Here is a 144179-nt window from a genome sequence, read left to right as displayed (position 1 = left end):
GACAGGGAGTGTAGAAACAAGGAGGTCGTCATAATGATATGGTTGGTTTTTTTGTGCATTTCTATAGATAAATGTATGCCTACAGCTCTGTATCAAATCAGAGACTGCATTAAAATGCAAGAACAGTACACTTGCAATATGTAGGAACAATCTGGTCTCCTTGGGCAAGCCATTCATAAAGCAAGGTGCTGTCTAAGAGTGTAGCTTTGTTTATACCACCATTTCGCTGCAATCTCCCTTCTAGTTACACCTCGGACATTATGACATGGCTCTGTTTGAAGTTAGATTATTCATTATGCAGATTATGCAGGAGGCATAATGCATGCAAGTCATCTTTGCTGCTAGTTGTTCTTTCATTTTGATCTGAGCTCTGTTTTGAAGATTTCAACTGTCTTAGGTTGTTGACTCCAGAAAGAATCATTTAGGAATCCATAATCATCAAAACAACAACAACACTGTAATGATATAATGTTAAATATATATAGAGATGAATACATATAAACCTAGTAGCGATGGACAGTATCCACATTTTTCATACCGTCTCGGTATATATCTCGGTATACACCAATTACCGTGGGGAAGGGGTGCTCTATCAGGCTGCGCTGAGCCTTATATCTGTGAGCAAAAAGTCGAGTGATTTTAGCTAAACACAGCCCGATAGTGCACGCCGACACATGCTGACGATAAAAATCTGTTTCTGAGAGAGCAAATTTCAGCAACTGCTGCTGAAGAAACAGCGAATTAAGAATAAGTATTACTGTTTAGAAGCACAGCTGGCACTAACAGGCACTTGTGGTTTAGCACATCACAGCAGATTTTTCAGCAAACTGAGGCTCAAAACCCACATATTTAGAGGGTAAAGTCATATACCTGTGAGCACAAAGTTGAGAAGGATTTTCTGAGTATTTTGTCTGTTTACTTTTTTTTTTTTTTTTTGCAGCACACTGTGTGGCACTAAATTCATTATTCAATTCCACACCTCATAACAGCATCATTCACAATGCCTCTTTAAAAACAGGTTCATTAACAGATCACAGGTTCAACTTGCCACTTTAAGGCTGTTGTTAGTAAAAAATTCACATTTAATTACTGGGTACTCCAGCTCCATAGAGAAATTGTGTTTAAGGATTCATGTGCTAGCAGCTAAACAATTTAAAAGGGCAACATCTACCCACAGCTTCTTCTTCTCTGAGAGCTACACATCCCCAAACTAATGTGCAGCTGAACTTTCTGCTCTCTGCAGAGAAGTGGGATCAGCACAACCTGAGCCAGCCATCTGGACCTTTGGACACAGTTCATACTCGAGCTGAAAAACTCTCGCTACAGCTGCAGCTGAATAACGGAGTGCATTATAATTTAACACATCGCCCGCGACTTGGACAAAGAAAGGGAGCCCATTTGCATTTGCGTCAGTCTCATACCTCCCATATTTTTATACCCATGTTTTTTTTTTGTTGTTGTAGTTTTTTATCTTCCTTATTGCCTTCCATGAGAAAGTCTCAATTCGAAAAATGGAGTGGAATCTAGGAGCAGGTCTCAAAGACATCAATCTCCAATACAGAGTTAGATTACAAGGGTTCCAGTGCCATCTGTAACCCACCCACCCACATTCAGCTATGGGGGTGTAGGTTAATTAATGAAAATCTTGCATGTAGAATAATAAGCACACACATTAATCATCTCATCTATATTTAATAGGTCCTCTCTGCTCGCCCAAATGCCTTGCATGAGACACGACTGAATAGCACTAAGCTATGTTCACTGCAAGAGAAGTAAACATGGGCATCAACTGACTGGAAGACTTTAGATTCAAATCAAAAAGCAAATAAAGATAAACACAAACACAAAGTGGGTCTGAGGTGCACATGTAAGACTCCCCTGGGATAAAATGTCTAGCCAAGATATCAAGGCAATCTGATTCCTTTCAGGGAAGTCATCAGCCAAGTGAGGAAACCAATTCTTGCCATGTCAAAGAGGAATATCTTGTTTTACTATTTTTCGTACTTTCTATTTCTCACAGAAGTATGTCAAAACTTCGTCTTAGTGTGTTAGTAATGAGGCACTTTTTTGACGTCAAAACAAATAATTTACTCAAAATTGTAAATAATATTTTGAAATACTAATGTTTTAAATTTCAAATTATATGTCAAGCTCTTCTGCTACCTGCTTCAGACCAGCTGCCCATGCTCTAGCTACTTATATATCTCAATACGGAAACAATATCATCTCAAAAACGTAAAACATTAGGAAAAGTAATGTACGTTCTATAAAATCTGAGGGCAGTCGGCAAATTCGCTGTTACCTGCTTGTTAAGTGTGATGCCACACGTGTTGTTTAACCATTTCTGTTTCCAATCGCGCTTTCGGCCCCATGTCATACATTCATAAGACTTGTTTACTGTTTAATTAATGCTGAATGTCTCCATCAATTGTGGGATCTCAGTACAGGAGCTCAAAAAAATGAATACATTTAACATAAAAGTTTGGCAGCAGTACAGTGTTGTAACGAGTTGTGCTGCCGGCGATTCTCATCTATAAAAAGTAGCTAAAGTTTGTACAGAATGTTGCTGGTGCTAGTCAGGTTTTTTGTTTTTTAAATAACTTGCTAGAAGGTCTGAAAAGTCACTAAAACTAGCGGCAAAATCATTAATGGAGGGAGAGGAGGCCAAGCGCTGGAAGCGCACACTCCTTCCTACCTCCTTCTTAAGGTACATGTACTCATTATATGTGGTATTGTACTGTTTTTAATGACAAAGTATTGAGATACTTTTCTAGTATTGGTATACCATGCAACACTAATACACACACATATCTAAAAATTTGTTAATTTTTATTATAATAATAAAACTGTCAAATATTTTTTTCCATTAGTGGTAAAATTAAAAAATAGTGTTACAGAAATTATGACTTTGGTGTAAAAAAATTATGAGCATAATTATGCTCACTGTGGGCGGCATGGTGGCGCAGCCACGCAGCTCCAGGGACCTGGAGGTTGTGGGTTCGATTCCCGCTCTGGGTGACTGGAGTTTGGTGTGTTCTCGTGGGTTTCCTCTGGGTGCTCTGGTTTCCTCCCACAGTCCAAAAACATATGTTGGTAGGTGGATTGGTGACTCAAAAGTGTCAGTAGGTGTGAAAGTCTGAATGTGTGTATTGCCCTGTGATGGACTGGTGCCCCCTCCAGGGGGTATTCCCGCCTTGCACCCAATGATTCCAGGTAGGCTTTGGACCCACAGCGACCCTGGACTGGATAAGCACTTACAGATAATGAATGAATGAATCAATCAATCAATGCTCACTGTTTAGCAGCCTTTTGACTTTTGCTCTGAGAAGCTGAAAATACAACAGGTTTTTGATGGGGGAGTATTTGTTTGGATCCAAGATGCTGGTGTTCTAATGCAGCTTCTGGTGGCAAAATGTCAACAAAATTTGGACTGACTGATTCAGACCAGTGGTTCTCAAACTGTGGTACGCGAAGCAGCAAGAGGTGGTACGACAGATGGCCTTAACATGTGTGTGTTAAAAATTATAACATGGGCACATATAAAACGTAGTTCATTACGTCTGTAAGGCAAGGTGGCGAGGGCGGCAGGACAGGTGTTCCCCCTGTGGTTTTCCACGAGGGAAGGAACACAATCCCAATCTATTTTGCGTAATCCATGAAAAGAAAGCCTAGTCACAGCTCCTTATTGGCTGTAAACAATGGCTAGAGACAGACGTGAGCAATTTGGACTTTATTACAAAAAGGGTAAAGTGGATATGAGAACCACAAACTGAGACCAGCCCCAAGAAATATTCTGGTGCTCAGAAGGACAAAATCGAGAAGCAAAAAGAGAGAAACAAAATGAGAATTATGCACATATGAACACAAGATAGAAGAAAACGCTCAGCTGAAGGAAAACAACATGGCCGATCCTCACATTATCAGAGTCCTAAAAGACTGTTTAACACTGAGCTTCCTTGACCTCCTGATACAAGCGTAAGCACCTGCTCTGGAGGCCACGCCTTTTTTCACCTATAGCCTTTTTAAGCACATATTTGATATTGAATTAATGCAGATTTTCACTTTATTTCTATTAAAATGCTTAATACCATTTAACAAAAAATATTTTTTTCATACATGTATTTTCTCTATATTTTATTAATTACATTGAATTTATTTTGTATAAAGTATGCAGATTTAAAAAAAAAAAAAAAAAGGCAACAAAATCATGCAATCTTAAACCAAGACTTTGTCTTATGCCCTCCCACCTTACCCCTGGACATTCAAAGGAGATTCAAAGGTGGTAATTGGAGGTTTTAGTTTGATAACGGGTGGTACTTGATCTAAAGTGTTTGAGATTTAGACAAAAAATACTTTTTTGGATATTATTATATCAGTCTTTTGTCTTAGCGCTTCAAAATACTGACTTTATCTTTAGATTCGGAATTTAGGTACTAAGTCAAATTTTCAAGAAAATAAGTAAATGTCCTGAAATACCAAGCCACAATTTAAAGACCTTGACTTGTTTTAACACCAAGTTTTTATTTAAAGATATTAAGTAATTATTTTGATACAGCTAGATGTTTTTGCCTTATTTGACATTGCCTTATTTCCTCCTCTACCTGATAAGGCTGGGATTCTGTTCTCTCTCTCTCTCTCTCTCTCTCTCTCTCTCTCTCTCTCTCTCTCTCTCTGAAAAATACAACAGATGGAGCAGAAATGAGGGTTCACGCCTTCTCTAATTAGCAGAGGTATTCATCTATACATGGCGGTAAAGAATCAGTTTGGTCTTATGCTGCAGTCACTTTACTGCTTATAACAGAGCAGAAAGCAGAGTTTAGACCATCTGGAAAGGATGGGCTTCAGTAACTTTGATGAAGACTAATGAAGTCAGAATCTCAGCAGGGTTTATAGATGAACAGTAATCACTCATCTTTAATTCTGCAGGTCTTTGAGAAGAACCATCTTTACCGATACCTTAGACACATTCACAACCCTTTTTACAAGAACTGGAATCGAAAAGCGCATGCAACACACCCACAGGTTTGAAACCTGCTGCACTTCTGACCCCGTGTAAACTTTCCTTGCCAGACTCTTGCTGTCGGGTGACATTTTCCTCAATTCTTCTGTTGTGAAGCAATGACAGCACCTCATTAAAATCATCTGTGGTGCATTGTATGGAAGCAAGGCTCACCTCCACCAAACATCTACTGTGCTATTTTAGGAGCACCCTCCGCACTTCACATATAATTACCCATGTACCAAACACACCTTTCATACTTGCGGTTCCAGGTGATAATGATCATTCAGGGAAAAACAAGCTGCACAGCTGTAATTATTACCTCTAATATTGAAATGTTACAAGGGGCTGCAATTAAGAAAGAACACTCCATAGACCTGGGCTGCTGCAATAACTTGTGGGAGAAAAATGTCTAGCGCTGAGCAAAGAACTGACGCAGTAGCAATTTAACTTATTAGACTGAAGGGCTCATTTGTATATTCAGTGTAAAATGAAGCAAGGTGCTGAATATACATAAAATGGCCAGGCCCTCTTTTGATGACCTAGCTACACTGCACTGCAGAAAATGTGATTTATTTCAGAAATTTTAGCAAGTTGAAGGGGGTTCTGGTGGGTTTCTCCCTTTAAAATCTCTCTCTATTTCTACAATGGCCAGGTTCTTTTTCATACTCCTGCTGTAATAAAAAGTTTGCATTTCTGAAACCCATGGTTTTTTTTAAATAGTATGCCAGATATTGAGATATCTGAGGTACACATATTGAGGTATGCAAAAAGGCAAGCAAAACCACAACAAGTTAAACCCTAAACTCACAAACATTCTAAACAACAGTTTATGGCCTTGACAGGTGAAAAGATTCCCACTCCAGGTGACTGTCTGTGAGGAGTTGGTGTGTTCTCCCTGTGTCTGCATGGGTTTCCTCCGGGTGCTCCGGTTTCCTCCCACAGTCCAAAGGTGGATTGGTGACTCAAAAGTATCCGTAGGTGTGAGTGAATGTGTGTGTCTGTGTTGCCCTGTGAAGGACTGGTGCCCCCTCCAGGGTGTATTCCCGCCTTGCACCCAATGATTCCAGGTAGGCTCTGGACCACACATTTCTTGTCAGAATGTAACATTTATTTATCGATAGTTTTTTTAATAAATCAAAAGACTCCTGTTTTACTTAGTCAATGTTAAATATTTCTAAATGCAACTCTCCCACAGTGTCTGAACTGACTTGGCTCACTAAACCAAGCACCAACCCGTTTTTCATAATAATAGTCCATGATGACGTTGTTTATTCTGCCGTTGAAGATATTTTTAGAAATGTTACTCTATTATGAATGCCTTCGTGAACTTTCATCTCATATTCACTCATAAAAATAAAATAAAAAAAGGGGAAAAAATGTGATCTAGCCAGCATGAGATGACTAACGAAAATATTTGTATTTTGATAGTTAAAGAAATTGCTATAGCAATTTGACTAAAAGAAATATATAAATAACTTGGAGGACGTAATTTTCTTTGAGGAGATAAGCAGTGGTTTTCTTTTCAGCATAAAACGTATGACCTTGAGACAAACAGTTTCAATCAGAAAGAAACACCTCCATAATCAGCCTTCTTTGTCCCTGCTTCTCCCAACTCACAGAGGAAAAAAGACACCTCCTTCTCATAAGCTATTTGATAGCTGTAATATCTTCAAAAAATGCCTTTGAGTTCAGCAGCAAAGTCTAGACCTCCCCAAAGCTCTTCACTACAACGACAGTTAAAGAGCTTAGTTTACCTAGCTAGTTTGGTCAGTGTGTTGGGAAAGACAAAGACAGGTAAGCCAGAATCATTCTGAAGGCGTACCCAGAGATGCCTGCAATGGACTCAATTCACAATGATGTTTTACAATAAAAAAAAAAAAAATAAAAAAATAAAAATAACAGAACACAGAATAACAGTAACAATAGAGCCTTATACTAAGAAAAAAAAGAGGGACAAACTACCATATATAATACTCTTGTTATGAGTAGAAATGCTTGACAACATGCATTAGATTATTGGATGTGCTGGAGCAGAGGCCAAAAAACCTGCAAGATTTATGTCCAACAAGCTTTAAACCCTTTTTAAGATCAAAAATTATATTATTCTCCTGTTTTAAAAGTTCTATTTATACACATGAAACTGAAGCTTCTTCTTCATATTAGTCCTTAAGCTAAATCAATGATTTAATCTCCATTATTGGTAGATGTACGGGAAGCCACAGAACTTGTTTTTGAATCTGGCAATGCTCAGTAAATAAAATTGGCTTTGATCAGGGGGCATTAGTATTCTTGTGGTTTCCTTTTTTACTATAATGAATGAACATCATTTTTTGCTTGCCACAGGAGCCAGCCCTCTCTGTTCTCCATTTGTTGTAAACCACATATCTTATTAAGAAAAGCAAACTCAGAGGATGAAAGGTCATAAATCCAGTGGGAATTTGGGCAGAGTGTATATGTGTGTGTGTGTGTGTGTATGAATGGCTTTTCTACAGGGCCAGCAAGTATCCCTTTTACCTCTCACTCAGACGCCAGTAGCCCGCTAAGCTGCGAGCCCACTCTGTGGGGAGAGCTGCTGGCTTTGCCTTAATTAGGCAGTGCAAGTGTTAGTCTGCCTCTGGTGAAGTGCCAGTATAGAGACCCTGCAATATGCGGTGTTGTATGGCTTTCACACTTTGTTTCTGGCCAGATGAATGAAAGAGACCTGCATCAAGGTGATTAAGAGCAAGTCTTTTTCATTAGAGTCACACAGAAGAATCACTAATGCTCAAGCAAATGTTAAACATGTTAAATCTACTCTTTCAGAGTGCAGTGTACTGGAGTTTAATTCTGTTGGATTTCATCAAACTCTTTTTTAACACTTTGTGCCTATGAATATGCTGTTGGCAAAGGGGGTTGATACTACAGCATACAAAAATAAGGCAAGGGAATCTCTAGGCATCTCATGATTTGATTCAGTTTCAGAGCAGTTTGCCAAGATGAGATTAGAAAACAGTTCTGTGTATATTCATTTTTTATTTCTATAACCTGCATTATGATTTTTCCCATATCTATCAATCTACACAAGCAGTAAAAGCTCAGCTGAATCTGAATGTATTGCAACATTTGTTGTTCTCTATCATATAAAAAAGGCTAATCTGCTCATAGCAATATCTGAACCATTTTTAAAGTCTCTATTTAGAAAACTCCAGCACTCATGAGCCCAAGCTGAGTAAGGGCTGCAACAACACATACATAAAAAAGAGCCTGTTTCAATCATTTCATTTCCCTAGCACTGCTGTGTTTAGTTTTGTTTATATAGTAGAACACCAATCAAGTGAGCCCATTATATTTTAAGGTCCACACCCAGGCAATTCTCAGATAAGTTTGTTTTTTAATCTTAGTTTTATCAAAGTTTTTAAACATTGCTAGGGGCCTTGGTTCAAGTCGGGCCATTAGTCATTGCCTGTATTTTTTTGTGCATTCTCCCTTCATCCATTATCCAGAAACTAGTGATGCACTTTGCCAATCCTGGTGCCAAACACAGGTGAAATGGGACGGTTGTGTCAGGAAAGGTATTCAGCATTAAACCAAGTCTACTATGTAGACCATCTGCTTTATCAACCCCTCGTGGGAGAAGCTGAAAATGAAACAGTGACAATTGTGTTGGATATCTAATATGGCACTTGCATTTATTATCAGACGAACATGATATATTTGTATATACACTGCTTTCCCTGAGGCCTTAGGGAAAAGAAGACCTTTCTGTACACTCAGGAACAGCAATTAGTCATCGATATATTTGGAAAAAGCTATAATCCCTCCAAGGATTAAAGTCATAAAGTTCTCAAGGAAGTCAAGCATTCGTTGTGGTATTTTGCTAAAAAAAAAAAAACCTAATTTGATTGTGTGAAAAAGAGAGGTTAAAATGTCACTTTGCCAAAATACAGCAAAAGACAAGAGTTAGCACTTTAATTAAAGCTGTTGCTCTAGGCACAAAGTACGGAGAGTATTAAAGGAAGATGACTTCTCTTCACCTGAATGCTGTAATGAATTACTGAGAAACATGTCAAGAGTTAATGGCCCTGTGTACATGACTTGTATCGGGATGGATTACTATATACAATACACCTTTATAATGCATGATACACTACAGAGATTTAGCCCTGTTTTATAATGAGAACAGTGCTTCCCAGTCATACACAGAGTTAGTCTTTTTAAGCACAGGGCTAGGTATTCATTGGCAGGGAGATGGGGCCCATGTGTCCTGTTGGCCCCTGCTGTTTTTAATGAGGAAGACTGAAAAGTGGATTTCATCTGCATGTATGTTCCTCAGCCTTCTGCAGATGCTGTAAAATCCAGGACATAATTAACGACAGCTGAAATTGCTCCAGCAGGAGGCAGCTGCTGCACTGCTGAGCTGAACCTTTATGTGATATTTTCCCATTTCAGTTTCCAATAGACAACAATCGCTTTAAAGCCTCAGCTTTTATTAATTTGGCAAGCTAATCAATTGACAACCTCTCAAATCACATTGTTCGTATTTCTCAATCTCATAATAGCCCACTTTAAATAGAAAATGAAATGGACGGTTCTTTAATGTAGTCAAACACCACATATACAGTCAACCCTTGACTTTCGCGAGCTCTCTTTTGCAGGAACTATCAACACCCAGCCGGCCCTGAAATGAATCAGCAGTGAGTGACCTAATTATCTGAGGACAGTAGGGAGTATTGATTTAATTTTACGGTTCTGCAACACCAGTATGGTTCACCCAAATACAGATATATTCACACAAAGAAAAGTTCCCTTAACTTAACCTCATAATTATAGCTTCATTTTAAATCCAGCATACTGTAAGAAACTGTCTGATTATACAGACTACTCTGTAAAATGTGACATTTTCATCACATCCACAAATCAGCAGGGACATTTCTTTAAATGGTTTAAAATGTAATGGCAGTTAAATATTTCCTATGATTTATTTGAAGTGTAACAGCATTTAATTCATAACTTTTATTGTATTTTGGGGAAAGCAGGCAAATGGAGGTGTGTAGCTGATGGAGAAATTCAGGGTTAATGGTGGAAGTTCATGGAAATAAACCAGAATAATGTGGAGGTTATAACCTGTGCCACTCCTGTACAAAACACAACAACCCTGTAGTTCAGACTGCAGATCAATTCTGAACTTCCTTTTGTTGCACGTCACTGTTGGAAATAAGTTCATGCTTTATTCTTCTTACAAATAAGCATATCAATACATTATATATATAATATATATTTATATATATATATATATATATATATATATATATATATATATATATATATATATATATATATATATATATACCATATTTACATTCTTCATTCTGGAATAGAGAGAAACACTTTAAAGCTGTTAAAATTGCTTTCATTTTTTTACTATATATTCAGAGTTTGCTTCTGTTACAGGACATACAGTATAAATGTAAATAACCTGTCATGGTTAGTGGAAATATTAAATGAAGATCATGGGATAACAGACCTGCTCTATAGCTTTAGTTACTGATGTAACCAAACTTCTGGGTGGAGAAATACCTATTCCTAATAGGGGAGAGGAGAAATGTACCATCTGAATCAGCATTAAAATGTCTAAACATAATTTACCATACACCCATAATGCACAAATCAGTGGGGTGCTTTTGCTTCAGTTTCCTGCAGCCACAGGGGTCAGGGGTTGCATGGCAGGCCTCATTAGCCTAAGCAAGCTCCAGTAATAATGGTCATACATGTTTAGCAGAGCATAGCTAAGCAGGCCCTCATTTCACCTTCATGTTTATTGTGCTATCAACCAGGGTCTAACCTACCCCTTGGCCCATTCACCCTGAAGGTTAATTCTGTGCATGACTGAAAGCCTCATGGCCCTTAAACTCCTTCTCACACTGATACATGTAATCCCACCTCTATGGGATTAATTAGTGGTTGGCATGGCGATGACATGACGTGCTACACTGACCTGCAGCATCTTTATTGATTGTGTTGGGGGAGCGAGGGCTTCAGCTGATCATTAGCCAAAATCATACATCATCATGAGTGAGGCGAAGACATCCACTCTGTCATGTGAGCTAGCCCTTGAGGAACTGAGAGCTTTTGCTCTGAAATCTCAGCCACAACATCATTCATTTGTTTATGATTTATTTACTCAGTTTAAGGACTCTGGTATAGATGTTATTAGAATTTCTGAATAGTCCTTATAATGCTAATACACTGACCAATCACTGGATTACGAAAACCTTCCTTGTCCGTTTTATCAGCTAAACTGCCTATACAAGAGCACTTGGTAGATCTACATATACAGGTAGTAGTAAACCTGTTTCTCTGCATACCTTCTTGTCCCCATTTCACCCTGCTCTTCAATGGTCAGGAAACTCACAAGACCACCACAGAGAAGGTATGATTTGGGTGGTAGGTCATTCTCAGCGCTACAGCGACACCGACATGGCGGTGTGTAATATGTATTGTGCTGTATGAATGGATCAGACACAGCAGGAGACAACGAGTGTAGATACAAGGTAGGTTTTCCTAATCCAGTGATTGGTCAGTATAATTATTCAGCTTGTTTAATGTCCTCATACTCACTGCATCCAAAAGCAACAGTTTGCTAGTTTCTATTTGTTCTCTATAAGGAGGGAATGTCAGGTAATGTTACATCAGACAGAATGTTTCTTGAAAAGGAAGATGAATATATTTTTGGGCAAACAACAACTAAGCAGTTTCCAGTAAGTTTTAGTAAACACTGTTTGATTTTCTTTACAACTCTTCTGAAACTGAACACATGTAAATGTTTTCTATGTGAATTTATCATGATATAAGTCTAGGTAAAGAGTTCTATGGCACTATACAATTAAAAAGGTAATTCCAATAAATAACATTATTCAGAATAGTCTGATGTTATGTGCCTTGACACAGAAAAACCTACTCAAAATCAGTGGTGGTGATTAAAACCAGACATCCAGAAAATTGTATTACTCTCAAAGCTGCCAGGTAGTTATTATATTAAGTGGGTATGAACACACTGCCTGATGAGAGATTTTTTTTTTAAATGAAACTTCTGAGGCTTTTCATAGTAGTTTTTGAGATCTTTTTTTTTTTGTTAACTTTGTAATTTGTTAATTTATTCATTGAGCAGTACATGCAAGGTGAAGTAAGGTTAAATACACTGCACATCATGAAGAGGAAAATCAAAATACAATGACCACAGACTGTTGAGCAGCTGAAGTTTTGTATCAGGCAAAAATGATCACTCGGTTCCTGAATGATTAAAAAGTGTGATTAAAGAGAGGTGATGAAACACATTGGAATATATACCGCAGTGTGTCTCAAGGTGCTTCTTGAGTGTGTTACAGGCAACAAATTCTAAATGTGTTTATATCTACAAAATACAAAATCATGTTGGTCAGTGAAAACATTGTGTGTGCTTTAGTCAGTTAAATTAATTGTGAAGAGAATCAGACTTTACTATTCCAGAACCTTTTTAGGTTTATGTTTTCCTTCAGAACAACTTTGCCCACTGAAATACTGTATTAAATATGAACGCTGTTGATGAATGTCAGTTTTTTTAGATCTTTTAGTGAACTGCTGCTTTTTTCCAGATCACTGTATAAAGCCATGAATGAATCTTCAGTTTAAAAGATACTGATTTGCATTGCCATAAATTGCACATGGCCTTTCCTTCTTTGGTAGTTTTCTATTTGCAGTTTTGTTAGTCTTGTTGACACTGAAGTTAAAAGCTCTGTGGTTTCACTGGTAATTTGAAAGCTCTCATACTGTGGCATTTATTTCTGAACAAAGTTTACAGGGAAGAATGCCAGTCAGGTCGATGACAATTAAAATAACATGATTTATTACTGATGTACTGTGGACAGACTTACGAAGTGGAACAAGAGAACACAGAGTAAGTCATTTGCAGCATGCGTAACCTTCAGAGAAATCCTCAGATTTATCAACAGTGGTGGTTCTCGCCTTATCTACTTTTATGAAGGATTCTGCTTTGACAGCATCCGCTACAGTGCAGTAGAAAGGCTCGATGCATGGTTCAGTCTTCTCTGAGAGAATTAACGATGATGCATTCACACATTAAACAATTTTAAAAATGAATTTCCGCAGAGATTCTTAAAACAGATCATCAGCTTTTATTTTGCATGATGCTCATAGGTACTGGTTGGGTTTTATGGATGTTTTTTTTGGTCTGTGAAGTTTCCGGAGTGTTTTGTTGATTGCTTGGGGCACAGTGTACTTTCTGCAGGTGTGAATTCAGCTTGCATATCTTTGCATATATTTAGCTGTGAATATTCAAATGTGACATATCTCCTAATGGCTCTGAGGATTGATGCAGATTGAGGTGCGAAAGAAACATGCTAACACGTACCTGGAGGATTTTTAAATATGTATTTATTCCAGAAATCTCTATTATAAATCTTAGTGTAGGCAGAAAATATGCATTCTAAGGGTCAGCCCACAAGAGCCAGACACATGCTGCAGGATTAGAGAACTTTATACTTCACCTTTAACCTTCTTTTCTTTTTTCTCATTATGTCCTGTCCACAAGCATTTTCATAATCAGGGTGTTTCAATATTGTTGGCTGTCCCATGATTCACTGCAGCACAGAAAGCATGCTCCGTGACTGGTGAACAACAAAGTGTCCTTGAATCCTGGAAAACGTTAGCAAACAAATGCTATGGCTTAGCTTTGCTGCACAGTGGCTCCTGTCGTTTTGGTCAGGGTTCAGTTCAGCTCCCCAGGGGACTGACAGCAAGGAGAAAATCTATGTCACCACAAATGAGCTTTATTTCCTTGTCATAACATGTTTTGCTCATTAGTTGCATTCATTGAATGCATCTTCAAGTGAATAGTGTTCCTTAACAGATCATTACCGTAGCTCCAGAGCTAGCAGCCTCCAGCAAACAACAACTGCATGGACACATTTGTGGGTTTTGCCTGGATACACAGTGTGTGGATCCATTTGCAAGGTCTTCATAGATGATAACAGTAATTGAAGTTCCTCCACAACGACGCTCCACACAAGAATTTTCATTTTTATTTTCATAGCAGTAGTAACCAGGTTGTGTACATGTATCTTTGGCAAGAATCAAATTCATCCTAATGAGAAAAAAATGGGAGCCATGATATATTCTTGAGTTTCCCTTTGAAAATGCTAAGCTATCAAGCTGTGTTTGTTGTAGCTAATCAAAGCTATTTGTTCAACAAGGACAAATTGGCCTCAATGCTAAACGACAACAACACATGATCTAAGTGGATCCCTAATTGTGACTTAAAGCACAATTATGTAAACTGAACCTTTTTTTCCTTAGTGTTAAAGGAAATTCCAGAGTGCTTGTGGATTCTGAATCTCTTGCCAAACAATGTAAACAACATTGGCTCTGTAGATTTAAAAACAAAGACCATTATGCATTATCTGCCTACTGTTGACAATATAGTGAAAACACTAAGTGGTAACTGCATGTATAAGTGTAACCCAGTTAAGAGCAGATAATTTGCTGTGCTTCTTTTTAAATATATGTTTTGTGATGTCTATGACAACGAATAAGGAGCCCACTTACAGAGGTGGAAAATTCTGGTCCAGAAAGTAATCCTTCCCAGAATTTAGTTTCAAATGCCCTGAAACCTCTGAGGCTGGTTTACAGAATCCAGTGAGTTGAAATGAAATCAAGGAGAGATTTTTTTTTACTTTTAATTTTGTCACCTCTGGCATTTTCATTGTGTTACAGTTTTTCTCAGTCGCTTTGGAGCATTTCTCAAATCATCATTTATATTTGCTCAACATCATGTGCATTTCTCAAAACATTTCGCACAAACTGTACCACAGGGTGGATTACTGGCAAATGCCTGTTACTTGCTCAAAATCCTTAGTTCATATCCCAGAATGAAGTCTCTATGTCAATGAACATGTCTGTGTCATTGATTATGAACAAGACAGTCAAAATGTTTGGCCACATTGTCAGTACATCAGTACCTCTGTAAGTGTTTTCTGAACGTTTTGATGACTGTGAAATTGCACTTGTACTGTGAGGTGCATGTAAACAGTACAAAGTTATACTTTACTGTATGTGGGATTGACTGAAAGAGACAAGATTCATATTTATGCTGGTTACTGTTTGTACTGTGGGCGGAACGGTGGCGCAGCAGGTAGTGTTGCAGTCACACAGCTCCAGGGACCTGCTCCAGGGACCACTCCAGGTGACTGTCTGTGAGAAGTTTGGTGTGTTCTCCCTGTATCAGCATGTGTTTCCTCTAGGTGCTCCGGTTTCCTCCCACAGTCCAAAAACACATATTTGTAGGTGGATGGGTGACTCAAAAAGTGTCCATAGGTGTAAGTGAGTGTTGAATGAATGTGTAAGTGTATGTCACCCTGTGAAGGACTGGTGACCCCTTCAGGGTGTGTTCCTGCCTTGCGCCCAGTGATTCCAGGTGGGATCCGAACCCACCGCGACCCTGAACTGGATAAGTGGTTAAAGACGATGAATGAATGAATGAATGTTTGTACTGTAGGTCAATGACAGACCGTGTCGTTATGATATAGAAAAGAAAGACAGGACTGTTTAGCACAAAGGCATAAATAAAAAAAATAAACATGGGAAACCCCCTTAGGCAGAGATATATAGGACTGCATGGTTGTGGAATTGCACTGGAGTCTTTCTAGACCTCCTCATTCTCCTATATATCAGGCCACAGATCAACATAACACCGGACCTTTTCCCTTGCAATACAGCATGGAAAGAATCTTTTTATCCAGCCTCCACAGCTCCAGAGACATCTGCTATGATGTTCTCACATGCTGCATCCACAGCAGCCAGCAGGGACATCTGAGTATGTGGCTGGCTCCTTACTTATTTCAGGTTGTTGACCCTGATTATTTCCTTGTTCTTCCATTGTCAGTAATTGTAACACTACACACTGTCTATATATGTTTGGCAGCTGAAGATTCATGAGGTGCACCTCTGAACTATTTTAGAGAACTGGTTGATAATTGTTTGGTCTAAAGCTTCAAACACTTCCCTTTATCAGTGAAAGTCATGATTCGCCTGAGAGCTACTCATCAGTTCACTAGACATCCACCAAAAATGTCCAACAGAAATGTACAAAATATACCTCACAGCTCATGACAACTGGATCAACATTTCTGACCGTAGTGACATAGGCAATGGACTAGTGCCTGGATGTTTTGGGTTGGGGTTGAACTGTTCAACAGAGAACTAGTCTAATAAATTCTGATCAACAAGATTCAAGCAAATGATTTTATAAAAAAAAAGAGCAGACAGCTGTACAAAATCATCTGCATGATTAAACCAAAGCATGTGCTGTTTGTCCAAAATGAATCAGAAAAGGCTTTTATGAGGTGCACAAGTAACTGTAGATGATGTGGAGTTTGAACAATTAATTTTGAGAAACTCAGTCCTCATCTGAGAAATGATCCAAAACGACTGAGAAAATCTGTAAATTGATATGGTATTTTTGCTCCAGGGCTCGCCCTAGAGTTGCAGAATGTAGAAAGTTACATAGTGCAGACTGTAGGGCTGAGCCCAAAGTTGTAATGACAGAAGCTCTGTTCTCCTATTACAGGGAAAGTCAGGGAAATGTCTCAATGATTTTTAAGCTGTGATTTTAAGGTAAATATACTACCCAGTGTTCCTTTAAACAACCTAACCATACTTCAGCTGGATAATGATCAGGATATATTCATTTCACAAAAAAGTATACCCCACTCCAGTACACCACAATATACAGCCCAGATATATTGGTCTCACAGAAACAACATACATTACTTTTGAAATGAGTAATGCTATAGTTTCTAATTAGACTCAACTGGATTTCAGCCATCATTCTGTAAAGCTTCTCCAACTTGGCAATAGTTGCTATGAAATCAGGCAATTGTGGGCGGGAGTGTGAATAGGTCAGTTATTCAGAAAGGAGGAAGGTGAACTACATTGTGTTGCCATTGGTTTCATCCTTTGCCAGTTCCCCTTTATTGTAATCAGGCCTATCACAATTGGGCTGTTTCTCTGTTTGATGGGGAGAGAGGAGGAGAAGGCCTAAGGTAAAGCTGGCGCCTTCTGAAGCCTGCCTCCCAGCACTGGCCATTGACATCCACTTCTGTACATCAGCATGCATATATTCCTTTTGATCCAGCTGCCGCCAACTGATGGAAACCCAAGGAGGTATTAGGGGCGACAAAGGAAATTGAATGGAGACAAGCACATTAATATTTAGCTGAGAAGAAAGCACAGATGACTGAACCATCTGGCCCTGTGAGTGGCTGAGGGGTCTCCAGAGAGCAAGGAAGAGAGAGAGAGAGAGAGAGAGAGAGAGAGAGAGAGAGAGAGAGAGAGAGAGAATGAGAGAGAGCGAATGAGAGAGAGAATGTGAATGTGAATGTTAGGTCCATATGTGCAGTGCAGATGCTACTCGCCTCTGCAGTTTGACATGCATACAGGTAAACATGCACATTTCTATGTTTGTTTCTATGTTTTTTTTATTTGTCATTAGTGCCGTATGTCAAGATGCTAATGCTGCCTTTATTTTACAAAATTAAATAAAGTATAGACATCTTTAACTTATTCCAGTCTTTGATATCTTAACATATGTTTGATACCAAGACTGGTACAAAACTGTGGTAAAACATCTGGAAACACAGCAAAGTGATAAATACTTTCCATTTCCAAAGCAGCTCCTTTAACAAGATCACATTGCCTTCACAGTTTCAGTCAGAAATTTGAAGCACATTTAGTGAAGAAGTGCCTTATATTGTTACAGTACACGTATTATTCAGTTATGTGTCATGTAAGGAACATCTGCTCTAAATATCTCAGGCATAGATTGCATTTAAATGGCCAAAGTGTATGGACAACTACTCATTCAACGTCTTATGAAATCAAGGATATCAGTAGGTACCTCGTTCTTCCTATGCTGCAGCAACAGAGTCTGCTCTTCTGAGATGGCACTTCACAAATAGATGATGAAACATTATTGTGAGGATTTTAGGGTTCACTGTGTTATTTTATGCTTTTCTTTGAAGATGAACGTCAACTGAACCTCTGTATCCCCAAGATGTTCAACTGAATTCATTGATAATAAAGCTGGAGATGTCTGGAGGTTTAAACAAAATATTTATTTAATCTAAGGATCCAAATATGTTCTTGGCATTTAGGAATGAGTAGAAGTTCCCCACACTCACACGTCACATTGATAAAGATGGCTCTTCTGGCTCTCTGCTGGCATCACTCCAAAGAGCAGTTCTGGCAGCTTTATTATTATTTTTCATTGTCCTCGCGCAATTGAACATTGGCTTTGTTTTTGTTTGTTGTAGGGCCCTTCAGGTGCAGTCTGTGACAAGTGCAATATGAATAAATTATGGCATCATTATTAAATACGTGCCTGAGAGTAACTCGTGGTGGTCCTCCTGCTTTAAAAGGTCCCCTGAGAACAACGTCAACAAAATGTTCAACAGCAGTGAAACAACCTGTTCTAACAAACACTTACACTCTCCAGAAAACTGCTGTGCAAATTTATCACAATTACAAGAAACGACACTTTAGGAGTCCCTGTCTGTCTGTACCAGCGAGGAGGGAGAAAGGGAGGGGGGTCGGGGGCGAGAGCACACAACAGAAGGAAGTCTGATGGTTCTGTAAGAAGAAAGAAAGAAAAAGACATACAGAAGCAGACAGAGGATCACAGACAGAGAGACAGAAAGACAGACATATAGAAATATACAGACTGAGAGACAGAAACAGCGACTGAGAGAAAGACAGACAGAGATGTAGAAACAGAGACAGACAGAGGAGTAGTCAGAGAAGGAGAGAGAAATATACAGACAGAGGATCAGCCAGACAGAGAAGCAGAAAGACAGGAAAACAGACAGAGAGACAGACAGCGTGAGGGGGAGTGTGGGTGGTGCTGGAAGTGAACTAATCCCGAGCCTCATTATAAAGACTCATTCCAGATCAATTGGATGCTGCTGCCAATAATTGGGGGCTGTGTTTTTCTATTCTGAGAGAGGAGCCGTGTGTGGGTGAGGGAGAAAGAACCTGCACCAGAGCAGAGGACACAGGTGTTAACCCAAAGATGGGCTCCACTACCCATCTCCACTCACCCAATATTAACCTGCTAGTGCCAAGGAGGCGAAACTGACCAGCTGTCAGGCAGAGGCTTCATACTGGAAGCAATGAAAAGGAAAGAGAATGAGCTCTTCGATAGAGAAAAAATTTGCATATAAAGTGTGAGCAGTCACAGTCAAAACAAAAGCCTCCATTAGTTTCACTTTTAGACATGATTTGGAAATACCAGTTGCCCTTTACACTGTATAAAACGTTCTGTTTAATGGACAGATATACAGGCGCATCTCAATAAATTACAATATCATCAAAATGTTAATTCATTTCAGCAATTTAATTCTGTGAGCCATAATCATCAACATTAAAAGAAATAAACGCTTGAAACAGATCACTCTGTTTGTAGTGAATCTATATAATGACTTTCACCTTTTGAACTGTAGCTTCAAACTGATACCTTTCAGGAGATTTTATTGTCAATTAAAGGTGACATTCAAGATTTTAATTTAAAAAAAAAAATAAGAAGATATTTCCTCACAATTTACTAGCTCTCCAGTCTGTTTGCGTAATCCACACAAGTCTAAATTTTTTACGAAGCCCAGGTGTCAGTAAATGGCTATAAAAACTAAGTGTCTCTCTCTGGTATGCTAGGCTTAAAAGGCATCTGGAGTTTTTTAGATAATGGAGAGAACTTTAAAAGTTGAAAAGCACCAACCTAGTAGAGGATATTTCTCTATTCCTGCTCCATAGGTGGGTAATATTGATTTAATTTTACTGTTTTAGATGTCGCCAAACTAGGAGATGGCTAACTGCATGAATGAAAACACAGATTGAAAGTGCTACAAAACTAAATAAGTTGAGTTATAAACAATTTTCTGTGGTATCTCAAACAGTAATTAAAAATTACAGACAAGTTCAACTTCAGCCATGTACAAACAACAGATGTTTTTTCCCTCTATCTTACTGTTCCACCAAGACACAGAGCTTTTGGACCTAAACAAACAAGAGGAAACAGAATTTCCCTACAACAGTAGAGTCATGAATTGCTGTCATTGTATCCTTTGCTTGTCATGTGCGTAGAAGCACATGGCTCTTTGTTTTGTTTTTGTTCCTGTCTCCCTCGTCTCTGCCTTAGCTCCACCCTCATGGTGCCTCCTTTGTAGCCCTGCCCCCTTGTTATGTGTCACAGGTGTTCCCTAGTTAGTAATATGTATTTAAGTTCCTTTGTGTCAGCCTTATACAGTGAATATCCATGTCCTGGACAGCCAGGTGAATGGCTGGTGATTTCTCTGCACAAACATCCTGAGTCAACACTTCAATCAGTGCTGGACACTGGTTCTGTAGGAACTGAAACCTCTGCTGTAAGAAAACTATAGGTTGGTAGTAGGTTTTTCTCTGTATCTGCTCTTTAATGATTTAACGCATACACCAGAAGCTGGGTGAAAAAAAGGGGAAAGGAAAATCGGTGTATACATTGCATAAAAATGGAAACCAGCACAAACAATAAAATGTTAACAGTGCATAATGGATGTCTAGACATTGCCTGCTCTCTCTCTCTTTTCTCTCTGAGGTACTGTAACTTCAGTTAGACAGCTAACCAAATTCTGTCCCCACATGACACTTGAGGCAGGATAGTGTTCGAGCTCCTTCGTGCCCCAATTAAATGTCATTGTGCTCCATTAAATCACAGTGGTAAAAAGTCAATTTTATTCTGGATCACTAAACAGAGCTGCACTAAACAGAGCTACACTACACATCACACAAATGCCACACCGCATTAACAGACTAGGTAAGGATACTTTTTGGTTATAGCAACCTGTAACTGTATAACATACCAAAAATAAATATTCCACCACCTAAATCACTCTGACATTACCTGCAGAGACTTAAAGGGTACTGTTTCTGTTTTTTAATTTGTGCACATAAAGAAAATGAATGGAATGAATAAATGTCTTTTCTACAAAGTAGAAATGCCCCTGATATAGATATCCCCTAGAAGGCAGAATACTCTCTCACACCTCTCAGTGTCTCCGAGGTCACTTAGGTCCAGACCTCAGTAAATTATTTTATCCCTTAAACTAGAGTATTAAGCAAAATAAAACCAATTTATAAAAATTAAATGTTGACAACTTCTCCTTTGACTCGAGTGCATGATTTATTCACTTTAGACTTCTTATTTAGTGTTCAATGTTTGTGAGAGGGCATGAGCACAGCCCCTTGCATCATCAGCATTTCCTCTGACAGCAGTTGTAATTTCTGCACTTTGGCAGCTGCACTGAAACAGGTGGCTGTGTGTAAAGGGGCTGCCAACACACCATTCACTAAAACATAGCAGTGATCGTTATTCCAGTCTGTTGAAAAATGTTCAAAACTGTAATCTGCTACAGCACTGGGAGTAAAAGCAAACTGTATGAAACATGGTAAATAGGTGTCTTGGGCATTATGAAGACTAACCTTCCTTCACATTATGAGAATAGCTCACGTTTCACAAAACACCATTGATTTTAAAATGGGTTATGTAGGCGACTATAATCAATAATATTGGCCACAAAACAATTCAAGGCCTAATTTAGTAATGGGAAAACAGTAATGCTACTGGGCTTTTTTAAACACTATGTCCACTCACTATTAAACACACCTAACATTTTGGTCCACCTTTCTTTCATTAATTCATTGTCTGTAACCACTTATCCAGTCATGGTGGATCTTTAGCCTACCTGGAATCACTGGGCACAAGGCAGGAACACACCCTGGAGGGGCCACCAATCGCCACAGGGCGACAGACACACACACATTCATTCACACGCCTATGGGCACTTTTGAGTCCAATCCGCCTACCAATGTGTGTTTTTGGACCATAGGAGAAAGCAGGAGCACCCGGAGGAAACCCATGCGGACACAGGGAGAACACACCAAACTCCTCACAGACAGTCACCCGGAGCAGGACTTGAACCCACAACCTCCAGGTCCCTGGAACTGTGTGACTGTGACACTACCTGCTACTCAGTCCAGCAGTGACATTGAATGCTTTAAAAGCTCTAGCAGCACTGCTGTGTCTGATACACGTTTACTAGCACAACTAACACAATACCATCCTGTCAATCACTGCAGTACTGAGAATGTTTCACCATCCAAATCATACCTGCTCTATGGTGTAGTCCATGCAGATATGGACTACAGTCTAATAGTACAATTTCAAAGTAAACCTGTACTGTCAGTGGAATGGAATGGTATGGTAGAAACAAGATTTTGATGTTTTTTGTGCAAGTGTAAGTGTGTGTGTGTTGCCCTGTGAAGGGCTGACGCCCCCTCCAGGGTGTATTCCTGCCTTGCACCCAATGATTCCAGGTATGCTCTGGACCCTGAATTGGATAAGCAGTTATAGATAATGAATGAATGTATTTTATTTTATTTTATAGTTGGCAAATAACCTCAGCCTAATGAGCATGCTTCATATTATACTGTATATACTGATATTTCAATTTGGATTCCCTAGCTCAGGCTTCAAGGTAGACCTTGGAGTGATGGCAGAGAGATGTTTCTATCCAGATTGTTTTTTTTTTACAATGATTGTGAACTCTTTGTAACCAAAATAAATAATAATGTTTATGAAGTGTTCTAATTTCAGATAATTGTGGCGACAGACAACAGACCGAGCTCATTCAGTTAACGTGGATATATCTAACCCCTCTTCTACCAGTTGAAATGATAGATTATCCTGCATGGCTGTTTCACTAGAGAAAGCAAGAGGAATGTCAGAAAGCTCCAGAATAAGGAAAGATGATGCCGAAATTGAACTTATAAATGATTATGAAACCAAGCACACATTTTGGGGTTGGACCTTTGTTGGGAGAAAATTTTAGCGACTGAACTCACAGAATTTTAATTGATTCAAAATGATTTAATACATAATGTGTAGAAGGTGGTAGGGTAGGATCTCCAGGTCCTGGGTTCTCACCTCCAGTCACCTTCTGAGGAATTTGGTGTGTTCTCCTTGTGTCTGCCTTGGTTTCCTCCAGGTGTGTTCCTGTTTTCTCCCACATTCCATAAACACTTGTTGGTAAGTGGATTGCCTGAGGAAAAATGCCCACTATTGTGAGCGAATGAGTGTGTGATGCCTTGTGATGGACTGGTGCCTTGCCAAGGGTGTGTTTCTGCCATGCCCCCAAGGATTCCAGGTAGACTCCAGACCCACTGTGACCCTGATCAGGACAAAGGCGTTACAGAAATATTAAATGAATTGATAATGTTCTTATGGTTTACTCATTCAGGAATGTGTATTAATGAGTTCTTATACTCAACACCAACCTTAAACTGTCAACACGTTGATAACAGGTCTGATATCTGCGCCCAGGGAAAACAGGCAGCAGGGCAGAAAAGTTCAACAGAATATATTAAGTAAACATCCAAACCTCTCCCAGGACCTCACTATTTTTCCCTGGCTTTGGTCTTTCGAGAGATGCCACAATAGTTTTGTGGATGTTTTAGTGTTTTAATATTTCCTGCAGCAGTAGAAAGAATAAACAAGTAAACAAAATACAAATAAGAGCGAATGACGCAGTGTCTGTGCTGAGTCTCTCTCTAACAGAGTTGTTGATTCAGATCGTGTCTTCTCTTGTCTATGAGAGGAGTGCCGCAGTGGGGCTGGGCTGCGCATCACGCTCAGTCAGACCCATCACTCACCTCTTTTTTACCATCCATTTTTAGAGTGAGATGGAGTGTCAAAAATGACTGATGACTGATTGACTGATTGTTCTCATGCATCAGACGGAAGGCCCTTTGCATTTGCTGGACGTGACTGGAGTCTGAAAGGCCACAGACACATGTATTGTGTCCCTACTGGCTGTTTATGCTCACGTGTGTTCAAACTTTAGCTCCTCCTGTATTACACGTGCGAAAAAAGAGACATTTACCCCAGCACTACCAAATCCCACTAAACCTGCAAGAAACCCTGAAGGCTGCATGACTAACACCCTATACATCTCAATTCCATTTGCTTAGCTGCTATAAAGGCCTTGTTTCTAAGGCCTGCGTGGCTCTGGTTCTCAAGGCATTTGTTGGTTTGCGCCAGGAGAAAATCAGTGATGTACACGGAGATGTGGCAAAGGGAAGCTGATAACAGCTATGCTCACAGAATGTGTTATTTCAAAGCATACGCCTTTACTTCTGGAGCAGAGCCATGAGATCAAAGAAGAGACATGTCAGCAAGACGCTAAGATCCCACTCTCTCTCTCTTTCTCTGTGTGTGTGTGTGTGTGTGTGTGCATGAATAAAAATTCAGGCCATATGTTCCACAGTAAAGACATCCAAAGAAAGAGAGGGAGAGACAGGGAGAAACAAAAAAAAGGGAAATGATAGAAAGGTATAGAAAGTTAAATATGAAAGTATGTGTAAGGGTGTGTGCACGTGAGTGTGTGTGTGTGCGTGAGAGAGAGAGAGAGAGAGAGAGAGAGAGAGAGTAAGAGAGAGAGAGAGAGAGAGAGAGGAAACAGAAAATTAGTGAGAGTGAGCAGAGATGATGTGAAAAAAGGAGAGAAATTGAAAAAGACAAAGAAAAAGGAGAACCAGAACAAATGGGGATGAAAACATAAGAGAAAAAAGACACTAAAAAGAAAGACCTTTTTGACAAGAGAACAGAATTAAGAGAAAGAGAGAAGAAAGTGATATAGATAAAAAAAGAAAAATGAGAAGCTAGATATAGAAAGTGACTGAATGTGTGTGTGTGTGTATGTGAGAGAGAGGGGGGCGTAGAGAGAGTGCTAGGGTGCTGGATTTTGTTTATACCACAGTGTCTTCAGAGATATGCCACCATTTTCAGGAGGAATTGAAACACACACACACACACAGAAAGAGAGAGAGAGAGAGCGAAGTTAAAATGAATCGCATGTATTAAGCCCTCATTTAGGAATCAGGTGATCAAAGTGAGAGAAACTTGAAGCAGAAAGATCCCACAGTCGGGGAAGACCACAGTCTCACACACTGCCTTTAGTGATGCAACTCTGTCACCACACTGACACTCTCCACTCAGCTCCCTTTAATCACTACCTTTCTCCTTCTCACTCATCAAGAACTTTCCTGCTGTACAACACCCCCCTCCACATCCACAGACCACCTCCCTCCTGTACAACACCCCCCTCCACATCCACAGACCACCTCCCTCCTGTACAACACCCCCCTCCACATCCACAGACCACCTCCCTCCTGTACAACACCCCCCTCCACATCCACAGACCACCTCCCTCCTGTACAACACCCCCCTCCACATCCACAGACCACCTCCCTCCTGTACAACACCCCCCTCCACATCCACAGACCACCTCCCTCCTGTACAACACCCCCCTCCACATCCACAGACCACCTCCCTGCTGTACACCACCCCCCTCCACATCCACAGACCACCTCCCTCCTGTACAACACCCCCCTCCACATCCACAGACCACCTCCCTCCTGTACAACACCCCCCTCCACATCCACAGACCACCTCCCTCCTGTACAACACCCCCCTCCACATCCACAGACCACCTCCCTCCTGTACAACACCCCCCTCCACATCCACAGACCACCTCCCTCCTGTACAACACCCCCCTCCACATCCACAGACCACCTCCCTCCTGTACAACACCACCCTCCACATCCACAGACCACCTCCCTCCTGTACAACACCCCCCTCCACATCCACCTCCCTCCTGTACAACACCACCCTCCACATCCACAGACCACCTCCCTCCTGTACAACACCCCCCTCCACATCCACAGACCACCTCCCTCCTGTACAAGACCCCCCTCCACATCCACAGACCACCTCCCTCCTGTACAACACCACCCTCCACATCCACAGACCACCTCCCTCCTGTACAACACCCCCCTCCACATCCACAGACCACCTCCGTCCTGTACAACACCACCCTCCACATCCACAGACCACCTCCCTCCTGTACAAGACCCCCCTCCACATCCACAGACCACCTCCCTCCTGTACAACACCCCCCTCCACATCCACAGACCACCTCCCTCCTGTACAAGACCCCCCTCCACATCCACAGACCACCTCCCTCCTGTACAACACCACCCTCCACATCCACAGACCACCTCCCTCCTGTACAACACCCCCCTCCACATCCACAGACCACCTCCCTCCTGTACAACACCACCCTCCACATCCACAGACCACCTCCCTCCTGTACAAGACCCCCCTCCACATCCACAGACCACCTCCCTCCTGTACAAGACCCCCCTCCACATCCACAGACCACCTCCCTCCTGTACAAGACCCCCCTCCACATCCACAGACCACCTCCCTCCTGTACAAGACCCCCCTCCACATCCATAGACCACCTCCCTGCTGTACAAGACCCCCCTCCACATCCACAGACCACCTCCCTCCTGTACACCACACCCCTCCACATCCACAGACCACCTCCCTCCTGTACAACACCCCCCTCCACATCCACAGACCACCTCCCTGCTGTACACCACCCCCCTCCACATCCACAGACCACCTCCCTCCTGTACAAGACCCCCCTCCACATCCATAGACCACCTCCCTCCTGTACAAGACCCCTCTCCACATCCACAGACCACCTCCCTCCTGTACACCACCCTCCTCCACATCCACAGACCACATCCCTGCTGTACACCACCCTCCTCCACATCCACAGTCCCCCTCCCTGCTGTACAACACCCCCCTCCACATCCACAGTCCCCCTCCCTGCTGTACAACACCCCACTCCACATCCACAGTCCCCCTCCCTGCTGTACAACACCCCACTCCACATCCACAGTCCCCCTCCCTGCTGTACAACACCCCACTCCACATCCACAGACCACCTCCCTTCTGTAAAACACCCTTCTCTACATTCACAGACCAGCAGCAATAGCAGCAGCAGCTCAAACAGAATCACACCTGCACAGACACATCCAGGCAGGTAGTATATTACACTCAGTCAACAAGATTACTGCACGCCTGGGGGCTCCAGCAAACCCATAGTCACAATGCAAGTCAATAAGAAAAATCTCCCTGTGTTGCACCACTCTTTTTACCATGCACATGTTCATTAGCCCTCACCGCCTCACCTCACCATGCCAGTGTAAGGGCCACTCCATTTCTGTATCTGCTCAAATGATCTGATTACCCCTGAGGGGGAGAAGTGATGAGGGCCAGCACACTGGACTACATGTCCAGAAAGTGTGTATTAGTGAATTTACATATTTTAAAGTCCATTGTGGACTGCTATTAAGAACACACAGCTTTTCAAATGGCTTCTCTCTAGTAAGACCTTAAACAAAAGGGGACACTGTAGCAGTGGGTCACTGCGCTCAGTAACAAGAGTGGTACAGTGGCGTATAAATTCCAACAAGATTGGGTGTTCAGTATAGTAATGGAGCTCTAAACAATTCATTTAGATTGAGTGGGAGTGCCACATGTGCTGTCCTAAGATCTATACTAACTATATACTATTTTAATAGTACAGATTGTAATAACGTGAAAAATCTACACTATCCACTTGCTAATAGCACTTACTGTACTCTTACTACACATTTCTCAAAGCTGTAACGAGTGAGTCTGTGTTAAATTGATGAATATGTTACATTAGTAAAGAAAAAAAAGGAGCAGTGACCTTATTATCTGGAGATGTGGAGGAGTTGTTTTACAGCAAGGAGTTGCAGGATTATTATCCTGGATTTTCATAGAATATACATTTTAGTTGTTCAGAATGAAACTCTCAGAGGTTTTCTTTGCACTGAGCGAATAACATGCTCTTCAGGACTTTTAAAAGTTGATTGCTGGTTCTAGGATTAAAAGTTGAGTCTACAAAGCACTGATTTCTTTACAGTCTGCGGCTTAAAGGAAATTCACAGTAGGTGTCACGGCTCCTGAAATCTCTGCTTATTGATGGAATGAATAAAAGCCAGCATAAAAGGAGATCAACCTTTCACACATCTCCAACTAGAACTATTCCGGAATTATTTCCTAAGTTGCTTTTTAAAAGCTGTACCTCATTCAAATTAACACAAGAAATGAGTCCTCAACTTCTCAGTCGCACTTTGGCTCAAATTAGCCTGCCTTACCTTGGGTTCCATCTGCCGCAGTGCATTGTTTTAATAGATAAGAACTCATGACTCCATGGAGGACAGAATAGCCAGCCTCTTAATTACACTTAAATCCGTAAAGTAGTAGATCGCTCATAAGGTTCAAGAGGCCTGTTCCCTTTTCATGCTGCTGAGAGATGAACACCCTCTTTGTGCATTATTATCATGCGTCTTTGAAGTGAAAGAGCACTTTGGGAACATTTCGGAACACATAAATAGGTTCATTAAAAAGATATTGAACCAAAAGGATGGAGACGTGAGGACAGACGTTTGTAAGCCATCTGTTTTTGTTTGTAGACACTTTGCACATTGCTTGATTAGGAAAGGGAAGGGTATTTATTTTGATCGCTGTGATACCTTTCAATTAACCTTTCACATGAGAAACAGTTTCAATGATAATGCAGCGCACTCTCTATCATCAGATTGATCAGTGAGCTTGCCACTCTTCTGGAAGTTGAGTGAGGAGTTTAGAGCTTTTACAATTTGACAAAAAGACTTGCAGACGTGCACACCATATGTTGTTACTGTCAAAACAAAACCTTGTATATCAGTTTTGGCTGTTTTCCATTTTTGGACATAATTAGATATCACCAACATGCCTTTGTACTAATTCAGCTCTGGATAATGAATAAGTGGACCAGTAGAAAATAATCTAAAATCACTTCCATTAAAAACGAAGAACACTGTTGTAAAATAATCTTGTATAATCGTAGATACTCCTTAATAACATGCCAGTGTGGCTATGAGCATATGGGAGGTAACAATCACCAGTTAGCATGATGCTACTTGCTATTTTGTGGTTATTTTTCTTCACTGATTGCAATGTTTAAGATTTTTAACTGAACTAATCCTGTCATATGTATGTGTCTCTTATGACTTTCTTCAAACCATGGCACAGATTTTTCATTTTCCCCTCATAGGAACTGTGGCATCATAATTATCATTCCATGTTCCACTCTATCAGCAGTGCAGAGTCGAGCTGGGACTCCAGCTTATGTTTCATGTGTGTGTGTGTGTGTGTGAGTGAGTGAGTGAGTGTGTGTGTGAATCTACGAAAGCCCTGAGATCCTAAGGCAACTGACACCAGCCGTGTGCTATGCTAATCAGGGCGTCCTGCTTATTTTTGGAAAGGCTGTGTTTCTGATGTTGTTCGGGGCCCTGGGCTCCTGGGTGTCTGTGAGGGGCTCATCACTGCAGGATTTCAGAAGCATGCACTTTTTTTTTCTTTATTTTTTTTATTGCACATCGCCAGGATAGAAGATGCTGTACATCAGTGGCAGCCTGAGGTGCGTATAGGACGGCTCTCCTGATCATTGTCTTCACATCAGTCTTGTGAGTCTTCTCCTTCTGCTTAGCTGTGATAAGCAGAAAATGTGACACTTGAAGGCCCTAATTCTGTCTTTTCTATTTTTTAACACCAGTGGAAACCATGGCCTTAACTTCTGACAAACTATGAGTAACAAAAGAAGTATGTGTAATGTGTAAATTGACCAATGTTGTAGAAACAAGACAAACAAATAAGAATTATTGAGAGCCCCAAAACAGTATATATATATATATATATATATATACATATATATATATATATATATAATCCACATTATGTAAAAAAAATGTGATTTATCAAACCACTTCCCCTTCTTCCATTGCTCCTGTCTCTAGCTCTGATGCTCATATACCTGTATAATGTTGATTTAGACACTTTCGACAGTGGACAGTGGTCACCATAGACAGCCTGAGAGGTCTGGGGCTACACACTGAAGCTGAGATGCACTGTGTGTTCTGACACTTTTCTATCACAGCCAACAGTAACTTTTTCAGCAATGTGTGCTGCATTTGCTCTTCTGTGGAATCAGACCAGAAATGCTAGCCTTCACTCCCCACACACATCAGTGCGCATTGGGTGTCCGTGTCCCTGTCTCCAGTTCACCGTTTGTCCTTCCTTTGACAACTTTGGATAGGTACTACCTTCTGCATACCAGATACTCTGACAAACTTGTCCAGCCATCACAATAGGGTCCTTGTCAAAGCAGCTCAGATCCTTACGCTTGCCCATTTTTCCAGATTCGAACACATCACCTGAACATTTTTCTTGTTCCCTTGCTGCCTAATATATATTCCACCCATAAGCCATGTTATTTAATTCACCTGTCAGTGTTATTTTTTCCCCCACATATATATATTTAGGCCATATGGCCACCTGGGCTAGATGTGTTCTCAAACCCAAGCCAGTTTTCATGGATCCACTGATAAAGACTTAATGGTTATTGCTTGTAATGATGATGCATCATGTGACATGGCATGCCTGAGGCTCATAAACAATTACTGTGGCTCTACAGTGTATGACTGTCCTGAGAGTGTACACTACCATTTCCTATTTTGATTCCTACCCCTTGTTTTCCAGTGTCACCTTGCCTCTTGGAAAAATAATCTCCTTCTAAATAGGACAACCATTCAATATTTGTCTGCGATATTTCATCAGCAGTCAACTTTTCCAGTCCGCAGTGATATCAGAGGAGTGGCACAGTACTGCGACTTTGCTACTGTTCTTTTTTCAATTTTAGAATATCATATGCCTTCTGAAGCATGAGACAATCATATTATCACCCACTCACTTATTCGTCTCTGATATGAATCTGAATCCAGCATTTTATTTGGCTGTTCTTCTTCAAAGAATAGTTCCCCCTTAAATATTGCAGTAGGCTCAGGCCACAGAATGTAATTACATCACCATTTAAGGTGGAATAGGAAATTTACTAGCTAAGTACTGTGACATGAACATACTACTGGCAAAGTATTATGCTTGTTAAGAAGTGATGGGTCATAAAATATTAAAGCTACATTAAAGGCAAAATGGTCATTTCTGCAGAACCTCTCACAGCCAAACAACCCCCCCCCCGTTTGTGTTCATTCCTCTGCTCTGCTGTACAAAGCCATGAAAGACATTGTGAGGTTATCTTTTAATGTGGAATTCTATTTTTGTGTAAGAAGCTTTTCCCACAGAGGTAAATTTGTAGCTCAAACTGTTTAGATTTGTATGTGATTACTTTGATGCAAGGTTAGCTAGAGTCTCTTGGATTTGCAGTCAATTCCACCTTAAGTATGTAAGTTATTAAGGAAGTGTTTTGATGCATCTTTTAGGTTGGAATAGTACGTTTGATTAAGAAGCTGACTGTAGCTTTACTCACTGTTTTCAGAAACACTATTCCTAGGAAATATGGAGGGTGTGGGCTAAGTGGTAGGAGCAGGAGGTAACAAGGGATTGTGTCATAGAGGTAAGTGGATTATAAAGTGGAATACGAGTAGACAGATGGCAAATGATTATAGTTTTTAATAATGCAGGTAAAGTTGGTGAATGCAGATTTTAAACCGTATATTTTTCACAGTCTGTTCAGGTTAGAATGTACAAAAATGTATGTAAACCAGGAGTATGAACACCTAAGAGGAAGCTCTAATATGCTGTTCCACAATCCTGCTTTATAATAGATATCTCCTGTGTTAATCATAGATAAGTGCTCCCAGTCTGTAACTCACAGAGAGAGTGAGTGAGTGAGAGAGAGAATAGAAAGGCTGTAGAGTCAGCACTATGCCTGAGAACTGCGCTCAGTTTGCCAGCATAATTCATCTTCTGTCCACAAAAGCAACACAGTGTCAGAGAGAGGGGCAGGGCAGAGATGTCTTTACGAGATGATCTCAATCAATCACCAAACACAGCGTGTGAAATGCAGCTTTAGGACTGTGGTGCCCCTCACACTCCTGCTTGGATGACTCTTATACTGAACAGTATATACATTTACCCCCTTTCTCCAAATGTATTCTATCAGCAAAGATCGGCAAAATGTTTGGTGTCCCGAATTAGTTTCTTTCATTTATTTGTAGACCACTGAGTATAACCAGAGATGAATTATCATTGATCTGGCATTGTGCAATTCTGCTTAATCACAGTCTTGACTCAGTGTCTTGACTCAATTAGTCTCAAATTGACTTAATTTTGTTCTTTAGTGCTGTATGCAGCAGTGGATTAAACATATCTGTGATGTTTGGCATTTGATCCCACTTTCATTTGCATATATTTTGGGTCTGTCCCAAAACCTAGTGAGCTGCCTAGGTATGCACTGACTATGTAGACAGCTGTTTAAGTAGACAGTGTCTAACGGTCGTCTGTCCTCATGAGGCAGATTGTCTGCTTGTTAAGTCGTGATGTATTGACCTTGTGAAACATCATGCCTGGGTCCAAACCACTGATTATTACGGCCAACTTATTGCCGCTAGATTTAGTGACTTTTCAGACCTTATAGTGCATTATTATGAAGAAAAAAAATGACAGGCACCAAAACTAGCTACTTTCTTTACAAACATTGGGTACTTTTTTTTAGATAATCGATATCACAACTCGTTAGAGCACTGGGACTGAACGCGAGTGTGAGACGCTTCTCTCTGCAGTCCCCTGTACTTCCAGAGACTGAGCAATGGGAGACACGGCTCTCTCTCCACAGTACCTCAGCTCCCAGAGATGGAGCTACAGGAGACACAGCGCTCTCTCTCCACGGTTCCGTGGCTCCCAGAGACTGAGCTACAGGAGACACAGCTCTCTCTCTGTGCTACAGGAGACACAGCTTTCTCTCCGCAGTTTCTCGGCTGCCAGAAACAGAGCTATAGGAGACACAGCTCTCTCTCTCTGTCCCTCGGCTCACAGAGACGAAGCTGCAGCAGCTCTTTCTCCCAGAGGCGGTGCACAATCAGTCTGCATGGCAGATCACACAGATCAGAATGAGCTGCGAATGTGCAAACAGTGCTGCCAATGACATTATTGCTTCATTTTACATTTAATTTGAAACCCTGAACCAAGATAACGTTTTTTTTAATTGATTATGATATTCAACTTTACTCAAACCATAAACACATGTCTTATGCATGTATAAGATGGGACCAAAGATGCGATTGGACCCAGAAATTGCAAAACATCGTGTGTGGCCTCACACTTAACAAGCAGATTGAGATGCTCTATGGCAAGCCGTTTTAACATAAAATGTTGTGACTAGATTTACATTATAGATATTTATACATAATTCCATTTAAAGATATCTTATATTCCCTCTATATTAAGGATATCTTAAATATATTTTAAGATATTTGTAGATATCTGAAATTAAATTCTAGAAATCTTAAATGAAAGTAATGACTAGACAAAACTAAGGTAGAGATTTCCAAAATTGTATTTTTGGTTAGTCAGAATTCCTTTTAAGGTATCTTCAAATAAATTACATATATCTTGAACTTATTCGCCTTTTATACTTCTGATATCTTAAATGATAATTCTAACTAGTCAGAATGTGATTGTAGATATCTTAAATTATTATTCTGACTAGTCAAAAGGTAGCTGACTTACATAGCCCATTTCTGCGCCATGTAAAAGTTGCCAGGTCTGGATATTATAGGAGATTTTCAGGGTAGTCACAAATATTTGTAGTTCCAACTTTAGCATTGTACATTTTTTCTGTATTTCCCCGAGTCCCTGACATGTAAATAAATTGAGAACATTTCTCAGTGATGGAGCATCGGCTGGTGTCATTACGATGTAAGCAAATTTACAGAGAAATAAGCCCAAAATCGTTTAAAATGAACACACCTGGCAACCGTTGCGGCACATGGGGGGTGGGGGGGGTCTAATACACATAATGACTACAATTCAGATGTCTGAAAATGTCTTTTTGACTAGTCCAAATATAACTGTAGATATCTAAAATAACTTCTTAATAGTCAGATTGTAAATGCAGATATAATTGTCACTAGTCAAAACTCTGTTGTAGATATCCAGTATTTTATTAAAGATAGATGAAAGCGATTTAATGTTAAAACAGCTTGCCATAGATGCTCTAGAGAGTGATTGTGTCACAGCTTGTTCCTGCCCACCCCACACAACCGGTGTTTACTTACTAAAGTGTCTAGTGTCATTCCAGCGTTTTAGCGGTGGATTCTAATAATCCCTTTTTATCAAAATTTTCATTTTTTTTGCTCTGAGAAAAGAGCAAAACGGGCGGGAGTTGTTCTTGCGTTGCATCCTGGGATTGCCTTCGTGGCTAAGGAAAGGTTCAGTGCTACATTAAAATTTGGCAAAAGATATCATAATGAGGTTTCTAAGAATTTGCAGCACTCTACAAATCATAGTTACATCTGCTGACAACCTGTGACGATTTATTTTTACGGTGTAAACCTGTCTGTCTTGTACCTACCAGTAAGCTGTGTGTGCCATGCAAATATTGAGACTTTTGAAATGTCAGAAAGAAAATAATAATTAGTTATATTTTTTATTGCCATATGTATAGCGCTTTTTACAACTGTCACTAAGCAACTTCACAGAAATCAAGTAAAGACAAAAGTTTTAAAATGAAACATAAAACTCTGAGGTGAGCAAACCAGGAGCAACAGTGGCAATAAAATCTCCCTCAGAGCTGAGGAAGAAATCTTGAGAGAAACCAAAGCTCACGAGGGGGGACCTATATATCCCCCTCTGGTCAGACTACCTACAAATTATTGACACAATGTCCCTGTACCATCACATAAGTATGCTGTTATGATCATGTGCACTGATATAATCATAGTAGTAATAGTAGATCATGAAAGCTGTGATGATGGTGGGAATATGTAATGATTTTACTGACCATTGTGAGTTTTTCTTTCCTTAACAAAAGGGTACCAACAACTTTATCTGCTGTTATGGCTCTGTACTCAGATCCACATCTGGAACTGGCCAGACTTGTGCAGTCTGCAAATACTCTTCTGCAATTCAAAAGAAAATTTGGAAGAACCATTTTGTCCAATAAGTAAACAGACCACATCATGGCCACATGAGCCTACGTTTTAGTTAAGAGCACAATGAGTATGAAGTGTGTGCTCTCATGTGCAAATGACGTAATGCTACGTTTGCATATGTGTCATGCTTAGTAGGCAATATGTTGTAACATGTGTAAGTGTCTCATTAATATGGGAAGCCAAACGTTGCACATTGTCAGCTTTTGTCACGATCCCTTATTCACATGCAGATATATTCATATTATAGTTTACTGATTGACTACAAGGTGTGAAGAGGCGTTAACGCATCATATTTTGCCGTCTGTACACGTACATATTTTATGTCTGGACACGTAATATTTTTACGTGTCCAGGAGTTAGAATTAGAAACACAGCCACAAACACATTTGTGAACCTCTTCCTTTCAGATGTCTTCTCTGTGATTTCTTAAAGTAAATGTATATTTGAGGGTAAGCTGAACGGAATAAAACACGAGCTCTGCATTCTTGTTCTCAGCACTTTTTCAAGTAAAGTTATTTCCATGCAAAATAAAAAAGAGGGGAACAGGGTTAAATAAAAAAAAAAGAACTTAACTTCCTGTGCTGATAGATGCTGGATGTGTTAAGAAATTACACTTCAGTTACTAATGGTTACTAAAGTTGTGTGAGTATACTTTATCTAAAGTTGTTATGTTTTTGTGGTTGAACAATTTTAATAACAATGCTTTAGATTTTTTACTTGAGTATGGATTTAGGATACAAACCCACCTCTGGCTGTATGACGACGAGTGTTCAAACTGAGCTTTTGTAAAGTTAGAAAAAACATGAGGTGCACTGCACTCTTTATATTTTTTCTTGGGGGTTCACTTTGTGAGTGTCTGTTTGTTGCTTAGCAACAGCAGTTTCTTAAATTTAAGCTGTGCTAGCAAGCTACTGCTTAGACAATTACAAACAGAAAGTTGGACTACTATAAATAATTATTGTACGACAAGCAAAAAAAGAAAAATGTCTAGGAAACAACTGAAAAAACCCATACATCGTAAACCTGGCTAAAAATGGGAAGCAGCTATGAAACATTTAGTGACCATTCCAAAGCATGATTTTTTTCCCCTTATAAATGTTTATAGATTTGCTTTTTTCTGAACGATTGCTTCAAGAGTGAATGAAAGAGACAATCCAGCCATGCAGTTCCTCTCCACTTATACTTAGGCCTTTTTTCCCAAACTGAAAAGGAGCCATTTTTTTTTCATAGAACCCAGAGAAACGTGGGCAGTTTTAATGGAGATGGATTGCCTGTCAGGAATTCTTTGAAAGGCAGGGGAGCAGTCATTATTTTGAATCAGCTGCAATGATTGCATGATTTTTGGAATTGCACAGAAGCTAACAAACAGCCTGAAAGAAGCATCTGGCTTATGTTCACAGCAGCTCATGGATTTAAAAATCAGACATTGAAAGAGTGAACGTTCACATGTCCAATTTTCAGCCAAAAGAAAACATATGGTGTATTTGTATTCAGTTTGCTGTCTCTATAATATCTCAATAGGAGCAAGTCTGTGATTATTGCAAAGGAGCTGAAATACTATTGCTTCCACACTGCCTTTAACACTGCTTGCCTGGAGTCCTTTAGAGAGAAAATTGTCCAATTGCTTTCTAAGAAACAATTTGATCCAAATCTTTAATGGATATGCCACAGGCGTACGAGCGCTGATGTTCTAAAGCTGTGAAAACAGGACACCCAGAATTCGCCTGAGGATAATTAGATTCCAATCTCTTTCCTTTACTGCATATTTATGCATTTGGCCACTTATAACCTCATTTATGATCTGCTATGCTGAAGGTGTTTATTTCTAGATCTGATGTGCTCTGTTACAGTTACACAGTCACTAGACTCTTTATTAAAAACACCTAGTTAGTGTGTTGGCCTTGTCTTGCTGGATCAGGGTTAGAGACTGTAGCCCATTCACCTATGTGTTTGTGTTAGCCCTTCTTCAGTGCTCCATTTCATTCATTCATTCATTCATTATCTGTAAGCGCTTATCCAGTTCAGGGTCGCGGTGGGTCCAGAGCCTACCTGGAATCATTGGGCGCAAGGCAGGAATACACCCTGGAGGGGGCGCCAGTCCTTCACAGGTCAACACACACTCACACATTCACTCACACCTACGGACACTTTTTGAGTCGCCAATCCACCTACCAACGTGTGTTTTTGGACTGTGGGAGGAAACTGGAGCACCCGGAGGAAACCCACACAGACACGGCGAGAACACACCAAACTCCTCACAGACAGTCACCCGGAGCAGGAATCGAACCTACAACCTCCAGGCCTGTGGAGCTGTGTGACTGCGACACTACCTGCTGCGCCACTGTGCCGCTCAGTGCTCCATTTCTTACTACAGAACTAAGGATGGGGTGACAGGGATCGTTTTACACAACAAACACACATGCACATCATCACAGCAAATTTAACAATATTTCCTCAATCCTGGACAAAGCTACTCACAGTGAGAACAACTAATATTCCATGCCGGGGAAGGTAAAAGTATGTGATGCTGTCTGTTTGGAAATGTTTGAAAACCTTTAGTCTGGACATTTGGAATTTACTTAAAATTTGTAATACATTGATTTGTATCTGCACTCATTGTGCATTTTATCAGCTTCACATACCTTATAGGTGTACTTTGTAGGTCATATATAACCAACGGTATCCTGTGGGCAGCATTGTGTGACCACTAGTGAAGGACTAAGGGACTACAAACACAAAGCGTACAGCAACAGATGAGCCACTGTCTCTGATGTCAAATCTACAGGGTGTAACAGAGTGAACAGTGAGTGGACACAATGTTTAAAAACTCCAGCAGCATTGCTGTGTCTCATCCAGCCAAACCAGCACAACACACATCACCAACACAGCAGTGTCACTGCAGCACTGAGAATGATCCACCACCCAAATTATACCTGCTCTGTGGTGGCACTCTGGGTGTCAGATGAAAGAGTCTGAAACTGTAGAACAACGAGATATACCTATATGGCAAGTGGAGATAACCACAATTATTTTATTGGTGTGATGTAGTTTATTTCTGTGGATATTCATACGTTTAAACCCTAAACTCCAGAGAATTGTTCTCTTCAGTGTTTATGTGAGACTTGTTCTGAATGTGACATATAAGTATACATAAAATATATATATTCATTTGATGAGTGGAGTTTGTCTGGTGGTGACAGATGGCATTACAGTGAACTTTACAAATTCTGCAAGTCACTCATATTGGAACAAAACCTGAGCAGTTTCTCTGCCTCTGTCAGTCAGACAGAGATTTAAGAAGCCTTGAAGTGATTGCAGTGTGCTGAGGGCGCAGGAAGTTCAGTTGCCTTTTGAGATGTGCTGCCTTTTTCCAGACAGTGAACTTCAGCCAAGCTTATATTGAATGTTTAATTCATCACACGGGGACAGACGACAAAATGGTTAGATGATCAGAGGGCAGCACAGCAGGTTTGTCAACTGAATTAATGAGTTTGTAGCTGACCTCAGGCCTACTTTGAAAGGGTTTTAAAAACTGAAAAGGGCACAGATGATTAAAATTTGAAGAACAAAGCCTGTATTTACAAGAATCCTAATGACAGAGCCGCTGTTCCACACAGAGTTATTTTGTGCTCCGAATGGCTAAAAGCAAATCTGACCCAGGGACAACACCTCCATGCCCTGCTGCTTCATGAGTCTGGACTCGTTTCACTGACTGATGCTACTCTTTTGTATTCATCCAACACTGCACTGCACCAACAGAAAGAGGTGCATTATCCAGTGCTTTTGGGGAGGAAAGCACAAAGGACTGATTTTTCAAGCGGTTGCGTGGGGACCAAGACCTAAAGATAGACCCCTCAGTGATGCAGTTCTTGAAAGTAGCCTATACAGTGGCTCTCTGTTTTCTGCCTATGTCCCTCATGAGTGGTTCTCTCTGGGCTTTCTGCTCGGTTCCCATAGTCTCCCAGAAGGGCAGGTGAAAATGAAATGTCCTCAGTCATAGTAAGAACAGGGGAAGTGAAATGTCATGGGTTTTCACTCTGTAGGTCTGGCCAATGGTGGAGGGCTAGTCAGTCAAATAAATTGCCTTGGAGTGTCTTCATCATTTTGGGTGGCAGAAGGATAGAGAGAGTAAGAGATTGAGAGAGAGAGAGAAGTAGAAAAGATAGACAGTGAGTCAAAGGGGAAGAAAGCATGAGAGATGGAGGGACATGGACAATATGTGAGAAGAGAAGAACAGCAGATGTAGAGAGACATACACACACACACACACACACACAAACAAGAAGCCATAGACACTGAGTCTGAGGAAAGTGGAGGGCAAAGAGAGGGAGAAATGTGTTTTTGAAGCTGGCCACTGGGGCAAATTGCTTTAAAATGGCCCACAGGAAGCACAGGTCACAGGATGGGGTCACAAACACACAGATCAATAAAGAGTTGTTAAGATCGGAGAATCAATGGCAGCAAACAGTGAAGCGGGTCTTAACGCTGATGTCTTTTCTTTCAGAGCAGCCTCTTAAAAGACTACTCCCGAGAAGATTAGAGAGTTGAAAGAGAGCGGCTCTGCTGCTTTGCTATGAAATGGAATGGGTTTTGGGTCCCGAGGGAACAGCTTCTTGAAGACTGCAGCAGGAATCTGTTCCAGCTCCAGGTCAGGTGCTGTCTTCATGGAGGCACTTGTCAATAGATTTGATACAAATATAATATAAGGGCTTAGACATCTGTCAGTTTCCAGATTCAAAGCACCTCATGGAACTGCCATTTAACTTAATCACACACACACACACACACATGTATAGAAAATGCTTTACTATGTTCTTCAGTGCTTTGCATTGAATTTTCATGTAAGTGGCATAATAAAAAGCAAATAAAAGCAACTAAATACAAATGACAAAGAAAATGCTGGAAAAAGATCTAAAGTCAGACATGAAACAAAATGAAACAGATAAGAAAAATATCCCAGCAATTTCAGGTGTTGTTCAAGGAAAGCTAAAAATAGGGTGTTTTTCTGAAGGACACATGAAGGATGCACGCTTCAACATGTCTAACCTCACACACCACCTCTGAGGACTGCAGAGGTGTAGATTACATTGGAAATCCATCAGTGGTGTGAGTGGATAGATATGTCTGAGGTGTGTGTGTGTGAGATACAGAGGTGGGGTGGGGTCCCTGTATCATAGTCCACATAATTGGTTATAAAGGCTCACTAACCTCACATATTTCCAGATTTAACAAAAGCATGTGTCCTTTGTAAGGCACTTTGTTTGAGGGTGTGCATATATGGCATGGTACTGATATTCATTTTCATCCCAGAAATATCCAGACCATGAGCTGAATATCACTAACATGCTGACCTGAAGGATTACCTGTGGTTAGAAAGGGGATGGGGATGGAGATGGAGGAGGATATGGACCAGGAAACATAGGAGAATAGGGGAAGGGGACAACAATATGAGTAGAATAGAGAAAGAAAAAAATCATGAGCAGGAATAAAAATAGGAAGGTAAAGAATAGAGGAAGAAGATGGGAAGGAAGAACAGAATAAGACTCAGAATAAAAGGAGCAAAATAAGAAGGGTGAAAAGAAGAAAAACATATTCTTATTCATTTATTATTCTGCTTCTTGTTTTGCTCCAGAAGAAAAAGAAAAGGGACAAGGTTTCAAAAACAAAAAAAGCAAAAAATATATCTCCACAAATAATTCTGAATAGTCTTAGGACATATTATTTTTTGGGATATTGATAGTGTCCTGAGGTACAGGCCAAATATATGTGACTACTTCTAAATAGCTGTGGACTGGGAACAAAAGAATATGAACTGCTCTCGTGTCTGAAAGTTACATATGCATATAAACAATATATCAGACATGGATTCGGATAGTAATTATTCTCTATCTAGTAGCAGGGTTCGAATTACAGGGTGGGGGGAGGGGGTTGTCTGACCCCACTAAGTAAGACTTGATCCAAAAGAGGGTAAAAGCAATGGTTTTTTTTGGGTGGGTTTGTGGGGGGGGTCGAAACATTTATATACCCTTCTTACCTATTACATTATATATTACAATACATTTACAGTATCCATGCCTGTAAGAATCTTGAAATACGATCTCAAACACCCCTACGCATCTCCTCTGCCTTCCTCATTAAGGTCGCCCCTGCACAAACAAGAGAAGGCATTACGTGTTAGTAGCTATCTAGATTTTTAAAAATATTTGTATTGCCTTCAGTTAAAATTACTCACATGATCTAACATCTTCAGTTTTACCGTTCCAACTTAAATGCTACAGTGGCGACACAGGTTTCAGGCTGAACGAAGCCAAGCTTATTTTATATGTGCACTTTGTGATTTCTGTACAACATTTGCAGAAATGTATAAAACTCATCAAGAACATAATATCTACTACAAGCTCAATGTAATGCGTGCACCATTTTAAGGTCGAAGAGAAAAAAATGAACAAGAACCTAAAAAAAACTCCAATCGTGTTGCTGTAGTAGTGAGGTCGTTACAGCTGTGAGTAGTTCTACAGTAAACACATGCTACTGCAGTGAATCAATACATCAATGTATAAACCTGAAGTACAAGGCTGACACATTGGTTAACGTGATTCACTAAAAGAAAGTTTACTTTGGAGACTAACCATAGCCAAGCTTCTATAGAAAAGCATTCCCTATAAAGATGTCACAAGAACCGATACTTTGGTACGAAGTCGATACCAAAATTCTGAAAACGATACGGTTCTTGTGTCCTGTGGTACCAGAGGAGGTACTGAAGGCTTCACAGATCTTGAATTTTAGTGGTATTGGTACCGACTTATATATTTATGGTATTATGATATCCCTAATTCCACCACTCTCCCCTTAACATTTCACATTGTAGATGCTGTGTTGGTCTCAGTATGAATGGATGAGATAGTACCAAAAGCCTAACCTACAGTGACTTTCAGTGACTTATTTCCCATTTATTCAGAATCAGTTAACACTCGTGGAAGAGATTCTGTATAATATGAGTTTCTTTTTTTATGGCAAGAAAACTGCTGACTCCTTACTACAGAGGTTGTGGTGTGGTATGTGAAACATTAGCTGGTGTAATGGATTTATCGTTAATGTACTGCCGACATTACAGTAAACAAGCAAGACTCTGCAAGAATTGTAAGACTTCAGTTAACTGAAGCACATGCCTGTGTTGTCTTGTTTTTCCATTATTATTACCCAAAGAAAAAGTTGACCCACATCAAATTGTCATTGTATAATTTGCATCCTGTCTAGCATTACATTTGGGTGTACCTGTAGGCACAGGAGTCTCTACATAGTTCTACAGAAAATTCAACCACATTCTAAACCTGTTTCCTCATTCTGGTCCATATACTTTGCCACTGTCCAATCAAAAACATCTATCTCCATGTTTGTTTTAGTTTACTACATCATTTGAACACAGAAACTGTCCAGTAAATTTCATTCTAGACAGGTGCACAACATATGTAGCAGTAAGTAAGACTTTCACCTTGGCAGTGTCCCTTTATAATTTGTTCTGGTAACTCAGGTAGTTTTTTTTTTAAGTGTTGGGAATTCTCATGTTTTCCATGTTCATATCATTAGTACCACTCAAAACTGTCCAGAAAAATCACATTTTTCTGCACTTTGGTGAGCAGATGAGTCTTAATTCTGAAGCACAAGACGTCTTCAGTGTCTGTAATTTCAGTGTCCTCCTTCTGAAAAACAGCCTCAGAACACATTCCAAAACTGAGTATAGACCAAGGACAAGTCAAATTTAAATTCTCTATCAAAGGTCACTCTGGTCTACATCCTAACTGTTGATTGTTCCTCTGAGTCCCTGTTCTCATATAACAGAGGAATCATTATGAAATCCCCTGTAGAAAATGATGAACTAAAATATAGTAATATTATTCACTTTGAGATTATTGCAAGACTATTATGGGATTACTTAATTATATAATTATATTTTAAGTTGTTTTAGGTCAGGCGTGCCCAACTCCAGTCCTGGCACGGTGGCGCAGCAGGTAGTGTCGCAGTCACACAGCTCCGCTCCGGGTGACTGTCTGTGAGGAGTTGGTGTGTTCTCCCTGTGTCCGCGTGGGTTTCCTCCGGGTGCTCCGGTTTCCTCCCACAGTCCAAAAACACACGTTGGTAGGTGGATTGGCGACTCAAAAGTGTCTGTAGGTGTGAGTGTGTGTGAATGTGTGTGTGTGTGTCTGTGTTGCCCTGTGAAGGACTGGCACCCCCTCCAGGGTGTACTCCCGCCTTGCGCCCAATGATTCCAGGTAGGCTCTGGACCCACCGCGACCCTGAATTGGATAAGCGGTTACAGATAATGAATGAATGAATGAAAAAAGTATCTGCCATTATGGGGATGAATTAATTAATTCATTCATTCACTATTTCATCATCATCTTTTCCGCTTTTCCATTTCAGGGTCGCTGTGTCATTCAGTATCTGTAACTTCTTATTCAGTTCAGGGTCGCGGAGGGTCCGGGGCCTACCCACAATCACTGGGCACAAAGTGGGAACACACCTTGGAGGGTGCGCCAGTCCAGGGTGATGAATTTAAACAAGTAAATAAGGTCTACACTGTCAGAAAAACTGTCACTCTGGTGGAACTCTGAACGGTATATTTCTGTACATTTAGTTAGGGAACATAACTGTACTTTATTCTATTATAATTGTAGATTTCAAATTTGTGTAGATTTCATCTCCAGGCCTCCAGGCATTTTACACAGTTCTGTAATTTAAAAAATATTTGCTTCTCCTTCTGGAGAAGAGAATAAAATGGACCTTTAGGGAATGCAACTGGACTTTAACACCACTGTTGTACCTTTAGAGGTACATTACACTGTTTGTGCTTTTAGTGAACAAACATGTACCTCTACTGTTCCTTTTTTACTAAGAGTGTAGAACAAATTAGATAACAACATAATTCTCTTGTATCAACCAAATAAAAGTGGACATCATTTTCCAAAGCTTCATTTTCGAGAGTGTGTTTTAACATGGTGTGTATGGTCTATATTAAAAGAATAATCTCAATGGAAATGTACACAGTTTAATCAGGTTTTATTAGTAACAGTCATGAGATGTGGTCAGAGTTAGTTTTAAATCCAACCCGTCATTGGTATTAAACTGAAGGGGTTTCTGGTGCCATTTTTTAGAAGGAGGGTCATTTTTATGATATTTTTATAGTGTATTGGGAAGGATTTCTAAAAACATATGATGCAATATCACTCAAGGGACTGCTTTTGTTATCATCATGCATCCAGAAGGAATAAAATCTTCATGAAAGTGCCACTGTAGACCCGATACACAGTGTACTGGTGGTACCGCAGACAGGAGTGAGTGTCAGTGCAGTCACTCTGCAGGACACTACAGTCACACTCTGTTCATATTGATAGAACTTTGGCTCTGTTCCAGAATACCACCCACCGTCTGACCCAAAGCCACGAAGGCCACAGGTCTTCTTTCTCCTGGACATCCTCTGTACCGCCAAGCAGACATCAGAGTTTCTGTGTGGACAGCCAGGAATATGAGAGTCCTTGACTCATCTCTGCATTATACTGGAGCTCTACTTGAGGCCATAGTTGTCAAATGAAGAACAAATAAACACTAGGGAAAATATTAATTGCTTTCGATTTGTGTTCCCTAAAGGTACATTGCATTATCTTCTCCAGAAGGAGATGTGAATATTTGTTTGATTTAATTATAGCAGTGTGTAAAATAAAATAACATAAGTCTTGCAGATGAAATGGGGTGTATGAAATCAACACAATGTAAAAATCTACAGTTATAATAGAATAAAACACAATAATTGTCCCTAATTTAAAGTATAGTATATACAGCTGGGGTGGCACTGAGGCGCAGCAGATAGTGTCACAGTCACACAGCTCCAGGGACCTGGAGGTTGTGGGCTCTAGTCCCGCTCCGGGTGACTGTCTGTGAGGAGTTTGGTGTGTTCTCCCTTTGTCTGCATGGGTTTCCTCCCATGGTCCAAAAACACACATTGGTAGGTGAATTGGTTACTCAAAAAGTGTCCATAGGTGCGAGTGTGTGAGTAAATGTGTGCTTGTCACCCTGTGAAGGCCTGGACCCCCTCCAGGGTGTGTTCAAGCCTTGCACCCAGTGATTCTGGGTAGGCTCCGGACCCACCGTGAACCTGATCAGTTACAGACAATGAATGAATGAGAATATACAGTGACTGCAAACATTACCATCACAGTGAGTTTTTCTGACAGTTTTCTGACATGGGACCACAGCAACTTTGTGGGTTTTGTGTTTACTTACTTTCTGCAATTTCTAAATTAATGTGACTATCTTGAAAATGAACATGCTCATGAGAAGTTTTGTTGGGTGGTGTTACATGCTATTACATTTATTTTATGTGGTAGGAGAATGTCAGACTGCTTTATTATTGTATAGGTAATACAGTAAAGTGTCAGTAAACAATACAGTAAACAAAACAAATAGCTATTATCTGCCTTGTCAGTTGTGGGGCTTACTTTCTTTTCAATATTTATGAATGTCATTACTCTGAGGAAAAACCCAAAATAAACAGGCTCTGACTGAAAACCTGGCTGAAGCATTTGGGCCACTATAGGAAATGTAGTTGCTGTGTTAAATTTCTGTGGGGTTTACTGTTGTTCTGCTCAGCAATCCAGAATAAAATTAACTTTTTTTAGCTGTGATTTTAGTGGAGCACAGACCATTTTTACTGGGGCAGGTGCCTAACCCTGCTTTAAACTCTACATCAATTTACCCGGTATGCTTATATTCCATAACATTAAAATGATTATAAATCCAATGGCCAATTTGCCTAGTATTAGAAAACCAAATCCTGAGGCACATAAAATAATGTAGAATAATAATGTAGCTTTCCTGTAGTTAATATCTAAGACTTGTGTGGACAACCTAAAGCTCATGCAAAAAGGTTTACTGTTTTAAAAAAAAAAAAAAACCCTGCCCTAACAATACTCAATGCCTCTAACAACGTCTCAGAATGTATTTGTAGTAGGAGAAGCAGGAGAAAGACTGTTAGACCCAGCAACCAAATAAAGCAGTGGGAATGAAGAGCACTATTTGTTTGCTCTACTTCATTAGACCTGAGCTATTGTGGCATCTGCAGATGAAATGGTCAGGAGTGAAATGAGAGAAAGAAAGGGAGCATCACAGGCTCATTACCTCCCTCTGCATCTCAAACACTCATTTTCACTTTGGCAAACCCTTCAGCTGCCCATTCAGTCTCTGTGTGTGTGTTGTACTATAGCCATACACAACAGACATGTGTGTTACTCCAGTACTTCATTTTCCCAGCGAAAAATCCTTCTTTCATAGGATCTTTCACTTCAGGATTGACCGACAACTTGATATCTTGGAAGAACAATAGCCCCGCTGCCAGCTGCAGGTGCGCCAGCTTCAGCCCTCTTATCTCTGTAGAGCCGCTCCAAACCACAACCATTTTATTTGTCAAGAAATGTCAAACTATGGTAAGAAAACACAGCTGCAATGTTTATTTTTCAGAAAGATATTTTCAAACCTGAGACAGCTTGTTAAAAACTCCATATCATATTGATGGCACAGGTTTTCAGGGGGTATTACACAAAGCACCATTTCCCAGTAGGTCAGCTGAAAGGAATATTCCAGTATTTTTCAACATAATCTCTGTCTGACAAACCTGCGGTGTATAGTCACTGACAAACACTGATCCAAGTCTATACCCAGTAAAACAACACAAAGTCTGTGGACATACAATACTTATAATGCCACTATACATTACATACACCATGCCGAGTTCAAAAGAGGGCACGCAATTTACAGGTTAACACTGTACTACTTCAAAAGAAAAGTTCTTCAAATGTCACAGTGCACCACTCAACACTTTTTGGATCATACTGCTTTAAATTAAGCTCAGAACAAGACCACCTCAATTAAAAAAAACAGACTTTTTTGATAAACAGGCAGTGACACATTGTAATTTAGTTTGCCTCATAAGCTTTTAGCAGGAAAGGCGTTTGATTATTTGCCTTGTGTCAGGAGATTTCACAAACTTTAGTAGATCAGCGCTCTCACTCTGATATAGTCTATACTATAGTGGTATGGTTGATTTGTACTACATGCTGGATGGTGACAGGTCACCAAGTTTTGTGTTAAGTACATAAAAACATTTAAATATATCAGGTTTTTTGTTTCTAAACCATAGGACACAGACATGGCAGATGGAAATTATGATAAAATTCTGCAGTGTTTTATTAAGCCCAGAGTAAATCCAATATGAAAAGAGCTAAGGCACATTCTTTTTGAACAAACCTCAGTATTGGCTTATATTACCTAGCCTACTTAGACAACCCCAGGTTTTTATGGAAGAAAGAACAAGCTTTGACTTTGAACTGCAGCAGTGCAAGTGGTAGACGATAATGGTACATGCATTTAGCACTTTTCAGCCCACACAGGTTTAGAAATTTTAACATTTAATATCTCGTTTCCTGCTAGAAACCACCACAGAGTAGGTATGGGTTCGGCACTGATGTGGTGGTGTGTTGCACTGACACAAGATAGAGACAGCACAACTAATGTATATAAATAAATATATATAAAAGAGGCAGAATTAGAAACAATATCAGTTAAAGTAGAAAAATCACTGCATATGGAATTGCATGGAAAAAGGAGAAAGGAACATGTTTCTGAAATACTTGCAGAAATGCATTTAGAGCTGACATTCTGGAAACACTTGAATCATGCCTTGATAATACTGACCTCAGGTTATTTCATGCTGTTATACTTTACTTAAAAGTATTGTGAAGCACGGAATAACAAACAAAATCAGGCTCTTTTTAAGGCATTTATTCATGAAATACACACTTTAGATTTTTCAACAAAAGCGTCCATAAAATTGTAAGAAACTCCAGCCCATTTTTAAACTAAAACTCCTTAATGTGTAGCCATGGAAACCAGTCTTATTACATGTGCAATAAATAATCATAATACAATTATTGACAATAACAAAATGGCACAGCAATAAGTGCCAAAGTTTAATCCCCCCCAAAAAAATGAAAAAAAAAACCACATCCTCAAAAGAAATAAATGTAAGATGAAAAGAAAAGATAAAAATGGAAAAAAACAAAAAACAAAGATTGATTAGTGTGATTTAAGCCTCACAGGCACCCGTAGAATCTGTGGTGAGGACTGAAAGGACTTTTATTAATGACCTGAGCACCTGACAGAATTAAAAAAAAAAAAAAAAAAAAAAAGCAAAAATGGAGTTTCTGGAGCTGAAACCAGGAACCATCTGAGAGATGTATATTGCACATTTTTTCCTCCTCGCCAACAATATGAACCGCCAAAGCCAAAAAAGAGATATTCTCACAACCCTAACCTGATCGCCAGAGTACAATAGGAGCGTTGTAGCCAAAGAGCAATAAAACAGACATCATTTCACCTGCTCCAAAATCTTTACTGTGATAAGACTACATGCAGAAAGACTGAGGGAAAGGAAGGGAAAGGAGAATTTGTTTGTGAAGATTTTTCATTTAAGTCCTTTATATGTTCTGAAGAAACCAAAATAAAAAACAAAAAACATTAATGCACAAAAAGGACATTAAATCACATGACTTATCAAAACCTTTACAGCATAAATAAATACTTTTAAAAAGACAGTTTGGAAACAAGAAATACAAACAAAAAACAAAACAGAATTTATGGCTCATAGGGAGGTGCCACTGTGAAGGTGGGTTCCTAAAACCTATTTCTGACTAAAGCAACAACAGTAAAATAATAATATTAAGGAAAACAGCTGAAGAACACCAGCTTTTGAAGCATTCTTACTTTTCACAATTCTCAGCGCCGTGGAAACTTATGTTAGTTGTGGCACTGGATCCAACAGAAAACATCACCAAAACAATTGGTTTTGAGAGATCTGGCAACCAGCAATCACTGGCAAATCACTAGCACCCTTCAATCAGTGTGACCAGGAAGTGTGGTGAAGATGCAGCCTCAGCAGAGAGGCGTCCAGTTTGTAAAGTCTGAGAAAGACAAATGTTGTGCTTGAGACTGAGCCTTATAAAGTAACAACAGAGAGCTGTCAATCCCCGAATTCAACACAAACACAGATCAAGCGATAGGTGGTCAGTGTAATGGAAATTGAACTGCACTTAAGAAACCATTTCATTACTGTTTTGAACACGCCCTTCCTTTCCCTGCACTTCTACTTCAGGAACCCCTAGTGCTATTTTAAGGGCCATTCCATTACTGTGTTAATTTAGGTGAACTTTGTTTGAGAAGCCCTTGGAGAAACCGAGTCCACGTTAAACTAGACTTCAGCAGCAGGACTTGTAAACCCCCCACACACTCCCAAGAATGGCAGATAGTATCAGAACATTATTTCAAATCTATAACATTCAATTTGCTACATTCAAACTGGCCTTTATATGTGAAGTAGTTTCGTAAATTACACGACTACGTTATTCCAGTGAAAGCTGAATGCACATTGGTTCTCAACTAATCCTGAGGTTTAAGTTTTACAGAATGCAAAACAGAGCAACAATGTACTCTATAATACGAAATACTTCAGTGAGGGACAAATGTACCATGGTTCTCATCCTCAGCTTCAAAATTTACAAAACAGAAAAAGCTAGCTAATCATCATATTGGGGCTGGACTAGCCAAAGGCCAGTGTTTTAAATAATCTGCCACTCTAGTCAGGGTGAGCATGTTAAAAACAGTTTTGAAATGTAGAAGCACCTTTCAAACTGTGGAAATGCTTCGAGAAATGATTCTGAGGTTTGATGGAGGGAGGCAGACCCCCCAAAAAAAAAAAAAAAAAAAAAACACTCAAAAAAAGACTCTTCTGCATGGAAAAGGCTCAAAAGCAATAACTTCTGAACAACGTCCTCTCTATCCTGTCTAAAGCTCAGTAAAGAGAGTGCAGCCTCTAAACAAGCCCAGTGCCAGGCGGAGAGAGCACCAGTGAAAGCAATAAAGTGACTGGCCATTATTGTCTCAGTCTTGGCACCATTCAGATGTGGACAGGGCCCACGCAGGCCAGGGCAGTGGACTGGGGCTCGGTAAGCTTCTTACAGCCTGCCTGTCAAGTGGAGAGCCCTGATGTCTCAATGCAGGCCAGATAAGACTGAGCAAACATCGATCAGTTCCAGTACTCAGGAGGAAGGAGTCCACCTCTGAAATGCTAACACGCTCGCACAGGCACGTTAGCTCAAGCCTCTGACGTCGAGATGTGATTCAAACTGAACCAGTGTAGAGGCCTGTTCTTCTGCCAAATGTCCTAACAGTTCAAGCTTTCGCCTCTTCAGGCCAAGCAGAGGTGTGAAAAGAAACAGGTGGAACCATGAGCAGATTTACAACAGTTTGCCAAGAGCTGGCAAAAAGCTTGGAAATTGTCAAGCTCTTTAAGAAATGCCTTTTCTTCGTGTGAGTGTCGCTAGGGACGGTACTGTCCTGATAGGTTTCTGCTTGGCTATTCTCTCTGTTCTGCTTCCAGACCACACCAGGGCTGCAGGCAGATAACAAAAACAAAACAAAACAAAAAAAAAAAAAAAAACAAGAACAACAAAAGAGGCATCATCTTTTCAGAAAGGCTGGAGAATTTTTTTTTTTTTTTTTTTTTTTTTTAAACAAAATCCAGGAGCACCAAAGCACATCAAAAAAGAAAAAAGCCAAAAAAGCGACAAAGACAGATATTTTTCACCATTCACTGCTGATCTGCACCAAGGACTTTAATAACAAATGTATAAAACATTAGCACCATTTGTCAGCTGAAACAAAACTAAAGAGGACCACCAGCCTTCACCAAATACACTCCCTAGAAATCCTCACACACACAAAAAAATAAAGTACAGGAGAACAAAGAATAAAAATAAAATAAAATAACATTTGTTCCATTTTGAACCATTCACAAGTTCATGCTGTAGTTCTCCGGTGTTGCGTTTTCTTGATTTCATCCAGTAATGAAGACGGCTCATTTACAACTCGAAATTGCAAGCATACACAAGTATGAGAGTTGAAATGAGAAACAGCTGTAGTAACATGTGGATTGCTCAGAAATTAATCAAAACTACAAGGTCAAACCCCCTGCTAAAAAAAGCACATCACCCGCTGCAATTAGGTCAAACTTGTGCTTAAAGAAAAAGAAAACATATTGTTTCTTCATCGTGTATTGAGATTTCTCATAAGACATCAGAGAAGGTAACGGTATCAAGAGTCATGGGGTAAAACATGTTACAGGCAACGGTTGTAATACAAGACTGCAGTCATTAGACGCACGTGAAGACTCATGAAGTAAATTATGGAGACACTGAGAACCAAATAAAATGAGATTTGGTCAAGCTGGTTTTGGCATTTACCCGTGTGTAAGTCGACAAATACGTCAAGCAGCTAAAAGACCTCTTTTTTAACTGCTCATTTGCCTACCAAGATTTTTTTTTAATCATACCAAAAAGGAGGCAAAGTTTTAGTAAAAATCAGTTCCATTTCAATATCAAAACTTTCACCTTGTCTGATATAATAGTTCTTCGCTGAGGCGTTGAAAGAAGGAAAATGCAAGTATTAATACAAAGAGAGCCCTTTAGATCTTGATTCGTGGTATTAGGCAAAACAGATCGGCCAAAGACAGCCAAATTACAGCAAAGTCCAAATAGAATGGCTCATGTCCATATCTTGAATGAGGGCTCTGCTTACGAATAAAAACCAACAATTTGAAATAATTGTTAATTTGAGACACTACAAAGGAATAATGGTGACTACTGTCAGGCGTATTTAAAAGTTATTTAATACACTTCCTATTCTGGTACTGCTAAGGTCTAGCACCTTTAAACAAATTGTGATGTTTTCCATTTTGCCTTCCACACAGCTTGCCATAGAGAATAAAACATGAAGCCTGAAAGGTGTTCTTAAGCCTTTGGCACTAAAGGTAGCAAAAACATAAGAGGTGCAACTGTATATATGGATGGCCATGTGGGATACATTCTTTCTGTAGAGGAGTGGGCTACTAAAGCTTCTGTGTAAGTCTAAATTTTTTAACATTTCTTTTGTTAATTAGTGATAAAGCCTATGCATTGCATATATGATTCTAAACTGGGTGGAAAAAGAGGAAAAAAATAAACCAAACAAACAACTTCAAGGACAGATGTAGGGATGCAGTCTGAGTTGTGTGTGTATGAGATGCGTACGTCCCCTTTCCAGAGACACGACGTCTAAAGAAATGTATAGAAATGCTTAAAAAACAGCAGCCCACTCCTTCCAGAACAGGCCACTGCTTCTTAATGCAGGCAGTTTGTTCATGTGAAGAGTGTGTAATTACATTTTTACATGATTAAAACGCCTTATGTTAACAATTCATCATTACACAAATTTAATAGCTCTGCAGTTGCTAATTAATATCTCGGGCGAATGGTTTAAAAGCACTTTGTCTGTTCAGAATTGCTTCTGATTTATATCATTGCCATTTTCACACTCAGACACTGACACATCCCCTTCCATTACACAAGGGGAGATGTTTTTTGTTTGTATAGATAAATTCAGGCCTCCTGCTGCGAGGGCCACCTCATAATATAGAATCTTACTATGCAAATCACAATTCTGTATTTTCCATGTTCCTATAAAGTCACATATCTGTCGACTCAAATACACAAGTTTAAAAATGCACCCTTTATGAACAGTCTATCATTTAAATCTCTCACGCACTCACACATTCGCTCATCAATTAACTCTGCTTATCTCTCTCGCGCTGCGGTAACAATTTTTATGTACAATACTCGTAAATAGAACATAAATTACTACACAAAATTTGCCTATACACAATTCCACTTTCAGTGACGCAATAAGGAAAAGGGAGGGGAGAAAAAGAATGCTCTGAGACAATTCACACACCAAACATCATCTGTTGTTGGGTTTCTTATAGTTTGCGTGTGCTCCCGAGTCTGTGTGGAGCTGCAGAGACCTGAAAGAGAGTGGACAGTGAAAAGCTCCTTTTCTTCCTCTCTAATCAGGAGCGGGACAGGTCACTTTCATCTGTGTGAGCGACATCCATCCGTATAAAAAAAACAAAAACAAAAAAAACTGTTTGGTCAGCTCTCATCATGTTGGTTCGTTGTTGTTTTGCGTGTAAACGGAGCACCAGTAGTGTCTCGGGTCCATGTGTCTCTCTCTTCTGTACAAAAGTATAAATATATTTTCTCTCTCTGGGTCTTCACATATCTAGGACGTAGCGGACGAACAGTAAAAGAAAAAAAAAAAGCCTGCGGTTGTTTGGCTAAGCCGCCATTGTAGCAGTAACTGAGCTGGTTTTCGTTGTTTGCTGGCTCGTGTCTGGGTCGACTCCTGGGACAGGGGTCTGTTTGGTGCGGGCATTGATAGTCTCTGCATAAATAGTGAGTGTTGCACAGTCCTGGGCCACTGGGCCAAAAACAACCATTTTGTCCAACTACAGCAAATCCATTTTAGGTCTATAATGCAGGAGTAGGGGGGATTTCTGGAACAGAGACAGCACACACACACAAACACACACACACACACACACACACGTGATTGAAAGCAGCCAGCGGCAGGTCAGCAGGGCCTGCAAGCATTGGCATTCTACGGCTCCATTTTTTGGTATTTCTCTTTAAAGGTTATACATCTTAATTACAGCTATGAGCCCATAAAAGGTCAAATAAAAAGGAAATATTTACATTCATTATACTATGCCCAATGTGAGTTTTTACTGGTTAATGCACACAGCAGCTTGCAATTAGAACATTACTCTTAATGTGAAAATTCACTAATATTTGGTCCTTGAATAAAAACTAAATGTAACAGAGAAATGATTCTAAACTGTATTAAACTGTGCATCAAGAAATGATATTATATGACTGCCATATTTTACACCTCCATTTTTCTGTGCCTAGTAATGAATATATGTATAAAACTCATTTCCAGAAAAAGTGGGTCACTGTGCAAAACGTAAACAGAAAGCAGTGGTGTAAATATATCACTTAAACACTGTATTTAGTAGATAACTGTACAAAGACAACATATTAAACGTTCAAACTGAGAAAGTTTGTTTTTTGAAAAATATTTGCTCATTTTGGATTTGATGCCAGCAACACGTTTCCAAAAAAAAAAAAAAGCTGGGACGGTGTTGTTTACACCACTGTGTTGCATCACCTTTTCTTTTAAAAAACAATGTTTGGAATCTGATGAGAACAATTACTGTAGCTTTGAAAATGAAATGTTTTCTCATTCTTGTTTGAAATAGGATAAGGCTGCTCAAGAGTTTGTGTCTCAGTTACACAACACACTAAATGTTTTCAGTGGGTCTGAACTGGTTTAGTTTAGGCATTTTCTTGCCAAATAAGTAAGGACTAGTCTGAAAATGACAAGGTCTAGAAAGCAACATGTTGCTCTTGTCCTGTATACATCATTTATCATTAAATGGCACCTTCATAGATGTACAAACCACCATTGCTATGTGCAGAAATGCCCCCACACCATACTGTGCACCTACAAAAATCCTGATGGTCCCCCTCCTCTTTAGCCTGGAGGATGTAGTATACTTGATGAAAAATATATTGTTATTTCTCTATCTATCTATCTATCTATTTCTCCACTTTGCCTTAGTCCATCTTAAATGAGCACAGGCCCAAATAATGGGCCAGTGTTTCTGGATCCTGGTTTGTTCTTTGCATTTGTTTTTACTTACATTTGTGGATGAACAGACAAACTATGTTCACAGATGGTGGTTTTGAGAAGAATCTCTGAGCACATGCAGTGATTTTCATAAAATAAAATGAGCCTGTATTTAATGCAGTTCCACCTGGAGGCCCGAAGACCACAGCCAGCCAGTACTGGGTTTGGGCCTTGTCCCTTGCCTATAGACGTTTCTGCTCATTCTCTGAATATTTTAAAGATATGTGTTGTTTACTAAAATAAAATTCCCAAACAATAACATTTGAAGTATTGTCTTTGTACAAATTTGAAATAAATATAGGGTTAAAATATTTGCACATGGTTGCATTTTGTTTTTATTTACACTGTGCACTGTCCCAACTTTTCTGGAAATGGGCTTTTGTAGATGCCAGTGCTACAGTCAATTTTATTTAAGCAGTATTCATATATTTACCTTAAATCTCCATCTTGTCACCACAACAAATTTCAAAGTGTGATCCTTGCCCAGGATCTCTTCATTGCATAAAATGTCCAGCTGAAAACAAAGCACACAGGTTGGTCGTTGAGCAAAGCACAACAGACTCCAACAGACACAACAAATGAACACAGTCAGTTCATTTGCAGACTCCATTATGTGAGCTGTGAATATGACCTGAGTGTGAGCAGCTCCAGGAAATATTACAATATGAAACACCTTCAAAAATTCCCTATGACTTCAAACATGGAAATAATTAATCTGTCTGGGCTAGGTACTTTACCATCAAACCCCATCAAAAACAGTAGGGGGCACATATAACCAGACAAAGATCAAAGATCCCTGCAGAGATGGTTTTTCATGACTTATGGCTGTAGCATCTTTAGCAAAGCTCTCTGTTCTAACATGTTCAAAACAAACTGTCTACATGTCACCATAGCTTATATTTAAAAACGTATTTGAAAGAATTCCTTTTCATTTGAGCAAATTGAACTGTAGATGTGACAAGACAAAAAGACAAGGTGTAGAAAAATATTCTTGCATATTTCCTTGAAAAACCAAAAACAAGTCTGAAATAGATGTGAAATATTAAAACATATGTTTCCTGCTTTTTTCCTGCTGCTGAAAAATGAACATCTTGTAAGTAATGGCAATTTTGACTGGATATTAAATAAACAAAAGTCTTTTTTTCTGATGCCTGCACACTACGACATGGTGTGTGTGGGTGTGTGTGTGTGTGTGTGTGTGTGTGCGCATTGTGGTTATGACAGTGTATGACCCAGGCCAGGATAAAAGAGCAGAGCAACATCACCACAGCACCCCCTGCTGGTAACAATGCAAAGTGTACTCACTGCACTTGCATCATCTCATAGATGGAAAGGTCTGTCAGACTTTCAGCTCTGAATGAGCTAAAAGACTTCAGGAGTTATGAAAAGATAGAAAAGTTACAGAAACTTGAATCACAGCCTTTATGCACAATTATTCTAATACCTTTGCTTTATCTATGACACTGAATTGTTATCATCACACAACTAGGGTCTTTGTTCCTGTGTGCCTTTGCTTGGTAGGAAAATTGAAGCACCAAACGGTGCTATTTTGGATTTAGGGGACTTCATTATGCTTTCTAGCCACAATGACTACTCGATAGAGAACAAAAGACATCTGACAGTTATATTGTGTCAAACCAGTTTCACACAGATCTGTGTGGCATAAAGCCCACCCACAGGCTTCTCAAGAGGAAAATGGGTGAAGAGAGATAATGAAGCACCGGTAATAATTAGTTGTGCAAAGTGCGTTAAAACTGTGCTTACAAAGCTGCAGACAGACGGCATGGTAAATGACTGAAAGAAAATGATATTACAAGAGTTTCAGTCCTACTGAACATATGGTGAGTGGCAAAAGCTTTGTGGGGAAACGCGGCAGTGTGAAAGAGCCTCAATATCCCACACGGTGACTCACTGGTACACCATGACTGAGAGGGAAGGCACATGCCAAAGAGATATATGGTCCATTGTCACTGTAGCAGCAAAACTCTACAAGGTAATTTCAAAAGAAGGGCTTGGAATAGGTTTCCAGACAGGGAAGGAAATCTATCTGTATCTCTAAAAGAAGAGAGAGGCCAGAGAAATTATGCTGGACCTACCTCATTGAAGGATGTCAGGTTGAGCTTCTTGGCGATGAATTTCTTCAGGTGGAGAACAGTAGCCTGGGCCGAACACCGGATCCATTTACGCTTCAGTCCACGCAGCTTACTGCTGTTACACTCCAGACAGATACTCACCTGAGAAAGAGACAGACAAAAAATGAGAGAGAGACAGACAGAGAAAGAAAATGAGAGAGAGAGATTATACAATAAAGAATACACTAACATTTATCAGGAGTATTTGAATCTCATTACCAATTTCATGGTGATGGAACAAGATGTAGCATGGAAACCAGAAAGCCATTTTAGAAGTGATCCATCCTATCTGTATCACTGGATACAACATTCACTCAGCTTCTATGATCCCCCAGCTATGCTCAGAGGCGTCAATAAAATACTAAAATAATAAAGATTCCAGGGTGAATAACGCTCAGCACCAAACTTCTAGAGTCCACGTGTTCCAACACACTAAATTAGACTCGAAAAAGTCTACTGCACATAATTTAATTAAATTCTGTTCCCCTACAAAATTTCCAAAGACACTTCCAGGCAAGACCAAATGCCAGTGTGTGCTCAGTCAGTGTCCAAAGCCAGACTACAGTTTAGGGCTCTGTGTGTGTGATGGCCCAGCATGAGCGCGAGTCAATGTATTAGAGGCTCCATGCCTCTCTTTTAGTCTCCCTACAGGACAGGCAGCACACAGGAACATCACCTTAAGTGCTATTCAGACGAGATTAGTTTAACATGGGGATGTATTATAAGAATTAGTGGACTACCTGAGTTTCAATCCGTTTAAACCAATCAATCAGTAACTTTCTATAGACTTTACATTCCTATCCCTGTAAAGATCAAGACATCTATTACCTACTATAAAATGTCACACTGAGCTTGTAAACGTTAAAAGGTATTTTTATGTTTTTATCCTGAAAGGGGAATTCCATTGGGTTAAAGAAATTATTGCAATATGAATTAATTAAAAGGTAAGTAATTCACAGTGAATTATAAGAAACTCAGTTCAACTGACATTTGTGTCAGAACTGGTCAAAGAACCAGATGTTTAACATCGATAAAAGCTGTTTCTCTAAATGAAATGCTTCAGAACACCAGATTTATCTCTTTACATCCTCAACTTGTCGATCCTTATTTTCAAGATTCTCTGCAAAGCACATTTTCAAATGAAGACACTCTGACAGTCTTGCATTTCACAAGCTGAATTTTGTACAAACGCCTGGGTTTTCAATACGTAAATTCTGACGTGCCTCAGATACTGAATGGACTAAATACATGTCCATTTGAAGGGCAAACAAGGCGGGAGCAGTGGTGTAATTCTCAGCGCCCTGGTGGATACGGTGGACATTAAATTGCATACAAGCACAGCAGCTGGCCAGAAGAAGGGGGGGAAAAAAAGAGCCACAAAAACAAACAGGCCAGCACTAACGGAGCCAGAGAGCCAGAGATGAGCGGCAGGGGCCTCCACCATTAGTGTGAGAGAAAGTGAAATATGACTCTGTGTGTGTGTGTGTGTGTGTGTGTGTGTGTGTGAGAGAGTGATTACTAGGTCATTATCGCACAGCCAGGCCAGTTCTAAATCGACACAAACAATCACACAAATGACTAATGCAGTTCTCACTCAATACAATTACACCTTCAGATCAAAGCAAAGGGAGACGGAGTACATTTCCAACTGAAAAAATGCTTCATTGGAGGCTGGGCTTTGCTAATTACCATTGGCTAAAATATAATGATTATAGTGTGTTAATACACTCCTATGATTACTGATTCTCCATGTAATGGCATCTGTCATGCATGTCAATTTATACACGACAGGAGTCCCCACACACTTTAGGCTCAAGTATAAACATAGATATTTAACATGAAAAGATTGACATTACAAACTTTACAGTGTAAGAACCTGATCAACCCACAGATCAGCTTTATATAACAAGTAGAGGCACAAATATCCAGAAAACTAGATAGCCTTTAATAGTGGAAGCTTCCAGTAGCAGTTTTAAAAGGGACACTCATTCCTATGTTAGCAGTAAATAAAAAGTAAGAGTGAATCCTTATTCATTCAGGGATTTATTTCACTCAGCTGCTGTTTATGTGTTTTTAGAAGGCATTTTAGAAAGGAAACAGACTTGTTTCTATTTTGTATGTCAGTATATGACTATGACATACTTATGAATGCAAAAAATATATCTGGGTATTGACACCCCAAATGATCCAAATCCACACTACCATGAGAAAAGCTAAACCCTGTTGTATTCCTATTTTATGTAAATTATAATACAGCTATGAGACAGGCATCAGCTGTTTGAAAGTAAATTACACCTGGTATGATTTTTTCTTTGGTAGCAAAAAGAAAAGTGAGTGAGCTATAAAACAAAATGGAAAGAAACCAACATTCATGTATGCCACTTTTGCTCAGACTGTGCTGTTCTCGCTGGTGATGTTCAGTCTGAGTTGTCAGCTAGAGGTCAGGGAGTGGAAAAGCTGACCTGTAGACGCAGACGTGTACAGCACTGCAGAGCAGTCCAGCTGAGCAGAATTCCTTTGGGAATTCTTATTTATTTGCTACATTATGAATGAGGCTAAAGTGGCTGCCTCAGCTTTCATGCACTGAGGCACACAGAAACACTCACAAACAATCCAACACACAAAAACATCAGAGAGAGGGAGGGTTTTACCAACACACACACACACACACACACACAAGTAATAAAAACAAAGAAAACAAGTGCACTTGGGGCAAATTCAGCAAACCCTGATCAGTCCACACACTCTCCACACATAAAAATGCCCCAAGAATAACACAAACTCTCATTGCTTGAACTGCTGAATATATGGAGTACAGACCTTTCATTCTGATGCACTGCAGCATACACATTTCTAAAAGGTCATAAATTATTAACCAACAAATAAATAAGAATTCAACCAGCCAAACTTCAATCTCATTTTATTTTATTTTTAATAAGTAACCATTTTCTTTAAAGAAATGTTTGTCATTTAAGTTCAGTACTGTTTTAGAATTGTACAAAAGGGCTAAAAAGACTCTGCTACACAAACCTAATAAAAGCAGATATAAATAGAGATGTCCATGACCACAAAAATATATTTCCAAGCATTAACACTAGTTGGCCCATTTTCTCAGAGTATTGAGTATAGAGAGAATTACAGTAGAAATCTAAAGATTTCAAGAGCTACCGAGGTGAAAATCTAGTTCTGATTGTGGTTTGACTCTCATTTAACTTGGGATAGATTTTAGAATACATAATTTTTCTTTTTTGAGGAATTGGTGTGTTCTCCCTGTGTCTGCATGGGTTTCCTCCCATGATCCAAAAACTCACATTGGTAGGTGGACTCGCAACTCATACAAATTGTCCGTATGTGTGAATGTGTGTCACCCTGTGAAGGACTGGCGCCCCCTCCAGGGTGTGTTCCTGCCTTGCACCCAGTGATTCTAGGTAGGCTCTGGACCCACCATGACCCTGAACTGGATAAGCAGTTACAGGCAATGAATGGATGAATTTAGCTCATCAATGTATATTTGACTATTTTATCAGATAGTTAGTATTTAGTCATATAATCATGAGCATATCATTTTTGTCTTTAAAACAAGCTTTAAAAAAAAAACAGTGCAGAAATGAAATACTGGCATCATTTCTCATTACTATTATGCACATCTATAGAAGAAATATTTCAATATCTCAGACTGTATATTAACATTTCATCTGATGTGTGTATCCATATGTATGTTTCGGTATTATGTATTTAATAACCACTTAGACTATGGCTCTGCCAATCAGATATCAGAAGCAAAATTACATTTTTTATAAGAATCTGCCAGATACTACAACTATCAAAACACACAAACAGACAGACTGCATGATATTAGGGAAAGGGAAAAAAGGAAAACAAAAACTGTAATAAGAAAAAATACAGGAATTTACAAGATGATCTGAACAGCTTTATTTGGTGGGAAAATTATCTTAAGAAAGTTCGGGGTGATTTTGTAGACAGTGCATCTGCATAGAAATTAAAATAATAAAATAGCTGAAAAATGACTTTTCCTTCTGACGAGTGTCAAAAATTCTTTCTTTACGTTTACTGCTATTCTATTGGTTTCAACACAACGCAAAAATTTACTATGTCTTCTCTTCTGTTTCCGCTAGACTCACCTGACACCACTATGTTCAGATAATACTTTTCTGTTAATCCATGATAAAGTAAGTTATGTAACAAATTACAGGTGGCTGTATCTCTGTATCCCCGGTTAAATTTTAATTTGTTGTTGAGCAGCAGAAAAAATTTAACATAGCATGCTGTATTTAATTAGCCTTACTTCACTAGTGCGCACATGACAATTACAGTGACAATGCTGAAACAATGTAGTGTGCAACCTTAAAAGAAACACACACACACAAGATAGATACATCTCTTATTCCTGAAAATATGGATTATAGTATTTAAAGAAACCAGTTACACAAACACACACATACATACAGACCTCTATCAACATTACAGTCCACACTGCTCAGTCAAAATACTATTTATAACACCACTCCTCTTTGCCCTACACACCAGAAACTGTATGCTCATCTTCTGCTGGTAGTGTAGTGAATATGAGAAAGGGCAAACTTTCAAGCTAATATCAGCTTTAAACTCAGGGGGAAAGCAATATAACCTGATCTGTATTCTGTACACACACAACCTGTGAAGTGGTGTCAGACACTGGCCTTTGAGGGACAGTACTGAGTTTGGAAATACGACTCTGGGCCCCAATCTCTAGTCTCTGCATTATTAACCACTTCTACGCTCCGCTCAGAGGGTGGGAAAGAATACAAAACAGCTGCGGAATCACAGTTTGATGCTGAACAGCACAAAAGAAACTGAATCATGCTGCAATTCACTGCAGTTGCACAGAGGTAAAGGAGAGAATGTGTCTTGTATAGTGCTGTGTACAAATACACGTGTAAAAGAAATGATGACAGCGGTAACACCTTGGGTGACCCAGGGAAGCAAAAAGGAGTTTTGTAAAGGCCTGCTGTGTAAAGAGTAACTCTGCACACACAGCATGCTTCATACACACCACACTGACAAGGCAAGTGAATACAGCCCAATGCTTTCCACTGTATTAAAAAAGAAGAAAATGAGACAGAGAGAGAGAGAGAGAGAGAGAGAGAAAGAGAAAAAGAGACCCCTAGGCTCTTACCTGTTCATCACTGCGATGATAATCGTTATCTTCCTCTGGTTTCTCCTCTCCATCCTTATTGGCGGCATCCTCTGATTTCACATCACCTGGTTTTAGAGAGAAAACATACACGGGTTAGACACACTCGAATGACCAATGAGTTCCTCTAGCCATCAGTGGACAAGGGGAATATCGAGACTCACTTTGAACAGGAAGGAGACATATGGGGGTGGGTAGAGATGATATTTTCTAAGCATTACACTAAAAAGGAAACCACTTCAGGCATGGCCTTCAAAACTTTCAACAATTCAGAACTCAATTTAATCCGTTAATAATGTTATTATTCTGACTTACTTAATGTTTTTTATTTATTTTTTTTTTTTTCAGATGTTTCCTCATCATCTGCAAGATCTCAGGCCTGTTTTTGTGCTGTGGACCTAATGTGTTTATGAAGCCCTGGTGTCAGTAAACGAGTATTTATGAATGGCAGAAAAACGGCAAAGAGCCATTCAAACACTGAAAATCATGAAAGGAGTGCAGGATGTTGCTTCATGTGTGTGTGATATTGACTTAACTTTTTGCTCTTTCTGATTTTTAGGTAGAAACTTACTCTTAAATATACAAATCTGTAATAGAACCAGGGGTGTTGCTTCTATTTAGTACAAAAAAAAGTCACATAACTGATGTATGTATTCAGAAGCATGTTTGGGACCTGTGACTCTATGCATTTCTAATCAATTCCAAAGCCTTTGATAAATGTTTTGGTTGATCTATAATTCGTTATAAAAATGTAAGCATGCATTATTCAAAGCCTGTTAAGCCCTAAAACCTTACACTAAGCTAGTGCGGTAGGTGACTAGTGTAAACAACCGCATTCACTTCTCGACTCCAATCTGACAGCTTCTTCATTAAACAGACTGTGCACTGGATCATTAATCTCCCACTAACACCACTGCTGCCACCACCTCCCCAAAATGCAATTATGCCCAACTGATTCCCCAACGTATTTAGAAGCCTCGCTAAACAAAGCCACACCTAATCAATGAAAACACATTCATTTTTGACTCTACTTCCGAGGATAAAGTCGGAGTAATCAGCTGGAATGATGCCCTGTACCTCAGAGGCAGACACAGATGGACTGGCCTCATTAGAGGTGCCACCTCAAAGACGAGTGGCACAGGGGAGAACACAGCGGAGCAAAGGATTCTGACATCACAGCAGAAGCTGGAGCATCAGTTTTTAGAAAGCAGCCAGAAAGAACATTCAGATGCACCAAAATCAAATCTAAGATTTGGCTCCTGCAGTAAATTTCAGCAAGAACTCTGAACATCACCCCACCCTGTTCTCATGCTCCAGGCAGTGGAGCAAGCCAAGGGAAAGTGAGCTAATCTCCAGAAGGCAGACTGCTACTGTGAAACAGGGGATTTCCTGTTAAAGAGGTTTTCTTGCTGGAGAGGAGGAGAACAGGGTGGTGGTTTGCTCTGAGCCTTCTCTTCCAGGTGGAGAGAGGCAAGGACAGATTAATCCTGCTCTCAGGCCCACCATCTTTCTCACTCTCAAAACTCCTATTAATTACCAGTCTGATGGGATTAGGGACACACCAGCAAACACTCTTCCCTGGACACACTGGAGTAAAGTGGCTGAACTAGGTCAGAAACGGGGCGGCAAATAACTACAAATCAGTTAATCTGCTATTATCAATTCCCAAAAAAGTTGGAATATTGTGCATAATGTCAACAAAACAAAATGCAATGATGTGCAAATCATTTAAATCCTGTGCTTAATTGAAAACAGTACAAAGACGATATTTCAAATGTTGAAAAAGAGACATTTTAGAAAAATATTTGTCCATTTTGAATATAATTCCCCAAGAAAATTTGGAAGAGAGTCATGATTTTAAACCTAGAACCTGGGGGTTTCTTCAAAGTACAGTACATAACATTATCAAAATGTTCAGAATATCTAGAGAAACCTCTAAATCTAACATTGTTCAAGACAAATAAAAATTAGAAATTCTTTTTGGAAATCATGTCTGCCACATCCTCCAGGTTAAAAAGTAGAAGGACCATCTTTCTTCTTATTAGTACACTGCTCAAAAGCCAGCAACCGTGATGGTATAGGGGCATTAGGGCACACTGAAGGGACTGTTTTGGAGCAACATGCTGCCATCCAGATCTTGTCTATTTTTTTATTCTCAGGGAAGGCCTTACTTATATTAGCAACACAATGCCAATCCACAATCTGCATGGATTACAACATCACTGCTCCTTGTAAACAGAAGGGCTTAATTTAGTTCAGACCCCTTAAATAAATAAACTAACTAAATGTGGTGCATGAAATCTTGCTAAAATCCAACATAAAACAAAAATAAGAAATTATTTCACTTTCAACTACAACAAATGGTCTCCTCAGTTCACAAAGACTTACAGAACATAAATGAAGAGGTGATGCAACACAGGAGTAAACATGCTTTTATTTAAACCAGTTGCTGGCATCAAATACAACATTTTATTGTTCAGGTACAATAAAATGTCTCAGTATCTATGTTTAAAAATATTGTCTTTGAACTTCTTATTAAATATAGAGTTTAAAGGATTTACACATCATTGTATTCTGTTTTATCTACATATTGCATGGAATCCAATATGAACCAATATAATAGGTTTGTACAACAAACACTTTTTAAAACAATTTATTTGCAAGTAACTATCATCTAAAAATCATTTATCAGCAACTAATGATTATTTCATTAACTAGTAAGACTGCATCTATTGATTTCTAAGGTGCAATAAAACAGACAAGAACATTGTTCCATTATTTTTTTTCATAAAACATTATTACTTATGACAACCCTGGTTTAAAGGTCCCTCGTTTCTGTTCTGAAGGTAAATAACATGGGTTTTGGCAATACCTCTCCCACCCAATTACAGCAAACTGCACACATAGCCACATATGTAAGCTTCACTAAATTACCTACCAGCCTGTAGAAGCTCATGCCACTTAAGCCTGATGTATAGAGCTCTCAAACGCTCATTTAAATGAGTGACAATGTGAGTGAGGAAGAGAAACACCCAGAGGCTATACGCATGCATCTCCCTTGGAGGTAGTGTGCATTCTGAAGTGTGCAATGCTCACTTGTCAAGCAGCAAAGGAGCCATTAAGGCATCCGCTAGCAGCACCATGTCACTTTCTGCCGCAGCTTTTGGCTTTTAGGAAATCAAAGCCGGAGAGCGGGCCGATGGCGTTAAGTGCTGGGTCCTGCACCCACCCTCCACAACACCACTTCACCCGCTTTGTTTCTCCAATGTCTCTCTTTCCTGGCTCACTCCTTTGTTTTTATCCTCTCCTCATTCTTTTCCTTCTCACTCACCCTTGTTTTCCTCCATGTTTCTCTCCGCTGTCTGTCCAGCATTCTTTTTATAAAGGGCAGAACAAGTGTGTGGCTTTTAAATTAATTGTTATTGTGACACACCAGCTTGCCAAACGTGCTGTGACAGTGGGGAATGGGAGACCACTTCCACTTCCATTTGAGCCTTAATTACCAAAATCAGGCTTGCGCATTAGGCCAGCGATTAAAGCGGCATGCCTGGCAGGCCTCTGGGTAGCCATCCACACAAACCATTAGCACCAACCAGGGCAAAATTAGAGCAGAGAAAAAGACAGCCCTGCTTTAATTGGGCTAAGTCACCTGCTAAAATAACTCAGATGTCATAAATGCCCCTGTCAGAAGGTTGTCAAAAAGATTTTTCACATTTAGTAGCTTTGAGTGCTAAAATGATTGAGTGCTTAATGATTGCTAACAATTTTTAATCACCATCTATATCTGGTGAGAATTAATAAAAAAGCAAATTTCCAATTTCTCCATCACTCAATATGGTTTCTTAATATATTTTTTGGCAAATTATGGTAGTTTGGTTTTGTATAGGAATTTTAGGCAGGGGATCAGTGTTTTATAAACATCACTTTTAATTTACAGTGTATCTCTAGTTCAGAGCTAAAAACACAACCAAGAGACAAAAAGCCTGGGCAAGTTTTACCAAACTATCACTTTAAGAATGATATAACACATAGAGGGGTAGGTGGAACCTACCATTGCGCTGGGAGTCCAAGTGGGGTTTCATGTTACACAGCTCTCCTTTGATGTCCCCAGGTACTTCCATGCCTAGCTTCTGATAGAAATCTCTCTGCTTTTTCAACTCCGCTGCTCAAGAAAATATTTACAGATTAATTTAATATTTTGTATGTGGTTGCATGATAAAATCAATATCACTGTGGCTTTTCGTTTGTTAGAGGTTATTTCTAATGTGTAATTACATGACAAAGCCACTAAACATCATTTCAAACATGTGAAGAAGATATGGTGCATTCTAGGATTTAAATACTGTTAAGGAAATGACATAATCATTGAATAATGTCTCTGGCAACACTGCATGCAGAATCAAAATATCAGAATAGAAATACATAAAAATGACCAACCTTCTTGCAGTCCTGGCACCAGCTTGTAGACAATGTCTTGCATTGTTCGGTCATGGCTGAGAAAAACAGGAATAAAAGTGAGTGTGTTGCAAATGGACCAATCCGGATAAATGCAAGAAAAACACCACATTCTGTAACTGTAGCATTAAAAACAAAACTTAAATTGCCAATAAATAGCTCATTATTTCAATGCTGTTGAACATTTCTTTTTTACTTTCAATGGTAGTCAATGTAAAAAATTGTATTCCAACTAATTGTGGGACAATTTTGTCAGTCCATCCATCATGAATGTTTCATCATGACAATGTGAAGGATAGCTGCTGTGTTCAAATGATGTAGTAGGTTTAAAATCAACAATAATGGAGATACACGTTTTTCTTTGGACAGCGGCCATATTGTATATTTACATATAGCCTTAAATTAGCAAAGCTTCAGTGCCCTTGCACACAATTCACGACTGAAACATGTCTCATACTCAGTCAATCTATGCATATGCTTTTCTTTTACATATCAATGTAAACAGAGTCCAAAACCATCGTGTTATTGCTGAACAATATACAGAACAGCTTGTTAGTCTTCAGCTGTCCCTGCTTTTGTGATATTGCTGATTGCCTGGAACTGTTAATTGCTACAGAGAATGGCACAGCTACAGAGCATGTGTTGACATGTTCATCTCTATGGTGTCTGGTACTGCCTCTACTTCTGGGACCCTGTTACCATGTCAGAAAGCCTGGGGGCACTAAAACCCTCGGGCAAATAGTGACAACAACCCATTATAACAGCATTTGAAAACTGATATCAAAATCCTAAATGTTTCTGGTTGAGGCTGACTTTGTGACTCATAACTGTGATGCCTACAGATATTTGATCTTTCAGTGGATGCACAAATGTACCTATAAACTGCCAGCTTAAATGAGTAGCTATGTGTTTTTGTGTATTTCTTTATTTATACTTTATTTATTTAAAAATCTGAACAATTGAAGCAGACATTTGAAGCTATCTAGCTTTCAGAAAGACTGGTCTATGCAATAACTCCCTGGTGGGTTTTTGATTATTTGCACACACAACATAAAATGAGCAGGCCTATATAAGCCAGACTGAGCTACAAGCTGTGTGTTGGGGCCTGGGCCAGTGTTAGCTCATCATCAGCCTCATGAGGGAGAGATGAGAGAAAGGCCATTTCCCTGACGCTCAGCGTGAGGGACGACTTGTTCCCCCAGGCCCGCCTCACACTGGAAGAACAGAGGCCCATGCTAACACAGAGGGGGCCATGCGACCTGGGGGATGGGAAGGTGACTGCTATTTAGAGAGATCATCAACAAAGTGTGTGTGTGTGTGTGTGTGTGTGTGTGTGTGTGTTCAGGTTTAGTGAGCTAATGCTGGTTTAACACATGCACAAAATCCAGCATCTGCTTGTCAGTGATCAAACTGTAGAAGTGGCAAATACAGAAGGTGTTAAACTAAGGTCATGTTAATTATGCGCTCTCAGTGAGAATGGCATTTGCTTCGAGGGGAACCCAGCATTGTTAGAGGCTTTAATACCCTCAGCATCTCCCACTCCATCCTCAGCTGCACTCGGCCCGCCTTTTATCTGGCTATGGGCCTGCGTTAGCAAAGCCATCTGAAAGGCCCTGAGCAAAAACAGGCAGCACGGTGAATATTTAATGTGTTTGGAAAGTGTTTTTTCATCAGTGCGCTACTGTGCCGCTGCTAAATGACAATTATGAAATAACTGGCAACCAGCCCAATGGCTGGGCCATTAATCAGACAATAACACAAAAAAGCTGAAAGCATAGACAGGCCACCAACCCACCAATCCTCACGTGCAGGCGAGGATCCAAGAGTGTAGACTATTTATGAGCTGGAATATTTATGCAAAACATTAAAAACTACCAGGACTATATAAGATGTAAATAAATATTACCAACAGCAATAGACCACATGATAACATTTTATACTGGTTGAGCTCAAAGCTCAGACAACACACTCACAAACATTTTAAAGCACCACAAGTGTGTAAAGACCAAGTTATCCCACAATACAAGCATCCCAGTACCCAGAAGGGCCCATGATTCAACAGTTTCACTGCACAGAATGAAAGCATGAAGCAGATAGAAGCTAGTCTCATGGCAGCACTGAAAGAAATGTAATTCTTTCACTGTGTGGTAGGTATTAGTAATGCTGCAGGATCCTTCCTTATCATGTCTGAAGCAGCCAGAAAGTGAGAGTGCATAATAAATAAAAGCACAGAGAGTACCCACAAATCTACATTATACATTTATGATATACACACACACACACACACACGTACAAATAAACTATGTAAGTGCAGTATATACACTAATCCAAAGTGTCTTACACTAGTAATTCACTGAAGACAATGTTATTAACTGTAATATAAAACAGTATATAACTGTAATATAAATCTTTTATGTAACGTAAAAGATTGAGCTATAAACAATGCCAAGCATTAAAATTCACCTCTTCGTGGTGACGTTCATGTAAAACAGGCAAACCCACAAGAGGACAACACAGCTAATAGCTGTTCTCTGAAAGGTCTTTTATGAACAAGAGTTTTGGTGGACCCCTACAGGGCTGTGATGGGCAGTACAGTGACAGGGTGGTCCGCATGTCTGTGGAAATAGACACACTGTTGCTGCAGTTAACACTTACCCAATATACTGCAGTGGGTGGCTCTGGTGAATGACAATCCTACACGTGGGGCACGTGTTGTTCTCTTCCAAATACTTCACTAAACAGCTCCGACAGACTGGACACAGACAACATAGTGATTAGATACATTATTGTGATGTTATTCACATAAAACAGGTTACATTATTTGAAATGCTTAGCAGCACATTCAGAAAAACAACTGGACTGCTTCATTTGATGTATCAATTGATTATATTACTTTAAGGCTTTTGTTCTTATTGTTGAAAAAAGACAACGCGATATATAGTGATGCTTGTTGGACTTAAACCAATGACAGTACAAGGGCTCCATCTACTGGTCTATTCAATTACTACTGCTGTAAGAACATTACCTTCTATAAATAAGCATCCTGTGTAGTTTACAACCATTTTAGAAACAATCAGGAGAGTAAAAGGTAAAAGATGAAAGAAAAAAAAGTTCTTAGATTCTAAAACTGAAAAGGAAGTATGCTAGCATTTAAAAATTAGAATTCGCTGTTGTATTATTAAACATTGTTTTATTTATAATATGAAAATGCTGTAAGCTAGGCACTAGAACTTATTTAAAAATGTTTAATTCCTCGTTAGATTATAAATCACATACTAACATTACTTCCAGTCTGATACTTTATTGAAAAAGCTGATATTAAGTGCATGAATTCCCAACATGGAATGTTGCCCATTTTCACTGTCATTATTGAAATTAATTAAAAGGTAAACACGTCGAACAAACACTGGCCAATTCACTGTGTCTATAGATTTTGCAGATAATAGTTGTAGGTGTGTGTGTACTCACATGTGTGTAAGCACTCAGTGACAGTAGTGGCATCAATCAGGTACCCCTCACACAGGCGACATGTAATGTGGGCATTGATGTCCCACAGTTTGATCTTTCTCGTAAGCATCTCTGGGTTCTATAGGACAAAGAGTAAATCAGAACAGAAATCAAATTTCTTTCCAAGGTGTTGTAAAGTGAACATGTGCACTACTTCTTAATATTTGTCACTCTGGGAATAGAGGTTTCACCGCTGTTTAGCTCAAAAAAAGGCCATACAAGCAGTCAGCCTCTAACATCGACTAGGCAGCCTATATTGCCATAAGTATTCACGCACCCATCCAAATCAGAATTCAGGTGTTCCGATCACTTCCATGGTTACAGGTATGCAGAGTGCTTCTACAGACATTTGTGAAAGACTGGGTCACTCCCAGGAGCTCAGTGAAATCCAGAATGGTAATAGGACACCACCTGTGTTCAGTTGTGAAATAAAGTGGAAGCGATTGGGAACGCCAGCACATCAGCCACAAAGTGGTAGGCCACATAAAATTACAAAGCAGTCTCAGCAGATGCTGAAGCTCATAATGAGCAGAGGTTGCCAACGTTCTGCTGTCAGTCGCTCCAAACTTCACAAGGCCTTCAGATTAGCTAAAGAACAGTGTGAAAAGAGCTTAATGGAATAGGTCTCCATGTCCGAGCAGCTGCATCCAAGCCTTACATCACCAAGCGCAATGCAAAGTGGTGTAAAACACACCACCACTAAACTGTATGGCAGTGGAGATGTGTTCTCTGAAGTGACTAATCGCACTTCTCCAATTGGCAATCTGATGGACAAGTCTGGGTTTGGCAGTTGCCAGTAGAACAGCAGTCTGACTGCATTGTGCCAAGTGTAAAGTTTGGTGGAGGAGGAGAATTATGGTGTGGAGTTGTTTTTCAGGAGTTGGGCTCAGCCCTTTAGTTCCAGTTAAAAGGAACTCCTAATGCTTTGTGGGAACAGTTTGTGCATGGCCCGTTCCTGTTCCAACATGACTGCTCACAAAGCAAGGTTAATAAAGACATGGATGAGCGGGCTTGGTTTGGAAGACCTTGGAAGTCCTGACGTCAACCTGACAGAATAGCTTTGGGATGAATAACAGGCTGCAGGCCAGGCCTCCTCGCCTAACATCAATGTCTGACCTCACAAATACAGTTCTGGAAGAATGGTCAGAAATTCCCATCAACATACTCCTAAACCTTGTGGAAACCCTTCAAATTCATATGCGTGCGAAGGCAGAATACTTTTGGCAATATAGTGTACCACAACAGAGCCCAGCCAAAAACAGCAGGTGACAGCACTTTGAACAGGTAAGTCTCGATGTGCCGAAGTAGTTGCTTTGCGATTAAGATGAAAATAACAGCATCTTTTGTGGGGAAAACACAAGGAATACGTTGCTTCATGCTGCCACAGTGAGAACAAGAATGCAACATACTCTACCATCGTGGAGTATGACCAAAGGTTTTCCAGTGTCAACGCTGCTCAACACCACTCTGTTATTAAGCCAGTGCTAGGTTGCATTTTATTCTCCTACATTTTTGTCAGAAATTACACAAAACTTCAGACATCTTCAGAAAACCTTGGTAAGTATTCTGACCCAGTGGACTGAGGTAAAATGTTCCACCTTCAATGCCAGGCACCTTTCATTAAATGTGCAACAGTGTGGCAAGCAGCTTATGTGAAATACACACTTCTTCTGTGAGAATTATATGAAACACTGTCTCCACTCCCAACAATCTAAATCACTGGGGGATGTAGACTTGTCACAATCACTGCACAACCAGTAGACAGAAATGATTAAGCTCACTGCAATTAATAAAACTGGTTGTAAATATTTCTCACATTAATTAGTTTTCACCATCATGTTTATGTGAAATTGGTGCTTTTACAGCTGTGTGACTGAGACAAATTAATTTATTAATCACTTGCTTTTCCTCAGTATAAAAACCATGTCTTGATTATTTCCAATGATAACTGTGATTTATAAAGGTTCATTTCAGCTGGTTTAGACTCTGGTATTCTATCTTTTTAAAGTGCTGTAACTTACCCCTAATGCCGCCATGTGTTTACTGCAGAGAGTTGGGCAGCCAGGCTTCTTCTAGCAGATGAACACCTCTATTAACTCTGCATCCTGCTCACACACCTACAGAGGAAAACCCAAGGACAACAGACTTTGAGTTACTTCATAATAAATCACATAAAGAAAAGAGGCTATAACACCACCCACCACAGAGCCTACAGTCAAGTCCAAAGATACAAGGATCGAATGCATATGTTCATACACCTCTGGTCAAATACCAGGTTTCGATGGCTTTGAATTTTAATATATTTTACAGTTCAATGATTTTGTAATTCAGAGAGGCTAAAGCAACAATAAACATGTCCAAATGGAGCTCTGGAAGTCTATTAATTTATAATTAAATGACACATTTTAAACCAATTTGTCCGTTTCCATTTTCTACTACTAATCTCTGACTGAAATATGCATCATTGGGGGTACATGTAATACCAGGTCTATTCTAGTGAGGGCACAGTCACTGACTTGTGTTAGAGAACAATGTGTGTGATTTTATATCAAACTACCCTCTGTCAAATATTTCACTACAAACTGAAAATTCTAAACTTAAAGGATCAATCTGTAGGGTATTTACTGTACTTAGTCATAAAGTGTCCAGGGTGTGTGATCATAGATTAAGGAAACAGTCAAAGCTGAAACTGCAGCCCCTCACGTCATTGCTAAAGTAGTATATTCTCCTTGAGAAGTGCCCAGTCCGGAGCAGAGCTCTTGTGATCCTGTCCTCTCTCCAATCATTGTGCGTTTTATATGAAGAAGGTGAATAACAATATGACTGAAAAGTGTAAATGCCATTGTTTGTTTTAAAGAAGTTGAGGCAGATTCATGTGTGTTTTATCTCTGGTGTGTGTGTGTCTTAAACAAATTAAGTAATTTAGAGTAAGAGTAAGATTTAAGTGTTTGAAAAATTAAGAGTAAGAATTGTGTTTGAAAAGCCTCGCATATTCATCTATTCAAAATGAAATGGAGAAATCAAGCTTGGTAGTACACAAGTAAATGGATAAAATGGGAAATAAGTGTTTCAAAACAAGTTTTGTTTACAAATCTTAGAGCTAGCTTTAGCTTTGCATAGCTGTTTAATGTGGAAATGAGTATTCAATAAGAAGCTAAAGAACAAAGCAAATAAGTCTCAAACAGATCCACTTATGGTGAAAATAAATGCTTGAATACGACAATTGTGAATAATTGGTTGAATAATACATTTGGTTTGTTTGATTTAAATGGATAAAGTGGAATAACAGTTGCTCCAAAAAGTTTCAAATCCTATAGCACTAGCCTCAGCTCTTAAGGTGGAACTGAGAATTCAAGAAGCTGGCGGATAACGCCATTAGGACATTTAAAGTGGAACCAAATGTCTGAGTATGAAAATTGTGGATAAGACCTGCCTCCTAAATGACATTTACGGTGTAAAGGAAAATCAATAAGTAACACCAGCCTTGTCTAGTCTAAATATTTAAAGTGGATTTGGACAGTAAAGGCTTGTAAATGAAGGGAAATGGCGGCCGCATGTTCACTTTTTTGCGTAGATAGATGTTTTAGTGAAATGATGAAAGTTTTCTGTGTAAATATGTTTTGATGATTATGGTACACTCTTCTTAGCTATTACAACCCAAGTTCTTAAACTAGTCTCTTGCTTGTTTGTTCAGTTTTTCCTCAAACTGGCAACCTGTTCGAGCATCACATCTGGGGGGGAAGGAGAGGAGGCAGACAGCTCTCTTCACTGTTTTGAAACTGTACTATTAGTTCTGATATTGGTGTCGAAACTATACTCCTTTATGTCTAAGTTCAGCTATTCTTGGCGTCATTGTTACAGATTGTTCTTTACGTTCATGAATTTTTAAAAGATCCAAAAGGTGTTTCCATCAATCGTTCCACTGCAAGAAGACAATTTAACACTATGGGTCTGAAAGAAGCTTCTTGTCTTATCAGAAAATGGACTGGCTGCACCATAGCGCCGACCTAAACATTATTTAAAGTGTCTAGGTTTACTTGGCTTGCAGAAAGTAGAAAATGCAATCAAAGGATGAGTGATGGTCATAGATTTTGCAAAATACTGTACACTATCAATACAAATTAGAAAGTATGAAAACCATCTGTAGATAAAATAGGCAACAGAACGTTTTATTCATTCAAAACTAGAGACTTAAACATGTGTTAATAAGACTGTAATTTTTTTGTGTGTTTCTCCATGTATATAATTAGATCTATTTTTATCATGTTTTCTCAAGGGTCTTTCATATACTGTCTTTTGTGGGAAACTCAGATAATGATAAAAGCATCTGGGAACATCCCAACAGAGTAAAGTGGGCAGGAAGGGAGAGGGGCAAATGTAGATACAGCCTCACTTATTGGATTGAGCGCTTCTTTATGTTTCAGTTTTAAAATATTATATTTTTATAAAGAGCCAGGGCAATATGTGTCAAAAAGTTCTGGAGAGATTCTGTTTATCTAAACTGAACCAGTCTGGGTAGGATATCAAAGAAAGCTCTGCATTATCAAGGTATTTTAACTTAAACCAAATCTCGATCCCACAATTGAACCTTAAAACAGATTTGTCATTACTCCCCCAAGCATATACTGCAGCACACCAAGATCACAATAACCTAGTAATATCTTTCTTTATTCCTCACTCCTCCAGCAGAACAGGCACTAAACTGGGAGATACCAGGCAGTGACGTTACTGAAGATATCCATACACACACACACACACACCATGCTTGCTGTTTAGCTCTTAACAGCTCAGCTCAGTCCAGACAGAGGCAGCCATTAGCGGTTTTGTCTGCCCACTGGCCTGTGAAATGACTTCACTTAGCCCACAGAGCTGAGCATGGGTTTACTAAGGATATATTACTTACCTGATGTGGTCCATCTAGAAGAGAGCACAATTCCACAGACAAAAATCACAAAAGTGGTAAACCAGCCAAACCAGCTACTTAGTATGTCTCTGTGGAACTGAAGCGTGTAAAGTTTTCACACTATGGCAATGTCATTTGTTAACTGAGTAACAGACTGCAACCATGAAAAATGAGAGATCTTAAGGCCAGCTACGAAAGGTGTCTAAACCAAGTGTAACAAAAGAGGATTACCTTCCTTCCAGCAGTTCTGTCACACCCATTGAGTAAAGTTTCAGAGACCGGGGAGCTTGACTTATTCATTCAAGAATAAAACAGTAACGTGACCATAATGACTCAAGTTCCTGAGTGGTGCAACTGTCTAAGCGTTGGCCCTCAAGAGCTCGTAATTTCAATCCCCACTGATGTCTCGGCTAACCGAGGCCAGGAGTCCAGTAAGCATGGCTGGATTTGATATATTTGGATGAGCAAAAGTTGCCCTCCCTCTCCCAAGTGACCAAGGATAATGCTAGCAAAACTGGCTGCTAGCACTCAAACTGGGCAGTGAGCATGCCCCTCTGAACATCAACAGTTGTTTAATGACACTGCATTAGCGGCAGTTTGGAATAAAGCAGTTTAACTTGGCTTGGAGAAAGCAGCCTTCAGTCTCTCAGCTGGGAAGCATTGTGTGACTGGGGGAGTTCTGTAGCTTGTGCGTGGAACTGACTATGACTAAACTGGCGAGAGAAAAAAAAAAAAAAAAAAAAAAAAAAAGAGGACAATCAGATCAAGAATATGTGTCTTTACAAGTATACATAAAGAAAGCAATGTCAATAACCACTTTTTACAATGTACACCATGGTCCTAAAGAAAGGCCCGTGACATGCTTGGGTCAAAATACCACAAGCATCATGCACCAAAGCACCATTCTTACTCTTTCTAAACTGCCTTGTTTAGAACAGACATTTTAAGCACCTTTTCCTTTAAATGATCAAAAGCCACTGTCTAACACAACCCTGAAATGCACAGGAAAAAAGCAATGTACAAAAGCTCTGGCTATGCCATTACGGCTTAGTTCTCTTCCTTCTCTGTTCATATTGTTTGTTTTACATGATTTTACCTTGTCTTTGCTAGTCCACCTCTCTGACTGGAGATACTCAGAAGAGGTGGCAGTACAATTGTAGGGTGTACTCACACTTGGCCTGGTTGCCTTGTACTGTGCCCAATCATGATTTTCCCCACCCTCCTTTTGGCCTGCACTGCCATTGCATTTAATGTTCAAGACAGAGCACACTTACATTCTCAACCTGTGGCTTTTTGTTTTGAATAAAATTGTTATTGCACACCACAACAAATTTCATAATTGTACTTGCTTAGCGGGTTATTTGGAGTTATTTTATGTGGACAGTGATTCTCAGCCCTCTCATATGCCTTATATATGTACTGTGTATGCAATGCAGTTATATTTCTATAACAACACAGCGTGTATAAAGAGATTTTTATGGAGGCATATAGTTTTGTCTATTGTATCTAGTTGTTACTGCATACTCTCATCTGTCCACATTTCCAGCAAACACTGCACTTTGGCATTAGACCAGAGTGATCCCTTTGGCGAGGTGTTCGTTTACAGTTCATGTCACATAATTGATATCACACTGAGGTCCCATGCTCAGGCAGAATAAGTGATCACACTAGAGGTGTACCTCTTCAAGCAGGGCTTCACACAGATCAGAGGAGCAATCAAACTGGATTTTGGGAGTCAAACATGAAAGGACACAGTACACCGCCAATTTCACTTCATAAATGAAGGGGAGCAAAATCAGAATGGCTTTTTGAATCCGTTGTTTTTTGACTGACCACAAGGTAGACTGTTTCACAGTTTGGTGGTTGATAGGCTGTCGATACTCAAACTACTGTTCAAAAGCCTTAAATAAATGTTTAAATATATGTCCCTTTACTGTTTGGGTGTTTTGAGCCAATAAACGCTTCCTTCGAATGCTTTGATAGCTTAGAAGACAATGACTGAAACTAGGGCTGGGCAATTAATCGAAGTCGACATTCAGAACTTCTAATCAACATAAATTTGTCTATATCGATTATATCAGTTATTTTTATTCTGTTATGTCCCCACTGTCTGTTCATGTACTTTCCCTTTAAAACCAAACTACCAAGCTGTAGTCATGTGATTCTGCCCCTATCTGCCACATGGAAGCAAGCTAAATGCCGAGGCCGACCAAGCAACTTGAGAGGCTAGTACCAAAGAAAAACAAAGCATTTGTGGTTTGGACATGCTGTTTTTTTGAGTATTATTAAGTCACTGAATAAAAATAAGTCAAAATGTAATCGCTGAGAGAAAACTTTCCATGACCAAAGCACAATTAAACCAAATATACAGTGCTCAAAAAGCTTGAAGCAACATTAGAAATATTCCATATTTAATACTGGAGCATACTCACAGTACAAACCTCGTCACTGAACTATGAGATTCAATAATACAAAAACAAAATAATCATTCATTATTTGCAGTCATGGTAAAATGTATAATTTATCACGATATTGATTTGCGCTCATATTTGCCCAGCACTAACTGAAACCAAGAAAAGGACCCTGAATCTAAAATGAGTCATATAGAGTCACAGTCAAACAACAAATAAACTGTTAAGTCCACAAACTTTCACAAGTTTATATGAGCTATATATAAACAGCCAGATTGCAAAATTATTACAAATGGATACTTTTAGTGTTCTGACAACGCTGCACTGTTCACTGAGAAAAGCTACATCTCCAGGAATGTCATGGAGTCACTTTATAACCACAACCAATATACGTTTGTTATACAGCCAAGAAGCATAGACTTTGTAATAATTTGAGATGGAACAAGACAAGAGTTGCTGAAAAGAAAGTAATCAATTAGAAACAATGACTGACGAATGCGAATTTACTTTAACAAAACTCATAAGAAGCATGAGTGCACAGACAGTGTGCAAAGACTGTGCACAGAAAATGAACCCATTCAATGAAAGTTTCAGTGATCTGACATCCTATTGTAATATACTGAAAATGTAAGCCAATATTCAATATTTTAACAACCATTATTAAAATTGAGCATATTTTATACTCCTCACTACTTAAGTCAAGTCCATTCTCACTATGAAGACAACATAGGAACAAAATGAGACTTTTAAAAACTGGAAGATCAACAGGGAGAAAAAAAAAAAAAAGCAAGCAAACAAGAAAAATAAATATACAATACTAGGAATCACAGTCCATTTGAGAGACATATTTGAGATATTTATTTAAAATGTTGGAGAGAAGAAGTCTTACCTATTACGGTACATATAACCTGTTTTTATTATTAATTTTATTTAAATTAGAAACTAGAAAAAAAATATAGAGAGAGGGATGCACCGAAACCCCTTTTCCCTTCCAATACTGATATTTCATGTTCCAATACCAACTCTGTCCATCTTAACTACTAGATAGGTGCCTTTAAAACCAGATATTTATATTGTTATATTTACAGATTTTATTTTGTTAAAGCAGTGTTCTGTATCGCTCATAAGATATAATAAGCTTGAATTAACAACATTTACTTCTTTATTAACTGCACATCAAAAAAACGTTACGTTTCAGAGCCATGAAAATATAAATATTTCCACAATGCAGTAACAATTACAAATAAGTCATAGACTACCCGAGTAGACTGAACATCTATTTACTAAGAAGTCATAGACTGAACATGTGTTTACACTGTCATGAGGATATTTGTCACAACTGTGTAATGCACTTTCCAAGCACTGCTGCTGACCTGTGTTAGTGTGCTTCTTTTTGGTTGCTTGAATGAAGTCAGTGTTCTGTGGCATGCCTTAAGCTGAGGTTACACTACACAAATATTAGCCCGATTTTAAAGTTTTTTGCCTCTGAATCGCGTTTCAGACCAGTCGCAGCATATCAAACATTAGATTTTTTCGACCCAACTTTGGACAAAGTCACGTAGAGTAAACTCACCACCAACTCACAGAAAGTAAACACAGGCGCGTGCAGTGGAGCAAGGATTAAACAGTAAAACTACAATATATTACATAGAGCTAGATGCACATTTCCCAAAATAACGAGTATCACTTGTAGGAGAACATAGTGAGCCACAAAACACGCTGTTACAGCCTTTATTCCAACTGTATTCTAATTTTCAAATCCACCTTAAATGTGGAGCGTGCTCTGGCTACCGCTAATATTTCTGAACCAGTTAAGGTGGAACTATGTGCTATTCTTCTAATCTCCAGCTCCTGCTGCAGTGTGTAGAGACTGCATTGTGTTTTCCCATACATGACACAAATATCTACACAAATATCTGCGCAAACAATACCCACAACGAGTTGTACGTCTGTATTTACCTGTGTCTCCTAGGAAACGTGTAGCGTGAAAAATAATTGTGCTCAATTAACAGTACTAGTGATAATCACAGTTTATCTACAACCTGCAGCTGTGAGACAGAATTAATGAAGTACAAGCTTAAATGTCTTCAGTGTGAAGAAATAAAGTGTTATATCTGGGGTGCCAAAAAACAAGAACAAAATATGCTGAGACCCAACATGGATCATGAGATATAAAATGAACATTTTTTTTAGACCTGTTTTACTTCTGGAAGGATTTACGGCGAGAAATATAACACTTTCCTGCAACAAACAAACCTAAGGTCATTAGGCCCATCACAATCGTAATGTTTTAACTGAGACTGCATTGCCACCTGAAAATCTGTGGTCTCTAATTTTCCTTATTTTTTTGCTGAGGTACAAGCCTAAAAACTGCTTAATTGGTTGATTATATTTGATTTATTCCTGCCAACATTCAGCAGCTCCCAACTGACGACGTATTTTGATCTCAATTAAACAAACATTGCTCATTTCAGCTCTTTAAAGTTAAAAAAAAATGTGGTGTTTAGTTTCACAACATGTCAAAAAGTTTTCTAAGTTGCCTGCCTTTTTCTCAAGTCACAAAATAAAAAAAATTACATTTTGTTTGCCATGATGTAAAAATATAATGAAAGCTGTGTACTGCAGAAACAACTGTGGTCATTTTAACTAACTGATATGTGAAAACCTAAGTGCAGCAGTCACCGTGTACACTATAACAGACTTCCTAGTCAGATATTTCTGACCACATTAATTCACCATGTATTAAAATAGACACACTGCTCTAAAGGCTTAAGAATGTGGAAAAAAATAAAATGTGCAATAATTTGTCATTGTACAACGGAATGTGTCTTCTGCATTTAACCCATCTGTGGCTGTGCGCACACACACACACACGTGCATTAGGGACAGTGAACTCACACCCAGAGCAGCGGACAGCCATCCCTGGCACACAGGGAGCAGTTGTGGGTTCAGTGCCTTGCTCAAGGGCACTTCAGCTGTGTATTGAGGAAGGAGGACAGTTCTCTTCGTTCACTCCCACTGTTCCCAATTTTCCTGCAGGTTGTGGGAATCAAACCAACCACCTTTCAGTCCTAAGCGCTCTTCTCTAACCAATTAGTCCATGGCTGCCCTTTGATCTTTGCAGTATTTAGAGCTAAAATAAATATTTTAGTACTAAATAAACATTGCTGAATCTAAGACATGGTGGTAGATCAGCACTACATTAAATTGCATACACGTTTCCTGCACAAACAAGCCAGAGTACACCAAGACACCCCAGTTAATCAGATTTCTGCATAAACTGCAGACTGAACAGAGAACACTTCCCTCAGAGCTTCAGAAAGATACTGACTCAGAACCCAGACAGTGTGTATATTAACTGAAACAGCAGTCCTGTATGTGCACTGGGTGTTCTTAAGAAACACAGAAACAGAAGGTTACTGCAGATGCCCTTATATGACCCCTGTCTCTTATTCCAGAGGTGAATATGATCCCTGCATTGGGCACACATGGCCACGCTCCCTTGACTAGTGCTTAACACCTTGCCTGCACATTCTCACACATGGGCGTGTACAAAGGCCCCGCTGTTGTCCAGCAGAGTCTGTTGGGGTGCTGAGGAGAGGCTCACACTGCCAGACTGCATGAAGCTGACTGCTATTGACTAATGAGGGAGCTGGGTTCGGATAGCCTAGCAAGGGGGAAGCAGTTTTGGCTCGGACACACTGAGTTCTCATATAACCCTGGGAATAGTATTAACATGGCTCTGGGGGGTCACTCTGAAATGAACAGTTAAGCAAAGACAAAAATCCAATCTCAAATAGATTTGTTTATGCAGTTTCTGACACTGCATCAAATACTAGTATTTATAAAAGCAGACAAAGTATGGATCCCATTCAAGCTTCAACACGGTTGTTAATACTGTTTCTTGAACTTTTGGAGGTTTTTGGCCAGAACCAGTACTTGATTTTTAATATATCACTGCCAATGTTGAAGATTCATATCATAGCTGGAGTAACAAACATTACAAAGAGATATAAGATTAAATGGCAGTGCAATGCATCAAACACAAACATGTTAGTGCAGTAGCCAAAGGGTAACAACAGGAGGAGGACAATATTTGAAACAATAACTAAATTTGTGGTAAATAAATAAATAAATGCAGTAGAACCAGACAGAAGAGATCGCTTAATATTTTGCAAGAAAGGAAGCTCATTATTTGAGGGTATACAACGCTTAAGCTCAAAACAACAACAGGTTTCAGCAGAGCTCCCTACAGCAAGCACATTGCTAGAAATGACAGGGCACAGAGATCTGAAATAAGCTGCTCATTGGTTCAGAGAAAGCAAGATAATTAGCAAGGATTAATCAGAAATTAACAAATAGCCACACTTTCAGCCTCAGCACTTCAGTACCACCACAGGCCCTGATTCAGTCGATAGCCCTGCTGAACACAGTGATGACAACTCCAGGCCAAAACACTGTCAGTGACATGGGGAGGGAAAGTGTTGTTCTACACCATTAGCTGGGAACATTCAAACATTTTTATTACCGTTTGTTCCGTCATATCGAAAGTTTCTGTTGATATATTAGAAATGAGCAAAAGCTGGAAATGTTGTGAAACATGCATTCTGCGGCGATGTATGCAAAGTAGTAATGTATTTGGACCTGAATTAGCTATACAAACTTTGTCACTGATACCAATACTGATTTTAATCAGTTAAAACCAAATACTTCTTTGGTTACAATATAGTTAAAAGACAGGTTATCTCAAACTGGGCTCTGTTTCATTTATTTTTAATTTTAAGAATTAAATTTAAGTTTTATATCAGGTTTTTCAGCCAAAATATACCATCGCAGCTCTTCCGGTAAAAGGGTTTGTAACTGCTTCATCTATTTCAGTGTTTTGGTTTGTCCAGAGCGAAACAGGAATCATTGTGTGTATGTATGTATATATATACACACACACACACACACACACACACACACACACACACACACACACACACACACACACACACACACACATACACACACACACACATACACACATACACACATACACACATACACACATACACACATACATACATACAATTAGTGTCACTGCTACACAGATCATGGGTCTCTCGAGTTTGATCCTTACCTAACTCCCTGTGAGAAGTTTGGTGTGTTCTCCCTGTGTTTGCTAAAGTGTCTTCTTCATCAGTCCAAAAACATATATATGTGTGTGTGGGTGAGTTCCTGCACCCAATGATTCCTGGTGTATGTATATATATATATATATACACACACACATACATATACACAATTTTTTCACATGCAGATAGGCACACTTCCAATAGGAGGGTTGTTGGAACTGTTAAAGAGATTGTGTATTTCAAACAGTTTTGAAACGTCTGCTTTTGATAAAAGGCTTTAGAACAGAATAGAAAAATATAACTATTGAGGTTCTAGTGTCACTAGGCCCTCTGTCAAAGGTTTTACTTTGAGAGGAAAAGTTAGAAATCCAGCACTGCTGCAAATGCAAAAAGTCACTGAATATCAGCGGAAAAATAAAAGTCAGTCACTGATTCCTTTAAATATTATAGGTCAACACGCTGGTGGAACGAGCTTCCAAGCACTATCAGAACCCTCTCCGCATTCAAGAAATCCTTGAAAACCCAATTCTTCCGAGAGCATCTTTTGCACTGAAAAGTTTTTCTTTAATGCACTTATTACTTCCTGGCATATTGCACTCAATGTAAGGTATTTTGTATAATTTGTGCTTTAGTTTGAAATGTTAGATCCTCTTTTGTAAGGCTTTGGATAAAAGCGTCTGCCAAATGCATAAATGTAAAAGTAAATGTAACCCATATAATTGTCTGGTTGTGCTACAAATCAGTGTAATAATTTGGCCCAGAATATTTCACTGTATTTATTTCTTGTACTGTTAATTCATTTTGATCACTCTCATACTGAATACATTGCAAATGTGCATCACCTCCAAGTCACTGTATAATATCTTATGCATTACGTTACATAATGTGTTGTAAATGAATCGCGATAACTTTAAATATTCCCCCCTAATTCACAGTTAACTTTCATTTTCAATGCAAACAGAAAGCTGTGTCCCACGATTACCCTCCCTTAAATTTGTTACACTAACCTACAAATCAGTCCATAACACACTCTTGCTCAATGCTCACTATATTTCACACAAATAAATATTAATAAATCACCGCTTTGCTAGTTTACACCATAACAAGAAATATAAATCAATTAAGATTGGGGGAAGAAAAAAAAAAACACAGAGGAATTGATGAAGGAAGCATGCTTTACGCGTTTTTCATTTAAGTAGAACCCAAGAGCTTCACTGTTGAATGATTGACAAATATTTATCACAGTTTAAATATCACACAGCCAAGCTTAAATATAAAAAAAAAAACATAATGGATGTATTAGTGGAGTTACTCACTTACTGCTGGTTATTATATCAGTAAAACACAAGACGTTAATATTAATATGTTGACTGATAACAACAGTGGCTACATACATGGACAATTTTCTATCCCAGTGAGGTAAATGTGTAAAAATAACACAGTGCTTTTGGGAGCGCTGTATGTCTATGCAATACAGGCAGACAATAAATGTCATTACTTTAATGCAAAATACTGAGCATGATAATACATTTTATTAGGAATATAAACAAGGTATAGACCTGGATTTTGTACTATGAAAGTCAAGTGAAATTTTAATAGGGCCAAATGTGAAAGAAAGAATACTTGTATACTTGTCAAAATTTCTAACCAATTAAAGAACATGAAAATACACATTTTTATGCACATTCAGCCTCAGCATATCTTCCAAAAATATTTAAGTAATTCCGAACAATTATTCACATATGTTTAACTCCTGTTCAACTGCTATGAACTCTATATAAAGGCAGTCTGCTACAAAAAAGTGACTTGCTGCAGAGCAGCACATCTACTGTAATACAATAATGACACCTAAGCATTTTACCTCACACCATCACGAGTAAAAACTTGTTAAAGAGATTACATCAGACTGTTAATGCAGTCACATTTTATGTATTTCTAAAGGTTATTTATTAGAAAAGAAAGGAAGAATTTATGATCTGTTATGCCTGAAGCTCCTTATTAAATGAAGGTCACAAGCAGTGTGTACTTAGTGAGCAGTCACTTGTGCTTTACTAGCATGGACCAAGTTAAAGACTGCAACTTGGAAAAGTGGCCTAGATTCCTCTGGTCACTTTAACCAAGATGATGATCATTTACCAGTAATCAGAAGTTGTGTAACTTGTTTTTAATTTGTTTTAATAGAATACAAATATCCAAGAGGCCAGATCCAAGCCATTAAAATACCTTAATCTCACTCAATCCCAATTCATCATCTTTAAATAGGCTCTGAAATCCTTTAACAAGGCATGCATTGTTATGCTAAAAACCCATGCAGCCTTATACACAGAGCCTAGATATCAAACCCCCAGAGAAAACAAAAGGAGATTCCATGTTGTCAGTTATTATTATTGGTGTTATGAAGAGCTCAAAGAAAACACACAGAGGCTGCTACTGAGGGCAAGCTTTTTAAAACAAATGTGCACTTGTGTGCGCACACACACACATTCGCTGCACTCAAATTAAGCATGTTTGCATTTATGGCAATCCAGAGTTATTACAATAGTAGCAGTGCATTTTAACGCGCTGATAAAGCTCCGTTCCACTTGATAACAGAACTTTGACACAATAAGGCTTTTCGCCATTCGTAGGCAAACATGTGGTTCATGCTTTTCTTTACTGAGAAAGAGGTCTTGTGCCCCCTTTCTCTCTTCCTGCTTTGATTATTTTACATCAGAAAACTTCCCAAATATTAGACTAGTACTCACTTAACCAGAAGATTATTCACAAAGCATCTGCAGATGATGCACTAGACACAGAGTACTTCATACCCCCTTAAAACACAGACATAAGCTAAAGGCACATCATTTTAACGCATTTAATACACACAAAGTACTGTGAAAATGTTTAAATTTTTTTTTTAGTACAAATTCTCATATTTATTTTATGAATTGTGCATCATTGAGTCAGTACAAAAACATTTTAGATTTACTTTACCAATTTAAAAAAAATTGTATGTCTGTAAATGCATCTTATTTAAAAAAAAAAAAAAGGAGGTGTGACAATCGAACTTCTTAAAAGAACTGTGGCAGATTCTCCAAGACACTCAGTATAATTACCATCTAATTTCTTTTTAAAACTGTACCTAGGACTAATATTTTTGAGAGAAAAATAAAATAAAGCATATGGTCATCACACTGACTTTCTTTCGTTTCTTATTGTTTACTGCACTTTGTCTTTTTCTTTTAAGTAATAAAATAATTAATTCCATTATTTTTGAAGTCATCTTTACTTTCCAACATTTTTTGCATGTGCCTAAAACCTCTGCCCAGTACTGTATATTGCTGAAAATCTGATGTACAAAACAATACTATATCACATTACACAATATCCAGGATCACTGAACTGTATGCAATACACCTATTATAATCAAAAAACAAACAGGCACACCAGTTTATGATCCTGATCATTTTTTTAAAAGCCAACAGTATGATCACAACATTAATAACATTAAACGGGAACATCCATGATTGTGAGGAAATGCAGCTCTAAGCTCATCGTCTTTTAAGATGGAATGGTGTGTTTGAGGGAGAATAATGACTGTTGTTTGTATGTGGCCGACGTTTAACTTGTCTGTAAGTTCTTATTCACTGTTTGATTTACTACAGAAACTCAATTGTAACTTGAGCTGTTCAGTTCTGTAGCACTTTAGTAGCACGTAGTTAGCCATCGCCTGAATTTGGAGACATTTCCACTTTAAGTGATCCGAAACATCAAAATTAAGTAAATATTTACTACCTATAGAGCAGGAATAGAGCAATCCTTTTTCGGTCTGTGCTTTTCAATGTTTGGAGCTCTCTCTGTTGTGTAAAACACCTCTAGATGCCTTTGCCATAAGCAGAGAGAGAGGGGAAAAACTAGCATACAGGACAGAGCTCGTTTGTTTTTTCATTCATTTACAGACACTGAGGCTTCATAAACCCATCAGACTGGTTTCGAGCACACAAATAGATTAAAGATTGGATGGTGAGGAAACATCTTGTGAATTTTATGAAAAAGTGTCTTTTGATTACAATTGTGAACTACGCATTTAAAAGGGGAGCTCTACGATTGTGGGAAATTCTGTTCTCTGGCTTGTTTACGTTCAGAAGCTCCATATTTCTTTCTTAAATGTGGAATGATATGTTTGCGAGGGGAAAAAAAAATGTTGTTTGTAGGCGGCTGAAGTTTAACTTATCTGTAAGTTATTTTATCGAATTACCACAGAAACTCATTTGGTACTTGAGATGTTTAGTTTTGTAACACTTTAGGGCTGTGATTACCTTCATGTAGTTAGCGTTCTCCCAAATTTATAGAGTCAGTTCCATCTATGGCAAAAATAAATCAATTCTACCTACATATGGAGCAGTAATAGAGCAATATCCAGTTCATGCTTTTCAATATTTGTTGTCTAAAAACTACAGATACCTTTTCACTGTTGTGAGCAGAGAGTGAGAGAGAAAGCCTACCATACCCTACTGACACACTTTATTTATTTTTTAGCCATTTACTGACACTGGGGTTCAGAAAAACATCAGACTTGTTTTGAGCGCACAAAGAAACCTGGAAACTAGTAAATGTTGAGGAAACATTCTAAAGGGTCCATAGGTTTGAATGTGTTTGTGTGTCACCCTGTGAAGGACTGGCGTCCCCTCCAGGTTGTGTTCCTGCCTTGCGCCCAATGATTCCGGGTAGGCTCTGGACCCACCGCGACCCTGAACTGGATAAGCAGTTACAGACAATTAATTAATGAAGACTAAGCTTAATCCCTGTCCGTGAAACCAGCCCTAAGGGTCAAATATATTTCAAGGATAAAACACAGAAAAACAGATGAAGGCGCAAAACCCATATTTCAGACTCTATGATGAAGACCTCCATTCTTGGAAGATAGATAGATACTTTATTGATCCCAGAGGGAAATTCAATGGTGTTGCTATATTCAGTGACTGACTGTTCAAGACAGCACAAAGTACAGGTCATTTAAAGCTTTACCAAAAGTTTCTTTTCAACCATAATGCACTACTTTTACAACTCTTTGTAAGGAAATCAGTAAATTAATGCAGGATATCCAGTGTAAGTACATTAATATTTCAGAGTTTAAGCAAGATATAGTGGATCATCCGTTATGCTAAACAGTGGTCTTTCACAATCAGAGTCTTCAGTAAAGATCACTATAAGACACAGGGCTTTGGCAATAACAAAGTCTGATTACATCATTTACCAGCTGACAGCACAGAGGGTGTTCACGTCATCAAGAAACCGACATACAACTCTGGAACCAACTACACTTCTGACATGCCAGCAGAAATAAATGGCTTGATCGATGCTTTACACCCCTTCACAGCGCCCACATGACACACAGGAGAGGAAGAGGCCCTGTGCAGGAGCTGAAATAAACACTCCATAAAGTAACGCTCTGTGGCACATACTCTCACTCATGTCTACAAATTGACATTGTAATGAAACATAATTAGGCCTACATTAATGAATTATGAAAGAAAGTATCCGGAACTGCACTGAATATTGATTGTAATACAGGGCCCTCTTGGCATTTCACAGTGAAATACCTCAAGGTAATCCAGACTTATTTACAGTTTTATCTTTGCTTATTTGACAAGTTTGGATAATATCAGCAAGTATTCAGCAAACAACATCTCAATAAATGGAGATTTCATAGAGATTTCAGAGAAAAGCTAAACTATTATTATACACTGCATTAGGAGGACTAAGACAATCACCATATTTATTCTAAGAGAAAATGGTGCTAGTTACATCTTAGAGGGCTGAACGTGAGATTTAAGAAAACACCTAATATCAAATACACTGTGCTAATTACAGGATCAATACAGTGTGTAAAATCTAGTATGAGATCAAGGTTGGGGCTTGAAGCAAAAAAAGAAAGAAGAAGAAGAAGTAGAAAAAAACATGCACAATGTTAAGTTTTTGAGGTTACACTTTACACAACAGAATTTCTGCACATTATTTGCTATGTTTTCAAAACATTAACTATATAAGCAAGAATGGCTGCATTCACTGCTAAATGTGTGACCACAGGCTTTACCCGTTTTAGAACTTGTTTTCCCAGACAAACACCAAAAACACAGGCTGCACGGACAGCTTTGTTTCAACCGAAAACCTTTCAGCTGCTGCCAGTGAGCTGGAGGTTGCAACAAAATGCAGGCCCCACTGAGGCCACCTTTTCAAATTGGGTTTTGAACTTTCCTCTCCACATAGGTCAAGCTCAAAATAGGAGTGCTTGTCTTTACCCAAAGAAGAAAACCAAACCTTATTCTGACCATTAGGCTACAGGCAGCTCTCTAAAAGGCATTTAGCTCCCACTGATATTGGCACCTTTTCTTCTGTGTATAATGATTCAACCTCTCCTACACAAGAATGCGAAGAAAACATTTAGTAATAACCTGAAAAAATCAAATAAAAAACAGACTATATCTCTTAAAAGGGGAATCCCACTGGCTTTGCAGAAAGCCTGAATAAGCTAATGGTTAAAATGTAAACAAAACATTCGGAGGGGTTTGGTGTAAAATGTGTCATTCCAGAGAAACATACAGACTGAATTTTTCAGTGTTGTGGATAGGAGCCAGGCGTTTGATGAATTTTAAAAGACACATCAACAGTGGTTGCAAATGAAAACAAATACACTGTTTAAGGCCTAAGAAATTTAAAAGGGGATATATATAAAAAATTACCACATTAATTTGGGAATTCTGAAGTGCAAACCAACCCAAGAAACTGTTAAATAACCAACCCAGTCTGTTTTTTGTGGTCTACCCGAGTCAGGAAATAAGGGAAAATTAGCTGTTCTGATTTTATGCTTCATTTTACATAAACCTCTTTCTCACACGAACTGTAATCCAGAATCGTTCTGGACTTTACCTGGAAGAGCTGTATGTGTGAACGCGAACACCCGTGACATTTGTTCTGGACTTCACGCTGACTTCATGCTCCCTGGTAGAAACTCCAGGTAACGTCCATGTCAGTGCATGTGTGAATGGAGGCACTAGTTCTGGGGAATGCCTCTCTATATCCTGCACAGGGTCTGTCCCATGCCTAAAGCATGCAGAACATTGCACGAAAGGGTCTGACAGAAAATTCCCTGCTATGCACTGCATGTGTTAAAGTACCACTCCAGGACATCTCCAGACCTGACACTCCAGCATTTTTCAAGAGTGCGAAAGTGGCTAGAGAGTGAAGACATTTTAAAACTGTCCCCCCTACTAGTCGGAGTCTCTGTAGTCACAGCCCTGAACTCACGTTTATGTGAGAGCACAAAGACAACGTTAAATGGTAAAAAAACCAACACGAGGAGAATTAAGAAATTGGTTTACAGATTAAATAAGAGAAGAAAGAACCAATCAAAGTTTCTGCTTTTCATGCCTCACTTCTGAGCACTCACGATTAACTGAGCAGTGGCTCATTCTCATTTAAAGGAACAGTCACTGAAACTGCTCATTTTGAACAGGGCTGTTTAGACAGAGTAAGAACCGTGTATAAAAGCATAATATGACAAAGAACTGATGAAGTGGTCAAACTGGAACAGACCATATCCACACAACATTTGAGGAGCTTTACACAACAGCAAAACCAAACCAAACCAAACCAAGTCAATCAATGTTGGCCTGATTTCAGTACTGTAAGGATTTCCATGATGTGGTATAATGGATTGATCAGATGTAGTGTGTATTGTTTTCCATGGGACATGTTGGTTTTTGCTTACCCAGTAAGCTCATTATAACCGCAGGTCTTTTAACAAGTTTCTAAAGATACATTAACCTACTTTTGCATCATGATCAAAAACACTCTGGATATGAGCATCTGGCTGATGTGTGTGTGTGTGTGTGTGTGTGTGTGTGTGTGTGTGTGTATCTAAAAATTACAAAATTTCCAGAAACGTTGGTATGCAGTGCAAATGTGCTGCATTATAAAATAATCAGTTGATTAGCTGAATCCTATATCAGACAAATATAGAAATACATCTTAATTTCAAAACTACAGCATCTTGTCTCTTTAGTTCCCTAAAGTTTACAAAGTGGTGTTAAATATGATGTGATGCAACACAGTGGTAAACATGGCCCTGTCCCATGTAAAAATGTTAAAAATGTTGCCTACGTATTATTTATTATTTAAATATTGGGTTGAAATGATTTACTCATCACTGCATCTCACCTTTTGTGGAAACAGGGTTTTTAAAAACCTTAAGGTTTGAGAAGTCGGTTTAGAATAAAACAAATTCACTGTTTGTTCCACAGTTCCTAAAAAACAAAATGGGGGGGGGGAGCGGCGAGTGAGGGATTAGTGCTTTCACCTGCCTCAACATCCAAGGAAGAATTCCTCTAGAGCACGGTGGCTGCCCACCATCTCCACGTGTGTGTACATTCAATAAGTCTAGTCACACGTGTGAATGTACAGTTACAAATGTTTCTTTCGCACTTAACTGTTTTTCCCTGAAGAGACTGCTTTTAGCTCACCTTTGGTAAATGGGGAACTTCAGGCCACGAAGGCTTTATGCAAGCAAGTGACCACTGGACATTTTACAATCAGGTAATGGGTCCAACACAGATAAACACTCCAGACTTCACTGTGCCAAAACAGAAAAAGTTGAGTGTATGCCAAAATGGAGACTCCTGATGGGGATTAGTGTGAATGACAGAACATCAGCCATCCACAGCTGATTGTCTTGATCTACAAGGCAGCAGCAAAGATTGATCACTGATGTGGCTGGCAGCCAGGCTTTAGGGCTGACAGCTTAATATTGCTATCAGTTCAGCGGCTGGCGAGCTCCGTCCGCTTAGTTTTGCTGTAAATCGTTCAGTGCATCATTACATGAAGGCAGCTCTACTGGAGCCTGACTTGTTGGCTCCAGCTGCGGTTCGAGTCTGGCCAAGGAACAGGTTATAAGCCTAGTACCAGGGCTCTGGGCTTTTAACTTTGTTTTTATCTCGGTCACGTCGTGTGGATGAGACTATGGCCTTACGAATACCTTCCCACGAGCACTATCCTAACTTTTAAAGCATTGAAGTGGCGAACTGGTTGTACTCTGCTCCTCTCTAAGAACATTCCAGACTCAAGAAAAAAAGGAGAACTGGTTTCTCCACCAAACAGTCCACACCACGCAGAGAGAGGGACACACACAGTTAACAGCAGAGAGACACGGGGCTCCGCGATAAAGGAGGCTCGTGTCTGACCAGCTCAAGATCTTCCAAACCCCACTTTCTGCCTGTTTTAGTGTAAAAGAGCAGTCAGTCCGGTGAGGAAGTGGAGGGCCCGGCGTCGCCATACCCAGCTCGACCACAGCTCTCTCCCTCTCTCTCTCGCTCTCTCTCTCTCTCAGTGAGAGAGTCCCCACAGCACCGCACTGCTACCGCCACCACTGAAACAGACCTCAATAAAACACAACCCCGAGCCTACCGAACCAAAAACACGAGGCCACACACACTCCCGCAGCGATCCGGTCCAGTTTAAAAGCACTAACCTGTGTCCGAGCGCAGGACTCCGCTGGAGATCGGGCTCGAATCCGAGTTAAATCCACTATCAGTAAAACAAAGAGGCGAAATTCGCCGAGCGCTGCCGAAAGAGGCCGAGACGCCGGGCCGCGCTGCGCATGCGCAAAAAGCTCCACGACCCAAAGCCTGGAGGAGTGAATGGGGGAGCCTGACTTATTCCTCTTTACACTGGTTATTTGAAAAGTAGCTACTGTGTGAGGTTCCTTTGGACGATGCAAACATTCCTGGTTAAATATGGTAATTCTGATGACGTAGCTGTATTATGATAATGATAGCCACAGTACTTATCACACCACAAGAAGTCAAATGAACTTTGTTTAGTTATAGATCTTGTATACATTGGAAAAGTGTGTAGTTCTTCAGGCGTCTAGCACAACATAAAACCACAGCGCAGCAATATATATTATGTGTACAAATAAGTTTTAAATAGATTTTGTGTAATATATTTTAAACACAAATTTAAAATTCAAACATCCTCTCTCATCATTTTATGGTAAATCTTGAAGTATTAAAAAATAAGTATTTATACACTATGTTCACAATCTCTAACATCAATATCACTGTTTTTAAATCATCTAAACCAAAACGTCTATGTACTTTTGGATAGAGCAGAACAAATCAATGCAAATGCTTTTTTATTATTATTTTTCCTTGATGCAACAAACGCAGTGATGAATAAAAACTTCTAGCTTGTAGTTTTCAAACTATTTAAATTTTAGGTCATTTTTTAATGCTACAAGAAAGGAAGTAATCGGACCTAACTGCTTTTATTCAGAGGTTTTGTCCTTAAAAAATAAACATAAGGAGAGGTTACAAGGTGATTAAGTGGAATTGGATAGCAACAGATTTGTACATAAACACACAGAAATATCTGAAAAGTGGACTTCAGAGAATAAAAACTGAAATGGCATAAAAATATGGGATGTGGGTTTCTGAAGAATGAGTATGGGAAAATATTGTACTATAATGAAAATATTTAGGTGTTTTTAAAGAAGACGCTGACACGGCATTTGCATAATCCAATCTCTTTCATGATTAAACTCACTGATGAATCACTCAAACAATTTGGTGGTCATTGATCTACCCATCTTCCAGCCTACACTGGTGGGGGATAAATAAGAAAAGTAAACCACAAGAGGCATTACACAAAAAGGGAAACAACCTTGACAAATTACCATACCATCCCACCATAACAAATATTAATGTAAAAACCTCTAAAACTTAAAAATCAAGAGAGAGTAATCTCTCTCTCCTTTTATGAGCACACACACACATACAACTTAATATTTGTGGTAAATATTGCCACAATATTTTTTTCTAAAAATGTTTTTGTACCAAGAATACTAGCTGTTTTTTTCTTGCTCTAGATTTTAAGGCTGAATGTAGTGTTCCACAGGACTAGACTCCACAGGACAGTTTAGCTGTTGAGATCTGTATTAACTACAGTTCACCAGCATTTTACGCTATATTCCTCCACTTAAAACTTGCTAAGACAATGTTTTTATAATGTAGGATATACAGGCTATTAGCTCTTTACGGGCTGACTGAATGAATAAATAACCCTACAGGTAACTTTTTTTCATGAAATTCTAATTTAGAAGTTGCGTATTTGGTGTTGTGGTGGAATTTAAAAGCAGTTATTTATTTATATCTTCTTTTTTTGTGTATATTTAATTTACAAGCCCCCCCCCACCTCCTTGGGAAGAGTGGTAGAAACTCATCAATTTCAAGTGATTAGAAGAGATTGCAATTAAAGGAGATTGTGGATTGCCCTTAGTTTTGTTTTGGCAGTTACATGTGATTTAATCTAAAATCTGAATCTGGCTGCAGGCAAGGAGCAGATGTGTAAGTGGAGACAGGCAGTAAAGGTGTATTTACCCTAAGCCACTTTTAAGGCATTAGGTTATATTATATTAGGTAAAATTATATTAACGTGACGAACAGAGATGAATGTATAGGGTGTTAGTTAATGACTGAAAGGTGACTATAAGATAAAGGTTTTTTACTGAAATGTTCTTAAATATATATATGGAAAAAACAGAGAAGTCCCTAAATATTCTCTTAAGAATGTCTTAATATATTTTAAAAGACTTCTTTAAGACATGTATGGCTTTTGTAAACCATGTAATAGCAAAGTCATTAATTTGTGCATTTTCACAGCATATCATTAACTATGAAAAGTATTTTTCACATCTTAATTAGGTGTATATACTCACTTATCAAAAACCTACAGAAATTCCTCACTAGACAGATTTAAATATACACTATTTGCAGACACTAGCAGTATTTCCAAGAACCTCCATTTTAACCTTGCTACACAAGCATTCATTTTAGTAATTCTGCTCTTCAAGCAGACCCTCTGAGCTCCCAACCGTCAACATTTTGAGAAATGCTCAGAACTCTTGTGAGCGGTTAAGGAGAACAGAGACTTGACACTGAGTGTTACCGAGTGTTTCACAAAAAAAAGGAACCGTGTTGTAGGAACGCCTTGTGTTTGGTTTGACATTTGTGATATCCTAAACTTTCCCTGACCATAATGGTCCACCAAACCTTTGGGCCTGTAGGTCTGGGCCCGGACCCAGGTGAATTTGCTGGGCTGAATGGCGCTGTGGGCGAATGGCGCGGCTACACAGCTGCAGCTCTGAGTCACTGGTCACGAGGGAAAAGGCGTGGTTACTTCAGTCCAACTCTCACTGTACTCTTACCACCTGAGCTCTGTTTCTGTTAAGAACAACGAGGGAACAGCAAGTGATTATACATTAAAACTAACTCTGACAGGTCTACTACAGCTCCGTGTGGCCGGTGGTGTTAACTCATGGCTCGTACAGACTCTGTGTTCAGTTTGCTGAGAGTTGTGAGGGGTCAGTAATGCTTCCTCTTTCTCTCTCAGAATTGATGTTTCTCTGGAACCAGGGAAGGATTTCAGCGACCTGTTCTCTGCTCTTTCACTCTGATCCATGGAGGATGGAGAGCTCGACAGCCAAAAACATGGTGAACGCGGTCCAAGTCTGAGGAGAACAGCCGAGTTCACAGCTTACAGAAGAAGATGGTTCATCCTCGGTGTGCTCTGTCTTCTGAACTGCTCGAATTCGGTGGTAGGTTCCTCAGAGTTGTCTGGTATTTACTGGGTCGAGTTCTGTCTCAAAATCCTCTTACTCTTTTCATTTTTGGCGGTTATGTTTTAATCCATGATGTAATTTTGGAAACAATGTGCTTCATAGCACACATACACACAATTTATTGAAATCAAATTAATGATTTTGTGCTTTCTACAAGTCTGCAAACTTTTAGAGGCACTGCAGTGACACTGACGAGGTGGTGGTTTGCTAATTTGTGTTGTTCAGACACAGCAGTGCTGCTGGAATTATTAATCCCTTCTAATGGCATTGCTGAATGGAGAATCCACCAATCAAGTATATCCAGCCAACAGACTTGAGAACCACCAACACAAATTGTGTGAGCTACTGTCTCTGACTTTGCATCGACAAGGTGGACCAACAAAGTAGGTATGTCTAACAGAGAAGCCAGTGACTGGGCACAGTGTTTAAAATCTCCAGCAGCAACACTGTGTCTGATCTAATGTACCAGCACAATACATTCATTCATTGAATGAAATCGCTTATCCAATTCAGGGTGGCGCTGGGGCCGGAGCCTACCCGGAATCACTGGGCGCAAGGTGGGAACAAACCCTGGAGGACAAACCTGCCAGTACTTCACAGGGCAACACACACTCACACATTCACTCACACACACACACACACCTACAGACACTTTTGAGTCGTCAGTCCACCTGCCAACATGTGTTGGCGGAAACAGGAGCACTCGGAGGAAACCCACACGAACACAGGGAAAATACACCTCCTCACAGTCAGTCACCCGGAGTGGGACTCAAACCCACAACCTGCTGTCCCACCGTGCCGCCCCAGCACAACACATACTAATACCAATTATTACAGTAATGCCTGATTTATGGTGGTGGTTCAGTGGTGCTTCTGACCATTGAAGGAGCACAGGCCAAAATGGTCTAAAAATAATAAGGTCATTGTAAATTAATGGGTGATTTGAGCATGTGTGTGTGTGTGTGTGGGGGGGGGGGGGGGTAGTGAGTGTGACTGTGTAATAAAATATATACTCTAATTAAATAATGCTAAGTTGGGATAAAAAAAAAACAACCTAATTTTAAGGTTTATAACCTACAAATGCCAGTTTACCAGAGGTGTCCAAAGCATTTGAATGTACATACCCCATAGTGTCCCATATGATACGTTACTTTTGACACTTGCCTAATGAATTAGATGTTCATATTAGAAATATACACAGCTCTTTGTTCATTACATAGTGCATTAAGAACAAAATAAAATAAAAATGATCAATGTAAATCAAATGGGGGGCACGATGGCGCAGCAGGCAGTGTCGCAGTCACACAGCTCCAGGGACCTGGAGGTTGTGAGTTCGATTCCCGCTCCGGGTGACTGTCTGTGAGGAGTTGGTGTGTTCTCCCTGTGTCCGCGTGGGTTTCCTCCGGGTGCTCCGGTTTCCTCCCACAGTCCAAAAACACACATTGGTAGGTGAATTGGCGACTCAAATGTGTCCGTAGGTGTGAGTGAATGTGTGTGTGGTGCCCTGTGAAAGACTGGCACACCCTCCAGGGTGTATTCCCGCCTTGCGCCCAATGATTCCAGGTAGGCTCTGGACCCACCGTGACCCTGAATTGGAAAAAGCGGTTACAGATAATGAATGAATGAATGAATGTAGATCAAAATGATCCCATGGATGTCTGGATTTGGAACTATATTCAAGATAAGTGGAAAATGAAATTACAGGCTGATCTATCCTCAAGACAAGTTAAAATGAGACCCAGTAGTGTGTGTGGCCTCCACATGCCGTATGACCTCCCTATGAGGTCAGCATGCTCCTGATGAGGTGTTGGATCTCCTCCCAGACCTGGATTAAAGCATCAGTCAACTCCTGGACAGTCTGTGGTGCAACGTGGTGTTGGTGGATGGAGCGAGACATGATGTCCCAGATGTGCTCGACTGGATGCAGGTCTGGGGAAGGGGCAGGTCAGTCCATAGCATCAATGCCTTTATCATGCAGGAACTGCTGACACACACTTCAGCCACATGAGGCTTAGCATTGTCATGCATCAGAAGGAACCCAGGGCCCACTGCACCAGCATATGGTCTCACAATTGGTCTGAGGATCTCATCCCGGTACCTAATGGCAGTCAGGGTACCTCTGACTAGCACATGGAGGGCTGTGCAACCATCCAAAGAAATGCCTCCCCAAAACATTACTGACCCACTACCAAACCGGTCATGTTGGAAGATATTGCAGACAGCAGAACGTTCTCCACAGCGTCTCCAGACTCTTTCACGTCTGTTACATGTGCTCAGTGTGAACCTGCTCTCAGCCGTCAAGAGCACAGGGTGCCAGTGGGAAATCTGCCAGTCTTGGTGTTCTCTGGCAAATGCTGATTTCCCTGCACTGTGTTTTGCTGTAAGAACAAGCCCCACTTGTGGATGTTGGACCCTCATACCCCACTCATGGAGTTTGTTTCTGACAGTTTTGCAGTAACATGGATATTAGTGGCCTGCTGGAGGTCATTTTGCAGGGCTCTGGCACTGCTCCACCTGTTCCTTCTTGCACAAAGGAGGAGGTAGCAGTCCCGCTGCTGAATTGTTGCCCTCCTACAGCCCCCTCCACGTCTCTTGGTATACTGCCCTGTCTCCTGGTATCTCCTCCATGCTCTAGACACTGTGCTGACAGACACAGCAAAACCTTCTTGCCACAGCTGATATTGATGTGCCATCCTGCATGAGCTGCACTACCTGAGCGACTTCTGTGGTTTGTAGACACCACATCATGCTTCCTCTAGAAATGATAGCACAGACAATATGCGAAAGTTACCAAAACATCAGCCAGAAAGAATGAGAACAGAGAAATGGTCTGTGGTCACCACCTGCAGAACCACTCCTTCATAGGGGTTGTCTTGCTAATTGCCTCTCATGTCTAACTGTTGTCAGTTCCATTTGCACAACAGCAGGTGAAAGTGATGAACAATCAGTGTTGCTTCCGAACTGGACAGGTTGATTTCACAGAGGTGTGATTGACTTGGAGTTATATTGCGTTGTTTAAGTGTTCGCTTTTTAATTTTTTGCGCAGTGTGTATGTATATATCTGACAGGATAGAAGGACACTATCCACTTTCTATAGTAAAACATGAAGTTGACCAAGTACCGAAAAAAAAGCTTTTTGTGATGTAATCTTTTCAAAGTAACAATAAAATATTGTTATAGTTTTCTGTCCAGTTCTGATGGCCATTTTGAGCTGTAATTCACCTTTAGGACGAAGTACCAGTGCCCCTTTTATCACATTAAAAAAAGGACCACAAGGAGTGAAACTAAAATTGACTTAAAATGACCTGAGTTTTGAAGGAAGAGTTCTAGCTCCTGCTGGTTTAGTGTCTCACAGAGTGTCCAGAGGTCATTATTATTCCAAATGATAGAGAGCCTCAGCAAAACACTGATTATCAGCACTTTTCATTCCTGGTTTTGAATTACGTGACCTCTGTGTCTATGTACAGGAGAATTAATATGCCGCTGATTGTTATGACTTTGCACATAATGAGTTTAATCACTTGAAAACAGTAGCCTGGATAAAGGACACAATGCTGTTCAGCCAGATGCCCATACTCAAGTGCTGTGGGCCAGTAGCACTGCTGACTCAAATTTTGAAACAAACCCAAAGCATTTCATGGGTGAGATCAGACTAAATACGCGACCCTGCTGTGCTGTGGCCCTCCGCAACCTCAGGTTAAAACCACTGGATTTAACACATAGCTTTTCTCTGTTTTACTAATTGCTGTTTTGTAATGTCTTCACCAGGACCCTGTACCAAGCCTTGAAATATAATCAATATATATTGATTACTTACACTCTCTTACCAAACAATGATGATTGCTGTATGTCAGTAATATAGAAGGCAATTTGCTGAACAGATACATGAGTAAAATGATTCTACGTTGGAGTCCTTTCTCTCTTTTTACATTTAATGGGAAATTATATAAATGGCAGGTGGTCTCTGATAACTGCAGCATACACTGTGATGTATATGGGTATGTGATGCCTTGTCTCTGACTGCACTTTAAAGTGAGCGTTTGACAGGAGCACATATAGGTACAAGATATCTCAGATGATGCCCAGATCACCCACAGAAGCTAATGACTCCATAGCTTACAAATTGCATGCTATTAACTGAGTAGTTAACACACAAATTAAATAACAATTACTGATAATAGTGAAAAATAAGTGAAATGTTTAAGGGATTAAAAGTTAATTACATATCTATCATTAATTGGTTGAAAGAGGTGCACAGTAGTCCAAAGGTCACCAATAAACACAAATGTACATTTGAATGTACATTGTAAATTCTGGATTTAGGAATGTTTACAAAAATATTGTATAAAATCGCTTGCTGCATTGCAGCTGAATATTTCATCATTCATGTTTCTGTTCTAAAAAAAACCCTCGCTCATGTGAGTGTGACATGGGTAATTCTAGTTTCACATCATGTGGTAGGGAACTTCTTTTATCTTAACTCATGTCAAACTTTTCCAGGCCACTATATATATATATATATATATATATATATATATATATATATAGTGGCCATATATATGTCTGTTCTGGAATATTAAACTTATTAAATATTTACACCGGAAAGAGGCCTTGAAATTAGTTTGTACATTGTTTTGTTTAATTGTGTGATGAATTATCTTTATTTGATGTCCTGTCTGATGCCGGATTACTGGCTGCTGTGTTGTGTGCTTTTTGTTTTGTAGTTATGGTTGACTTTTGCCCCAGTGGCGGATCAGACTGCAGAGGATCTTCATGTGTCTCTCGACCAGGTCAACTGGCTCTCTCTGGTCTACATGGTGGTGGCCATTCCTCTCAGCTTCATCACCACATGGATGCTGGATGCACTGGGCCTGCGGCTGACTGTAAGCAGAATAACACACACTGGCAAAGTGCATTTTCTTTTTAAACAACTTAAGAGCAGAAGTGACAATGTACAGAGCACATATTCTGCACAATGTAATCCAGAATTAATGTTTACTTTGAGTTGAACACAGAAAGAAAAAAAAATAAAACATAGAATGTGACCTGTGCTGAATTATAGATTTTTCCCTGTATGTTAAATAAAACAATAAATATAAATTGAAATTCTATGCTAAAATTAGCAAATTAATATAATATTTAAGCTTGTTCCCTGCAGAGTATATGTCAAAGACTTTCAACTGATGAATTCTTAGTGAAGCCAGGTCTTATCTGGTCCCTTGAGTGTATCTGCTCTGCTTTCCTCAGCTGATTCTCGGCTCCTGGCTCAACATGGCTGGCAGTGTACTGCGGGTGGTAGGAGTGCTCAGCTTTGTCCCAGAGTGGGATAGGTTCCCTGTGGTAATGGCAGGGCAGTCTCTTGGTGCTCTGGCCCAGCCACTGGTCGTCTTCTCTCCCACCAAACTGGCAGCACTCTGGTTCCCTGAGCACCAGCGAGCAACAGCTAACATGATAGCCTCTATGTGTGAGTCTCCCTTTAGCAGCTCTCTTACTTTTCTGTAAAAGTAAAGAATAAAGTAGAACATCAAAATTAATATTACTATTTTTTTTCCAGCAAATCCCCTTGGCTTGCTGTTTGCTAATGTCTTCTCTCCCTTGATCATCAGTAAATTCAACAATCTTCGTACACTGGTAAGATAGCAATGAACCTTAATTAAAGTCAGAGTCAGAGCTTGGATGACTTTACGTTCCTTATACTGACACCCTCTGTTACTGTTGCAGCTTTTTATATACGCTATACCTGCCACTGTGGCCTGTTTCCTAGCAACATTGGGGATCAGGGAGAGTGTTCCCCCAACGCCCCCCTCTGCCAGTGCAGAGACCTCCAGTTCAGAACCTTTCCTACAGGGCATTAAACTGGTACTGCACACACATATGTTCAAACTATTAGTTATAGCCCAGTATTTTGCAAAAAAAAAACTAGGAAAAATTTGCATTTTTCCTCTAAATACAAATGCAAGGTTTGGGGGGTAATTTTGCATGAGCTTAAAAATGTACAGAATCAAGCACACTGCATGTATGACGTGTTATGTATCCAAAAGTGTGCAGATACCCCATATAATTATTGAATACATTGAATACATTTTTTAATTACATGTATTACTTAGCACATTAGTTTAGGTATCTGAAGTTCCTGCTCAAACTGTTGCTGATGCACTGGGTTCTTGTTCTTCAGCTGATGCGAAATAAAGCCTATCTAATCCTGCTGGTGTGTTTTGGATCAGGCATTGCTATCTTCACCTGTTTCTCCACACTGCTGGAGCAGATTCTCTGTGTCAAAGGATATTCAAATGTAAGTGAATGGCATCACTCCAAATGGCTTTTTAGGACATTTACATCAAAATATACACAACGGTGTAGTTTTGAGCTATGCCTTTATTGATTGAGCTTTTAACAAAATATTAAGCTTTTCTTATTTATTTTCATATCATAATGATATTACACCATGGTCTAAAAACCACAGCCTGTGCATTGTTACACTCACTCCTACTGTATTCCATTCCATATGTCCAAATGTTAGCCTTGAAATCCAGCCTATTTGTCCAAATTTGCTGCAGTAGCAATTTTTCATCTTCTGGGAAGACTTTATACAAAACAATTTCTATGAAGACACAAGAACATTGGTGATGTCAGATATTGATGTTTGATCTTTCAAATACCCATTCAATGTTTCCTCCAGCTCATTTTAAATATGTTATATTAAGAGCCATTCACTCCAGAGGGCGTAGTCTCACGGCCCAAGTGTTTTTTTTTAATGAACTCAAATTAAATGTTTCTCATATTTTGTGTTCCTAAATTTGACAATACATCTTAGACAGTCTAGGCTTGCTGTAAAGTCAATAGAAGATCTTAAACTGTATTGACCCAAGCTGGGCACAGAGAGCTAAGCCACTTTGTCTAGATTTATTCCACATTAGAGCTATGTGTTCGGAGAAGTGCTTTACATATCCTGGGTACTCTGCCAGCTTCTATGATAATCAGCCTGTTTATCAACTAAATAAATGTTTTGATAGAAAACTATTAGATGCCAAAGCAAACATAGAAACCTGGGCTGCAATCCCCTTAAACCAACTCTATCTCGAGAAGGCATGCATTCCACTTACAGAATTTTATTTGTGCCTATGTGTCAATAAGTTAAATGTTATACAATATATCAGTTCTGTCCTGTGTGTGACTGTGAATTGTTGTTAAAAAATTGTTGTTTGATTGCCTTTTTTTTTTTTTTTTTTTTTTTTGTATGTGGCAGGATTTTGCTGGGCTGTGTGGCGCTCTCTTCATTGTGTTTGGAGTGATTGGTGCTGGCCTTCTTGGCCTTTTTGTGGACAAGACTAAGAAATTCACAGAGGTTACCAAAATAAACATGTGCCTTACATCTTTGGCCTGCACTGCATTTGCAGTGGTGAGTAGAATAACCAAATGCTTGATGCTTGTAGGACAAGGGTGTACAATCATTTAATCATGGTTGGAAAATTTGCATGAAACTGTCTACACGATTTGATCAAATACAGGTTCTTGCTTCTCAGCTCAGTTATAGATGCTGCATTCTTAAACTTAAATAACTATGTGCTCTGTCTTCTACCAGGTTTCTCAAATAAGGGAGCAAAGAGCTGTAGTCAGTGCAGTTTGTGCACTTTTCGGTATGTTTGGATTCGCCATCTACCCGGTTGCCATGGAATTGTCTGTAGAATGCTCCTATCCTGTTGGAGAGGCAACTTCAGCTGGTTTAATTTTTATTTCAGGGTATGTGGTATCAAGGGTAAATGATAAAACATTGCATCATTACCCTTTCAGAAATAAATTAGGTATCATCATATATTGTGTTTGCAATATAGCAATATTCACAAAAACTAGAGGTGGGACTTTAACGCATTAATTTCGATGAATTAAATATGGGGAAAATAACGAAACAAAAAATGTAACGCATTTTAATCACACTTCGCCCCATGGAAATTTCCAGGCATACAAATTATAACGATGCACAATGTGATGAACATGATGGAGATGACAGAAGAGACTACGCTGGTGGATGGGAAATTTAATTACAAGAAACTATCAGATGGAAGTAGAAACAAAAATGTTGTTATTTGCACTTTATGCCAAAAGGAGTTTGCTTATCACAGGAGCACTTCCACCGTTCGTTACCACCTCAACGCAAAACATACAGGGGCTAGCGCGCAGGTCAGTAATGTTAACAGTAACGCAAACAGTGTCGCCAGTCAACACTCGACCACATGTCGGGGTTCACATTCAGAAACAAAATGTCAAAGTCCACGTCAGACAAACTGACCAATTCACTGGTGGTAGACTGGTGGGAAAATAAACAAGATTATGAATTTAAGCATATGTTCGTTGATTCATTCATCAACCAAACTTAAATCAATATTTCTCATGCTAAATTTTGAAATGTGATTAAAATGTGATTAATTTCGATTAATTAATTACAAAGCTTCTAAATAATTCAATTAATGTTTTTAATCAAGTCCCACCCCTAGAAAAAACATATTGTGTTGTAATGTGAGGTGCTTGTGCATTTCCCTTTTTTTTCATTAAATATTTGAATGCAACATCTGCCCATTATATTGCATGAAACCTCCACGATGAATTGGGCCACTATAATTGCTTCAAATGTTTTAATTGGACGTGCATGAAAAGATAAAACATTGTGGCCTTTAGTAAATGTACCACGCAGAAATGCATGGTGTTCTTAGATGAGTATAATATACATTCTGCAATATGTTGTTGGTGTAAAAAGAAAAGTTTTGATATCTGAAATTCTATGTGATTTTGGAATGTTTTGGTCCATTCAAAATGAAATACAGTATTGTGCAAATATTTTGTACCTCAGAAAATGGGGTTTAAAAGGTTTATCTGAGCAGTAAGAGTTTGTTTGCTTAAAAAAGAGAATATACATTCATAAAAATAAGTAATATTATTATTATGATATTACCATAATAGTGGTTGCTCTTGGATGTCTAGTGTATAAAATCATACAAAATATATTTTTGGGATCACTTTTTCTGTATTTCTTTAGGCAGATCCAGTCCATTGTCTACATTGTGCTCTTGCAAGCTTTGACCAAAAAGCTGGCAGACTCCCCGATCTCTGTGTGTGTTGCTGGTGGAGATGCCAACTTAAGCTGGAAGCGTGAGTGCACAGTACACTCCTCATATAACATTTCTGAATGTATGTGTAAGGTATCGAAAGTACAGCACCACATTTAAATAAAAAGACTATGACAAAATTCTCAATGCAAGGACACCCTACAGTAATTCAGTATGAATAACATTTGACTTACTGAACTGTACAAAGAACACTCTGCCTAGTGTAAGTCTTCAAAGCAATTATCAGAATGTCACGTTTAGTACAGCTTCATCAAACCAATGAGTAAAATTCACAGCTCAGAGTCTTAGATCACTTGAAGGCAGTTACCATGAACCACAACAGGGCCAGTGTTAAATTCAGTGTGTCTCAGAATAATAGTCCCAGTGCAGACTCTGAGCCCCACCAACACCTCATTTGTATGTGCCCCCATTAGCATGTGAATGGTAAAAGGGAACACGCCTCAGCCACTCATTGTGAAGGCAAGTTACATTCCAGCCCAGTTGTGTATTAACACAGAATTCCTCTTTAAACATTATGTCAAGTCGAGACATATTACTAACCTGATACTAATGTAGATTATGAATTATAGATGCTCATACCTCACCAGATAGCAATATACATTAGATATTACACAGAGATATACACAGAGAATACAATAACTGCATTCACAAATCCTCACACCAATCCTTCACACCACATTACAATTGTTAATCATCCCAAACTTGCTTATGTGGTTTCATATACTCGCTCAGATACTGGTGAGATTTTTTTTTTTTTTTTTTGGGATAGTAAACATTCAAGCTTCAACATTAATATAAAATTAGTGTTCCAAGTAATTTCAGATCTTTTTTATTTTCTTTCCTCAGTAAATACATTTTTACCCAATGGTCTTTAAAATGCGTAAAAATTAATTTACTAATAACAGAAAGAATGAAAATGATCTGAAATGACTTAACACTATAAGGTTTGACTTGGACCATATAAGGTTCTCTGTGAGTGGAGCAGTAGTGAAGAGGGAACAGGCCTAGACAGAGACTTCCGCTGTGTAGTAGTTGGCTGGACGTATCTTGATAATAATGGTGTTGGGCAGAGTTCCAGTCATTGATTTGTCTCATCATGCTCTCTTTTCACTCCCTCACAGAGGCGGTGCTCGTGATGGCAGGCCTGTGTTGTGTGGGTTCCTGCTGCTTTGTGATCTTCTTCCATACAGAGTACAGGCGATTACGCGCTGAGGCAGGAGCAACTCCAAACGACTCAGGACAGACCGATTCAGACAACCCTGGAGACGACTCAAGACAGGCACACGGCAATATAGACACATAGAGACACCTCAGACAACATAGACACCATCACAACACCACAGAAGACTCAGCACAGACACCGTTTCAAAATGCAGATATCTCAGCATGGAGACAACACTGCAGATAGGCATGCAATATTGCAGAGGCGTAGAGAGACAGCCAGCATAACTTAGCACTGACACAGACAGAGAACTGCAGATGCATGGAGAAATAATGCAGGAAACTTAGCACAGACAGGTCTGCAGATGGCTCAGAACAGACACTGTCAGACAATGCTGCAGATGCTCAGTTCAAAACCAGAGAGGACTGCTAATATAGACACAAAACTGACAGGCAGCACTGCACAGACACAGACTACACTGCACAAGCACAGAGATACAAAAAGACTACAGACCTCTGGAGATACACATAGAGACAGAAAACACAGCAGATGCTTAAACTCTCTGAAAATGTATTGCACAAGTAGTGTTAAGTCAACACTGATATGAAATTAACAGAGTGTTAAAGAGTGTTAAGTATTAACACATTTTTAATTTAACAACAGTGATGTTGATTTCACATTGGCAATTTGCTGTGTGTATAGTATTCAACAAGATACAGACAATGCAAACACATCTAACAATGGTCAAGTTTTAAAACATAAAGAATGTATGGGTGTAGCATAAATCAACTTAGAGCTGCTTTAAAATATGTTCAAATTTAGAAGTTTTGTTCAATAGCTAATGGTACTCAAGGTGTGCCTTCGGTACAGTGGCATTTTTACCTGTTTTTTTGTAACGAGTGGTCTGACCTCCAGCCCAGAGACAGCACGTAAAGACCTGTGTACTCTAATAGTGTCTTTAATGTAACTTCTTGGCATTTAAAGCATGTACTAATATCATGTTTACAGGATTTTCAGGGTTTTTTTTTCTTTTTATTTAAAGGGTCAAAGTCATGAAAAACATAATGCTGAATAAAAAAGTTGAAGGAAGTATTAAGGTCAGCAGTTAAAAAATGTGTGGAAGCAGGATACAATGATGGATACTTTAATTTAGGTTTTTGGGGTGCTACTTATTTAGTCAAAAGTCTAATCATTCCAATAAATATTTTAATGTGCTATGAATCTGAAATTTGTACTTTTGAAATGTTCACTTCTTAATGCAAGGTACTTTATAAGCCACGATAAATAATATCTAATTTTATTAACAAACTAATTTATTTATATTGAACTGCATACTAACAATTTTGTAGGGTGATGTACATATTAACAGTTTTCCATGTTGCCACAACCTTCAGTCTTATCACAGGCATTACTTTCCATAATTAACTTTTTCCTATTATATTTACCAAATATAGGTCAAAAACAAACGTATCGGCTACATCTCCAAGGTTTATGTTGGAGGAATGATTGTATGGGATGCTCTGAACAATGTAAATAAAAGAGTATGCAATGATTTTCCTGTCATTTGTCATTTAAACTGATGAAAATATTGCAAAGACAATATTTCAAATGTTAAAACATTTTTTGGGAAAATATATGCCTATTTTGTATTTGATGCAAGCATCACAACAGGGCAGCACGGTGGTGCAGCAGGTAGTGTTGCAGCCACACAGCTGGAGGTTGTGGGTTCGATTCCCGCTCCGGGGATCAAGTTGGTGTGTTCTTCCTGTGTCTGCGTGGGTTTCCTCCGGGTGCTCCGGTTTCCTCCCACAGTCCAAAAACACACGTTGGTAGGTGGATTGGCAACTCAAAAGTGTCCGTAGGGTCGCAGTGGGTCCAGAGCCTTCCTGGAATCATTGTGTGCAAAGCGGGAATACGCCCTGGAGGGGGCGCCAGTCCTTCACAGGACAATACACACATTCACATGGACAGTTTTGAGTCGCCAATCCACCTACCAATGTGTGTTTTTGGACTGTGGGAGGAAACCCACACGGGGAGAACACACCAAACTCCTCACAGACAGTCACCCGGAGCGGGAATCGAACCCACAACCTCCAGGTCCCTGGAGCTGAGTGACTGCGACACTACCTGCTGCACCACCGTGCCGCCCAGCCCTGAACATATTTTTCCAAAATATGAACATGAAAATAACATTTAATGTGATCAGGTTTTTTTTAAGGAAACGTCAGTAAGGTTTTCAGCGGTGCTATAATGTTAAGTGTTGTGGTTACGTTTGCACCAAACAACATCAGAGATTGCACAAACACTGTCATTACCTGTGTGATGCTGCGGATCAGGGACAAGTGTGTAGCAGCGGCTTGGCCTGGCGCTCAGCACTCCATAAGTCCTAAAAGGTAGAAGGAGGAGGGAGGGAGTTGTGTGTGATGTGGATCAGATTGGGACAGAATTCTCACAAGAACTCAAATAAATGCCCATCAGATATGAAAACACTTGTTGGCAACTGATGACAGAAAGGGTCATTTTTATTTTTAAAAGAAACGAACGAAAGAAAAAATTGAGCTCTTGCAGAAAGGCATTTCTCACCCAGGGCAAAAGGGCAGGTGACTGAGCACCAGTATAAGTCTATCTGTGCATGTGCCTGTGTTATGGTTTATGGTTTCAAATGCAAAGTGGAAACTATATAAACAGGATACAGAAATGCCCCACCTTCTCTTAGCTTGCGCTCAGTTAGATGGATTGATGCAAAGTGGAAAAGTGCCCTGTGTTCGAATGAAGCAAAATTTGAAATTATGAAGGTATATATATATATATATATATATTTATTTTTTTTTTTTTTTCCTTCCTCATTTTACAATTTACTTTAACAAAAATGCCTAGCCATTGGCTGAAGTCATTACACCCAAATCATTATATGTCCATTGTATTCTGCTGCAGAATTGATGACCCAATGCCTTCTTCTGTGTTCTGCAGTCAGATATGACCACATCTTAACTGGAAACAGGAATGAGGCTTTCATTTGGTAAATGAAATAAGCATTCAGACCCAGGAAGTGTCAAACAAGGTGGTGGGTGCTTTATTGTTTTCTATTTTTCCCCTCAGACAAACTTTTCAAAGTAAATGTCAAGAGAAAGATGACTACATTATGATTCTCGAGGACAATATCAGAGTTTGGGCAGGACTGGGCCTTCCAAATAACTAGTGATCGGAAATGTATAGCCAAACTGGTCAGTACAATCTAAAAATAATAATAATTGAAAGACATTAAATTTATTATTTGGTAGGTGTACATAAGGTTTCAAGCATTTTCATACATAACTGTAATTCAAAATTCAAGCATTATCCCACTCATCATTTTATGGTGTAGCATTAAAAATTAAGATTAAAAACATTTGTACAAACACCTCTAGCACATCTTATTGTATTTGTCACTTGTTAAAGTTATTTTCAGCCAGAAGAAACCTACTGGTCAAATAATATTTAACTCTAAATTAAAATTTGGGATAAATATGATCAATGTTGGGCTAAAATGTGACACTGCAGCTTTTCTAAATGCAACAGACCTGAATGTACAGCACTTTTGAACTTTTCTAGTAACTCTCCAATACCATGAACACCTTTCCATGTTATTTTTATAGAGATTAAACCCAAACATGAAAGTCAATATTTTTCACTCACTTGGTAAGAGATATTGCTAAGATTTCAAGCACACCCGGGTAACGTTACACCATCTGCTGGTCCATCATTTGTACTACATTATCTGTCATGTTTGTCAACACTCCTGATGTGTGATTTTTAACTGCATTGCTACACCCTGGACACATTGAACTGCTTGTATGTAGCTTGCATCACCACAGAGGAACATTTGCTAATAGTACAGGATGCGGTGTGGGAGCTGCACATGAGCCTTTTTAAAGTTTAAAGTGTAAAAATGTAAAGTGATAGCTAGAGAGGTTACTGCACCCAAGCTTTGGGCAGTGGAATTATTCTCTGAAATGTGAAACGCCAACAAATACCTTTAGGATTTCCTGGAGTGGAGTTTATAAACCATGACTTATTACCCAACATGAGCAGCTGACCTAATGCTCTTGTAGCTAAATGCAATCAAATCCTCACAGAAATGTACTAAGTCTTAAGTCTTCTCAGCAGATTAGAAACTGTTACTACAGCAAACATTGGGCATGTTTGTTTATAAAATTTATTTTAGAATTTCTGTATGAGTGTCAACATGGCATATTTTTCTTATTAATTGGTGCAAGAATAAATCCATATTATTATTCATTTCACTTGCATCTATGAACGCAAACTGTCAATATAGCTAAAATGAGCCTTGTAAGGTGAACATTCAGTCAAGTATGTCCAGTAGACAGAGTGAAGGCACATTCCTATGACACAATACTGAATTCAGGTTATCTGACTAACTGACGATCTGCTTCATGAAACATACTCAAATGTTTATCATTTCCACTCCTTATTCTACTACATGCAGAGTAGGTAACAAGAAAAACAACACAATTCTTAAAAAAGGAAGACGTTTCCATGTATTTCTTTACATTTCCAAAATACATCATTACAGTTGCAGCAGAGCTTACACAATGCAGAATGAGACTCACAACTCATTTTAATAATTTCCCCATTGAAATGACATAAAATACATGTAAAAAAAAAGTAGTGAGTTCTGATGTCAGGCTTCCTGGAATAAAACTGAAACTTTTGTCCACTTAATTTTGGGTTTAAAAAAAAAAAAAAAAAAAAAAGGGGGAGTCTCAACAGATTCATAATGGTAAAAATGAAGCAAGAAAAAGATAAACTTAAAAAGTCCAAAAAAAAAAGTACACATACACCATCACTACAAAAATTAAACTCAATGGCCATTCAATATCACTACTTGAGGGGAAAGCAAAACATCCCCCATTAGGTTTGATTAATGTAGCTAATGATCCGAATGCCACAAAACAAGCAAAAACTGAAAGTTTGAACCAGGTGATAATGGTCTTGGCTTTGTTTAGCTTTGCACTTCACTACAGGTGAGCTGATCAAAGCTGAAGGGCACAGAATTGCTGGTATACTGCCAGGATGTGATGGTCCAATTCAGCTGTAAACAGCAGATTCTCCAGGGTGCCCATGTACTGCTGGATGGTCACGTGATGCTGCCAATCGCGCAGAGAGAGAGAGAGAGAGAGAGAGAGAGAGAGAATTTTAGTACGTTTGTACGCATGAACTCTAGCCTTAATAGCGAAGCAAAAATTTGAAATGAAATCAAAATTTTATATTGTGAAGTACCATAAGAAAGATCTGCTGCAGCCGCTCAATGCAGTTCTTATACCAGGGGGTGTTTATGTCCATGCTTCCCGTCTCACAACGAACCAAGTGCTCAGTCAGCAACATGATGAAACGCTGAGAAAGAAAGAAGCATGAAAAAACTAAACAGTAAATCTTCAAAGACATCAGAAACTGGTCCTTGTAGTTTTTTTAAGCTGCAAGTTCAACAGTTAAATCAGTAGTTGCTCATGTGTACAATTTCATGAGATAATCCACATGACTTTATTTAAAGTGGCCTTACCTGGAAGATGACAAGAAAGAGGTTCTTCTGTTCACTCTGCGCTGACTCCACTTTCTCCTGCAGCCTCTCAATCTGCTCTTCCAGTTGTCCATCCTCATCCTCACTGTTCTTCTCCATGTCCTCTTCATCACCACTATCCTTCTGCTGAAGAGGCACACATGTATTTCCAAAGAAAAAATCATTAAATATTTCAGAGGCAATGATGACATCAAGTTCTTCATGTTTCAGGTTGTGTAAGCTTATACCTTCTTGTGCTGCTGTTTCTCCAGCTTTTCCTTGGCCTCTTCTAGTTCCTTTTGGATCTTCTGGACGTGTTTGTTCATTTTCCGAATGGTGGAGTGTAGAATCTCCCACACGTAAAACCTGATAGATTTAAGAAAAACACACAGTAAGCACTAAGGGATCATGGAGCAGGGAAATCAGAGGTTCAGACAATCTGTTATATTAAAACAGACCTGGTGAAATCATGAGCCATGTCAGAGGAGAAGATCCAGTTGGCCACAGCTGCACAGTCGACAATCTGAGTGCGGATCATCTTATCCACTAGCACTGAGATCATCTGTGCAAGCAGACAAGCATGTCATTACTTGGACAACAGAAGCTGCCTAATTTGCAAATAATTTTTCCTATACCTCATTCAAAGTACAGCACACCTTGATACAGAAATGTGGCCTGATCTACTCTAAGTACATGTAAAAATTTGGTTCAACTGTTAAATATTTTTTATTATGATAGTGTTCTTCTGTATTAATGGTGTTCCTAAGAAGATCTGCAACAATATGTCAACAAATAGATCAGTTGTTCATAGATAGATAGATATGTTTTCATCCTCACTGTTGGCAATGCACTACTGGAAAATACAAATCCTGGAGGCAATATTTTTGTCTTTCCATTGTGAAAATTTAAAAGGAGACTAAGGTCCAGGGGACCACTGTAGGAAATGTTAAAACATGTACATTCATTATCTGTAACCGCTTATCCAGTAACTGGTCTCAGTGGGTCCGGAGCCTACCCGGAATCATTGGGTGCAAGGCGGGAACATACCCTGGAGGTGGGGCCAATACTTCACAGGGTGAGACACATTCACTCACACGTATGGACACTTTAGAGTAGCCAATCGCCCTACCAAGGTGTGTTTTTGGACTGTGGGAGGAAACTGGAGCACCCGGAGGAAACCCATGTGGACATGGGGAGAACACACCAAACTCCTCATCGAAGTGGGACTTGAACCCACAACCTCCAGGTCCCTGGAGCTGTGTGAATGTGACACTACCTGCTGCGCCACCGTGCCGCCCAAAACATGTACAGTTGCTTCATAAATACCCTGTATTAAGTACATGTATCATATAATCTATGAACTTAATTTTCAGAAAAGTAAGAAATATTTTGTAAATTGCAATAGAAACGTGTTTTTTTAATTCAAAGTATGAAAAATATTTCCATTATTTTACTGACCAACATGGTTGTGTTCTGTGAACACATACAAATTCAGAATCTGATGCCTACAAGATACTTAAAAAAATAAACATAAAACTGCTGCTGAATGTGCAGGACCCTTGACCCCTCAGGTGATACTTTTATGGACAAGTACAAAGAAAAAAATAGATTTCAACTGTCCATTTACAAATTTTTTGCTTTTATTGCAATTTTTTAAAGTCTCCCAGCTTTTTTGGAAATGGGCTTAGTAATCCCAATAGGACGCTGCCATCAGTGTGCAGTACCCTAAAGGCATCCCCAGGACTTAGAACAGCTGCAGTATTTAACCACAAGGGCAGATGGGAGCTTCCAATGTGTATGGAAATAAAAAGGCATTGTGCTGACCTGTGGGTGATTCCTCCAGGCCTGATAAAGGACTCTGAGAATGTGTAACTTGCCCTCATCACTATCTGTCAGATTCTTCAGCACTTCATGGAACCTAAGGTAATCATTGAGGTGAGGAAAATAACAGTGGAAGTGAGACAGTGAAAGAAATCCTGAGCTTATACAAGCAGTGCCACTAAAGCCAAAATAGATACTCAGAAGTTAAGGAATCGGTAGTCCAGACAATCCACTACAAATAGCTTACAATTACAGTTATTCTTTATCAGCTGTTTATGACAGCAGAGACAGGGAGAGCCCTGAGGGCAGTAGGCCAACCATTGTGGGGTTCTGGAACAACGCACTCACTTGGCAAGTGCACTGAATGAATGACTGAAGGACTTGGCAGCCAAGTGGAGCAGAGTCTGCAGAAATACATCTATTTTCAATGGGTTGAAGCCATCTCCTTCGTCTGGAACGGGAAGAACCAGCTTTAAAAGACCAACTTCAAATGCCTAAGTCATCTTTAGTTGACTACATCATTTGAACACAGCAGAAAATGTGAGAAATTCATGATGACTGGACAAATAGAAAAACCCCAAAATTACTCTGAATAAAATCTTTTGCATTCACTGCCATTCAAAGTTGAGATAATTTTTCCTTTAAAGTTACTATTTCAAGAGATATGTTTTTTTTTAACTAATTACAACTACAAAAAAAATAATAATTAAAAAAGACACGATGTGAAGAAAATTACCATACCATCATCATCCTCCTGGTTGGGATTGGGAACCTCTTTCAGGACAGTAAGAATCTCTTCATTTGAGGCACGGTTTTTGATAGCATTTGCTACTGTTATGGCAATAGGAAAACCAGGCAAAGTACCTACAGTACAAAAAACAGGATTAATCACACAAGAGGCTTCCTTAGAAAATATTCCTTCTATGCCACACCTCAGTTTGTCAGTCCTGGGTCTAGAGCAGCCCTGTCCTACAATTTGTGTTCTCCCAAATCTAACAAATATTTATGAATTAAGCCCACCCCCCACCGAATGAATGAATGCATGCATGCATGCATACTACTAACAGACAAAAGAAAAACATAGCTTGGACATACACAGAAGTTAACCAGAAACTACACTGGAATGGTTATATTGAAAGCAGTCTTCTAGGTGGCAGCACTTACTGTTGCTCTCATCTTCATATTTATACTGGAACAGTGGTTCAGGTGGAATTAAAGCAGAGAAACTAGGAGGCACAATATCCACTATCCGCTGGTGATAGGACAGCCTGAAATCAAAGGCAAAATTAAGAACTTTTAGTATAAGTATGGTGGTTGACTGATCTCTTACTAAGAAAAGAAAACACAGGGGAAGGAAAGAAAAGAGAGGGAGGAAGAAACAAAAACACACCTCATGGATTTTTCCAACACCTCTCTGACAAATTTGGGCTTCGGTTTTTCAAGATCCATTGTTAAACAGTCAGCCCTATAAAAGAAAAAAGGAAACATTTCTAGATTGACTTACTGGGGGCTTAAATGTGTCCAATTCTAAAACCCAGTTAAATTGTGACAGGCTTTGTTTAACTGCAACAGAGAGCTTTCAAACAATAGCAAGAATATTATCACACTAATTAAAACATGCTCTGATCTAGCAATTTATTCTGGTATGCTGTTGTAGTCATGGCATTTAAACAAAACAATTATTCTTATTATAAAAATTAATACACTGTTACCAAGAACAGCATATTGTAAGTATTTTATCATCATTAACATGAACTAAACACAATGTTAATTAATCAGAAAAGAATAAAGCTGAATGCCTATACCCTACATAAGTGCACGTATGAAGTATTGAAATGGAAAGTGAATCTCACCAGTCATCCCAGCTCCATCTGAACTGAAAGTTGCTCAAATGGTGAGAGAACCAACTGATAAACCTGAAACAAAAATAAAGTGAGTTAAGCTGAGGAATGTGTTTATGTACAACATTTTTTGCAGATAACATGACAAGACTTAAACTAGAGCAGTCTTAGGGACAGTAGCCTAGTTTGTGTTCAATTAAGCCGGATACTTGCTTACTCACTCACCGGTCTATGCACGTCGTGTTCATTGTGTCTAGTCTCATGTACATCATCTCTGTGGCTTGGGCAAGCTGAGAACATAATCAAGTTAAGACGTAATGACTTACTAAAACTAATAATACCAAAGCAGTGAAGAAAATAATTATTATTTCATTCATTATCTGTAACCGCTTATCCAGTTCAGGGTCGCAGTGGGTTCGGGGCCTACCTGGAATCATTGAGCGGAAGGCAGGAATACACCCTGGAGGGGGCTCCAGTCCTTCACAGGGCAACACACACACACTTTTGAGTCGCCAATCCACCTACCAACATGTGTTTTTGGACTGTGGGAGGAAACCCGAGCACCCGGAGGAAACCCACATGGACACAGGGAGAACACAGCAAACTCCTCACAGACAGTCACCCAGAGCGGGACTCGAACCCACAACCTCCAGGTCCCTGGAGCTGTGTGACTGCGACACTACCTGCTGCGCCACCGTGCCGCTCCAGAATATAATTAAAGTACTAAAGGTAAATATATCATGATTTATTATGGGTCCAATGTTCTATTATAATTTTTGTACTCTTGATTAATCAACTAACTTTACGTAAAAATACTTCAGAGTCACTCTTTGTAGGCCAATATTCCAATAATATGTCATTAATTAGTTAATTAATCTGTTACTGTTGTCTACTTAAAGTATCATAATGCATAAAACACTGAAGCAAACTGTCCATTAGGTAGAACCCAACTGCTCTGCTCCAACTTGCTAATAAGTCGTTTTGGTTTTATATTTATTACCATCATAATTACAAGCTAAAATAAAAAAATAAAAAAAACCACAAGATGCCAGGGGTGTTGTGGCAGGTTCGGATTTCACCCGTTATTTTGGCACATGCTCTCCCACTGGTACTCAACGCTACTGCACTGACACTGAATTGGAGAGCTCTGTCTAGGCCAACACAACTTAACAAAGCGCACGCTGTAACCTGATTGGTGTGATTGTGCGATTCTTTTCTTTTGAAATTTATATTGTTTTTATGCATGCATAAGAAAAGTAACAACAGATTTCTCTTAATATAGTGGAGTAAAAAGTAAGATATTTGATTTGAAATGTAGTGAAGTAAAAAGTTGGCCAAAATAAAAATAGTAAAAAAGAAAAGTAAAGAATAGTAATAAATTGTAAAAAAGATACTGACAAAAAATTATTACAAGTACAGTAAATACTAAAGTTCGTTACTGTGCACTACAGAATAAAGCCTACATAAATTATTGACATGCACATAGCACAGACATGCTGGGTCATGCTGAAAAATCTGCAATATGAATATAAGCAACAACATCCCAATAGAAAAGGATACAACTTGAGGTAGTGATCCAGGCTGCAGCTTGCAGAGCTCGATCAGTAATGCTGTGTACATCACATCAATATGAGGAGGTGAAGGCAGCTGGAATAGCTCCCCAAAAATCACCTGAAGGCAGACATAAAAAAAAAAAAAAAAACATCCAGTCAACACTGTTACTCGACACAAATTGCATCTAGGGAATTTGTCATAAAATATATGTTTGTTTAACAGTAGCTTAGCAAACAAAACTTAACATGGGCAAAAAGGGAATGGGTAACATACCTCAACAATGTGGTAGTTCAAAGGAATCTTGTTTTTGCCAGGATAACTCAGCAACTGAGCAGCACTACAATAGGAAAGAAAGGAGAAAAACATATTTATAGAAACACAGTAAGTTTATACAACAATGCTGCCAGTTGTGTCCAGCATGAAACCTTGATTGTCATGTGCAGATGTTAGCTCACCAAGTCTTTCTCTCTCTCCAGTGAGACTTAATGATGCAGTGCAGGTTCTCTTCAATCACAAACCTTTCCACAGAATGACTGCCAGGCATGACAGGGCCCTGAGACCAAACACAACAAACAAACATTGTGTGTATCGGACATAAATTCTTCAATGCTTAATCTTTTAGATAAACTACATACTATAATGACTGCAGGTGCCAGTCCCATCCCATTATGCTGTGTACTGTATCTGATAGACAAGACCAAACCAAACGCAGCTAGACATGTTCTAGCACAAGAGGTGCAGAGGAGCATATATGGTGCTAATTCTTGTACCCAAACATTATATTTTAGATTACATTTTATTATAATGTTTAGTGGGCCACATCTAATTCAAATGATTCTTAGGGGTGAAGATATAAGTTGAATAACTATTGATATTTAATAATCTTTGTAATGTCAGGTTGGTAAGAGGTTCCCTGCTGCCCTCACCGTTGGCTGCAATGCAGCCCTGCCCAGGACGCACCTCAGGAGCATCAGTGTAGTCGAACATGCGAAACACAACGCGTGGCATAGGATACACCGCATCATCCGAGTGGGCTGGTGGGGTGAAGGGGGGTAAGTTGTGCTGCAGAGCCTCACACAGCACACTGTCAAAAGCAATGTATGGCCTCAGGATGTGACGTTCCTGCCAACGATCCTTTTTCAGCTTCTGCACTTGAGCCCACAAGCAGTCCAGGTACTACATGTGGAGGAGAGAGAAGAGAAAATGAAAGCGCTACATGACATGCATTCACTCTTTCCTTTTAATGTTGTGAAATTCTTATTTTAAACCAAGTGTGTCATTTGTCAGCTCAGTGTTCTGTCCAAATAACTGTAACTCCTACAAATAACTTCAGTCAGTATTTAAAAAAGGCCAGTGAGTGCTGATGGAACAGCAAATCTCACCTCTTCCTGAGGGTGGGGTTTCTCTGCTCCCCAAACTTGCAGCATGGACAGATGGGTTTTTTGTCGCCTCCTGAAAAAATACACATCATTTAGATTCAATACTAGAGTCCTAAACTGATTATAGCATTAAAAAAGACTTTTCAAATTATTGTAGTCTGAAATAAACAGTCCTATACTCAAGGATAGGAATGGCCCGGATTTACTTCCCCTTTTTTGGCCAAAGGGAGAGGAGAAAAATAAAAAGTTCCCTTAAATGCTTATTGCTGACTTCTTTAAATGATAGTATGTCTCTGTTCAGCCTTAGTGTGATAACGAGGCATTAATATTTATAATATAAATACTTGACCAAACATATATTTCACCCATTCAAATTCTGGAAAAGTAAACCTTTCGCAGTACTTGTTCAATACAGATTTTAAACCATAAACACACAGCTTTATAATAACATTATCTATAATATATCTAACTGAACCGTGCTACGAGTCCCCGCCCCCCTCCCCCCCATCTGCTGTCAAGTGTGAGTCAACAATAAACAGCTAGGAAGTCAGAAATGACATACTTCAGATAGCCATCAATCTGGTTAAGAAGCCGATCCATCTCCACATCTTTCTTCTCATAAAGTTCTTTTCCAACCCAAGGCAAACAGGAAAGAACAGCATAGACATACCAATCAGAGCGCACCTGGAGAATCACACAAGTTAGCAAAGTGTCAACGCTTTGACAACCAAAACAACAACAAAAAAATAAATAAACTGCAAGTTTTCTTTAAATACAGAAATAATTTTATATATTATTAAGCAATACCTGGGGTATGTCCTCTTCCTGTGTGACACTAACAAAATTTTCAAACATGGCAACCATGGAAGGAGCTGCAATGACATGGCAGTTTACCAAGTCGCTAAGAAAACGCACCTATAAAATCAAAAGTGCACGTGAGGAATATATCAAAGATCAAAAAACACAAACTATAGTCTTGATAACCATGAGGAACACATACCAGGTAAACCGCTTCTGAGTAGAGGTTTGATTTCAGTGTCTCCTTGAGCTGCCTGATCATAGCCTCGACAAACTCTCCCCCAAAGTTATAGTTCCGTGCATTTAAAAGGCCCACCAGTGTTGTGTATACTGTTAGTTTCTCTGGCAAGAGGCGTGCACTGTTTAAAGACATTATATCATCAGATGTAGCAATGCTCTGGATTCTGAGAGTTCAACTGACATTGTTTTCAGGTGATGTTAACGAAATAAAACACAAAACAACTTACACAGCACATAGGATGCGCAGAATTTTGTTTTTGTAATTAGGCAGATCGGCTTCCAGGACACCTGCAAGGCCTTCCAAATTACTCTCCAAGGAGGACGTACTCTAGAAGAAGAAGAAAGACAAAGACAACCTGAAATAAAGATACTATTCTAATTTTGACAACAGCCTTCAATAGTGTCTTCACTTATTTCAGACTACTTGACCACAGCAAAGCTGAGCAGTGCAGAAAAATATCTTCATTATCTTACTTTTTCTCCAACTCTGCATATCAGCGATTCGAGTCTGTCCTCGATTTCAATAGGCTCAGATGTCCTCCTCCTTTTGTGAGGCTGAGCTCCTACACCACAAGAGAAAAACGCAAGCTTTAATTCAAAGTTTTATTTGAACAGCAGCAAATCAGTTTTATGTTTGTTTAGTAACATAACTGGCATAGATGATCACAATGCAAGGTTTTAAACAATGCACTATTTACAAGTTAAATAGGTTGAATACATTTCCTATAGTGTAGCTCTATACTTATTTTTTTACTGTTTTAATAAATGCTTTTTTATTATTTTTTTTGTCTTTTATATTTTAATTGGTTTAAATTCTACTTGAACAGTTTTAGTCAAATTATTTTTTATTATATGTTTCGTTTTGTTTTTATTAACTTTTACATTTTTAATTCTTCTACAGTAATTTTTCTGTACTATTCTGTAAAGCAATTTGAATGGCTATTGTGTATGAAATGTACTCAAAATAAACTTGACATCCTGTCATTGATTAAACCCCTTAAAACAAAATTACGCATCAAAGTTCCCTAATGCCTTATGTGTCTTGCTGTAACTACATCTTCACTTTCATTCAGAAAGCACAGCTCTATTAATATTAAAGTATTCCCCCACTGCTCCAGTCGTAATTTAACCATTATCCTGCAGCACACGTCCCTACCCAGCATGTTGATGGGACTGTTTTCTTAGGTATAGGATGTAAGAACCCTTCCTTTAGAACACCTTTCTTTTGAAGTTGAATTGAAAGTGGAAATGCTCAGCCCTGGGCTCATTTCACTCAAAATGCGTCTTTTTAGCATAAAGGCAACCCCAGATGCCCATGTTATGAAGTAAATGACTTGATTTGCACCGGAGGCAGTTTTTAGAACAAGAAATTATGTCAAAAAAAATTATTCTTATCCTTGCGATTTCGATAAGAAATGTTTTAATTGTTCATCCGTAACGTACTCTATGAAGGTTTGGTTTATTCTCTATGCACCCTTTCAATTGCTGTGTAACAGGACCTCTACTTATATTATCAGAGTAAAAGTGCTGAAGTGAACAGACTTCGCGGGAAAAAAAAACACAGGTTCACTATCACTTTGCGGAGCTAACACTCACTGTTTGTAAAAACTGTTTTCAGTGTTGAAACGTGACTAATGTCAACAGTATAGCGCTCAAGCCTGAAGGGGGAAATTGTACTTTAGCAGCAGCATGGCTCTCTTTATTTAATCTTAACCTTAGCTAGCCACTTAGCTTAGCTGCTAACTCGGTGCTGAATCAGGTTTATCCTGCGTTTAGTGAGCAAATAAGCAAAGAAAGTAAATGAGCACAAAAGAAGGCAAGCTCTGACGGCCGGAATCGTTACACACCCTCCGGACTGTCACAGTCTGAGCCTTTGCCTGACGTCCATTTCTAGAATCTTCCGTTCCACCTTTAAATGGCGCATGTAACGACTACACTACTTAAGGTGGAACGGATAATTCCACTGAGCAATAATGCCGCGTTCCGAGCTAACAGTCTCATACATTCGTCCACTCACCGTCGTTCTCATCGCTGTGTCTTCTCCTCGACATTTTACTGCACTCGGTGATCAACTTTCAGCAGAGTACAAAGCCCGTGCCTCTTTATTTCTTGCACGATCTTTCAGTGACTCGTATTTTCAGAGTTTTAGAAGCTAAAATCTCCCAGAACTGGTTCTGGACATACAGCAGCAGCTCTCCCCGACACCGCTACAGAAAATAAAGAGAGGGCGGGACTCCATAATGGAGAAGGCCAACCAGATTCATTATACTGAGTCACACACGCTGACTCAGCTCACTGATCAGAGTCGACTCATTTAACTCCCGCTACTCAATACATTTCTTTTTTGTTTCTCGACATCTTCAAAAGAGCGACAGGTGGCGCTGCAGGTAAGGTCACTGCTATACAGCTCCAGGGTCTTGGGGTCCTGGGTTCAGTCTTCAACACGGGTCACTGATGGTTAGGAGTTTACGTATTCCCTCAGTGTTTGTGTGGGTTCCATAATGAATAAATAAATTAATTAAATTAAAATAAAACATCGATATTAGGCGGATTGGGTGTGTGAGTGTGTCATGGCCTTTAATAAACTGGTACCATGTTCAGTGTGTGCTACTGCCTTGCTGTAACCACCGCAACCGGAATTGGATGAAGGAGATACAGAGGATGAAGGAATAAAAGAACACATTTTTAAATTATGTGAGGGTCACGCCCCTCGCTGCCGTTGTATGCTTAGCTGAACCTATGTGTGCTTTTAGGTCCTTTACACCTTTATTTGCTACACACAACATGGGCATTTTTTTTTAATTCATCCGAGAACTTACATTTACGTTTCGGCATAGCTGCTCGAGATGAGGGTAGGTACAGGAGCTTTGCCTGACGTAAACAAGGACTACTGACGTGCAGACGGACCAATGAAATATTTACAGAGAAGGTTATCGACCAATAACGGTAGCTCTACAGTCAGACCGTCCAATCAGAAGATTTTAGGCTACTTCACCACGCCCCCTTCTCACTCAAATTAACCAATCGGAGTAGGGGAGGGCGGGACTAGTTTGTGAACGAAACGCTTCTAGAAGTTCAATGTAAGCTCTAGAAAAACAAAATCCCGGACGTTTGTGAAATTCCGCCCGGACATTATTTTAAGTCTAAAAAAGAGGACATGTCCGGGTAAAAGAGGACGTCTGGTCACTCTACTATTTGTCCATTCATCATGAACTCTTCACACAATGTGAAGGACAGCTGCTGTGTTCAAATGATGTAATATAGTAAAAAAAAAAAAAAAAAACACACAAAAATGAGGATGTTTTTAATTGGACAGCAACAATATGTGAACTGCTATTTCCAAATGTAGCACTGAAGAGAACTGTAAACATTTGGGGCTTCTGAACTAGGTGTTTCAGCTCATGTGAGCTGGACTTTAAAAAAAAAAATCATAATAACTGTTTGCTACTTTTTGGTGAAAAGTACCTATTTTTCCTTTAAAATGAAAACGTCTGCTGTGTTATAGAGTCACACCAAGACATATAGATAAATTATATGTGATTATTGTCTTATTTGCCGCATCCTTTGCTTTTTGAAACGTTCTGACTCTTTTCGGCCATCGTAGAACATTTCTCTGTAACACGAATCGACTCCTTGAAAATAGAAGACTCTACGAATCGATTCAGAACAAACGATACATCGTAGCTCCGTAAAAAGTGTTTCCGGGGCAGGAACGCCTCACTGCATGGGAGAGTGGTCTTTTTTATTTACTACATTTATCGGGTTTTAGGTCTGAATTTAATCTGATTTATTCACGATCTCTTTGTGATGAGTGTGTGTTTTGGATGACCTACACACCAGAAGAATTGTACAAGTTCCTTCATGGTTTTACACTCAGTGATCAGCATGCTCTCACATGTCTAACATTAGATTTTAAGAACTCCTCAACAGAAAGAGCTCTTTGATAACACTCACACAGACATGGAGACGGATGAGCTGGCAGAAAGTGTTCTTACACATATAGATGTTGAGAGTTTTACTCCTGAGATCCTCAAGCAGGACAAATCTGAGTTTTCTACAACAAGAAAGTGCTACTCCAACTTTAAGAAGAGGGTAAGTCCTGCTCTTATATTAGTTAGGAACTTACTGGAGAAAGTGTAAACAAAGACATGATCCCCTAAATATTTATAACAACATTTTGTGGCTACGTAAGGTACATTTCGTTCTTGATTTGTGACCAGTAATCAGGGAAACGCAATAATTAAAATGAAGTAAGCATTTTAATAACCCAAATGAATAAAAATATAGAAAGATTAGATAATAAAGTCAACATATCTTCTTATAGCATATTTAATTTGTTACTGAATCCCACAGAGATATAAGTAAAACACTGTACCGCATAAATGAACATAACAGTAATTAAGCTGGGAATATGGTAGCCAAACCTTTTAATATGCACTTAAAACCAAAATATCCCAGAATTCGGGAATATTATAAGACAAAATCCCTCCACTAGCTGAGCTGACACACACTCACACATTCACTCACACCTACAGACACTTTTGAGTCACCAGTCCACCTACCAACGTGTGTTTTTTGGACTGTGGGAGGAAACCCACACCAAACTCTTCACAGAGAGTCCGTTGGAGCAGGACTCAAACCCACAACCCCAGCCCAGGGACCCTTCAGCTGTGTGACAGTGACACTACCTGCTGCACTTCTGTGTTGCCCCACACAATTTTGCACTGTTGAAATATGCATAGTTTTATATAGAACTAGGAAAGAAGTAATTGGATATATTACTTTAACAATTTACATTTGAGCCTTAGTTTGGAAAAGGTTCTAAAAGTACTGTGACAAAAAAGACCTGGAGGATGCAGTAATTGACACAGTTCCAGTAAATTTTAGGTCCAGAATGAGCTCTGTAAGATGGATGGATTGTGACATCTGTTGAAGGGATCAACGTGCTACTGGCTGTTCAGCATCCTGATGGCCTGGGGGAAGAAGCTGTCTTGGACTCGGCTGGTCCTGGACTGCATGCCTCTGTACCTCCTGCCACTAGGCAGTAGTGAAAACAGGCAGTGGCTTGGAATGCTCTCCACAGTGCAAGTGTAGAGTGTTCTGAGGATCGGGGGGTTCATAATGAACCTCCTCAGCCATCTGACGTAAAATAGGTGCTGTTGTGCGTTCCTCACCACCCGTGTGGTGTGTTTTTTTTTTTGGTATGTATAAATACCTCATTTTAAACGACCTAATCTCTCTTGTAGACATTTGCAATATTTGTGGCATCAAAAAGGGTTCCAGGACCTCCAACGGAGACCTCACCACTTTGGCTGTGCTGTGACGAGATGTTCTTGAACTCTTTGTCAATCCACAAACATGTCTCAAACATGCATGCTAATGAGATTGAGCAGCTCACGACTGCCGCTCTGGATCTAATGCTCAGCCAAAGCCAGGGAGAAAAAGAAATGGATGAAGTTAAGTTCAAGGACTTGTCCTCCTGGATACCAGATACAAGCCATCTCTTAGAGGAGGAACTCAGCAAGTAGAGTATCTTCTGTTTCTCAGCTTTTACTAACATCTTGTAGCTTTGTTTAAATGTTTTTATATAGTAAGATTTATATAGTAATGATTATAATCTATGTGCCTGCCATAGGAAAAACTAATTGTATGTTTAAGACAACACCTCAGAATGATTCCTCAAAATGATTATTTTCTGGGTCAACTTTCAGTGGTCCAGGTGAAGTCCTCCTCTATTACTGCTATTGTCAGATACAAGATCCCCAGCTCATTTGCTCCTGGCAGAGGGAACTGTGTTCAAAACTCCATCTCACTGGCAAGGTAAACAAAGTATTCTTTTCAGTGTGAGACTCTACAGAAGAACTGTTCCTCTCTGCTGTATGAGAATCTGTAGAGAAGCTTTTGCAATAAGTCATTTCACTCCGTTAAATTTTGTTTATCTACAGGTGCGTGTGGCCACTGAGGGTATCAATGGTACAGTCGGGGGCACCAAAAGAGCCACAAGCCTTTACATCACGGCAATGCTGTCACATCCCATTTTCAAAGTAATGCAGGTGGAGGATTTTAAGGTAAAATGTCACTAACATTTTAATGAAATGGTTATTTTGTTTAATAATGAATCATAATGTAAACTTCAATTACTTTATATAATATAGTTTTTTTTTAATTCTCTTAGACTAGTGATGGTGGTGTAGAGTGCTTTCCTGAACTGAAGGTTGGAGTCTATAAAGAAATTGTTCCAATGGGTGTCGACCCAGATATAATCTCTTACAAATTAGCAGGTAAATATGCTAAACTCCACAGTAATATCTGCATTAATTATATTAATATATTTACACAACAAGCAAAATAAGCATTCAGATGTAACTTTTTATCAAAGGGACACATTTGGATCCTGAGGAATTTCACAAAGAAGTGCAGTCTCTGCTTGAAGATGGTTCCTCAAAGAATGACACAATACTCCTGGACTGTAGAAACTTCTATGAGAGTAAAATTGTAAGTCTTTTCCTCTTTGTGTAGAAAGTTAATGAGAAGTATATTTTTAAGCCAACACTGAACCAGTCTTGAACACTTTATAATCAGGGCCAATTCAAGAATTGTTTGGCACCTGACATTCGCAAATTCAGCTACTTCCCTGACTACGTGGACCAGAACCTGGACCTCTTTCGCAATAAAAAGGTTCTAATGTACTGCACCGGTGGTATACGCTGTGAACGAGGGTCTGCATATCTGCGCTCAAAAGTAAGACTCCATTTAAAGTTTGAATACATGATTAACACACTGTGACAATAGTCCGTATGTAACATTATTAAATAGTAATTAACCTTTTTATTTCTGAAGAACGTGTGTAAGGAAGTATATCAGCTGAAGGGAGGCATTCACAAATATCTGGAGCAGTTTCCTGAGGGCTTCTACCGGGGGAAACTCTTTGTGTTTGATGAGCGCCATGCAATATCATTCAACAGTGACATCATCTCAGGTAGTATTTAAGTAATTGTTTGTTCTTTGTATACACATTTTTCATGTCTTATGTGTAGTGCTGATTGGTGTTAGATCATTGGTGTCAGCTACAAGATTTGTGTCAAACAAACATACACAACTATTTAATTCTTGTGAAATTATTTTATGGCACAAGCATGGCTAAAGGTAAAACATGCCATTGTTGTCACTGCACAGCAAAACAACAGAACTGTGCCTCTGCATTGAGCCCATTTATGGCTTTGAACATGCATGCAAACCACATTGGTTTATAAAAGGTACAGGAAATATGCACATTACCACAGAGGACAACTTTGTTATTCATTTAGCCTTTATGTATTTTCAGCTGTTCTTTCAAAACAAATCCAAAGCACTGACTAAATGACAGGATCAGACCCTAGACTGGAATTTTAGAGACTATAAATAAACACCTACTCCACGGCAAAGTTGGCAAAGAAAATTAATTTAATTACTTATTAATCTAATGCTTGTCGACAAATGAACTTATCATTTCTGAAAATGAACCACTCAGCACTGTACAAAGACATGTAATAACCATGGTACTGATGCTAGTTTTGTATTGCACTGTTCTGCAGATTGTAGATACTGTGGAGCTCCGTGGGACAAGTATAAGCTGTGCTCTACAGACTTCTGCTGCCAGCTGGTGTTGTCCTGCTCTTCTTGTAGACAGAAAGGCCTTACAGCTTGTTGCCCTGTGTGCCAAGCCAAAGAGCAGGTGCCCAGTCATAGTCCCTCAGATGAGCGTACAAAAAGAGAGGAGTGTGAATGTACTGACTCCCGGCCCCGGATTCCAAAAGACATGTTATGATCAGACTTTTAGATTTCTGATTTCCAGAAGACATCGTTTTATGCATGATGTTAACAATGTAATTTGTACGTGTGGAAGGGCAGAGTTTTATTGAATAGATTTTAATTACAGAATACCTGCAACACTCTCTGGTTCGCCAGGAAATGAATTCAGACTTTACAAACCTAGGGCTGTGCTGTTGCAATATGACTGGCGTTTTTGAACATCTGTACAGTTAAAATAAAGGACTCGCTCTTCTCCAAATCTTTATTTATAAGCACAGTTTCATAAATAGAAATGTAAGGCATCATACAATCACAAGATAAATGTACCATTCAGTGTTCAAGACAAAAGCCCCAACAATGGAGAGAAACTAACTCCATTTTGGTTTGCCAGTTATTCAGTTCTCCACACACACACACACACATCTATACATCAGTATGTCTAACCACAGACATGAGCACATTTGTACAATCAGAACTGTACATAAGGCCTTAGGGATGAGAAATAATCCCTTTGTGGGAGTGAAGTGTTAACCTTTTGGCAATGTGTAAGTATCTGTAAAGAGAACATAGTACAGAGAAGTTATTACATATTAACAGCATTCAAATGTTCCTTGAGGCTTCATGAAAGGCAAAATATGATATTGAACATTTACCTGATCTAGGATGTTGCTAGGACCAAATGTATAAGCTATCCCCAATGATAAGACAGGTACCAGATTGTATCATTGCTCAGTGCTGGTCCAAACAGTGGGTTCAGCTGTGCCAGAATAGCAATTAGCCAGCTAAAACAAAAGAAAAGCTTTAAACAAATTCTGCTGTGCATATACATATCTGTACTTCAAGGGTTACATCTGTGTTAATGGGCAAATAACATCACATATTTCCATACTCCACATACTTCCAGTGACCATGAAAGATTATCCTACAAATTAAATAATGGAGAATGGGTGTGCCTCTTTTTAAAGACACACACCACTACATACAACTGCTCCAGTTACTGCGCCCCACAACCTAGTTCACAGCCGTGAAAGTGTTGATTAACTGTCTGTGTTCTATACTATCATCCATGCACATTTATATGTTTTAAATAATAGTAACTTAACATGCACTGGCCAAAGGCAATATCTGATTTTCACCTACAGCTCTAGCACAATAAAACTAACATAACATAAGCACTGGCTACATTTTATAATTAATGTAGAACAATGGTTGATTTATACTCACAAGAGGTAGCAACAGACTGCAGTTAAAACCAGCATAGTCACAATAACTCTGGGGACAAAGGAAAACTGGCAGTTAATTAAAGGGATCTAAATATATCAACAGAGAAAATATCTTATGTGGTTAGTAGCTTGTTACATTATCTAAAAATCATGCACTTAAACACAGATGGATTTGTACTTTGAGTATTATCAGTTCAGTATCTACTCTACTACGAGTAGGAAATGACCTTTATTAGTTACAATTTAGCCATTCATATTTTGTGACTATTTCCTTTTTTGTGCTTTATTTCATTCAGTTTTGTTGGAGTGTTGCTTTCTGATTCAGCACTGTGCTGAATGCTTTAGACATTTAAAAAGATCCTAAAAGAGAAAAAACAGCACCCAAGAAACTTCAGTTACAGATGTTTCTCAATACACTGTTTCTAAGTGGCTAGGTCTGTAGTTTCACTGACTTTTTGATGGACTACACTTAGTTTTGTGTCATTATTTTACCCAAATAACAATACTGTTGTTTGAATCTGGATTTAGGCTAATCTTCCTACGTCCTGGAAAAATACGATGATTACTTGAGATTAAAACTTAATTTCAAGGACTTCTGAAGCTAAAGACGCCTGTGTCATTTGACTGTCACATGACTGATGAAGCAGCGTTAGTCTTTTAAGAGGAAGCATGCTCTAGCTGATTAATGTTTGCCTACAGTTTGGAATTTCCACTTTTGCATCGCAGTGACCATATGAATATAATGGTGGACATGCCATAAATAACATAACAGCTTACTGGGTCATTCCATGACTTCCACTGTGATTTTTGGTCATCTTATATTTAAAAAAAAAAATATCTTTTAAAAAAAAAAACTCAAAAAGATCACTTCTCCCAAAAAAGTGCAATACAGAGGTAATAATATTTTCTTCACCAAAATAGTGCACTGTTTACACAGTACGAATTGTGCACATATGGCCAAATCACAAATGGTTGTTTGGTTCCTATCATGTTAGAGATCTACCCTCCATGCTAATGAATTTAGAATTTAATGACATCCAAATTGTTTATTTTTAAAGCCCCCCTTGTGTCATTGATTAGGGTTAACCCCTATGAACTCATCTCTACATCAACAGTACCCATTTAGATATTTCCTAACAAGTCCTATAATGCCTTAAAGGTGATGTAACCCTATAACTTCACACTCATTCAGAAATCATATATTTGTGACATCACAAACCCTGCCTGTTTGAGACAGTCTTTTGACTGAGAGAGTCTTGTTTATTTAGCTCATGTTGACTTCTGGCATAAAACCACACTGACATGTTAACAAGGTTGAAAACCTGATTTTCAATGGGATGGGGGCTTTAGCATACTAAATTAATAAAAGAGGAAGAATTTACAGAGTTTAGTTCAATAACATGGTTTAACATTTCCCCACTTTGTGTACATAGATCACAATATCATTACAGCCACCTGTGTTTATGATGATTTAAGCTTTATGTAACGTGAAAGGTGCCACCAGTGGAGCATAAAAAGACACCCATTACATTATTCACCAAGTCTGCAGAGCCCAAAGCATGCATTTTTAATAGCAACAGGCCATTTCATGGCTTCCCCATGTTTGTGTGTGAGTGTATGCCCCTAATAAAGGCTACAAGTTTGGAACTTTCATTTAAGGTGAAAACAAATTTCGAGAAATCAACTTTCAACCTAATTAAATACCAGCATGCTGCTTTGTTTGTTTGCACGTTGTGTGTGTGGACAATGGAGAATTGATTACGTCCACAAGCAAGGTCTAGTTTCCATTATCTCACCGTCATTTAAGGTGGAACGGATAAGTACGCATTTGACGACTCCAGCCTCATATTTTAGTTGTAGTTATTTCTTTTTTTTGTTTTTAAAACAGACCCAGTTTCTGAAAAACCTGCCTTTATTCAGGAATTAAATGCCATTAGGGCTTTTTTTTCGAGTTTAAAACTTTCTCAAACGGACTTACCCCCGGTTCGGTCCTTTAGGAACAAACCACGGCACAACTCCTCCGACCACACCCCAGAACAGGGTCATCACACACATCGGGATCACGAATGACAGTTCGGCCATGGTTTCTGGCTCGAAATAAACCGAACCTTAGAGAAAAACTGGTTTTAAAGCGCGTTTCTAACTTCGGTCACTGGATCCTCCAGCTTCACAACAGTCAGGGGACTGCGCTCACGTGACCGGGTCTGGGGGCGGGGCCTCATCTCTCTCAGAGTCCACTGTAGTCACGGGGCGCTGCAGAGGATTTTAATTAAACTCAGTGAAAAGATAACACACACACACACACACACACACGTGTGTGTGTGTGTTTTGGGGTTTTCATTAGTTGTCAATTATAGTCATCAAATTAAATGAAATAATCACTTTAAATATATCAGTCTGTGTGTAACGAATGAGTATAATAAACAAGTTTCACTTTTTTAATGGAATTACTGAAATAAATCAACTTTTTCATGATATTATAATTGTATGACCAGCACCTGTACACACACACACAGACACAAACACATATTTTTAAAATATTTCATTGAATATAATACAAAAACTATATACACACTGTTCTAATTGTGAATTTTTATAGATTTATGAAAAAAAATGTTTGCAACACAATTCAGAATAACTGGGACAGGGGCATGTTTGCCATTGTGCTGTATTATTCATTCTTTCATTCGTTCATGGTCTGTATTTACTTAAACCTTTTCAGGGTCACAGTTGATCCAGAACCTACACTCTGTAAACTTTTGGGAACTGAGGAGATCAGTTGCTGTAAGGCAAGGCAAGGCAATGCAAGTTTATTTATAGAGCACCTTTCATACAAAAGCATTTCAAAATGTTTTACAGAAGAAATAGTTAATTAAAAGGAAGAATAAAAATCATAAAAGTCCAATAAAACAATTAAAATACTGCAGTAAAAGGAAATACATAAAAAGAGTAAACTGATTAAATGATTAAAACAATTTAAAATGATACAATAAAAGAAAAGAACTAAAGTGCCAGTCTTGATTAAAAAGTGTTTAAAGTTGGGGCTCTTCTAATATTCTCAGTCAGCTGGTTCTATTTATGAGCGGCATAGGAGTTAACCGCTGCTCCTCCATGTTTAGTTTTGACCTGAGGCAGGACTAACTGACTAGTTCCTAAAGATCTGAGAGCTCTGCTCGACTCATATCTCTGTAGCAGGTCTGATAAATACACGGGTCCTACCCCATTTGGACATTTATAGACCAGTAATAACACCTTAAAGTCTATTCTGTAACAGACTGGTATCCAGTGTAAGGATTTGAGGATGGGGGGGTGATGTGATCTCTTCTTTTGCTCCAAGTGAGAACTCTGGCAGCTGCATTTTGAATCAGCTGAAGGTGTTTAATGGTCATTTTTTGGAAGTCCAGTTAAGAGACCAATGCTAGAAATAAAAGCATGGATAAATTTCTCCAGGTCTGTTTTTGTCAGAAAATCTCTAATCTTACTGATGTTCTTAAGATGGAAAAATGCCGATCTAGTAACCGCTTTAATATGAGACTAAAACTGAGATCTGAGTCCATTAATACACCAAGGTTGCAAGCCTGTTCTTTAGATTTGAGGGCTCTCAAGTCCAGATACGCAGCCAATCTTTGTCTCTCATTGCTTTTCCCAAGTAGTATAATCTCAGTTTTATCTTTATTCAGCTGCAGAAAGTTGTGTCCCATCCAGTTAGTGATGTGTTCAAGGCACTTGCTTAATGAGTCAACTGGACCAGAGTCGTTTGGGGACAGGGCCATGTAAATCTGAGTATCATCTGCACAGCTGTGATAGGACAGCCCATAGTCCTGTAGAATCTGGCCAAGAGGAAGCATGTATAAATTAAATAAAAGTGGACCAAGAATAGAGCCCTGGGGGACACCACAGCTCACTGGCATGTTCTCTGAACATTTTCTGTTTCTATTTCTACATTGCCTTCCAGGTAAGAAATGAACCATTTGAATCCAACCCAGTTTGCGAGTCTATCTATAAGAATCTTATGGTCAATGGTATCAAAGGTAGCACTAAGGCCAAGAAGTAATAGAAGAGATACCTTTGCAGCCTCCGTATTTAAGCGAATGTCATTAATTACCTTGATTAGAGCAGTCTCAGTGCTGTGATTAGACCAGAACCCGGACTGGAATTTGTCTAGGCTACTGTTTATGGACAAGAAACTAGTGATTTGCCTGAAAACTATTTTCTCAATAATTTTGCCAATGAACGGTAAATTAGAAATTGGCCTCTAGTTATTTATCTGAGATGATTCAAAATTTTTCTTTTTTAGAAGAAGCTTTACAACTGCAGTTTTTAGTGAGCTCAGAAAGACCTCTGACATGAGAGAGGTGTTTACAATGTGGAGTATGTCTGGCGTTATAGTGTGAAACACACTCTTTATAAATTTGGTTGGTAGTGTGTCAAGACTACAAGTGGATGATTTGAGATGATTAACTGTGTCAGTTAAAATTTCACTGTTTACAGTACTGAACTCTGACATTTAACTAAGGAGTTTTTATGAGGTGATGTAGAGGGTACAGACTCCATCCATCCATTATCTGTAACCGCTTATCCAATTTAGGGTCGCGGGGGGTCCAGAGCCTACCTGGAATCATCGGGCGCAAAGCAGGAATACACCCTGGAGGGGACGCCAGTCCTTCACAGGGCGAGGATACAGACTCGTTGGATATAGATGTACTAATCGCTCGTCTGATATTCTGGATTTTAGTGTTAAAAAAGAATGCAAACACATTACATCTCTCAATTGATACTAATTCAGAGGCCATTGGTGTGGGTGAGTTAGTATGGATGTAGTTTGGAAAGTGACAATGATTCCTCACTATTGCTTGATAAAGTGTTTGCAGCTACACAACATTTGGATATCAGTACTTTTAATTTAATAATGCAATAAGTTAACACATCTGTTTTACTACTGGAAAATGCTGTTATAGTCCATGCAGAATGTCAATTGCCATTCTGTTGCTGGCATAAGCAAGGCCTTCCCTGAAAAAGATAAAGAAAAAAAGATTTCTAGTTTGCAATATTGCTCTAAAATCAGCTTAAAGGTGCCTTCACAGATGTGCAAGTCACCCACTCCATAGGTAATTTCGGTTTGTCGGACCACAGGACACATCAGTCCCGTCTTAAATGAACTCAGGCCCATAGGAGGATCCCGTTTATACACAGATCAGCTATAACATTATGACAACCTTCTTGTTTCTGCATTCACTGTCCACAGGAGCACATTGTAGTTCATATACAGATTGGTGTCCACCTGTTGCTCTGTATTACCCCCTTTCACCTTGTTCTTCCATGGTCAGTATCCCCACACAGCAGGTATGATTTGGGTGATGGAACATTCTCAAAGCTGCAGTGACACTGAGGTGGTGGTGTACTAGTGGATAAAGCACAGTAGTGCTTGTTTTTTTTTTAAAAAACTTGACATTTGTGGATGCAGCACCACAGATACTGGTGCTCATGCAGCAATTTCTGCTACAGAAACCTTTCAGTTTTTAATGCATTGCCACCTGATGCCCCAAAGAACACAGCAAAGCCAAATTCTTTTGGCCCTTGCAGACATTTCTCCTGATATATACCATTAATGCCCAGGTCCTGTTATTTTACATTAAGAAATGTTATTCTTGTATTGTTGCCGTCTGCCTGTGCAGTCTTCCACAGAATCGTAATCCACTTTACTATTGACTTAGTCTCTCTGAAATGCTTTTTCAAAACTCAATATTGAGTTACCTTCTAATTTTGGAAATGGGTTTATCTACTGAATATCCTTTTTTTAGCCAGGCAGTGTATACTGCATTTGAGTTGTTTTTAACATTGCATAAAGTACATCTGCTATTGCTAATGCAATTGATATTACATTTCTGCAAGCTATTAAGTTTAACAAAAGCTATGGGCTATTAAATATAGTAATTCAGTATTGACAAATAGTTAATCTCCAGACAATGATCCAAACACCACAATACTTTTTTTACAGTCTTTTATTATAAGCAAAAGATAATGTTCACTCTTGCATTTTCTCAATGGTTTCCTCCTTGTATTTGCCCTTCTCCTTGCCATCTTGCCGTGATTTAGCCTTGCGCTCCAGGATCTTTTTGCGATCCTTGTCAAGCTTCAGCCTGGTTATCACGACCTGGTCAAAATAAAAAAATTTAATTACATTTTGCACAAATCAGCAAACATGTCAAATGAGAAAGAAAAAAAAAGTCACCAGTTCTTAGTATGAACATTGTTACCAATCTCTGAAGCACATATAAAGAGAAAAACTGTAATATAAAAATGTCCCGATATAAGCTAGCAAATCTAGCAATAAATAACTGCCTTGACCTAATATGAGAAAGTGCTGAAACCTATGGATGAAGGCCAGCAACACCTAGCCTGTCCGCAGCTACACAGTAAAGCAGACAAGAGTTCATCTTCAGATTACACCAACAAAGAAACTCCAAGGACCCCAGCAGATGAGAGCATCCCACTCCAATTTTTTGGGAAAAACAGGCTTCACAGTTAATCGTTTAAACTCACACTACCAACCACAGACAATTCTATGAACCTGATGCATGTTTAAAGCAGATACATTTCAATATTTTGTAGGTCAATTAAGTTACCAGGCAAAACAATGATGTTGTATTCATTATCATTAAAATATTAAAAATAATCAACTGATTAAACCATGTTTGATGCATTAAAATGTTTTTACGATGTTTACAGACACACCAATACTTCAAATACTATTCCAGCGACACCAGCGAACAAAAACAAACAGGAGTAACAAAGAACAAGTGAGGAAGGCAGCCCGCAAATAAGAACCAGGTAAAGATTTAATCAAACGTTCCTTAAGTCTTTATTTAAGAGTCAAAACCCCCTCAAATCATCTCAAAGTCAAGCATCCAATGTTGATCTGACTTTTCCATCCAAGGTCCAAAACTGAAACCGGCATATTATGATTTGATTGTAGTTATTTTAAATCCAGCATAGGATTCAAATTTTATCTAAAAAAATCCATGTGACTGACAATTCACAAATACAATCTCACAAGCTACGACCACAGCATCAAACAAAAAATTGTGAACAGCAAACCTTAGTTATGTTGCTTTAGCTTTATTTTAATTAAAAAATAAACAAATAACGAACAGCCCATCTGCACTGGCTTTTACTTACATTGCAAGTAAAAAGGGTTTTACACGCCAGACTTACTTTAGTCTGCGTACTATTTTAATTTTAACAGTACACGGATATTTGAAATAAATTCCTTGATTGATTGATTAATCAGGGGCTGATTAAACTGATAAACCTACACATGCCTTGCAGCTGCTCTGACAAACTTAACTGAATTGCTAAGGGTAACTCTGAGTAGTCAGTCTTTGGGTAGCACACAATCATCCAGGCTGTAAGTATTGAATATGCATGTACCTTGCTAGGGTGGATGCCAACATGGACTGTGGTGCCATTGGCCTTCTCACGCTGCACACGTTCAATGTAGATGACATATTTCTTCCTATACACCTGGACAACTTTGCCAATCTGCTGGCCTTTGTAGTGTCCCCGTACAACCTGTATACAACAGAGAAAGAGAGGCAGAAATAATCAACCCCAGAACAATGCAAGTCTTTAAAGATTTTGTCAACAACTGTTTCAAACTCAGCAGTCAAAATGTAAAACACGAGTACAAAGACTAATTTCAGACTGTGCGTTAATGGACAAGCACCAATTTAAGCATAGGATTACAATCGCAGTTAAAACAATGTTGCTTATAAAACATTTCAAGAACAAATGTAGTTCTAAGTGCTTTAACTTTCCTCAATAATCCTTGCAAACGGTAATGGTAATCATTAGAGTTGAGGCTTTCAAAAACAACCCATAAATAAAGTAACATGTGTTTTATAAACTACCAAAGATACAAAGCCAGTATCTGGATATAAAGTGCTCATTTTAAGTCATTAGACAAAGACATGCAGCAGTCAAAACAAAGCTGTATGCAACAGATAACATGCACCCTTCAGGACAACGTTAAAGGCTGGCCCTACCTGGACTTCATCATCCTTGCGGATCGGCATGGACCTCACGTTGTATTTCTGGCGGAGCTCTTTGGAGAGAGGAGAGGACATGATCTTTCTGCGGATGTGTGAAGGGGCATTGAAATGCCTCTTGCGGTTCTTGCGCCGGGAGCAGGTCACAAACGGATTGATCTTCATTTTGGCTGTGGAAGAGAAATGACTTGTTAGTGAAAGTCATAAAAGCAGCTTTTAAAATGAGTACAACGTTATACTTCTACATTCTTGTACATCACAGCAACACACCCAGCATAAACGTATACACTGATCTTTAATTGTAAACACTGTCCGGTTTGTAGTGGACTTTCAGCTAAATATTTATTACTCTCCGTGTTCTTTAAAAAGAGACAAGTTTAAGGCGCCGAAATGTGACTACGGCACCTTTTAAGGTGGAACTTTAACATCCGAGTTAAAACATAGGGATTAATCAACCTGATTCTACCTTATTTCGTTTTAACTGACGATTAGAGCAAATTCAAAGCATCATGTTTTCCCTCTATTTCACTTCTGAGCTCTAAAGGACAATATTTATTGAGTTTTTCCAAATTCATGGCTACACCGCTAACTACTAGCGACCTCGGCTCTTCAGTCAAAATATTAAACACCTGAAGCAAATCTTCCAGAAATAACTTCACAGCAATAAAATGTTATATGTTCTACACCGTCAGTCAGTGGTTTTGACAATAGTCACGTTATATCTGAGCGGATGGACGGAGATTAAGTTTGAACATCGCAGCTCTCTTTTCTCACCGTACCGATTACTCCGCTATGGCCGCCGGAAAAGAGACTCCAATACTACATCCGCCCGAATTAGTGCTGCGCCAACTCTCGCGAGAAAGCAACAGGACCTCTAACCCGAAGGAGGAGTCCCAATGCCGAGCCACACTCCTTACAGTAGTGCACTTCTCTAGGTCGTGTAACTGTGACATCTACATCCATAATTTACACGGAATATTAGATAATCAGTTGTGAAATTTATGCTTGGAATACCAGCTTTCAATTTTTGTGTCAATGTCTAAAGAAATGATTGTTGTAGAAGCCTTTATTTCATATTCGAAAAAAGTACACTACCTAGGGAGTAGGGGCTGTTTTAAAATAAACGACTGAATCCCAAATAGCTCCCTACTCCCTACATAGTGCACTTGAGTAAGTCGTCCAGAAATGCACTTGATGTGAGACGGATATGTGCAGCTCGCGATCGACTTTATTTAGAATTTTTATTTATTCAGATTATCCACGATTTAGGTGTAGAGCCTACATATAGTTTACAACAGTTTAGAGCAGAGACATTAAACATCAAGAAATAATCATCTCTTTAAAAAAGTTCACGTACATATATATATATATATATATATATATATAAAAATAGATAACACACTCTAGCCTGTAGATGGCAACAATTCACTATTATCTGTATTTTGAACAAGATGTTAAATACAAAGACATTTGATGTGTCTAATATTGTGCCCTATTCACTATATGCATTACTTTAAGGTTCAGCCAAAGACACTGTATGCAGACCTAACCCAAATTGTATGTGCAAAATTATGGAGTGAGATTAGTCTCAAAATTTTAGGGCCACGGCATTGAAAAAAAAACGATTCTGGGAATAAAGTCAGAATTCTGAGAAAAATGTCAGAATAATTCTGAGAATAAAGTCTGAATAATTTGCTGCACATATAATGGGGCAGACACAACCACAGTGTAATGGAGGAATGCAGTGTGTTGCTTAAGTCATACTATGGTATAGATTTCAGGAATAAACACTCAGTCCTCTTCCACATCAGGACCAAATTTTGATTAATATTTAACCCCTGAATTGGTGCAAGAACAGAACGGGTTTATTCAGAAGAGGTCATGTAGTTTCACAGGATACAATTAACGAAAAGGCTAGATCCAGAGCGAATGGAACTTCGGCGTTCCCACGAGGCTCGATCGCATTATGGCTCGGACTCGTACAATAAACTAAAGCCTTATGCATTGCAGTCAGGGGCTGCACTGACAGAGTCGTCATGTTGTGTGGATGCGTTTAATACATACTTCTGTTCACTTCACTGACTGCTTCTTCCACAACTCACTCATGGCGTACAGACTGTGAGTCTGTCTGTCTACATATTATAATAAATAATAACCCAGAACACTGTTTCTCTACATATTCTGACATTATTCTCTGAATTATACAGACCTTTTTTCTCAGAATAATTCTGCTCCAGGGACCTGGAGGTTGTGGGTTCAAGTCCCGCTCCGGGTGACTGTCTGTGAGGAGTTGGTGTGTTCTCCGCATGGGTTTCCTCCAGGTGCTGCAGTTTCCTCCCACAGTCCAAAAATACACGTTGGTAGGACTCAAAGGTGTCCGTAGGTGTAAGTGAAGGTGTGAGTGTGTGTGTTGCCCTGTGAAGGAATGGCGCCCCCTCCAGGGTGTATTCCTGCCCAATGATTCCAGGTAGGCTCTGGACCCACCGTAACCCTGAACTGAATAAGCGGTTACAGATAATGAATGAATGAATGAATCTTGGCATAAAGATAATTTTGCAGACAGGAGGTTTTTTTACCAGTGTTGACAGTGAAAACAATTAGAAAGATATAATGATAAAAAATAGAGCAATATGAGTCAATCATTCTTCTGTCTATGGTCTGAAACTACTTATCAGGTTCAGGGTTGCAGTGGGTCCGGAGTCTACCTGGAATCACTGGGCGCAAGGCAGGAACACACCCTGGAGAGGGCACCAGTCCTTCACAGGGCAACACACACACACCAACATGTGTTTTTGGACTGTGGGAGGTAACCCACCTGGATACTAGGAGAACACACCAAACTCCTCACAAAGCGACAACCTTCAGGTCGCTGGAGCTGTGTGACTGTGACACTACGTGCTGCACCACTGTACTGCCCCACAATATGGGTCAATATGTATCAAATGAGTATGGGATATCAAAAGCAAGGCAAAACATGCTCACCATAGAGATAAATCTCACCGAGGACATATTAAGTTTTATAGCACATTTGTACCATATTTTGTACTTCTATAACCCATTTGTAAAGCCCTGCCCTATTTATTGTGACAAATGTATGACTTCTTTTGTGCACTTTATAGTACAGTGATGCTGCAAAAATTAATTAAATGTTATATGGGTAGCTTGCTAGTGTGGCACATGCAGAGAAAGCAAAAAAAGATGCTTTTATGGAAAATAAATCCCAAGTTTGATTTTGGTGTCATTTAATCAGTTTCAATTTATTATTTTTATTGGTCCTTTCAAAGATTACATTAAAAACTTTTTAACTCAAATCTAATTCCATAATGTTGACTGTCTGTGAGGAGTTGGTGTGTTCTCCCCATGTCTGTGTGGGTTTCCTCCGGGTGCTCCGGTTTCCTCCCACAGTCCAAAAATACACGTTGGTAGGTGGATTGGTGACTCAAAAGTGTCCGTAGGTGTGAGTGAGTGAATACACCTCCAGGGTGTATTCCTGCTTTGTGCCCAATGATTCCAGGTAGGCTCTGGACCCACCGCGACCCTGAACTGGATAAGCGCTTACAGATAATGAATGAATAATTCCATAATGTTATTTGTATTTTTCAGAGATCTGAAACATTTTCTTCATTGTGAATGTCTTAGCAATCATCAGATAAATCCACTCTGGGATATGAAATCCAGCACAACCCATTTTTTTAAACCACAAAGGTCCCCAATTCCACAAATTTGTTATTTTACTTTTTTAAATGTACCCATTGTTAATTAAATTTTTTGTTTAATTATTAACTTGGAAGGGTAATTCCAGGGAAGTATAAACATAAAAAATCTAACAGGTCCTTTACACCACTCAGCAATAATGGTGGATTATATGGGCTTTAGGATACTCATGTAGTCTGTATGCACTTGTTGTTATGAAGTTAAAACAGCTAAGCTATACTGCTATAAATGTATTTTTGAAAAGTTACATTTCTGGACCAGTTCCAGCGTTAGAGTCAAGCTTTGTACAATTCTTAATATCTCAGTCCTTTTGAAAAGAAAACTGAACTGTGCTAACATGCTGTGGAAGCAGGTGTTCTTTCTTTGCCTCTATCTCAATAGGACTTACTGAAATAAATATGTCAATACAAAGAGGATCAAAGAGAAAAGCTTTGATGGCTCACATCCGCAGTCACTGGCACCATTCTGTAAGAGGGAGTTCCCAGAGTGCATCCGCAGAGCTTCAAAGTCCTGCTTGTTTACTTTGTGTGAACAGGGTTTAGAATAAAATGAAAAAGGAATGAAAGGCATTTACAAGTAAAGAGCAGATACGGGAAGTACAATAAAACACAAAGTCTTCATGATTCAAAATTTTTGGGGGGTAGTTATGCCACACACAATACCTGATCTGTTCTATTCTCAATATTATTGATTGTGATTTATGCAGCTGGAAACTGCTTTTTCTTTATTGAATTTTGATTGAACTCATTATAAAAGAAGTAAATCAAAAGAAAAAAGCTGAAGGAATAAAAGTCTTACTGCACACACATCTCCACTACCATTTGGACTGTAGAAGATGTGCTTAGGCCCAGAGGACATTTCAGTGTCTTGAATTTATATATAGCTTGTGCACCCCCCTCCATGGTCTGTTTCCACCTTGTGCCCAGTGATTTCAGGAGGCTCCAGACCCCTAAACTGGATAAACGCTTACAGAAGATGAATGAATGAATTAATTTCTTGATGCAGTGATAGATGGTGTTAACAACAGATTTCCAAAATACCCCTGAGTCTGTGCAGCTACATTTATATACTCTATCACATATTCTAGTTTTTATTGCATTTTACCAGCATCTTCCAGTCCAAGTAATGCCAAAGACATTCAGCGATGTCTTTCTGATCTGAATCTAAAGTGGAACTTGATTTTCTAAATTATGATGATCTTGAAGTTGTTGACAGTTTTGGTGGTCTACCTTGTTTGTGTGTTTGTTAATAATAACATTTCTCAGTATCCTTTAACTTCTAACCCTTTTGGAAACCCTTGTCCTTTCAGCTATTTTATTATAGCTTATCTGTTCAGAAATATCTGCTGGAAATGAACACCTTGCAGCTATTTTGAACTTAAAAACAATTAAATGAAAGCTTTCTGACAATTGCACAGTGTTATCTGCTCTGAGTTTTCTTAATCAGAAGATCCATAACATTTTGGCTTAATGTGTTGTGAATTCGGGCAAGAATATAAATAAGGATCATAACTGCCATTAGCAGGTAATGGTAGATATGAATGTACAGTACTAGTGCATAAGTAGAGTTCAGAGCTGCTACTCTGAAAATCTCATATTCACTTTGTGGATTCACATTGCTTAAACCTTATGTTCCTCTGGCCACACCTTGCGCTACTGTGTACAGGTGTGTCTCTATCTGTGACAAAACCTGGTATGCAATGTGCTCCTAACGGATGCCTCTAGGCTGTCAATGCATGGTTGAACACTTGCTTCAAATGTGACTGGAGCATCTTGTCCTGAAACCATGGGCAGAATTTGGAATGAGGTGAGTACTGTCAGTTTTTCCGGAATTACCTTTTTCTGTTTTGGCAGAAGATGTAGGAAAAAAGACTTAGACCAGACTATCTCCAACAGCTGTTAATGTTCCTGATGGTGGTTAATATTTTGGCTTGGACGGAGGCACACAAAGAAGGTAAGGCTCGGCGGCGTAAACTGGAGAGTCAGCAGGAACCACAACTCAAGAAGAATGGCTCTTCTCTCAGAATGCCCCTGGACCCTATCCTGACTGGTGAGGCCACTACAGGATCAGGAGAGATGGATTTTGATAAGGCAATAGAGGACATGGTGGCTCAAGTGAAGAGCAATCCAGCTCTGTCCAAAACCAAATGTGTGGTGGATCGCCAGCTTTGGATGTCCAACAGTCGAAGCCTCTCCCCGTGGTCGTACAGGTGGGCTAAACATCTGCTCTGCCTAATACAGAGCGATATACTGAAATTAGGGTCATGTGATTGCAATGGATTTATCTCCAGTTATTAATAGCATGCTTCATTTTTGGCATATATTATGTTTTATTGTTGAATTTAGATTTTTGCAAAGCAATAGTTTAAAGCAATTAGCTCAGAATATGGAGCGCTTATGAAGACAATGCAATGCCCAATGATTAGCTGTAAAGGCTGCAGTCAATCAGTTAATGATTGTGAACGACAAGCACTAAAAGTGCAATTAAAGTATTTCACAAACAATTGAACTAAAAAAACTGATACTCAGAATTCACTTTATTTCTGATTGAAGCTTTGTTATTTAAAATTCGGAAATCCCAGTTCCTCTAAGTGTGAGTCTTTCAAAGAGCTTTGAAGTGAAATGTTTTAATCAGCAGAAATTCTCTCAGTCAGACAAACAGAGCTGTGCTGACAGCAACAGTTTTTTTAAGCTGTTGCATGAAATGGTTATGATTACCTAAAATCTGGAACCTGAAATTTACAACTCACAATTAAATTTAGCTTGAAGGAACTTTGACCCTTTACTTGAACTGGATTTTTCAATTTTGAGTGCATTTAGGATTTGATCCCTGCTTCAGCTTAAACTGGTGACTGTGCTGCCCATGGCTTATTTTTGATATTTTACAGGTTTTGTTTTGAGCACCACAGATTTTGTTTATATGTCAATAATTACATTTTCAGAATATTAGAAAAAAAATTATAGGTTTTCCCGTGTAAAAATGATTATATTTGACAACTAAAATAAGGTAGCACATTGTTATTCATATGAAACACTGAATATCTCCTCCTGCGGAGCATTTGTTTCAATGTAAGTGAGTGAAATAATGAATCAGCTACAAGCCAGGTCCATGAGGTGCTTCACAGCTAAAATATGTGAGAGAATTTTTTTTATTTCAATTCTACAAATACTTTGTACTACATTCAGTAGCTATTAAATAAAATACCTAAGTTAAAGCAACTGAGTGAAGAGTAGAATTGATTTGTTACAGCTACATAATTCTTTAGCAGAAATGAAAATAACTCCATAATATTTACTTGTTAATGACAATAATTACATTAAACTCAAAGCCATTGAGGATATAATCAGTTACTATCTTGTCAGTGACCATACATGTATGTAAATGTATTAAAGTTGTGTTTCCCTGTGTGCAGGATTAATCACGATGAGAAGCGCAGGCCTGTGGACATCCCAGAGGCAAAGTGCTCGTGCTCAGGCTGTATAAACCCATTCACAATGCAGGAGGACAGATCCATGAGCAGCGCCCTCATCTACACTCAGCTCCCAGTGCGCAGACTCCGCTGCACAAATCGGCGCACAAACCGCCGCAACCACTGCGTCCCACGTTACAGAACAGTGGTGGAGAGCATTGCTGTGGGTTGCACCTGTATAGTGGGCTGAGGACTTCATCATTTAAAGAATAAATACATTCTGTAATATTGTAATAATGAATATTCTTATGCATATTATCTGTATTATTAATAACATTTTTATATCAATTGTCAATCTGTCTTTTCATGTCAAACATATTAAAATAAACTTTAAAAATGCAACTACAAGCCTTTATAATTTATCTTAATTTTCCGTAGTACAACAAAGAGGAAGACCCTGCAGTCACCCCCATAAGGGTCTTTCCTTTTGTTTGTTGTTGTTTGTAATGGTTTATGTTTATATGTGGGGATGATGTTTTTTTTGTAAAATGGTATTTGTGGTATATGGTTATATATAACCAACATTTGCCTCATCCCCCTTGGGTTTAATGTGTTGAGGTGGGGGCTTTTACTAAGCCTTTTATTTTGAATTATTGTCTGATCAATAAGGGGCATTTAGCCTAGTGGCCTAGCAGAAACATTAATTCTTAATTAATTAATTACAGAATAATTCTGCTTTTACCATTGCTTATTTTTCTGAAATCAGAAGCAGAACGTTTTAGACAAATTAGTTTAGACCTATAGATCAGATTTGCCAAAACCATCCTCAAGTAACAGTCTCCATGAAAGAATGACAAAACGGAGGTAAAAATTCTTACTAAAAATGCTTAAATGTACTATAATCCCTCGGAGAGAGTAGTGTCATTTCTACAGCTGTTTTCTTTTTCTACCTTGTTTAGCAGTGGACACTTTTACAGGAATCTGTATGGGAGGCCGTCTAGGGCAAATACACTGAAACACTTGCGCACACTACATTGAAACACTTACGCACACTACACTGAAACACTTGCACATGACACACTGAAACACTTGCACACTTGTCGATCAATTCCAAAAATGGAAGCGATTCTTTGCCAATTAAATCCCAGATTTAGGCAGTGGATAATCTGGTCTGTTGTTAAATCATACCGTGGGCGACCGGACGTGCCACTGGAAGTTGTTGGAGGAATTATGAGAATATTGTTGCCTTGATGTCTTTGGCCCGGAGATTGTTGTAAAATGAGAATTAGACACTGATATAAAGACTCCAAAAGAGTCGTGCATTCTCTCACCACAGGCCCTTCTCTGCGCCCAACTACACGTATGATGGACTAAATGGTTCTTGTGTGGTGCTCCAGTTCAGTGTAGTGTCTGTGTAGCGGGTCATCTTGTATGGATTCCACACAACACAGGACATTGTGTATGTGAAGTGTAGTGCAAATGTTTCAG

At 39.1% G+C, this 144179-nt stretch overlaps 8 protein-coding genes across 13 annotated transcripts; 4 read left to right on the top strand and 4 right to left on the bottom strand.

The window, feature by feature from the left end:
* Positions 1-25078: 25078 nt before the first annotated feature.
* On the top strand, positions 25079-27016 carry LOC136694996 (uncharacterized). The gene has a single exon (XM_066668809.1). The coding sequence runs from the start codon at positions 25079-25081 to the stop codon at positions 27014-27016; it is 1938 nt and encodes a 645-aa protein (XP_066524906.1).
* A 20805-nt stretch (positions 27017-47821) lies between these two features.
* On the bottom strand, positions 47822-92094 carry LOC136693994 (polycomb group RING finger protein 3). 2 transcript variants are annotated; one of them, XM_066667316.1, is made up of 10 exons: positions 91883-92094; positions 71968-72063; positions 69908-70025; positions 69095-69191; positions 66422-66477; positions 66036-66146; positions 61967-62052; positions 56755-56892; positions 55092-55172; positions 47822-53462 (listed from the first exon to the last, which is right to left on the bottom strand). In XM_066667316.1, the coding sequence occupies exons 2-10, from the start codon at positions 71980-71982 to the stop codon at positions 53415-53417; spliced, it is 750 nt and encodes a 249-aa protein (XP_066523413.1). In that variant the 5' UTR covers positions 71983-72063; positions 91883-92094; the 3' UTR covers positions 47822-53414. The 2 variants fall into 2 exon arrangements, with proteins under 2 accessions (XP_066523413.1, XP_066523411.1); XM_066667314.1 differs by lacking the exons at positions 47822-53462; positions 55092-55172 and adding an exon at positions 55179-56452.
* Positions 92095-94544: 2450 nt separating this feature from the next.
* slc49a3 (solute carrier family 49 member 3) lies at positions 94545-106826 on the top strand. 2 transcript variants are annotated; one of them, XM_066667313.1, is made up of 11 exons: positions 94545-94661; positions 94804-95008; positions 99757-99915; positions 100280-100496; positions 100587-100663; positions 100754-100891; positions 101208-101324; positions 102279-102431; positions 102615-102772; positions 104064-104176; positions 105276-106826. In XM_066667313.1, exons 2-11 carry the CDS (start codon positions 94871-94873, stop codon positions 105455-105457), a joined length of 1452 nt encoding a protein of 483 aa, XP_066523410.1. In that variant the 5' UTR covers positions 94545-94661; positions 94804-94870; the 3' UTR covers positions 105458-106826. The 2 variants fall into 2 exon arrangements, with proteins under 2 accessions (XP_066523410.1, XP_066523409.1); XM_066667312.1 differs by having other exon boundaries at positions 94608-95008.
* Positions 106827-109513: 2687 nt separating this feature from the next.
* Positions 109514-120713, bottom strand: LOC136694465 (nuclear cap-binding protein subunit 1). Of its 3 annotated transcripts, none has more exons than XM_066668058.1 (23): positions 120524-120713; positions 118981-119069; positions 118734-118834; positions 118469-118625; positions 118276-118383; positions 118031-118152; positions 117472-117541; positions 117050-117265; positions 116545-116642; positions 116363-116426; positions 116096-116206; positions 114761-114825; positions 114548-114610; positions 114085-114159; positions 113859-113962; positions 113436-113558; positions 113043-113145; positions 112698-112791; positions 111332-111435; positions 111122-111239; positions 110877-111017; positions 110597-110710; positions 109514-110463 (listed from the first exon to the last, which is right to left on the bottom strand). In XM_066668058.1, the coding sequence occupies exons 1-23, from the start codon at positions 120555-120557 to the stop codon at positions 110350-110352; spliced, it is 2388 nt and encodes a 795-aa protein (XP_066524155.1). In that variant the 5' UTR covers positions 120558-120713; the 3' UTR covers positions 109514-110349. The 3 variants fall into 3 exon arrangements, with proteins under 3 accessions (XP_066524155.1, XP_066524154.1, XP_066524156.1); XM_066668057.1 differs by having other exon boundaries at positions 109516-110463; positions 110877-111020; XM_066668059.1 differs by lacking the exons at positions 117472-117541; positions 118031-118152; positions 118276-118383; ... (2 more) ...; positions 118981-119069; positions 120524-120713 and having other exon boundaries at positions 109519-110463; positions 110877-111020; positions 117016-117249.
* A 1471-nt stretch (positions 120714-122184) lies between these two features.
* Positions 122185-126334, top strand: LOC136695486 (thiosulfate sulfurtransferase/rhodanese-like domain-containing protein 2). The gene is made up of 9 exons (XM_066669599.1): positions 122185-122598; positions 123753-124030; positions 124218-124326; positions 124452-124574; positions 124682-124787; positions 124886-125001; positions 125089-125247; positions 125347-125485; positions 126081-126334. The coding sequence occupies exons 1-9, from the start codon at positions 122467-122469 to the stop codon at positions 126311-126313; spliced, it is 1395 nt and encodes a 464-aa protein (XP_066525696.1). The 5' UTR covers positions 122185-122466; the 3' UTR covers positions 126314-126334.
* A 379-nt stretch (positions 126335-126713) lies between these two features.
* atp6v0e1 (ATPase H+ transporting V0 subunit e1) lies at positions 126714-129745 on the bottom strand. The gene is made up of 4 exons (XM_066669600.1): positions 129499-129745; positions 127522-127569; positions 126951-127079; positions 126714-126850 (listed from the first exon to the last, which is right to left on the bottom strand). The coding sequence occupies exons 1-3, from the start codon at positions 129600-129602 to the stop codon at positions 126986-126988; spliced, it is 246 nt and encodes an 81-aa protein (XP_066525697.1). The 5' UTR covers positions 129603-129745; the 3' UTR covers positions 126714-126850; positions 126951-126985.
* A 3762-nt stretch (positions 129746-133507) lies between these two features.
* rpl26 (ribosomal protein L26) lies at positions 133508-136448 on the bottom strand. Of its 2 annotated transcripts, none has more exons than XM_066668653.1 (4): positions 136348-136448; positions 135566-135738; positions 134952-135092; positions 133508-133674 (listed from the first exon to the last, which is right to left on the bottom strand). In XM_066668653.1, exons 2-4 carry the CDS (start codon positions 135731-135733, stop codon positions 133546-133548), a joined length of 438 nt encoding a protein of 145 aa, XP_066524750.1. In that variant the 5' UTR covers positions 135734-135738; positions 136348-136448; the 3' UTR covers positions 133508-133545. The 2 variants fall into 2 exon arrangements, with proteins under 2 accessions (XP_066524750.1, XP_066524751.1); XM_066668654.1 differs by lacking the exon at positions 136348-136448 and adding an exon at positions 136198-136309.
* Positions 136449-141067: 4619 nt separating this feature from the next.
* On the top strand, positions 141068-142941 carry LOC136693719 (interleukin-17B-like). The gene is made up of 3 exons (XM_066666858.1): positions 141068-141088; positions 141178-141491; positions 142695-142941. The coding sequence occupies exons 1-3, from the start codon at positions 141068-141070 to the stop codon at positions 142939-142941; spliced, it is 582 nt and encodes a 193-aa protein (XP_066522955.1).
* Positions 142942-144179: the final 1238 nt, after the last annotated feature.

The sequence above is a fragment of the Hoplias malabaricus genome, chromosome 4 (genome assembly GCF_029633855.1).
Source record: "Hoplias malabaricus isolate fHopMal1 chromosome 4, fHopMal1.hap1, whole genome shotgun sequence".
Classification (NCBI taxonomy): Eukaryota; Metazoa; Chordata; class Actinopteri; order Characiformes; family Erythrinidae; genus Hoplias; species Hoplias malabaricus.
This window is presented reverse-complemented; position numbering and strand designations above follow the sequence as displayed.

What these genes read in the sequence shown, in the direction of transcription:
- LOC136694996 (XM_066668809.1), top strand. Translation starts at nt 25,079, where the DNA reads ATGCAACTCTGTCACCACACTGACACTCTCCACTCAGCTCCCTTTAAT.
- LOC136695486 (XM_066669599.1), top strand. Translation starts at nt 122,467, where the DNA reads ATGGAGACGGATGAGCTGGCAGAAAGTGTTCTTACACATATAGATGTT. An exon ending in ACTTCTATGAGAGTAAAATT is followed by an intron (nt 125,002 to 125,088) that starts GTAAGTCTTTTC and finishes CTTTATAATCAG; the next exon opens with GGCCAATTCAAGAATTGTTT. An exon ending in CAACAGTGACATCATCTCAG is followed by an intron (nt 125,486 to 126,080) that starts GTAGTATTTAAG and finishes ACTGTTCTGCAG; the next exon opens with ATTGTAGATACTGTGGAGCT.
- LOC136693719 (XM_066666858.1), top strand. Translation starts at nt 141,068, where the DNA reads ATGGGCAGAATTTGGAATGAG. An exon ending in TGGGCAGAATTTGGAATGAG is followed by an intron (nt 141,089 to 141,177) that starts GTGAGTACTGTC and finishes TATCTCCAACAG; the next exon opens with CTGTTAATGTTCCTGATGGT. An exon ending in CTCTCCCCGTGGTCGTACAG is followed by an intron (nt 141,492 to 142,694) that starts GTGGGCTAAACA and finishes CCCTGTGTGCAG; the next exon opens with GATTAATCACGATGAGAAGC.
- LOC136693994 (XM_066667314.1), bottom strand. An exon ending in GGTGCCAGGACTGCAAGAAG is followed by an intron (nt 66,147 to 66,421) that starts GTTGGTCATTTT and finishes TTTCTTGAGCAG; the next exon opens with CGGAGTTGAAAAAGCAGAGA. An exon ending in CTTGGACTCCCAGCGCAATG is followed by an intron (nt 62,053 to 66,035) that starts GTAGGTTCCACC and finishes CTCTAAAACCAG; the next exon opens with GTGATGTGAAATCAGAGGAT.
- atp6v0e1 (XM_066669600.1), bottom strand. Translation starts at nt 129,602, where the DNA reads ATGGCCGAACTGTCATTCGTGATCCCGATGTGTGTGATGACCCTGTTC. An exon ending in CCTAAAGGACCGAACCGGGG is followed by an intron (nt 127,570 to 129,498) that starts GTAAGTCCGTTT and finishes CTTTGTCCCCAG; the next exon opens with AGTTATTGTGACTATGCTGG. An exon ending in GCAGTCTGTTGCTACCTCTT is followed by an intron (nt 127,080 to 127,521) that starts GTGAGTATAAAT and finishes CTTTTGTTTTAG; the next exon opens with CTGGCTAATTGCTATTCTGG.
- rpl26 (XM_066668653.1), bottom strand. Translation starts at nt 135,733, where the DNA reads ATGAAGATCAATCCGTTTGTGACCTGCTCCCGGCGCAAGAACCGCAAG. An exon ending in GCAAGGATGATGAAGTCCAG is followed by an intron (nt 135,093 to 135,565) that starts GTAGGGCCAGCC and finishes TGTTGTATACAG; the next exon opens with GTTGTACGGGGACACTACAA. An exon ending in TTGGCATCCACCCTAGCAAG is followed by an intron (nt 133,675 to 134,951) that starts GTACATGCATAT and finishes TATTTTGACCAG; the next exon opens with GTCGTGATAACCAGGCTGAA.
- LOC136694465 (XM_066668057.1), bottom strand. Translation starts at nt 120,557, where the DNA reads ATGTCGAGGAGAAGACACAGCGATGAGAACGACG. An exon ending in ACTACACTGATGCTCCTGAG is followed by an intron (nt 116,643 to 117,049) that starts GTGCGTCCTGGG and finishes GTTTGGTCTCAG; the next exon opens with GGCCCTGTCATGCCTGGCAG. An exon ending in TCATTCAGTGCACTTGCCAA is followed by an intron (nt 112,792 to 113,042) that starts GTGAGTGCGTTG and finishes TGATTACCTTAG; the next exon opens with GTTCCATGAAGTGCTGAAGA.
- slc49a3 (XM_066667313.1), top strand. Translation starts at nt 94,871, where the DNA reads ATGGAGGATGGAGAGCTCGACAGCCAAAAACATGGTGAACGCGGTCCA. An exon ending in TCCTACAGGGCATTAAACTG is followed by an intron (nt 100,892 to 101,207) that starts GTACTGCACACA and finishes CTTGTTCTTCAG; the next exon opens with CTGATGCGAAATAAAGCCTA. An exon ending in GTGTCAAAGGATATTCAAAT is followed by an intron (nt 101,325 to 102,278) that starts GTAAGTGAATGG and finishes TGTATGTGGCAG; the next exon opens with GATTTTGCTGGGCTGTGTGG.